At 44.4% G+C, this 144,179-nt stretch overlaps 1 protein-coding gene, 1 long non-coding RNA gene and 1 other non-coding gene across 5 annotated transcripts; 1 reads left to right on the top strand and 2 right to left on the bottom strand.

Annotated features, from left to right (window-relative positions):
• Positions 1-27,007: 27,007 nt before the first annotated feature.
• On the bottom strand, positions 27,008-35,751 carry KLF6 (KLF transcription factor 6). Of its 3 annotated transcripts, NM_001035271.4 has the most exons (4): positions 35,441-35,751; positions 32,043-32,619; positions 30,522-30,645; positions 28,661-30,053 (listed from the first exon to the last, which is right to left on the bottom strand). In NM_001035271.4, exons 1-4 carry the CDS (start codon positions 35,642-35,644, stop codon positions 30,002-30,004), a joined length of 957 nt encoding a protein of 318 aa, NP_001030348.2. In that variant the 5' UTR covers positions 35,645-35,751; the 3' UTR covers positions 28,661-30,001. The 3 variants fall into 3 exon arrangements, 2 of the variants coding, with proteins under 2 accessions (XP_024856154.1, NP_001030348.2); XM_025000386.2 differs by lacking the exon at positions 30,522-30,645 and having other exon boundaries at positions 27,008-30,053; XR_810648.4 differs by lacking the exon at positions 28,661-30,053 and having other exon boundaries at positions 30,559-30,645; positions 31,828-32,619.
• MIR12028 (microRNA mir-12028) lies at positions 30,060-30,123 on the bottom strand. The gene has a single exon (NR_162390.1). It is a non-coding gene; the product is annotated as a microRNA mir-12028 (primary transcript).
• A 53,466-nt stretch (positions 35,752-89,217) lies between the features above and the next one.
• Positions 89,218-130,283, top strand: LOC112449300 (uncharacterized). The gene is made up of 3 exons (XR_009496909.1): positions 89,218-90,454; positions 91,675-104,911; positions 106,942-130,283. It is a non-coding gene; the product is annotated as an uncharacterized lncRNA (long non-coding RNA).
• Positions 130,284-144,179: the final 13,896 nt, after the last annotated feature.

Raw genomic sequence — 144,179 nt, 5'->3', positions numbered from 1 at the left:
CAAAAATGTATCACACCCCTTCTGAACAAACTCCTAGAGATAATAAAGGACAGGGGAGCCTGGCAGAGACTGCAGTCCATGGGGTTGCCAAGAGTCCGGACTGAGCAGGAAATATTACATGTTTCATGTAATATTTCATGAACATGAAATTTTACAATGTTGCTACCAATCTCAGCAGGATATCCATGACCAAAAAAAAAAAGTCTCAGGAAATCATCCACAGTAAGAGAAACACCAATATAAAATTGATGCAGAAAATATTTACCTTAAAAAGATGACGGCAATTGGAAACAGTCTAAATGCCCAACAACATGAAAGTGTTAAAATAAATGACATTATATCTATTTGGTCACAATTCAGACCTGTATGTTTGGGGCTGGGTGGGATTCCACACCCCCCCACACACACACCCCTACACACGCAAACCACCACCACTTATAAGCAATTCTCTGTCATCAGCTAGAAGTCCTACAATTGAACTCAATTCTGATACTGTCTACCTGGAGATTCCACAGGTTGAGGGCTCAGTCCCACGAGACTGCTTCCCTTCAGTTGTCAATCAGAAGTGTAGGTCATCTCCTGTGTTTCTGATCTACTGGCTATAAAGCACTGGATTCCACCATCCCCTCCTTGGGTTTGATGAATTTGCTAGCATTGCTCACAGAACTCAGAGAAACACTTTACTTAACTGGCTTGCTTGCTTATCATAAAAGGATATAATTCAGTAGCAGGCAAAGGGAAGGGATGTGGAAGGCAAGCTCTGGGGAAGGGCTGGGGCTTCCATGATCTCCAGCTGCCAAGCTCCCCAAACCGCCATGTGTTCAAAATCCTGGAGGCACCCCAAACCCCTCCTTTTGGGGTTTCCTGAAGTCTTCATTAGGGCTTCCCAGGTGGTGCTAGTGGTAATGAACCTGCCTGCCAATGCAGGAGATGTGAGAGACTCAGGTTCAACCCCTGGGTCCGGAAGATCCCCAGGAGGAGGAAATGGAAACCAACTCCAGAATTCTTGCCTGGGAAATTCCATGGACAGAGGAGCCTGGTGGACTACAGTCCATGGGATCACAGTGTGTCAGACAAGACTGAAGCAGCTTAGCACTTAACATGAAGGCTTCATTACAGAGGCAAGATTTTTTAAATCGTCGGCCATTGGTGATTGATTCAACCACCAGCCCGTCTCCTTCCCTGGAGGTCTGGGCGAGGGAAGACCCTTCCTGAAAGTTCCTCCCTGAAAGTTTTAACCCTTTAATCAAGGTCTTTCCTTTTCTCCTTTGCTTTTCGCTTCTTTTCTTTTCACAGCCATTTGTAAGGCCTCTTCAGAAAGCCATTTTATTTTTTTGCATTTCTTTTTCTTGGGGATGGTCTTGATCCCTATCTCCTGTACAATGTCATGAACCTGTGTCCATAGTTCATCAGGCACTCTGTCTACCAGATCTAGTCCTTTAAATCTATTTCTCACTTCCACTGTATAATCATAAGGGGTTTGATTTAGGTCATACCTGAATGGTCTAGTGGTTTTCCCTACTTTCATCAATTTAAGTCTGAATTTGGCAATAAGGAGTTCATGATCTGAGCCACAGTCAGCTCCTTGTCTAGTTTTTGCTGACTATATAGAGCTTCTCCATCTTTGGCTGCAAAGAATATAATCAATCTGATTTTGGTGTTGACCATCTGGTGATGTCCATGTGTAGAGTCTTCTCTTGTATTGTTGGAAGAGGGTGTTTGCTATGACCAGTGCGTTCTTCTGGCAAAACTCTATTAGCCTTTGCCCTGCTTCATTCTGTACTCCAAGGCCAAATTTGCCTGTTACTCCAGGTGTTTCTTGACTTATTACTTTTGCATTCCAGTCCCCTATAATGAAAAGGACATCTTTTTTGGGTATTAGTTCTAAAAGGTCTTGTAGGTCTTCATAGAACCGTTCAACTTCAGCTTCTTCAGCATTACAGGTTGGGGCATAGGCTTGGATTACTGTGATACTGAATGGTTTGCCTTGGAAATGAACCGAGATCATTCTGTCATTTTTGAGATTGCATCCAAGTACTGCATTTCAGACTCTTTTGTTGACCATGATGGCTACTCCATTTCTTCTAAGGGATTCCTGCCCACAGTAGTAGATATAATGGTCATCTGAGTTGAATTCACCCATTCCAGTCCATTTTAGTTCGCTGATTCCTAGAATGTCGATGTTCACTCTTGCCATCTCCTATTTGACCACTTCCAATTTGCCTTGATTCATGGACCTGACGTTCCAGGTTCCTATGCAATATTGCTCTTTACAGCATCAGACCTTGCTTCTATCACCAGTCACATCCACAACTGGATATTGTTTTTGCTTTGGCCCCATCCCTTCATTCTTTCTGGAGTTATTTCTCCACTGATCTCCAAAGAAATAGAGGAAAACAACAGAATTGGAAAAACTAGAGATCTCTTCAAGAAAATTAGAGATACCAAGGGAACATTTCATGCAAAGATAGGCTTGATAAAGGACAGAAATGGTATGGACCTAACAGAAGCAGAAGATATTAAGAAGAGGTGGCAAGAATACACAGAAGAACTGTACAAAAAAGATCTTCATGACCCAGATAATCAAGATGATGTGATCACTCACCTAGAGCCAGACATCCTGAAATGTGAAGTCAAGTGGGCCTTAGAAAGCATCACTACAAACAAAGCTAGTGGAGGTGATGGAATTCCAGTCGAACTATTTCAAATCCTGAAAGATGATGCTGTGAAAGTGCTGCACTCAATATGCCAGCAAATTTGGAAAACTCAGCAGTGGCCACAGGACTGGAAAAGGTCAGTTTTCATTGCAATTCCAAAGAAAGGCAATGTCAAAGAATGCTCAAACTACTACACAATTGTACTCATCTCACATGCTAGTAAAGAAATGCTCAGAATTCTCCAAGCCAGGCTTCACTTGTACCTGAACTGTGAACTTCCAGATGTTCAAGCTGGTTTTAGAAAAGGCAGAGGAACCAGAGATCAAATTGCCAACATCCGCTGGATCATCGAAAAAGCAAGAGAGTTCCAGAAAAACATCTATTTCTGCTTTATTGACTATGCCAAAGCCTTTGACTGTGTGAATCACAATCAACTGTGGCAAATTCTGAAAGAGATGGGAATACCAGACCACCTGACCTGCCTCTTGAGAAACTTATATGCAGGTCAGGAAGCAACAGTTAGAACTGGACATGGAACAACAGACTGGTTCCAAATAGGAAAAGGAGTACGTCAAGGCTGTATATTGTCACCCTGCTTCTTTAACTTATATGCAGAGTACATGAGAAATGGAGGGCTGGAAGAAGCACAAGCTGGAATCAAGATTGCCAGGAGAAATATCAATACCCTCAGATATGCAGATGACACCACCCTTATGGCAGAAAGTGAAGAGGAACTAAAGAGCCTCTTGATGAAAGTGAAAGCGGAGAGTGAAAAATTTGGCTTAAAACTCAACATTAGAAAACTAAGATCATGGCATCTAGTCCCATCACTTCATGGGAAATACATGGGGAAACAGTGGAAACAGTGTCAGACTTTATTTTTTTGGTCTCCAAAATCACTGCAGATGGTGATTGCAGCCATGAAATTAAAAGACGCTTACTCCTTAGAAGGAAAGTTATGACCAACTCAGGTAGCATATCGAAAAGCAGAGACATTATTTTGCCAACAAATGTCCGTCTAGTCAAGGCTATGGTTTTTCCTGTGGTCATGTATGGATGTGAGAGTTGGACTGTGAAGAAAGCTGAGCGCCTAAGAGTTGATGCTTTTGAACTGTGGTGCTGGAGAAGACTCTTGAGAGTCCCTTGGACTGCAAGGAGATCCAGCCAGTCCATCCTAAAGGAGATCAGTCCTGGGTGTTCATTGGAAGGACTGATGCTGAAGCTTAAACTCCAATACTTTGGCCACCTCATGTGAAGAGTTGATTGATTGGAAAAGACCCTGATGGTGGGAGGGATTGGGGGCAGGAGGAGAAGGGGATAACAGAGGATGAGATGGGTGGATGGCATCACTGACTCGATGGACATGGGTTTGGGTAGACTCCGGGAGTTGTTGATGGACAGAGAGGCCTGGCGTGCAGCAATTCATGGGGTCGTAAAGAGTTGGACACGACTGAGCCACTGAACGGAACTGACTGAATCAAGGTCAGCTCTCCTGGCCACTACCCTCCAGCCTTAGGTGGTAACTTAGGTGCATTCCAAAAGTCACTTTATTAGCATAACAAACAACATCTTTATCTCTCTTATTACTTAGGAAATTCCAAAGGTTTTAGAGCTCTGTGCCAGAACAGGAGAGAAAACCAAGTAAATATTTCTTATTATAGATCACAATTTCACAATATCCATTCTGTAGCATAACATGTCAACCTGAAATAGCTGTTTAGAGTCCTATCTATTAATGTGTAAAGATATCTGTAATATTTGATGAAAAAGAGTCAGGCTTCAAGCAGTAAAATAGGATTCTGTTGTAAAACCAGCAAGAAAAAGAGAAAGACAAGGGACCAGACTCCTCTCAATTTCAGTTTCAGTTTAGTCGCTCAATTGTGTCCAACTCTTTGCGAGTCTGTGGGGTTGCAAAGAGTCGGACACAACTGAACAACTGAACGACAACAAGATTGAACCACATGAGCCTAAGTGTCCCTACCTTGAAAATGAAGAGGTCTTAAAATTCAGTAACACGGGCTTCCCTGGTTGGTCCAGTGGTTAAGAATCCACCTTGCAATGCAGGGGTCTCAGGTTTGATCCCTAGCCGAGGAAGTAAGATCCCACATGCCAAAGAGCTAGAGAGAAGCCTATGGAAGAAAGATCCAGCCCAGCCAAAAAAAAAAAATTCTATAACAACTATAAAATTTGGATTGATGGATTCTTTTTTTAAACTTCTGTATCTCACTATACTATCTATCTATACTATCCATACACTATCTATACTACTGAGCTACTGAACTGTTCATCCACCTAATACACACTGAGCACCCAGCAGAGCCGAGGGCACCACTGTCTCCCAGGCAATACAGCACTGAGCGAAAATGGAGGAAAGTAAGAGTGTTCAGCAAATCAGAATACGATTTTAATGACGTTTGATTTCAGGAGGGCCACTTAATTATATAAACTCAGAACTCTTTTACGTTCAATCCGGGGATGTAATAAAAAGTATCCAGTTCAACCAAGAGTCATGGAAATCGTGAAAATAGGAGCTCCTAACACGTCTGCAGAGAGCTGTGAGCTGAGTGCGCAGCTGGGAGAGATGAAAACACAGCCTTTTCCTGGGTATTGTTTCTCGGGACTGGATCACAGCTTCGAAATGTGTATGTCCCATTCTTAGCACAATGCTCTAACTTACACCCTAGTAAATATTTTTGCAAGATAATATTTAACGATAAAGGTATTTTGCTCACTAGACTTTCCCTGTCAACAACTGGAAATTGACCTCTAACTTGGCCAAAGCTGAACAAACAGTGGAGGTGGCTATTTGCATCTGTGGCTTCTAAAATGCCTTCCTTTTTAAAATCTGGTATGAAAGAGTTTCCTCTAGTAAAAAGGGGGAAAAAAAAAAAAGAAGTACCAGAACAAAAGCCTCCTATTATTCTCTTTTTCTTCCTTTTCTTCCCCTCCTTCCATTTTTTTAATGTGGGCCATTTTTATGTCTTTATTGAATTTGTTACAACCTTGTTTCTGTTTCTGTTTTAGTTTTTATGATTGTGAGGTATGTGTGATCTTAGTTCACCCACCAAGGATGGAACCTGCACCCCCTGCATTGAAAGGTGAAGTCTTAACAGTTAGACCGCCAGCGAAGTCCTTCCACTCTTTCCAGTTTTGAAATGTCCCTTAGACCAGTAAAAGAGGAGTCTATTTTGGAAAGCCAAATAGTTAACATTGATGAGCAAAGTGCCATTTGCAACTCCTCACTCGCTTGCCTAATTAAAGATGAGATTATGATGTGTGGAATTATGCCATGTTATCACAGGGAATTTGAATTTTTCCTCACTATCTTGTCTCCTTTCCTCTCCCTGAAACATCTAGGGAAGTGATGCTGGTAGGTGAATCCGCCCACAACTGCGCTGAACTACGCAGAAAAGCCTCCATCTGTGTCAGGCAGAATGTTTTACTACCAAGATATCATTCACTCAGGGGTCCAGACTCTGATGTCGTGATTTTACCACAACTTTCCTAAAAGTCGCTTCCCTTCTCTAAGCCTCAGTTTCCTCTCAGTAAAATGAAGAGTCTAGAAAGACACATTTTTGGCATTTGGCAATTTTATGAATGGTAAGAGTCAACAACTGGTGGCAGAAATTTTACAGAAGACCTTGCTTTTGCAGATTTAGAACATTCAGGCCAATTCTAAGAGGTCATGTTCTGTCCACATCTGACCTTGACGTTATGGAAGAAAATACAAAGCATATAGTCCAACACAGCATCCCTCTGTTGTGAGTTTGGTGCTGAATAGGGATCTGGGAGACTTAATTTTTTTTTTAATTTATTTTTGGATTGTTTTCCAAGCACCTCGGAGCACCACTGAACACCCTACCCCCACCCCCAACTGGGGCAGTTTGGAAGCTTCACCTCAATCCAGAGACCATAAGCTGTGAGCAGCCTTGGAGGCGGGTTTCATTGTGTTTATGGGGATTGAACTGTGTAGGTGGTGGGATGTAGATCCAAGTCCATATGCTGTGGAGAAATACTTCTTCCCAAAGCAGCTCAGGACTATTTTAAAGTCACAGCTAATGATTTACTGTCTGACGCCCTGGGGCTCGCCCGAGTCTAAAAATAGTTGCCCCTCCCCTCCCCTGCTTGGGCAGGGAGAATGGCTGAGAACAGTGAGAAGTAAAACCTGAACCCCCAGGAAACACACAACAAAGTCACATCCAGCCCCTGAGATCTGACTGTCAAAGCGTGGCTGTGACAGTTGATTTCCCATCAGTTACATTTGTAAAGGTGTTTTGAGGATGGAAATAAAATGAGAGCCAACTGGACACATCCTTTGGGCTTAAGACCAAGTCAAAAATTGTATTACATCACCTCTGTAACAGCAGCTTAGTGACATCTGAGAAACGACTGGAGCAAATGGCCCGCTGAGGGCTGACGATTGCCCCTTGACCCAGCTGGGGTCAGCCCTCAATTCCAAAAGATGGACTTAACGCTGGTGACAAAGAAGCCAGCCTTTCTCTCCCCAGAGCAGACCACAGATTATTTGGCCCTTGTCCAGGGACTGAAAACAACACTTTGTCCTGGAATTTCTGGGAGCTCGTACTTGTGTAAAGGAACTGACACTGCTTTGTGTGTGCGTGTCTGTGCGTGGGGGAAATCTTTAAGGAATATTTGATTAATATACCTATGCTGAGACTTCCCTATGATAACTTAAGTACTGGGAAAGGAAAATTCAGGCCAAATGTTTCTATTATTTTTGCTATTGTTTGGCTTCCCTCTGGCCATTTCCTACTTACCTTACTATACTTCTTTATCCATCCGGCCATCCATCTATCTGTCATAGGATGGAGAGATTAAACGGGGAAGTTTCAAGTTTCAGATGGACTGTTTCACTTGCATTCCTATTAGCATATTGTACAGTGACTGTTTAATCTTTGGGCAAGATATTGAGAGGGGGGTGGGGGGTGGGAGAGAGACAGAGACCGTATTTGGGTGCTTGACTGACCCAGCTGGACTCAATCCTTATTTCCGTGTGTCTATTATTTCCCTGCCTCAGACTGCAGATAAATTTAGAAAGCACATTTGAATACAGGAAATGGTTTCTGATAAAGAAAAACATGCCTCCCCTCCCCCCTCGAAATACACACACACACACACACACACACACACACACACACACACAGGAGGACCTCTCCACAACTCAGACATAGTCTGTGAGTCCTGTGTTGCAGGAGGCCCCCTAGTCCGGGAAGGACATGGTCCAGTGTGGCTTGTTTTGCTGCTTCAATTGAAGTTCAATTCCTCGAGTTAGGTTTCTTTTACCCTTTGAGGTCAGTCATGATAGATAGGCTGCAGAGTTCCAGATGGGAAATTCATGGATTCCAAGCATTTTAGTTTCTTTTCATTCAAACGGATAAAAACTAAGGGAACACATGACACTTGCATAGTCACATTGTATGGGAGCAAAAATATGATGCCATATTGTTTCATTTTGTACGAAAATCCTGAAACAGTCTTATGTTTAAGCAAGGTACCAAATGCTTTATGAGGTCTGTTCTATGGCATGATTTACTGTGTAAATATCATGTAGGTGACTAAGGAAAATATGCACTGTGAGTTGTTTAGTACTTAGAAGAGTTTTAAGTGGTGTAGCTGAAAAAGATATTACAGCAATCAATTATCGATGTAGGGGAAAATGCCACATAGTATTGATTGTTTTGCACAAGTGCAAGCTTTTCCATTGCAGTGTATTCCAGTGGCAATATTCCTTGATTTTTATTAATAATAAATTCAGTACAGAATGTTAAGAGAATATTAGGAGCTATTTTAGAATACATATTTTCCCATTAAATTTGCTCATAGTCTTTTCCATAAGAAGAAATATGTTCTTCTGTAAGAAAATATATAGTTGATGATAGAAACTTTTCCTCACCTCACTTAAAAATAAGAATATCTTATTTCAGATTAGTCCTCACTCTAAAAGAGTTTAGAAATCTTAGAAATGTGTAAATCTTTTAGAAATACATCCTGTATCCCCTTTAATTCAATCTCATCTTCTTACCTTAACGTGATTAGACTTCTAAATAGTGGCCTCTCAGCAAACCAAAGACAAGAACAAGAAAGCACTCAGGCTGAGTTCAGGTCTCAGAAATTTGAATCAACTTTCTCAAGGATGTATCAGTGTAGACTCAGAAATGCACTCATTTGGAAGGAGGCAGAAGTCAGCTCAAAAAGTTATATATTAAGGCAGGATCCAGAAGGGAAATTCCTGTACTGTGACTCTACATTATTTGGAAACAGTGATAGGAGTAAAGGAGAAACTGTAGCCAAAGGGGAACAGGTGTTGGAGAAATTCCTGCTCAACCGCCAGGCCTTGGAACGGACCCAGGGGACTCTGCTCCCTGCTGGGCCGAGGTTCTCAGGTCAGTGCCAGTTCTCGGTGGATGCCTGCTGCCCAGAGAGCTGATACAGGACCATCTACCCCGGACTCAACAACAGGGGTTTTTTCTTTTACTTTGGCTACACCACAGGGCTTGCAGGATCTTGGAATTAGAGCTGGAACCTCAGTGAAAGCACCGAGTCCTAACCGTTGGACCGCCAGGGAATTCCCAAGCATCGTTTTTAAAGGTGCCATTATGTACTATTACACTGTACTTCCATCATTTATTCAGTAGGTCTCATGACCTATTTATACAGGTGGTCTGTGTGATAAAAACCACATAAGGACTTGAGGAAACCGCCCTATTTCATAGTCAATTTCTTGTGAGAAATTTTTCCAGATATTCTGGAGGAAGAAGCCTGCTTGTATGGCCCAGGAATGATTGGCAAACCAATAATCATACTCTGTTGTTGTTTTTCCAAAGAGAAGAAAAACATCTCATCAGAGAGAAATCTGAAGGCTTAGAACCGAGGTCATGTGGTATTATCAGATGCTGTGTCAGAAATGACCGTCAAGGAACAGGGACCTGAGGAACACGGAGCAGGGTCAGAGCTGGAGCTGGGCCGCCGATAGGAGGGGCTCCTGCCTGGTCTCAGTGACCAGGGGTGAAAGCCTGGGAAGGTCCTCAGGCCCCGGGGTGATGGGGTGAAGGTAGGAGAGAGCAGGCCGATTTCCTCCAATCTAACCAGCGACTGTTGGGATATTTGCCAACAACACAATCTATGTTTCAGATTGAGAAGTAGAACCTCGAGGATAAAACTGTCCTAAAGATCTAAGCCAATGGTTCTCAGCTAGGGGTGATTTGGCCCTTCCTCTCGCTGCCTTTGCCAGGGGCCACTGGGCGGTGTCTGGACACATCTTGGGGGTCATAACTGGGGGTGCAGATGCTACTAGTGGATGGGGGCCAGAAGTGTGGCTGGTCTTCCCCCCGTGCTCAAGGTGGCCCCACTCATGGGAATATCTGGGCTGAGACGTCAGTGGAGATGTGGAGACATAGTCTAAAGTGGTTGGAAGGAAGTAGATTTTAATGTGTGTATATACACAATTATTAGCATGTTTCTCATATAACGCAAATTATATATAATCTATGTAGTATATAAGTACATAGTATATATAATTTATATAATAAAATGTAACATGTATTTATATATTTTATTATTTATATATAATAATATATTAAGTGTATTATATATTGTATTTTCACATATTATAATACATGGGCTTCCCTGGTGGCTCAGATGGTTAAGAATCTGCCTGCAGTGCTGAAGTGAAGTGAAGTACATTCAGTCATGTACAACTCTTTGCAGCCCCGTGGACTGTAGCCTACCAGGCTCCTCCGTTCATGGGATTTTCCAGGCAAGAATACTGGAGTGGGTTGCCATTTCCTTCTCCAGGGGATCTTCCCAACCCAGGGATAGAATCCAGGTCTCCCGCATTGTAGGCAGACGCTTTACTGTCTGAGCCACCAGGGAAGTGCTGAAGACCTGGGTTCAATTCCTGGGTTGGGAAGATCCCCTGGAGAAGGAAATGGCAACCACTTCAGTATTCTTGCCTGGAGAATCCCATGGACAGAAGACCCTGGTGGCCTACAGTCCATGAGGTAGCATAGAGTCAGACAAGACTGAGTGACTAACACTTTCACATTATAATATATATATTATATATAATTATAGTTATAATATATAGTCATATATAACTATATATTATAATTATAGTTATATAATATAATTATAATATACAGTTATATAATATATATTGTATATAATATATAGTATGAGTATATTATAAATATATTTATGTAGATATATATTATTAATTATATAGCATTGTATGATTGATCATAAATTTTACATAAATTATGATTATTTATAATTTGGTTGTACATGAAAAAATATTAATAGTTATATATGCATGTATTTATAAGTCTATACATACATACATGTGCATAGGCATATGAAACAGAAAGAAAGTGCTGGGTTAGAAAGCTAAACTTGTTGCCTTACAGGGGACAATAACAACAGTGTGGTCCATGTGCCTGGCCCCCCATGACCTCACATAGCCCGACAAGCCTCAGTTTCCTCATCTGTAACAGTGTGATAAAAATAATGTCTACTCCAGTGGGCTCAAGAATGTAATTGTATAACACAGGGAACATAACCAATATTTAGTAATAACTGTAAATGGGAAGTAACCTTTAAAAACTGTAAAAAAAAAATTAAAAATAATGTCTACTGCAGAGTTTCCAAGAGTATTAAATAATATAAAACACTTATGTTGGTGTTTTGTGAGTAATAAACCCTGAATAGATATTTGCTCTAATTTTTCAGTTTTTAGCATTGCACCTGAGCCGTTACATGGAAATGAACCTAAGTTTGAGGTGACTCAGAAAAATCATGTATTAACATGGGATCCTTGGTGTTGATTAATAAAGAAATTAAATGTGATTCTCAATAAGAGCTCTTGTTTTCTATCCTTGCCACAGACTGTAAAAGGAGTGAAGTGGTATCTATTGGGAGAATCCCGACTGCAGCAGCAGGACAGGGCATGAACTTCAACCTTTCAACTGGTGGAAGGACCCATGTCCATCGTAACAGGCTCTGGGGCCTTCAGGGAGGAAGCCCGAGAGCCAGTGGTGAAGTGAAAGTCGCTCAATTGTGTCCTACTCTTTGTGACCCCCATGGACTATACAGTCCATGGAATCCTCCAGGCCAGGATACTGACGTGGGTAGCCTTTCCCTTCTCCAGGAGATCTTCCCAACCCAGGGATGGAACCCAGGTCTCCCACATTGCAGGCAATTTCTTTACCAGCTGAGCCACCAGGGAAGTCTGGGGACTAGCCAGCGGGATAGCCACGAAACCAGGGTTCACCATGAGCTCAGTCGCTTCTCGAGCACTTCCAAGGAAAAATTAACTCACCTGCACAGAGGTGTCCTTTCTCACCACTTCTAGTGAAGTGTAACATTTTTAAATGGCCTTGTGGAGCTTTCTGGGCAGTGGTTTATGCAAGAATGTTCCAAGAACCTAACCAGTCCAGGAGCCGCAGACGAGAAGGTGATGGGAGCTGCACACCCTCCCAACACTGTCTGCCTGTCTGGAAAGGGACTTGGGATAGCTGACCCCGAGGAGCCTCGCCGACAAACGTCCCGTGAGTGACTCAGCGGTGCACTGGCCACTGTCCTGTCTGAATTTTCCCACGGGAGGGGATTGGCGTGGAGCAGGGGCAGTGGGCTCCTCTTCTGTATTCACTGTGTCCAAGTACTTGAGGATCTTTACTTTCCCCAGGACCCCACAAGGCTCCCCAACTGGGGATGCTCCAGAAGAGGGAGGGCGAGTCCCGTCCCTTCCACACAGAATGGGGAAACATCCTTCTTTTTTCAATATAAATTATGAAGTTCCAGATTGAAAGAACAAGTGGTTTTTTTTTAAATTTTTCCTATGAGAGAAACAGCCCCTAAAAAGGAGCAAAGAATTCTCTAATATCTTGCATGAACATAACACCCATTTAACTAAGAGACATACCCTGCAGGGGCCACACACACCTTAAAGTAGGTTATAAAGTTCTTAGGGCAGAGTCCCAGAGGTGGGAGAAGGTGCCTGTGTTGCATACAGGCTGTGGTGCCTGGCTCAGCCTGGTGGGTGTGATGAGCTGGGCGTGTCCCCGCCTCCCCCCTACACCCCCTCTTCCCCTCCCCTCCCCGCACCCTCCTCCTTCCTCCACTTTATCCATCACAGCAGAGCTGCTCCCACAGCTGAGCACATTCAGGAACACAGCGCTGAGCTGGCTTTTTAAACCCAGGAACACGAGGACAGTAAAAGAGTGGCTTCAGGGATGCTCAGTTCTGGCTTCACTGAACTTATCTGTTTTCTTTATTCCAATTATTATTCAAGCAAATGGAATCACATGGAAGATCTGACAAGTGGGTGGAAGGGGATGGAGAGCAGAGGACACCGAGTTTTTCAGGCACAAGAACAACTGCAGAGACGTCAGCGGGATGGCTCCATCCTTGGCCACGCTGGCTTGTGCTGTGGAGGTGTCTGGTGGGACCACGATGCTGGGTCACCTGAGACAGGTGTCCTGTGAGGCTGGCCTCTGTCCTGCCCATCGACTTGGGGACAGCTGTGACTTGGGAGCCTGTTGTGCCTTCTTCCCCACCCTCGTGTCCCAGCTCCCCCGGGGTGGTGGGACTCTGTGTGTTGCCCTCCCACCCATCCTAGAAAGAGTTGGTTTGCTCTGGGGTCCTCTGGGTGCTGGGGCACCATGAACCCCCCTCTTTCCTTTCCCAAGATCAAACCCATGATGCACCATGTGGCCTCGAGATGGATTCAAGCTACAAACCTCAAGCCGAAAAGGCCCAGAGAACACGTGGTGGACTTCCCCCGACCCCCTCCAAGGTGAGGTCATTGAGACAATGGGCTCCTAAAACAATCAAAGGGGCTTTTTGTTTTCTTCTTCAAATATGTTCCATGTTATCTTCAGAATGATGTAGAGTGACAAGTGTTCTTGAAACTTGGCCTGTGTTGCAGGCCAGGATATGGGGTGATCATGACAAGAACAGTAAGACTGACCAGCATGTTCAGGGGACACCTCTCAGGTCCCCATTTCTCCACCTCTGAGCTCACAGTACTTTTCTTTTAAAACAGTTTTATGCTTAGGAAGGATCCTTATGCTTTATCCTTAGAGATTAACTTTCAGCACCAAGGAGAACACTGAACACTGGTAATGACCAGTCTCTTCTTTTACAAAGTGGCCCCAAAATATGCACACTTCTTTTCTCTCTCTCTTCTCTCTTTTTTTTTTTTTTTTGTTTTTGGTACATGTTTAGGAGTGAGAATCTGCATAATATTTAAGATGAAGAGAAGCTGAGCTTTTAATTTCTGAGCATAAGTCCTCAGGTAACTTTCAAGTTCCTCTGAATCTTCTGATTTTTGCTCTGGTTCAAAAACCATAGCTCCACGTGCAGTTGAGAGGGCATTTTCTCCCATTTGTGACTTCTGCATTTGGTATCAAGTCCTTGGTTACGTGCCTGGCTTCGGGAATGAGGCCATGCTCTCTTTCCAAGAGTCCCAGCATCAGAGCACTTCTCTATGATGGGAAGAACAGCTCAGAGTGAGCCAGGGATCTCCAACCCATCCAGGCAGCAGATATCAGTGGGTCCTGGCTTGTCCAAATGCCCATCTGGACGATATAGGGGTGCAGAGAAGCTGTTCTTAGTGATACGCCTGATACAGGAAATGAAAGACGGAACCAATGGTTTCGACCAAGTGACAGCAGAACTGAAAGTCTGCAAATAAAAATTACAGATCCTTAATCACAACTTTCTCTCTGCTCAGACTGTATAAAAGCACACAATTCTATAGGAGACTTGTCTTTTATTTTTTGTCCAAAACCTCTTGAGTCATTTTGACTTCTGTCTCTTGATTTAGATTTGACTCTGAAAGCAAAGCAATAGTAAAACACCTCATTTCCCTGCTCTGCACATTCTGCACTTGGGGGTGTTCTCCACCCAGGGTCCTGCTCGAAGGACCGTCCTTCTGTCACAGCCTCACCGTGCTCAGCTAGATCTACTCTCTGGGCATCCTTGAGACAGCAGAGAAGCACCTCAAACCCTGACTCTTTGTGTCATTTCTAAGCCAAATATTTAGAACTTAGAAAAAAAAGCGTATGGAGATAAAGCCATCACTGACTGTGGAAAGGCATGTTAATCCAAAAAAATAAGTTGGACACATCTATTAAAAACTGAAGACTAAATGAGCTGCAATTATAAGCCAAGGTAATCTTTTTGAGACCCCAGCCCCAACTGTGTAAGCTTTTCATCCTTGGGGTTCTTGCTTTTTACTTACTGAATCCGCAGTTAGAAAATGGGACTCATATGCAAACAATTTTGCAATTCTTTGAGCATCTACCTTTGGATCCAGACTCATTCTGCAAAGCGTTAAAAGACCAAATGTGTATGTTTTTTTGCATTTGGGGGGAAAGGGAACTGATCTGAAAGCAGCCTTCAGAATTCTCTTGTGGGCAAATAATGAAGCTCAGATTGCTGACGAGTGACACTGTCCTCCAGCATTTGCCCTCAGGAAACCTTCAGAGACCCGCAGCTCACGAGAACCCCCTCCCACCCATCTACTCATTGGAAGCGACAGTTGAATTAAAATTTGTTTTTCTCTCCGTAAGAACACAGCAAATAGATTCACATGGGAAGTGACTTGCAAACCCAAGCTCTTCTGTTGTGAATACACCACATCAATATATTTTAGTAAGCATGCATTACTTATTGGACCTGAGAGCCTTTAGGCAACACCTTAGAGTCTATTTTTTTTCAGTCTCTAGATTTTATTGTTTTAATGGGAGGTACCTAAGGGCAAGTGGATTCCTCCAAGCTTGTCCTAAGTGTCATTCTTGCTGAAGCAGGAGCATGTGGCAGACAGAAGCATGGAAGCCTGAGAATTCTTAGGCATGACACAAGCTATTTGGCAAATAAGGATAAAAACAGTTTCTTCATTGGGTTAACTATAGGGATAAAGTAACCTTCTATATCAATTAACACAAAATTAACCCAGAAACTAATTATTCTGGAAATAAATTTTTCTAAGCAATCGTCATCTGTAAGGTTAGAACATCCCCCATCTCTGAGTCTACAGCGTACTGCGCCACCTGACTCTACAGGCTGAATTGAACCCACAGCCGTGAGGCCGTGAGCTGAGCTGGGCTATGCTTCACCGTCTACTCCCCAGCTTCCTGGACCATTCCTTTCTTGACCTCTAGAAAAGGTAAGTTCCCTTCATTTGAGAAGAAAGGGAATTAATATTTGCAAATGCCTGTTTCATATGATTCCTAGGGATCATATGATCCTTGTATGATTCCTAGAGAGTTTTGCAAGGAAGATATTGTCCCTTTTTCACAGATGTCGCACTGAAGGCTCAGAGAGGTTGAGTGACTCACACATGGTCACACAGCTCAGGCATGGCAGAACTCAAATGGTTCTAAATCCCCCTGCATTCTATTGTCCCAGGCCTCCACCCAGGGCACAAGTCACAACCCTACTATCCAGTTTTGTGAGGACACACCTCGAATCTCTTCAGGCATCTCACCCAGGTGCTTCCTTCTGGTCTGAGGCTGAGGGCGCGGTGTCTCTTGGACTCAGGCCCGGGAGATTAAGTCCTGGTGAAATGCGTCAGGCAACCTTCCTAAGCCTGACTGATTTTCCCAGAACAGGTACAGATGGGTGAGGAAAGTGCAGAATCTTGCTCGACAGCCCCACCCCCAGAGCCCCCTCCTGACTCACGGGCCATCTGGGGGCGAGTTGGAAGACCTGAGTCACTGCAGCTGCCAGAGGGCCGCACCCCATGAGCCTGAATAACACCCCAGTTACCCTGCAGTGCTGAGGGGTCACCAACAGTTTAGCCGAATAAAGGTTTGTAGGATGCTTGGGGCTCAGGGACACTGGCTGCTGCAGCCTTAGGGGCCCCTTTCTTAGACAGGGATGGGGGCGCCTGCTCTCATGGGTTTGGGGAGAGTGAAGTGAGACAGTATTCACCATGGATTCGTGGGCACACTCTCTCAGCCCCATGACAGATGTGCCATCTGAAGAGCAGCAGTGGAGTCTGAAAGCCCAGGCTGCAATGGGTGCTGTTGCAACCCATTCTCCATCCACCAGTTGTGGCCGTCCCACGACCTCCAAGGTCAAGGAAGCTGCCATGACTGTGACTCAGCAGGAAGCAGACGGAGTGGGGAGCCAGAAGGCCTGGGTTCTAACAGGCCTAACATTAAGGTCTTGCTACATGAGAGTTCATGGCATTTGTATTTCAGACTCAGGGAGCAACACATGGGGAATAACAGGCAGAGAAAAGAAAGCTGCAGCTCTGAAATTGGTCTTGTTGAAGCTACATTCTGTGGGAGTTAGACGTGTGACGTTTGAGGAGCCTGGGCTCTGTATCTACAAGACGTTTACAGAATTGAGCTCAAAGCTGAGGCAGATTATACTGTCTGTCATGTTTCAGTTGCTAAGACACATCCAACTCTTTGTGAGCCCATGGTCTGCAGCACGCCAGGCTTCCCTGTCCTTCACTATCTCCCAGAGTTTGCCCAAACTCATGTCCATTGAGTCAATGATGCCATCCAACCATCTCATCCTCTCTCACCCACTTCTCCTCCTGCCCTCAATCTTTCCCAGCATTAGAGTCTTTTCCAGTGAGTCAGCTCTTCACATTAGGTGGCCAAAGTATTGGAGCTTCAGTTTTAGCCTCAGTCCTTACAATGAATATTCAGGGTTGATTTCCTTCAGGATTGATTGGTTTGATCACCTTGCTGTCCAGGGGACTCTCAAGAGTCTTCTCCAACACCACAGTTTAAAAGCATAAGTTCTTCAGCACTCAGCCTTCTTTATGGTCTTACATCCACACATGACTACTGGAAAAACCATAGCTTTGACTATACAGAACTTTGTCAGCAAAGTGATGTCTCTGCTTTTTAATATGCTGCCTAAGTTTGTCATAGCTTTTATAGGTTTGTTGAGCCCTTGCCAGCAGGTAAATTCCTCCCATCTGGGCTCTGCTTCCTGGGATGGGGGGACCTGAGAGGGAGATGTCCCCCATTTCAGGAGGGGACACTCCAGAGTGTAAGGGACTCCGGGAGATCTCATCTTATGGTTAGAAACTTCCAAAGCTGCCCTTTGGCTCAGGTCTGCTGGATCCTAAAGCACTTCCACCTTCTGATCTAAGGTCTGTGCAGAGACTCGTCCCCAGTGGTTCCTCACTCACTTCATCGCGGTTGTAGAAAGGGGATGGATGGATGGGTTTGGCCATTGATCACTGCATTGTGAGGGGCCTCGGAAAGGATGTCGAGGAATTGAAGGGGAAATTTCACCAAGGTAGTGACCAGCCCGTCTGTTCTGTAGGTGCAAGCCTCAAGTGTGGTCTGTACCCACAGAGCCAATACTGTTTGTTTGTGGCTGTCACTGCTGTTACTTGCTAGGAGTCGGGGCGGGGGCTGAAGTCTGGTCACTGTTCTGTTGTCCTCCAGTCCTGAGCTGACCTTGCTCCCAAAGTTTTCTCTAACCTTGAAGCACAGCAAACGCGAGGCTTCAGGATGACAACGTCAAGTGTAGACAAAGCATGCTCTATCTGAGTTATGCAAATGAGGGTGATCTGACCATTTCATAACCAGGCGGCTGCTAGTTGGTTCAACCAGTGCTTAGCAACACCACCATCTCAGGAAACCTTCTCTCTACCAGCAACGCCTGTCCTCTTTATATGAAGAGAACTCTCAGTAGTGGGCCCATAGCAGAAACTGACTGATCATTAGGCAAAGATGAATATTATGTACGTGACATGCGTATCCAGGACAGGAAACTACAGCAGCATCTCCTTGTAAGGCAGAAAGCAAGCAGCTGCAGTCTTGATTTCTGCCTTTCATTTAAGTAGCTTGCTGGAGCAGAGCTGGCAAAAGTGTAGGCATATTCAACAAACAGCCTTAACTGCTCAAGTCATACCGAGAATAGTAGCTGTATCTGTATGCGCTATTTTGAACTGACATTTTCCTATATCTGTGAATTTCAGGAGAGTATTTTAAAATTATTTTTCCCGGATGACAAAAAAGAAAGCACAGCAATCATCTGAATCTGAATCGAGCAAACTCTGATGGGAATCACCCCTCTTGGCACCAGGTCCCAAGCTGAGCTCATTCCATGGATCATTTCTAGTCCTAATGACAGTCAGCGTCTTGGCTATTTATTGTCATCCCCAGTGTTACAGGTGAGAAAATCAAAGCAGAAGGAGGTAAGAAAAAGGGAGATGAGTGGGCTGCAGCATCCTAGTATTTGAGCCCAGTCTTCCAGGGATGCTGAAGCTCCAATACTTTGGTCACCTGATGAGAGGCAACAACTCATTGGAAAAGACCCTGATGCTGGGAAAGATTGAGGGCAGGAGCAGAAGGGGGGTTGCAGAGGATCATATGGTTGGATGGCATCATCAACTCAATGGACTGGAGTTTGAGCAAACTCTGGGAGATATTGAAGGACAGGGGAGCTTGGCATGCTGCAGCCCATCGGGTCTCAAAGAGTCGGACACGACTGAGAGACTGAACAACAACAACTCCATTTGGGATGTCTTTTCTGTGTATTTGCTCCTGACGGCTGTGGCACCAGCCTCAGCGATCCAGGGAGACCGGCATCTCTGCCTTGAACACATGGAACATCTTGACTGAAGTGACAGAGCTGGGGTGGACCCTGGCCGGGGACCAACCTTCAGGTACCAGAGCATTTTATTTGTTGCTGAGATGTCCTGAAAGGATGCTTCCCTGGGGTGGCTCATAAAAATCAATCGACTGGAAAAGTTGCTAAAAAAAATGATGGCATGTGAGAAAATTTTCTACCCAAGGGATGTGAGACAAAAACAGCCTTTTATCTAAGAGAAAAGTGGACGAGGCCTTGTTTCCTCTAGGTCTCCTGGGGCCGGGGACAGAATCAGGAATGTTGATGTGGGTCTTCTAGTCAATGCCTGCAGCCCATGTAGAAAGGGCCCCTTGCTCAGGTGACTAGTCAATACCTTGCTCAGGTGACTAGTCAATACCTGTGGCCCCTGTAGCAGGGCTCCTTCCTCAGGTGAGAGCAGGCTCAGAGCTTCTGGAACTCGTCCTGGTTATACAGATGTTCGTGGGAGTGATTCAAAGTCAATTTTTTCACCTCAAAAGCTCACCGGATCATGTTACTTTCAGCAGGGAAAAAATTGCAAGCCCTTGTAGTGTGTGATCACATCCAACACATGATGAGTCACATGATGATGACAGCTTAGTCACCCGCTTGACCTTGAAGGAAAGACGACCCCCCTGGACTGCAAGCAGCAAAACCGATATCCCATGGCAGGATGGAGGAGCAGGCTGTGAGAGAGGAACTTGTAGACATTTTAACTGGTCATCAGGGACTCTATGCCTATTGCTCAGTTGTGTCCAGCTCTTTGTGATCCCATGGATTGTAGCCTGCCAGGCTCCTCTGTCCATGGGGTCCTCTAGGCAAGAATTCTGGAGTGGGTTGCCATTTCCTTCTCTGGAGGATCTTTCCGACCCAAGGATTGAACCCACGTCTCCTGTGTTGGCAAGGGGATTCTTTACCCCTGAGCCATCCTGGAAGCCCACCCATTTATTCCTCCTGTGCCAAAGGCTCATATCCAGAATTAAAAATGCATTGCATTCAGTGTGGAAGTAATACGTCAAAACACTTGAATGTTTAAATTGTACTAACAAGTCCAGAAAGCCAGTTTTCCTACAGCTTTGCTTTCATTTCCCCGAGCAGCTCCAGAGATATGAGGCTCCTTCTGGAGAGTTCAGTGCGCCTCTATTCAATTCACATGAGCTGAAGGCAGGGGCACTTGCTAGGTGACGCCCACTGGCCACAGATCCAGCTGGTGTCATTTACACAGAGCCACGCCCACTGGTGCGTGGATTTCCCCAATGGTTTTCCTCTAATCTTCAGCTACTTCCTCTTCTTGAATAACTTTTCCATCTAAGGCGACAGAGGAGAAGAATGGGCTGAACATAAGGCATGCTCAGCCTTTCTGGCCACTGATGGATAGACATCTATCTAGGGATAGACATCCAGGAATAGATGTACCATAGACACAACTGAAGCGACTTAGCAGCAGCAGCAGCAGAGGCCTCATACAGTGGATAAGTTGGGCAGCTGGATTTTATTAAGCACTTATCCTAGGAATTAAGGTCTCTGTGCTTTGGACACAGGAAAAAGTCATGGTAGGGTCATCTTTTCATTCATTCGTTGAAGAGGCATTACTAGAGTACCCTCACCAGGGGCTGGGCTCTCAGAAATGTAAAACTGTGGGTACACAGTCTTGGCCGAAAGGAACTCCTACTCATGGGGAGGGTGGGAGAGAGGGAGGGAAGCAGAGAGAGAGAAAGAGAGGAAAGGGAGACTAAGGAAGCCCAGAGGAAAGGGACACTAAGGAAGCCCAGAGCAGAGGCAGGTGATGGATCCAGATTCTGGAGAGCAGACAAGGCCTGGGGGGTGGGGACACTTTCCTCCCTTTCTGACGATTACCCCTTGGGGAGGATGTGCCAGGTACTCACGCTCTGCAGCACAGATGGAAACAAATACGTCTGCGTCCTGATTGGGAGTTCCCAGGCTGTCAGGTGTAGAAGCTCCAGCACTATTGCAGAAGTCAGGGGGGCATCAGGCGTGACTCCCAACCTCGAGGCTGGGCTGTGTGGTCAGATGGGGGCCCCCGGGGACTGCTTAGCAGGTCTAATGGATCCCTAGTCGAGGGCTGTCAGCTGATGGCGAAGGACCGTGGGTGCAGAGAGCGCACTGTCATCAGCACGGCTTGGTACACACACAGCCAGCTTTGCTCTGAAAGGCTCAGCTCTCTAGCCGAGCATCATGAACAAGAAACCAGGTACCTCTCACTGGTATCAGAGGAGGCAAGCAGGAGGCAAGGGACAGGAGCTTCAGGAAGGGGACCCTCCGTGGCTGGCGTGGCCTGGGAGGCTGGGGGCTAGGTTGGTGTATAAGCTACAGTTTGAAGAGAAGGCTTGGGACTCAGTCTTCTGCTCTGGCAGCCAGAGGGGCTTGTTGCAAGGTGCCCAACAGCCCGTCGACACTCCCCAGTTGAGTGAGTGAATGAATGAATGAATAAATGGGCTTTGCTCCCAATGCTCCATCACTGACTCCTGAGGACTATGGAGGATGCAGACGTGGTCTGCCCCATACTTTACACAGAGGTGGGCACCTGTGATGTCTACAGCATCTAAAAATTGGAGACGTCAACAGGTAGCAAAGCAGAACCTATTATGACAGTGGAGAGAGATGGGCTGGCTTATCTCTCAGGCTGCCTCCCACTGACCATATGGCTTGGTCGACTGGGCCTTGGGTTCATTCCCTGCAAGAGGAGAATGTGGGTTCTGTGTCATTTGTCAAAAGCAATGTAAGTTCAGCTCACTGAGCCTGTTGGTCAGTTCAGTGGTCAGAGTGTTCACAGCTTTTAGCAGGAAAGTGCGTCTCCCTTCCTGCAAGATTGCAGTGCAGCAAGCATTTCAGGAAGAAGCTGCTTTATTGATCATAAAATGCAACGTAAACATGGGCTTGTCCTTCACTGAATTCACTGCAAAATTATGTTGTGGAAATTAAATGTGGCTGACTTTTTCCTAATGCTGTGTGTTAAATTCCACTGCTAGACAAATTCGACAGGAAGACAAAAATTATTTTCCTAATTGAGAGATAAATATCCACCATGGGATATGATCATGACTACTATTGATCCCTATATCCCTTGTCTCTAATCTTTCAATGATCTGAAAAGGGTCTCACTATTCTCATTTCAGAGATGGGGAAAAACAAAGCTGAAAGGGTTTCGAGTAACCATCTCCAAGCCAGGGATTAGCGATTCATTTTGAGAGCAGCAGGTGAGAGCGGTCATCGCTGCCTCCGCGGAACACAATAGGGTAATACCTGCCCAGTCTTTGCAAAATACAATTAATAGAATTCCCTTAAAAACACACACACAATTAGCATAGGATACTGTTAAGGATTTCCAAGGAAAGTCACCATAAAGAAAGGTGAATGACGTTCCCTGAATGACTTTCCCCATCCTTGTCCTGTCTTCATTTCCAGGGGCCATTTGGACTGCTTGCTGGAATTCTCACCTCCTTAAAAGGCGAGTTCCTTGTTACCTACGGGAAGTGCCCAGTGGGTGGGTCATGACTGATTAACGATGAACCAGAAGCTGCCAGTAAGCCTTCCTCTCTCAAACGCCATAAACATTTCTGGCCAAAATGGGACTGAACCTGCTCCCTTGGTCCCCTCCTCCTGACTCACACCAAGTGCGCCCTGCAGCAGGGGCTGGAGAAACCCAGGAGGTGGGTGGTGATCCCCTGGGCCGTCCTTACGGGCTACTCTTCACCTAGCAGAGGCTCCTGTCCCGGCTTTACTGGGGCTCATTCAGGTCGCAGGGGCAGCCTCACCCACACCGGACTCTCAGAGGTCTCAGCTCCAGTCACCTCCTCTCCATCATCTGATGTAGCTGGACGACAGACAGACATTCCAAATCGTTATCATCACAGTTCAGTCCTTAGGAAACAGTGAGGTTCTCTTCCATTTTCTTCAACTAAATATTTTATCTATCTGAATGTTGCCCAAAGGCAAGTTTACCACAAAGAGTTAAATTTTTACAGTTAAAACACTCACACATGTATACATATACGTCTCTTGGGAAGTCAGCACAGCTTTTGAACTTTCAAGTAAATGACCTATTTTGGGGAGGATGGTAAACTGAGTGAACATAGGGGTGACAATCAGTGAAGATTTTGTCAAATTCCTGCTGAAAGGGAAGACAGGGCCCAGTTCACTTATGGCCACTTCACCTGCCCCCACAGGGTCACCACTCTGCCATCTCCGCGGCCATGCAATCGGCAAACGACAGCAGGCAGGGCCGCCTGCTTTTACGGTGAGTTAGTTGATAAAGCCCATGCTTGTCATCACCTATCTTGTGCATCTGGAAGCAAGTCTTGCACAACCACAGTGAAATGTGGTAACGTGAAGCTTAAGAAATCGAGGGGAACAGAGCTAGGCTCAATCCATACATGCAAGTCACCGGCATGGGTGCTTGGAAATCAAGCAAGTACAAAGCTTCCCAGATGTGATTTCTGCATCACGGGGAACACGATCCACTGTCAGCAGCTAAGCCTTGTAAAAAGTTACTAATTGTTCGTTCACGTCACCTTTGGATGGGGGCTGTGAATTTAAGGAAGAGTTCTAGATCATGTGACATTTTTTTTTTTTCTTTTAGTACAATTATGTAAAGGGAAGTCAGCACAAGGTTTAGCAACATGAATGTGAAGGAACTCACAGTGACAAAGGGCATTCTAGTTAAATCTGACTTTTATTGAAAATTCTGTGCTTACTGCTCAGTCCAGCACGGCTCCTGTGAGGACATGTGGTACCCAGACTCCATCTCGTCTTTGTCTCTTACCATTCATAGACATTTAGGGAATTCTCATTAAAATTACTTAGAGTGAAACAGAGAGACCATGTTATAAAATAAATCTGGTTAAATACACTTTGTTGTATTGCCTCATTTATGTGATGCATGGACCTAATTTTCTTCTCTTTGTCTCTTAACTATGTACATTAGGTGATGCTTGCCAATTAATGCAGGATGTCACATCCCCGATTGCTTTCTCAAGCTTCTTAAACATTAAAAATAAATATGTGCCATCTGTCTCATTTCTTGAAAGCAATTCAAAATGGTTACTTTTGTTTGCTTAGGATTACAGCACAGTTTATAGCTTCAGTGCTTCTGAATTATAAGAAAGTTCTGTCTCCCTTTCTTAAACGTAACTTCATTTTAAGGTGAATCCATCAGAAGAGTGGAAGGCTCTGGTGAGACAGAAACTAGTGCCAGATGGTGATTAAACCTTTGGTCTTTGGCATTTGAGAGACGTGGCCTGGATGCCAGGCCTGATGCATCCTACTGAGCCACCTAGAAAAAGCAAGTTCATCTAGTGGTGCCTGAGTAGTCCTCACCTGTGAAATGGGGATAATGTCTGCCATGTGCAGTACACTGGGAAATATGAATAAAGTCACACACAGACACACATATATAACATATTCCCTCCTCAGTTCGTAGTTAAGACACAACAAATGGTAGATACTATCGCTTTCATCATCACCCAGTTTGAGGAGGGGAATATTTCAAGTTGGGAAGGAAAGTTGTTAAAAAAAAAAAAAAAAAAGCCTAGCTTACCACAAGCCGCAACTACTGAAGCCTGTGTGTCTGAGAGCCTGTGCTCTGTAACAGGAGAAGCCGCCGCAGCGAGGAACTGCAGCGCCACAACTAGAGAAAAGCCTTTGCTGCAGTGAAGACCCAGCGCAGCCAAAGATAAAAAAATAAAATAATACATAAATGCAATTTTTGAAAACTTAGAGAAAAAGAAAAAAAATATCTCATGGGGGCATGAGGTTAAAAACTAAGAAGGAAGTTACATAGGAAAGCTACGTTCTTTCTCTACAGCAATTAAAATGTAAAAGTAAACAACCTGACTCCATCACCTCCCCCGCCCTCTGGGCACGCAGGTCAGCTGGGAACCTGTGCCATGGGATTGGTGAGCTGGGAGAACTTAGAGGCTTTGGGTCTGCAGTGGCTACAATGGCTGTTTTCAAAGAGTTGTTTTTTGTTTTTAATTTAAAAAATGGTATGTATTATGGCACCAAATGTCTAAATAACTTAACTATAATTAAAGGGGCAAGGGGATATTTGAGAACATTCCCCTTTCCATTCTAAGTCAGAGCAATTTTCTCAACAATACCGTCTACTGTGGCATGAGAGAACTTTCTAGATCTGAGCGGAGCATTCCGAGGAGGGTGGACATGTAATTTGAAGTCCACCCTATACTCACAGACCACAGAATTGCAGTGCTCTACAAAATGCTAGATACATGTGACCAAGCCCAAAATATTTCAGCAATAAGAAAGCTGAGGTCCAGTGTGGCTCAGCAAATTGTCCAAAAGCACACAGAACAGATCTTTTCTTTTAGCTAGGTTTCAACACTTCTGTTAAGTAGAGTGAAAATTTTTGTCCTTCTATAAATATCCTGGGTTTACAGCTGATTCCTTGCATGGCAGTTCTCCTAGCAGCCTTATTTGAACATAACTGGGCTGTTCGGCATAGTCCTCGCATGACAAAGTGGTCAAGTCTCACTAGTAGCCGAGAATGCATTATCAAGCCTTTATTTAGCGCTACAGTCGGGGCAATCCAACTATTAGTCATCCTGACATGTGCTTTGAACACAACACACCCAAGAGTCCTGGCAAAAACTGCATCTGCTTCCTTCACCCTCCCACACCACACTCCTTTCGAATGGCTGATATTTTTACCGCAGTTCTAGAAAGAAAATTACTTAACATTCCTAATCTGGGGACGCACTTCAGCTTCTCCTCCTCAATTATCAAATTAAAAGGCAGCTCGTGTAAACCCTGCTCACGAGGCAAAATGTAGAACCAGAACCGCTACAGACACAGGGAGCCCTTCCAGCAACATCTAGAGAACTTCCTTAAATTAAGAACGAGCTTAAGAAGCTCAGTCTCTCAGAAATTTCCACCATCCCACTGCCCCCTCCAGCAGGCACATACCAGTTCTACCCTGTTCCCACTAAGGAGCTTAATATGATCTGAACACAAACTCGTTTGCCACTCATCACACAGCAGGACTATGATCTCACGCTGGGAAACGTTTCTAGAAAACCAAAAGCTACCCTATTTTCAAAAAAAAAATTTACATTGAATGAATCCCATCTGCCTTAAGGGGAAAAAAAAAAATTGGGCGATCAGGTAACTAATCTTTCACCTCCTGCCCTATTTTGCTGGTCTGACCAGAGAAGGTGGTGGTGGGGGAGGAGAGGTAAGGGAGGGTGTCCTGAAGGCCAGAGGGATGGTTCTGGGGCCTGCTGTCCCCACTGTGTCCGCCCTCTTGGGTGACAACCCAGCCAGGTGTTCAGGCCAGGTTGGAGGTGGCCCCCAGCTCTGACGGCCTTGGTAACAGGTGCCCAGGAGCATGTGACCTTGAACAGGTCCCCAGGAACATCGGAAGTGAACAGGAGGTGCTTGTTCCACGTTCCTCGGATGCCTCTGCAGTTTATTCCCAGGCTGGAGTGACAGCGAAAGCACAGCCAGTTTCCTCCTGGGCCCCAAAGCCTAGTGGCCAGGCCCTGGAGGAGAACCCAGTGCGCATCAGGGGACCAACCCCAGGCTCCTATTTCCACCTTTGCTGCCAGGACGGTGAGTGGGAGGGAGACAGGCAAGTGGCTGCTGGGGTTGCATAAGGAAGATTTCCCAAGGAGGAGCCCAGTGATTAATCTGGCAGGAATTTATTTCAACACTCCCTCCCTCCACCTCCACCCCCCACCCCCCCACAAAAACAGCCAGACTCAAGATGCTGATAAGAATTCTTTTATGTTATTCCAATAAAAAATACATTCATACAGAAATATAACAATCTTGCAAAAAACAATTTCAAATAAAATCTTGTAAAACAAAATTTTACAAAAATCTTACAAAGATTTTTTAGATAACAGGGTGCTTCAAAATAAAAAGAAAGAAATTTCACTAATAGAAATTTTCTTTTAATGTCAAGCAAAAAGTTTCTGCTTGATTGAGGCTCAGTTATCACCTGAACAGAATTGTAATTCTTTATGTACTTGCTTATTATGAAAATTACAGGCATTGACATACATGGCACCCAGCCCCACCCAATCAAACCACTCCACGGTGTTTCATAAGTGAGACAAGCCAGTGCAAGTTTTTTATTTTTTGTCTTTTGTTTACCTTCTTGCTTAATGGAACTGTTATGGCTAAGCACACAGCAGGGCCAAAAAAGGAGTTTTTTTCCCCCAAAATCCAGCAAATCAAGTGTCTGGATTTGGAACTGCCAAAAGAAAAAAGTGCATTTTCCCCCTCAGCAAAATAATTTCTTTACGTAAGTGTATCCATCAGCCCAGATTTAAAAAAAAAAAAAAAAAAAAACCAGTTATATGAGCTTTTACCATTGCTCATTTTCAGGAAGATCAAACAAAATACCAGCCCAGCCAGACTTATGTGTATATATATATGTATATATATATATATAAATAAATATATATAAAGAGAAGATCCACACCCTTGACCAGCAGCTGCATGGAGGATCAGCTGTCCATGCTGCAGTATGCCAATTCGGGGAAATTACTTGTTGGAAAAACTGGAAGAATCTATGTGCTGGAAAAAAAGTAGCTTCATCTGCATAAAAAATGCTCTCAAAAAGAATCTCTGTGATTAGCTTTCTTTTAGGTTAGATCTTCAATAAGGCTGACATTTGAAATCAAAACCTTAGTGTGTCTGAGACCAAACAACCAGCGGGCTAGTATTCCGTTCATGGCAGTTCTGAATGGCCAAGGGACCCTATCCCAGACCCACCTATTATGATGAGTGACTTGGCAGTCTGGAAGAGATCTGATGCCAAAGGCCTGTGGCAAATTGTTAAATGAAAGATAAAGCCTTTATAAAAGTTATAGTTTTCATTTTTACCTCCTTTATGGCCATTTTGAAATAGGTCTTCACAGGCTGTGGAATTTTCTAGCTATACATTCTAATTTCTCCTTAAAAAAATATTTATATATTATTCATATATATGTATATATATATATACACACACACATACACATATTATACACACAAATGTACATACACAAGAATTTCGCCCACTTTTTAAAAAAGTAATATACCTTCTGTGTTACCAACAGATAGCTAGATAGATACGCGAGAAACTTGTGCCTTTTAAGCAAATACATTGTTTTTTAATACTTCTGTATCTTTAATACGTGTGAAAATGTTACATATTAAACACAGCCGGTGTATGATCTGTACAAGTGTTGTGCAAAGTCTATATTGAAGTCTCACCCTCACGGTGGCAGAAATGGTCTGATTTTCCAATTATCATGTGTTTCCCACTTGAACACTGACAGTCAAGTTGTCTAAGCTATTGAGTAAATACTGACTTGTTTGGGGAGTTTTCATCTATTTGACTTGTGAAGTAGGACCTTAAAGAGTTTTGTTTTTTTTTTTTTTCTGTATTAAATATTGATACAGTACAAAGCCAGGTGAAAAAAGAGCCTTAATAAAGCATGCATCACCCATTCCCCTGTATGAGACCCCCACAGGAGGGGCCACTTGCGTAAGGCACCATTATTAAGATCTACAGTGCATTAACAGCTAGAAAACCAGAAATGAGTCCTCAAGGCATAAATAAGAGAAACTTAGCTGCATGAGAAAACAGTTTCTAAGCTTTAGTGGTTTCATCCACCCAACTGAGAAAAATTTTAGGTTCTGAGTCTAGTGGGACGTTAGACCAGCGATTCCCAGCCTTGGTGTCCCGGACACCCAACTCGTGCCCAATGTCTCCCAAGGGCAACTTAAAATTCTCCAAAAAGGTAATACGAATTCGGAACCACTGACAAAATAGTCCTACACTGCACAACGCCTCTCTAGAAGGGGAGTGTTACGAATAAATCCAAGGGGCGGGAGTTGGGGGGGGTGGAGCATCATGTATTGCCAGGCCCAGATGGCTAGGGGGTCACCTGATTCGACCAATTGTTATCTTAGCTGCTCAGTGAACTTGGAACCAAAACGGTAGTCCTGATTTAAAAATGGAAAAGCAGATAATTCCCCAGACCATGCATTACTTTTGTCTTAGAAGGAAAAGTTATCCACGTGTTATGTTTGTAGGTACACAGCGTATACAACAGGTAACAAATGAACTCCGTCACAGCAAGCAGCGCCAGCTACTCACTTCACACAGCTGAACCGAACACCGAACGCTCCCGTCACACACCGCGGGGGAAGGGGCTCTCCCCACCAACACCCACTCGTCACTCGGGGTCCTGACTGCCCACGCCTGCCCTCCACATCTTCCCTTCTTCTTGTCTTTTTTTTTTTCTCTCCTCTAAGGCGCAGACACCCCCTCAGGAAATGAAGGATGGTCATCTCGTCTCACGGAACACGCCTCACACACAGAACATTCAAACTCTGTTTTTTTTTTTCTGTCTCTTGCAGTCTCGCCAGGGAAAGGATGTGCCTCGTTACCCAGTCCGTAGGAGACCCTCCACATACAGCCCACCCACCACTAACATTCTCAGTGCACATGCTCACGGCAAAGGCTTAGGGACCACTCAGAGGACAGGTAACCAGTGGCGAGCCAGGGCCACCCAGACACCACACACCCCGGGTGCCCTGCCGCTTCGGACGTGACTGTTCTCGCCCTCGAAAGACCTTCCCAGTAGGTCCTGGAGGTGACCGGGCAGGGTGCAAAATGGCTTTGGCTGGAACACGCACCCTCCTTCCGCGGCCGTCTCAGCCTGGAAGCCTTTTTAGCCCGCAGGAGTTGTCGCTCTGCCCCCTCAGAGGTGTCTCTTCATGTGCAGGGCCAGGTGGTCGGACCTGGAGAAACACCTGTGGAGAGAATCGGGGTCCCAGACATCAGTTCTCCTGCCCTGCAGGTCACAGACCTCTGCCCCGAGCTCCCCAACCTCAGCCTCTCCCCAGGAGGGTGCACTCCCCCAGCTGAGTCACCCCATCCTCATTTGGGGCAGGAAATTCCAACTGACAGAAGTATCTACATCAAAGAGGCCACCAGTGAGTTCTTGGGAATGTCACTAGACTTTACTACCTGGCCTTCAAATCTGAAAACTGATTAAGGGTTGTTCCTCGGAAAGTATGAACGAAATCACCCTATTCTCAGGCACTCAAGTACCTGGGGCTTCCTAACCCGGAGGACTGGCAAACAAGAGCCTTTTTAAAAAAGTCCTGGGCTGAAAAGAGAAATGCCACTACAGGCCCGGAGGATGGCTGCCCGCTGCGGGGTGACGGCATGCCTGCTCCCGGGGATGGCACCCCCGCCCCTGTGGTTCATGCACGTACCTGTCACAGTGAGAACATTTAAAAGGCTTGGCACCAGTGTGCTTTCTGAAGTGTCTGGTTAACTCATCGCTTCTTGCAAAACGCCACTCACACCCTTCCCATGAGCATCTGTAAGGCTTTTCTCCTGGGAAGAGAGCACATGACAGGCACGCCATTACTTCACTGAGCAGTGAGGGAGAGGCCCCACGACCCCAGCACACGGAGCTCTCAGGAGCAGGCTAGGGGGTCACTGCCCTCAGGAACTCAGAACACACACCCGTTAGGGCTGGGAGCCGGTCCTCCCGAGGTACCAGGCAGGGGCTCTTTTCTGACCTAGCCTGGGGACTCCCAGTGCTGGGGGACGGACCCAGGCTTGGCAGGGCCGCACGACCGTGACCAGAGCCAACATGGAAGAATGACAATTACTCAGACCGGAGAAATACTTCCGAGGTGATGTGTCAGGCCACTGGACCCACAGCCTTGGCCAGGGCTGGGTTTTTACTGCTTTCTCCATGGAAACGGTTTCTCTCAAGCACTTATTTTGTTCCTTACTCACTTCCCCGTGGAATGAGGCTCTGTAGTTTCCTCCGGGAAACTACATTTCTCCAAAACCGAGGTCATGAGTTTCTGGGAAGCCCCATTCCAAAGCCTTCAAAGCACTTTCTGAAGGACCAGCAAGACACCCAGTTGACTTCATCCCTTGGCCATTTTACAAATAGGATTTCACTAAAGGTGCTATCTGAGAAATTAAAAAATTCCCACAGCTAGTCCTGAGTGTGCTGCTGGGACCACTGGGAGCCGGTCCAGGGCACCCGGGTCCTGATTCCAGCTCTGCCTTGAGCTGCTTCGGGGATCCCCGTCTCCTCTCATTACTGGCAGCATGAGATTCTGTGTGACGTGACCCTTAAGACTCCTCTCAGGTCTAAGATGTCTGTGACGTTGCAGCAGTTATCCTAGGCTGTCATGGTTACTTGAAACCAAACTATTCTCCAGATTGTGATATTTCATTAGGAAGATATTGTGTTAAAAACTGGCATCAGAAAGCAAAGGCAGCATGACATGCAGAGAAATCCTTACTAGGCACCCGCCGACGATACCGCTTCAGTCGATAGGGTCAGCTAAGAAGACCCCCCATGGTGACTGACACCCATGTGTGCCACACGGCCGGGCCACCCCCTCTCAACCCTCGAACTCCGTGTCCACAAGTCAGAGGCAACTCCATGTAACATGATGCATGGACACTGCCAGCTGGGCACAGTGGGGTCTCTGTAACCCGGGTGCTTGGGAGTGGGCAGGGGACTGCGTGTAGACAAAGAATGTGATTTACCTCTTGTGTGTTTAATCAGAAAGCGATAGACCATTCATCGGGCACATAAGTCCAGTCTTTCAGCGACTACTCTGTCCTCCCCAGAGACCCAACTTTTTCGGGGGGGAAGAAAGGAGGTGAGGATGTGTCTGCTCCGAGAGCCTCCTGCCCAGCCCCCTCCCAGGGCGGGTGAAATTCAGCAGCGCCCCACCGCCCAGGTCGCAGGAGAGACTGACCTGTGTGGGTGCGCTGGTGTGCTTTCAAGTGGGAGCTTTTGGTGTAAACTTTCCTGCAGCCATTAAAGTGGCAGCGATGCACCCGCCTGCGGCCGTCGGGGGAGGCGTCCCCGCTGCCCTTGTCGCCCGGCTTCCCTGAGGTCCCGCCCCGCGCCTTCCCGGGGGGGTGCAGCTCGCCAGGCACACAGCCCCACAGGTGCGAGGGCTCCCTGCTCAGTTCTGGGGAGGACGGAGGCGTGGAGGTGACCGAGGAGCTCAGATTCCCCGAATTGACCAAGACTTCGCTGATGGGGTCGGAGGTAAACTTGGTGGTGGGCGAGAGCTCCTCGGAGCTGTCGGAGGACTCGCTGCTCACATCCGAGTTCAGGCTGTTGGTCTCCAGGTTGTAGCTGAAGCCAGGGCTGTGGAGCGCGTCCTCGGGCGGGCCAGAGGAGGACACCTTCAGGTCCGCGTCCTCCTTTTTCTCCCGAGCCAAGATGATTTTGGTCCACAGATCTTCCTGGCTGTCGAATTTGATCTCGGAGGCTGACACGTAGCAGGGCTCGCTCTGCAGGTAACGTTCCAACTCCAGGCAGGTCTGTGCGAAAGAATCACAGGGAGGCACGTGATTGTGACCACACTGAAAACGGAACCGAAAGCACAATTCCAAAAAAAACCACCAAAACATGCAGGAGCCAAGGGCAGATCAACTGTGGCCTTGCCTCTATAGGACTCCGTGTCTGCAGCAGAGCAAGAGGAGAGCTATCTCTAAGAACGGGACACGTTCAGAAGGAAAACCAGGGCGAAGCCTCTCCCCGCTTCCCCGAGGTGGACCACGATGGCCACAAATGGCTGATGGCCACAGAGGAGCTAGTTTCTGTTAAGAGTTACAGTGTTGACGTTTCTAATGAGTTTCTGTTAGCCACACAAAGGACACCAGCCTCCGACACCCCCACCCCCACCCGACAGGTTTAACCAGATTATCAGACAGCCTCCAGAACCCTGTGCATGAAGGACACCCAGGCAGCCTGCTTCTGCGGGCCTGCTGCCCGCAGCACGGTGAGCTCTGACATGGCCATGCGTCCCCTCTGGAGAACCGCTGACAGCACAGGCCGCGCCCAGCCGGGGCAGACGCAGCCAGGGGGACGTCTAGGGTCAGGAACATCAACCGAGCTGCCCAGAAGCTACCCGTTTCCTGTGGAGGAGCCCAGACCTTAGTAGGCTTTCAAAGAATGCCATTCCCAAGTGCAGGGCCATGTGCGCACACAACTTAAATGACTTCCACAGTGGTCAGAGGAAAACAACAACAGGAGTGGAAAAATGGTTCCAGAATGGCCATCTGCTTTTGTAAAGGATGCGGGAGGGGAAATTCCTTTCCCGGCCCTGCTGGGAGTCCCACAATGGACTAGAACTTTATCTGCTGGCCAAGAGTACAACTGTATGAGTCATCACTCTATTTCTTTCACGCAATGCCAAAGGAGACTTCCTTTTGAAATTCTGACCAGCGGCCAAAAAAAGGACCCGGTTCAAATATACATGCAGTGTGTCAGGGACAGAGTGCCCCCCCCCAGCCCCACAACCAACCTTTCCAGAAGCTACAACTGCCGAGACACCAGCATCCCCTCTCCCCACCATCTCAAACTTTCTAGCCACTGGAAAAGAAAAACGGTAGGAAACATTTTAGGATTAAATTATGTCTGCCTTATCTTCACTAGGATCAACTGCCTACATGTCCATATAAGGCTGTCTATACAACTGCAAGTCTACAGATTTACATTGCTACAGCAAACGCCGCTCTCTTTTTTTAAGCAAATCATTTTCAGGGCTAGCCAAGCCCACCCAAAGGGCTCAGGCTTGCTTATTTAGCACAGTGCCTGCTATCAGAATATATCCTTCCCCCTCCCCGCCACCAGACTCTTCACACCGCAAGCAGGAGCAAGCAGAGGGGGAAAAAACAATCATTGTTTTCTTGTTACCCCTAAAATTAGACGTCTAGGTTACAAAGCACCCTCCAGTGTTCTGACGAGAGACTGGCGAGATATCTTATGGATGTTCCAAAGAAAAAGGAAAGCATGTTTACTGAGACCTTGTTAAACTTTAATAATCTGGCTAATTTAAAATCCCCATTATGCCGAGGAGCACTGGGGACCAGAATGAAGCTCTTGGGGAGAGTTTAAAAGCCTCTGAAGGCAACCCAGAGCTCAGCCTGGCTTGTGGCCCAAATCCCAAATGCCCAAGGAAACTACTTAGATCGATTTCAATCACATCCTAGGAAGCTTCAGTAGGAAAAGCTGGGAGGGGAGAGGGAAGGGAGGACTGTGAACAATGAGGCAGGCATGTGAAGGTTGTTCCACTTTGCATTTCATCCCCCTTAAAAGCCTTCTAAGCTTTGAAACCCGCAGAATATATGCGATCTGCTAATTCACTTTGTGACAAAAAGCAAACAGCCTAGTAGGGCAGAGACAACCCCAAACCCTCCTATCTTTTAAAGACAATGGGACAAGTGTCAGAATCTCTCTCCCTTCAGGCAATCCTAACGTAGGAGAAGGGGGAAAAATTAAGTTTTTTAAATGTCCAATGCCCAGAATTCCAATTTCACTAAAAAATGCCGGAAACAGAGACTCCTCTTCCCAAACTGAGACTAGAAGCAATTCGGACAGGCTCATTGTCATATGACTGATAAGTCACTGGTTGTGCAAACATTGGTGTTTTTTTTTTTTTCTCCCCCCCCTTTTTTTTTCTGGTCAACAAAAGAAGGAGGTAAGAAAAACAAGGCAGATGGAGGCAAATCTTAAGGATTTCAAAGGTAAAGAAACTGAAAATGGCCTGGTAGAGAAAAGGAGCTTGTGGGTGTTTCGCTGGTGAAATTCTTAAGTAAAAAAGAAAGAAAGAAAAACCTGTATGTACAAACACCAAAAAAAAAAAAACACCGAAAACAAAATACCTTAAAAATAAAAAAGAAGAAAAAATAACCTTGGCACTCCATGCAGGTTCATATGACTAGGTCCAGCTGTGGAGAGCCTGGAGCTGGAACAAGCACCAAACTTCTGCCAAGGGCTGGGGCCGAGATCAGGCCGCGGAGCTGGGTCTACGCTCGGGAAGACGGTTCAGCAGCCCCAGAAAACGGCAAGAACACGGGGAGCGCCCGGCGCCGCTGCGCCCCACTCAGATGACAACTCCGCTCCACGCTCTGAAAGGCCCCTTTGAAGTGCCGTCTGCGCCGGAGCCACAAGTACGTCTTAACAATAACTATTTTAATTTTTTTTAAAAAATTTACCCAAACCATTTAAAAAAAGGAAGAAGAAAAAGAACAAAATAAAAAAGAATTGCACCTCCAAGCACACACCGTCCTGCGGGTGCATGCACGCACTCCCTGCTCGGCGCACCGGGGCACCTGGCCCACGAAAATCCCTATTTACCTGTTGCCAGTATTCCTCCAGGGAGGGCAGCGCCGAGAAGTAACCAGTCTCGTGCACAATCTGGAGTTCCTGGAAGATGCTGCACATTGGGAGCACATCCATGTCGGGTTGGAAGAGACCGTCCCCGCTGCTGTAAAAACAGGGAGGCTTGCGGTCTGCAGTCGGGAGCGCGGCGGCCGTGCCTGCAGCGCCGGGGAAGTTCATGCAAACTCAAGTGCGCAGCGATTAGGCGCCGCGGGTTCGGGTCCTGGCCGGAGCCCGGAGACGCGCTCGCGAGCCCGCACAATATTTGCAAACACCGGACTGACTGCAAACGTAACCCCTGCAAAACTTCCCTATTCAAAGCTCCGCTGCCAGCCTCCCCTCCTCCCCGCCCAGCTCCCCCCGCCGCCGCCTCCCCACGTGACTCGCCCGCGCCCGCCCCGCGCGCCGCCCAATCACGCCGCTCCCGGCCCGGGGGCTGCACGGAGATGATGTCAGCTCCGGCCAATCGCGGGCGGCGGCTCACCGCGGCCCCGCCTGGCGTGACCGAGCCTCTCCATCACCGCCCTCGCCATTGGCAGAATTCGAACTTCGGCCGGTTCTGATTGGGAGGCGGTTTCGCAGGCTATTTTTAGCAGGGTATATAAGGCGCGGGCCGTCTCGCGCCGGAGGAGTCGGAGCTGGGAGGTGCGCGGCCGAAAGGCTGCGTGCGCCGCGGCCGGCCGGGCCGAGGGGACCCGGTGTCCCTGCCCTTCCTGCCCCGGTTTCGGTCCCGGCCCCGGTCTTCCCGTCCTCGTCCCCGCAGCTCTGGTCCCCGTCCGTCGGGCCGATCGCCCGGTCCCGGCCCTGGTTTCCCCGTCGTCCCGTCCCTGTCCCCGTCCTTGTCCCCTCAGCCCTGGTCCACGTTCGTCGGGTCGGTCGCCCGGGCCCTGGTCCCCTGACCCTCCGCCGAGCTGAGGGGAGCGCGGCTGGGTTCACTCTGTCCCTCCCTCCGACCTCGGGCTGGCCGGCCGTTCTCTAGCCCCCTCCGTCCTTCCACCCTCTCGGTGCCCCCTCCTGCCCCAGCTGTAGATTCCCGTCTCCATCCCCGTCTGTCCCCCTCTTTCCCCCCTCCTTTTCGCTCCGTTATCCCTCTGTACCTGCCCTGTTTCCATTTGCACCCCCCCCCCCCCCCGCCCCGCGCGCTGTGTCCCCTTCCCTCCCTGTTCCATCCCCCTCTGTCCCCAGGTGGCACCTGTGACCCCGGGGTAGGGGGCTGACCAGCCCCAGAGGTGTGCTGAGGGACAGGAGGGCCCTAGTCGACGGGCTGTGTTGTATATGAATCTGAGTTTCCCCCTTCAGCCTCCTTCACAAGGACAGGGCACTTAACTCGGGGACCACGTCTGTGCCACATCCTCACCCCTCTGCCTTCGTAACCTGCAAGAGCAGAGTGGCCTGGAAGACCCAAGTTCAATCTCCTGGCTCTTGAGAGGCTTATGTACACTCTTGATTCTATCAAACACACTTTTATTTTTGAAAAGAGGACATCTTGTTGGGGCAGGTGGGGTTATAAATAGAGGGAGCCTATAACCTATCTTGGTAGGGTTCCCCATCCACACCAGCTGTGTATATTTTACAAACCCAGGGTCTGATCCCAAACCTACAGAGTCCCAGCCGTTGTTTAACCAAGCTCTCCAGATGAATCTGTTGCCACTGAAGTCTGGGAAATGGGGGTTCTAGACACTGTCCTTGTACTTGTTGCCTACCATATAGACAATTGTCATTGTACTTGTTGCCTACCACAGAGCAGCCCTCATTCCAAGACCCATTTGGAGACCCTCACGAAGATTAACAACTAGACTTGTCCCTAGTGAATGTGAAAACAATTCAAGTTACGTTGAGCTGACATTTAATGTGTGTGTGTGTGTTTTGCTATATGAATTATCTCCTGAAATACACCATAATGTTCATTTTCTAGCAAAATGCCAAGACCAAGAAGAATATGCCTTTTAAAATTCGAAATGGAAAACTGAATTATAGCTACTACCTCCATTTTTATTTCAAAATAGAGCTTAATGAGACATCTTTTAAATAAAAATTTTTTAATGAAGTATGTAAAAGACTTTTGAGAGGATTTTGTATGTTAGATTTTAGCAGACTTGAGTTTGCCTATGACCCTGTAAGATTCTAGGCAGGGACCTTTGTCAATCAAAAGTTAGGGAAGGATATTATCTTATTGTATCTATTGTATTAAAAAGTCTATAAAGATGATTCATGGTGAGCTGATTACAATGATCACTGGCTTGTGTTCAGTGGTCCTCTATTCTGGAAACAGTGTCATGACTGGCCCTCCAGAGAGAAGACATGGATTGGGACTGGCTTGCCTTGAACCAGCTTCAGGTTGTGCCCACCCATTGTTGCCTAGCAGCTGGTTGTATCTGGAAGGTGGGTCTGAGAGTAAGCTTATATCAGGGAGTAGGTTTTCTCAGTAATTGGAGGCAATGATCCAGGGAAGCAAGGATCCAGGGAAGCAAGGATCCAGTAAATATGCAAAGGAAACAGCATCCTGAACTGTAAGGAGGAGAGTTAGGTCAAGGGAGAGAGACACTGTCCAAGGGAAGGTGCCGTGATAACTCTGTGCAGTGCATGTGGGTGTCATGGTTACAGTATTCTTATTCACCTTTTGGACAATTTTGCTTTCCTGTAATATTGTATATTTTATTGAAGTATAGCTGATTTAAAACATATAAATTTCAGGTGTACTACATAATGATTCACAATTTTTCAAGATTTTATTATGATGTATTGACTATATTTCCTATGTTGTACACTATATCCTTGTAGCTTATTTTTTGTACATAATAGTTGGTACTTCTTAATCTCCTACCCCTATCTTACCCCTCCCTCCATCCCTCTCCCCACTGGTAACCACTAGTTTGTTCTCATCATCTGTGAGTCAGTTTCTGCTATATTCATTTGTTTGTTTTACTTTTTTGAGATTCCATATATAAGTCATAATATATTTATTTATTTTTCTCCATCTGACTTATTTCACTGGGCATAATATAGTCCAGGTCCATCCATGTTGTTGGCAAATTTTCATTCTTTTTTATGGCTGAGTAGTATTCCAGTGTGTGTGTGTGTGTGTGTGTTTTCATATCTTGGCTATTGTAAATAATGCTGCTATAAATGTTGGGGTGCATGAATCTTTTCAAATTAGTGTTTTCGTTTTTTTTCATATATATGCCCAGAAGCAGAATCGCTGGATCATATGATAGTCCTATGTTTTGGTTCTTGAGCAACTTCCATTTTGTTTTCCATAGTGGCCGCATCAAGTTACAGTTCCACTGACCATGTCAGAGGGTTCCCTTTTGCCTACACTCCGACCAACATTTATTGTTTGTGAATTTTTAAAAATTAAAGTATAGTTGATTTACAGCCTTGTGTTTCAGGTGTACAGCACAGGGATATAATTATATATATGTATGTGTGTGTGTGTGTGTGTGTGTGTATATTCCTTTTCAGATTCTATTTCCTTATAGGTTATTACAAAGTATTGAGTATAGATCCCTGTGCTCTATACTAAGTCCTTATTAGTTATCTGTTTTATATACAGTAGTGTTTGTGGACGTTTTAATGATAGCCATTCTAACCAGGATGTGCTTAGTCTCTCAGTTGTGTCTGACTCTTTGCGACCCCATAGACTGCAACCTGGCAGGCTCCTCTGTCCATGGGATTCTACAGTAAGAATACGGGAGTGGGTTGCCATGCCCTCCTCCAGGGGATCTTCCCAACCCAGGGATAGAACCCAGGTCTCCCATATTGCAGGCAGATTCTTGACCATCTGAGCCACCAGGGAAGCCTCCCTAACTAGGATGAGGAGATTTCTTATTGAGGTTTTGATTTGCATTTCCCTGGTGGTTAGTGATATTGAGCATCTCTTCATGGTAATTATTTATTGTTTTTAATGCATTTCTCTCTCTACTTTCCTGTAGAATGTAAGTTTGTCATTGTCTTGTACGTGCACTTCTCAGTGCTTAGATTATATAGTTTATTTTTAAAATAGTCAGCTGAATTGGACACAATACAGATACACTCAAAATGGTAATTTTCAGGGGGGAAGAAAAGGTGTAGAAACAGAATACATAGGTTGAATTTCAAAGAGAATAACTGTCATGACTTCCCTCTGTATCCATTAGCCCTTCAGCACATGCTACTCACGTCCTATGGACTGGCTAGGTATTTGGGATTCATACCATTCACAGAACAGGCAAAACTCCCCCAGACAGAGGACGATGCAGGAGATGCACGGGGAGGTCGTTATCTTGAAGCAGTGGCGTTACCACTCCTGGTACACATGACTTCTTGGTGGGAAATAATGTCAGCTTCCTACATGAAAAATGGTATGCATGGGATCTAAGCAATACTACAGCTGATTTAAAAAAAAAAAACAAGGAAGAATCATAGAAAGTGAAAGTCATTCAGAGAGTGGAAGCATGGCACCATATGAAAGATGGATTGTAGACTCTAGTAGTACTGGGTGTGCAACCTTGATCGTGTCCTTTAAATGGAGATAAAAATTAGTTTGGTAGAACTGAAGATTATGCATCACAGTCCCTGGTTCGTGGCAGAGAGTGGTCATTCAGTAAGCTGAAGGCAGTCAGCATTCAGACATTTATCCATTCATGAATTCAGAACCTGTCCATGTTCACGCCTGCTGTGTGCTGCTGTCCTTTGCCGAGTGTTGAGACTCTGAGATTCAGCACATGTGGTGGCTGCTGCCTCTGCTCTTTAACAGGCCAAAGAAAATGAGGATTTTATAGATGGTCTGGCTTTTTATTGTTATTGAGGGGAATAAGCAACATGGAAAACATAGATGTACAACATTTTTTTAAAAGAACATAAAAAAATAGGCAGAATATTTGAACAGATACCTCACAAGAAATTATATATATATATATAAATACATAAGAATGTGTTTGACATTGTTCATCATCAGGAAAATGTGAAATACAGCCCACTGAAATAGCTACAGTTAAGAAGCCCTGAGACCCGGAGAGTTGGTGCGGAGGTATGATGAGCAACCAGAACTTTGCTACAATTTGGTGAGGATGTAAAATGCTACAACCACTTGTGTAAATGGTCTGACTGTTTTTAATAAAGTGCAACATACACGTATTCTGTGACTCAGCTCTTCCATCTTCCATGTGTTTAAGGAAAAGCTCTGAAAGAATGTGTTCACTAAGAGATTTGTACAAGATCATTCATAGCAGTTTATCCTTAATAGTCAAACGCTGGATGCTGCCCTGGTGTCCATCACAGGAGATGTGGTATTCTTGTCCATGGTGGTACTGCTTGTCAGCAAACAGAGCAAACTATGGCACGTGTGGCAATGCCAACACATCTCAGGAATGTTAGAATAAGTGAAAGAAGCCTTATACAGATGAATACCTACTGCAAGATTCAGGTTACATGAAGGTTTACATGAACATGTAAAATTGGTGTTTGCTCGCTTCTGGCCAGCAGGACTGGAGTTTAACTGGGAAGGGGCATGAGGAAGCTGTCTTGGTGATGAGTGATGGGTCATGGGTCATGGTCATGGGTGATGGGTTTGTTCTATGTTTGGATGGAGGTGCAGGTTATGCAAGTGATTGCATTTGTCCCCACTGATCCATATGTAACTTTCTGTAAATTTCACATGCACACATACACACATGCACACAAAGAACCATAAACAAATTTGAGCTAGTTAACAATGGGGAAGCTGCAGAGGGGAAGTGTACTAAGGTATGCAGTCTTCTTGGAACAGAGAAAAACAAAGAGACAGAAGGGATGTTGGTTTAAAGCATCCAGTGAGTCAGAATATAAAATTCATATTTGTCTATCATGTATTAGTTTAGTATAGATGTAGTATGGATATGTTTGTACTTAGTTCAGTAAGTGCAAACATGGATGCTTGAAACAACTGAAATTTATTCTTTCCTGGTTCTGGAGCCACAAGTCTAAACGAAGCTGCTGGCAGAGCCCGGTCCCTCTGGGTGCTCTGACAGGGGGTCCTCCCTCTCTAACAGCTGCTGGTGGCTCCCGGCTTCCTTGGTTTGTGGCCGCATCCCTCTCACCTCACCTCCCTGGTACATGGCCTCTTCCTCTTCTGTCTAAGATATCCCTCTCCCATCTCTTCTAAAAACACATGTCATTGGATTTAGGGCCCACCTGCATAATCCAGGATGATCTCATCTCAGGAAACGTAATTTAACTACATCTGCAAAACCCCATTTTCCAAATAAGATCATGCTAATAGTTTCCAGGGTCTTAATGTGATTATCTTCTGGGAGGTCTTTTTTGTGTGTGCAGTCTATACAACAATATAAATTAACTTGTATTAAATAGTATTTAGTAGTAGAATAATGGAATATGATGGACTCCACCTAGTTTCCTAGATGACGAACACTAAACATTTTTGGATAGTAAAGAATACGTTACTTAAAATTTTAGAATTTTTAAAAGATAATATGGTCACTTTTAGAGCTTAATGTGGGTCCCTGATAAGACAGGAAAGAATCTGCCCACAATGCAGAAGACCTGGGTTCGATCCCTGGGTCAGGAAGATCCCTGGAGAAGGGCATGGCAACCCACTCCAGTATTCTTGCATGGAGAATCCCATGGACAGAGGAGCCTGGCAGGCTGCATTCCATGGGTACACAAAGAGTCAGACATGACTGAGTGACTACACACACACACATGCAGAGCTTAATCCTTTTGTTCTAAAAAATAAAACCTAGTATCCATCAGCCCTTTTGGGCACAAGTCTCAGTGTTCCCATAAAAACTTGATAGACACAAGGGCCACCCATGTTGAGTGTGGTATGTCCAGGATGCAGGGCTGGCCTATGCTGAAAGCAGAGGAAAACAGAACTTCTGGTCAGTGGATGAGGGATTTGGAATAAGGCCCCCTTCCTTCCAGCATTTCAGAATCAAGTCATCAGCCTGGAGAAGGCAGAGGAGACCTTTTGTAGAGGCGGGCGGTGCAGCGGAAATGTGGGAGGGAGGTGTTGATTTCACTTAGGAATGGGGAGCGTCCTGATGATGGTCTTGACAGTGGTGACAAGCAGATTGAAGGACCAGAAGCGATGCTGGCCTGCTGCCCAGTGTTACGAGGAGGTGAGCACTGGGAGGGTGACACTGGAGGACACGAGGGGAATTTTTCTTGGAAAGCAGTTCCAGCAGGAGTGTGGACCAGCAGATGGAAGATGGCACAACAGGCAGGCAAGAGGGAAGAAGGAGCTGGGCAGTGATGATAACCAGGAAGTGGCTCTTGTGAGGTGGGCCGAACAGAAACAGCTGGACACCGCATCCTTTACCAATGACTATGCTTGGGGATTTCTGTGGATCATCCACGTGAATCTTTACCATCACGCCACTGCTGAGGAGTCAAGTGAAGAAGAAATCAAGGCACAAGAGTTTATATAACATGCTCAAACTTATCCAGGAGCAATAAGGAGACGTGACATTTTGTATGGGCTTCCCTCATAGTTCAGTTGATAAAGAATCCACCCGTGATGCAGGAGACCCCGGTTCAATTCCTGGGTTGGGAAGATCCCCTGGAGAAGGGATAGGCTACCCACTCCAGTATTCTGGCCTGGAGAATTCAATGGACTAAGTCCATGGGGTTGCAAAGAGTCAGACATGACTGAGCGACTTTCACGCAGTGAAATGTTTAGCAGCCCAAGCTTGGCTATCATTATCCCGTTTTATAGACCTGGAAACTGAAGTGAGCAGAGGTGAAATGCTCCCTTCCCCGGGGTTGCTTGGCTGTGTATTGTGGCCCGTGGTGAAAGGTGGGGAGAGCTGGGTTGGGGGATGCCCCAGAATTATGGGGCTGGGAACTGGGCCAGGGCAGTCTGAGCGCCAGGCAGGACCACAGAGCTTTGTGGTGCTAGTGATGGGGATGAGATAAAAGAAGGCCGGTTTCATTCTGAGGATAACAGGATTTGGTACTGGGGAAATAAAGCAACTTGTAATCCATCTCAAGTCTGGAGTGATGAGCTGGGGGCCTGCAGACTGGCCTTGATTGCGTTATCTCACCCGGGTCCTGGCTGCTGAAACTGTGGCTGTCACATTGCTGCCCCTGCTTCCTCCAGCCCTCCCAGATTTGGTCAGCCAGGTGTGTGTCCAGTCTTTGAATATTGAGAGCCCAGTGCACCTGTCCTTTGGGACTCAGCCCCAGTGCACCCCTGGAAGGCTTCCTCATCAGTCCATCTCGGTGCCAGGCCCCTCGCCATTCCCCCGTCACCTCTGTGTTGTGCTCTTCCCCTCCCTGAGACCTGTGAGCTCCCTAAACAGAGGCCCTGACTCCCATCCTCACATCTCATCACCACAACACGGCATTCAAAGATGGATAGGGTTTATGGTTCCAGTCAGATGCTTCATCAACTCAGTTAACTTCCTGCAAAGTGGTGCCTGGGAGGCCAACTTTCCACATGTTCCCCTGTTTGGAGGTTGCTGCAGTCTTATGTAACTTGTGAATCCCAGTCTTCCTTATTAGACTGTCCACTTCGAGGAACTTGTATCTGAGTCTTCAGCCACCCTTCCTTCCTTGGAAACATCAGTGGGCACCCATCTCAGGAGAATTTTCTAAAGGAGGTAATGTTGCTGACTAGCATGTAAGGCAGCCTCTAATAATTAAGATTCAGAGCTACAGTTTACAAGAAGGCAAAAAGAAAAGGGAAGATTGCCAAAGATTAATGATTGATACACTTGGTATGAATGCAAAACCTGTCATCGGGCACTAAATTGTTAAAAAGAACATGAAAAAATTATGATTGAGTAAAACAATGGAAGATCTGCAAAAGTAAGTAAGACTAATGTCTGCATTTGTAAATTAAATGTTATGTTTATTTTTGCTGGTGAAGGCCTTTTGTGTTATTTTGATCAACTATGTCCTATATAAAAATGAACCACCAATAATGCCATCTTAAAATTTAGCAATCAGTAGAAATTTCCCTTGGAAATTAAATTTCAAAGGAGAAAAATAGTAGAGATGATCAGGTTTTCAGCACCTGCACTGCTTTGTATACACTGCACCGATTGATCCTTCCAGGATGTCTGTACCTACCTTGAGCAGTAGAATACTCACTTCAGTTCAGTTCAGCCGCACAGTTGTGTCCAATTCTTTGCAACCCCACGGACCGCAGCACAGCAGGCCTCCCTCTCCATCACCAACTCCTGGAATCTACCCAAACTCATGTCCATTGAGGCGGTAATGCCATTCAACCATCTCATCCTCTGTCATCCCCTTCTCCTTCTGCCTTCAATCTTTCCCAGCATCAGGGTCTTTTCAAGAGTCAGCTCTTCACATCAGGTGGCCAAAGTATTGGAGTTTCAGCTTCAACATCAGTCCTTCCAATGAACACTCAGGACTGATCTCCTTTAGGATGGACTGGTTGGATCTCCCTGCTGCCCAAGGGACTCTCAAGAGTCTTCTCCAACACCACAGTTCAAAAACATCAAGTCTTCGGCACTCAGCTTTCTTCATTGTCCAACTCTCACATCCATACATGACTACTGGAAAAACCATAGGTTTGATTAGATGGTCCTTTGTTGGCAAAGTAATGTCTCTGCTTTTCAATAAGCTGTCTAGGTTGGTCCTAGCTTTTCTTCCAAGGGGCAAGCATCTTTTAATTTCATGGCTGCAGTCACCATCTGAAGTAATTTTGGAGCCCCCCAAAATAAAGTCAGCCACTGGTTCCATCTATTTCCCATGAAGTGATGGGACCAGATGCCATGATCTTAGTTTTCTGAATGTTGAGCTTTAAGCCAACTTTTTACCTCTCCTCTTTCACTTTCATCAAGATGCCCTTTAGTCCTTCTTCACTTTCTGCCATAAGGGTGGTGTCATCTGCATATCTGAGGGTATTGATATTTCTACCAGCAATCTTGATATCAGCTTGTGCTTCATCCAACTTGGCATTTTGCATGATGTACTCTGCATATAAGTTAAAGAAGCAGGGTGAAAATATACAGCCTTGACGTACTCCTTTCCCTATTTGGAACCAGTCTGTTGTTCCATGTCCAGTTCTAACTGTTGCTTCCTGACCTGCATATAGGTTTCTCAAGAGGCAGGTCAGGTGGTCTGGTATTCCCATCTCTTTCAGAATTTTCCACAGTTGTTGTGATCCACACAGTCCAAGGCTTTGGTATAGTTAATAAAGCAGGAGTAGATGTTTTTCTGGAACTCTCTTGCTCTTTTGATGATCCATCTGGTTTGATATCTGGTTCCTCTGCCTTTTCTAAAACCAGCTTGAACATCTGGAAGTTCACAGTTCATGTACAAGTGAAGCCTGGCTTGGAGAATTTTGAACATTACTGCGTGTGAAAGTGAAAGTGAAGTCGCTCAGTCGTGTCCAACTCTTTGCAGTCCCATGGACTGCAGCCCAACAAGCTCCTCTGTCCATGGGACTTTCCAGGCATGAATACTGGAGTGGGTTGCCATTTCCTTCTCCAGGGGATCGTCCTGACTCAGGGATCGAACCCGGGTCTCCCGCATTGCAGGCAGACGCTTTACCATCTGAGCTACCAGGGAAGTGCCCTGGTTTACTGCATGTGAGATGAGTGCAATTGTGCTGTAGTTTGAGCATTCTTTGGCATTGCCTTTCTTTGGGATTGGAATGAAAACTGACCTTTTCCAGTCCTGTGGCCACTGCTGAGTTTTCCAAATTTGCTGGCATATTGAGTGCAGCACTTTCACAGCATCATCTTTCAGGATTTGAAATAGCTTAGCTGGAATTCCATCACCTCCACTAGCTTTGTTCATAGGGATGCTTCCTAAGGCCCACTTGACTTCACATTCTAGGATGTCTGACTCCAGGTGAGTGACCACACCATCGTGATTATCTGGGTCATGAAGATCTTTTTTGTACAGTTCTTCTGTGTATCCTTGCCACCTCTTCTTAATATCTTCTGCTTCTGTTAGGTCCATACCATTTCTGTCGTTTATTGAGCCCATCTTTGCATGAAATGTTCCCTTGGTGTCTAATTTTCTTAAAGAGATCTCTAGACTTTCCCATTCTGTTGTTTTCCTCTATTTCTTTGCATTGATCCCTGAGGAAGGCTTTCTTATCCTCTCCTTACTATTCTTTGGAACTCTGCATTCAGATGCTTATATCTTCCCTTTTCTCCTTTGCTTTTCACTTCTCTTCTTTTCTCAGGTATTTGTAAGGCCTCCTCAGACAGCCATTTTGCTTTTTTTTTGCATTTCTTTTTATTGTAGATGGTCTTGATCCCTGTCTCCTGTACAATATCACGAACTTCCGTCCATAGTTCATCAGGCACTCTGTCTACCAGATCTAGTCCCTTAAATCTATTTCTCACTTCCACTGTATAATCATAAGGGATTTGATTTAGGTCATACCTGAATGGTCTAGTGGTTTTCCCTACTTTCTTCAATTTAAGTCTGAATTTGGCATTTAGGAGTTCATGGTCTGAGCCACAGTCAGCTCCTGGTCTTGTTTTTGCTGACTGTATGAAGCTTCTCCATCTTTGGCTGCAAAGAATATAATCAATCTGATTTCGGTGTTGACCATCTGGTGATGTCCATGTGTAGAGTCTTCTCTTGTGTTGTTAGAAGAGGGTGTTTGCTATGACCAGTGCGTTCTCTTGGCAAAACTCTATTAGCTTTTGCCCTGCTTCATTTCATACTCCAAGGCCAAATTTGCCTGTTACTCCAGGTGTTTCTTGACTTCTTACTTTTGCATTCCAGTCCCCTGTAATGAAAAGGACATGTTTTTTGGGTGTTAGTTCTAAAATGTCTCGTAGGTCTTCATAGAACTGTTCAAATTCAGCTTCTTCAGCGTAACTGGTTGTGGCATAGACTTGGATTACCGTGATATTGAATAGTTTGCCTTGGAAACGAACAGAGATCATTCTGTCACTTTTGAGATTGCATCCAAGTACTGCATTTCAGACTCCTTTGTTGACCATGATGGCTACTTCATTTCTTCTAAGAGATTCCTGCCCACAGTAGTAGATATAATGGTCATCTGAGTTAAATTCACCCATTCCAGTCCATTTTAGTTCGCTGATTCCTAAAGTGTCGACGTTCACTCTTGCCATCTCTTGTTTGACCACTTCCAATTTGCCTTGATTCATGGACCTGACACTCCAGGTTCCTAGTCAATATTGCTCTTTACAGCATTGGACCTTGCTTCTATCACCAGTCACATCCACAACTGGGTATTGTTTTTGCTTTGGCTCCATCCCTTCATTCTTTCTGGAGTTATTTCTCCACTGATCTCCAGTACTATTGGGCACCTACTGACCTGGGGAGTTTCTCTTTCAGTATCCTATCATTTTGCCTTTTCATACTGTTCATGGGGTTCTCAAGGCAAGAATACTGAAGTGGTTTACCATTCCTTTCTCCAGTGGACCATATTTTGTCAGAACTCTCCACCATGACCTGTCCATCTTGGGTGGCCCTACATGGCATGGTTTAGTTTCGTTGAGTTAGACAAGGCTGAGGTCCATGTGATTAGATTGGTTAGTTTTCTGTGATTGTGGTTTCAGTCTGTCTCAGGGCTTTACATACTACTGGTTGATGTCTTTGTCTGTAGTGTTTAGCACAAAGCCTAGAATCTAGCAGCTGCTCAATAAATACTTTTTGAAGGCTGATAACCTGAGTGACCTTTGCATACACAAGGGATTTATCTACAGGTTAATGCTGTAGTATATTCTAATATTAGGAAACAAACATAAAATTGGCTTTTTAATTCAATTGACTAATGATTTTGCTTTACACTTCTGCTCCCAGCAGAACATCTCCGTTTGCTGATCTGATTAAGAATGTGGAACACCCCACAGTGGTCATTCTCCATGATTTAATTCCTGTGATGGCAAAGCTGCTGAGAGTGGGGTAAATGCACGCTTCACTTTCGGTAAAAAATCTTTGCTTGGGTCCCTTGTGTAATTGAGCCATTTGTATGAGCGCATCATTTGCACGATTGGTTTTCTGGAGGGGTTTCTTTTCTGTTTTAGTAAGGGGTCCTCTCCTTCTCTCTGACTCCAGGATCCCACAGGAGCTCTGGGCAGTGTAGGGGCCTTGTGGCATCCCCAGCCCAGCGGCCGTCTTGCGCACCGAGGCTTCACCAGTCAGGAGGCATCACCCAGGGGGCCCTGGGTACATGCAAAGGGCTCTGGGAAGGGGTGTCTGAGGTGAGAGATGTAGGTGTCAGGGCCCAACTGGAATTCTAACAACAAAGGCTGTTAACAACATGCTTCAGTTAAAAACATGCTTCCTTTCCAGGACTGGTTGGCAATGAAATGAGCTCATGTATGCTTAGCTCATAGTAGAAGTTCTGCTAATTATAAATAAGATTTTGTCTACGGCCCAGGGACAAATTCAGCCTGACTCCTAGGAGGATTCTGCAGAGAGAAGATGGGGGTCATGTCAACCCTCGACCATAGAGTCCCTTCCCCCCGGTAAGCACAGTGGTGGGCATGGGGAGAAGGGCAAGATGGTGGAGGATGACCGTCTCCCCTCTACTTGGTGACAGAGGCATCAGGCCACACTCCACCTTCCTTCCCTGCCCTCTTCCCATCCTCAGACCGCAGGACTGTTCCAGAGTGGCCCCAAGTTGGGATGTCTTCTTGGTTCTTGATGGCCAGTGTGCAGTGGGCAGAGCCGGGGGCACCTCGTTGCTGCCTGCCCTGTGACTCTGGTCCCAGCACAATCAGTCTTCCTTAATTTCTTTGTTTGCTTGGCTTTTATTTCCCTCCAAAAGTCTTGGTTGGGAGTAGACACACCCTGACACTAGGATATTCAGAGATACTCACATTTGCAGACACACTCAGAAACACATATTCCCACCCACAAAAACACAGACATTCACAGGCACGTGTATTCACAGGCATGCTTACACAGAGATACACACACACACACACACACACACACACACACATACGATGGTCACCTGGCTGTACTGTGGAGAGTTCTCTCTTGGGATGTTCTTGTTCCAGTTGGCTTAGGGCAAATTACAACCTGAGTATCTTTAGACTATTTTCAAAATATAGTATTGTTGTGATAAACCAATTCATAAAAACATGCCAAGTTTAAGAGTGTTTCGATAATTAATTTTAGGGTCTGAGTCGTTGCAAACATTTGTCTAGAATTACCTATCCTCAGACACCTCGCTATGGAAAGAAAACCCTCTGGACGATGAGCTATTTATAGAACTATTTTAAAAGTTTACCTTCTTGAAAGGCAACATCTCTTTGGGAGTTAAGTCCTGGAGCTGCCTGGCAGAAAAATTGGTACTTGGAAATCACATGTTGTCATGGTAGCGAGAAAACCTTACGATGAGACTGTTTCTTTGTGCAGTGAGCATACGATCGCAAAGCCTTGAACTTCTGGGGTGAGAAATCGTGTCGCTCTCCTGAGCCCAGGAGCCCTTATAGATGTCAGAGCAGAGAGATGTTTTCTTAATGCTTTAAGGTAAAATATTACATGACAGAGCCCAAGAAAACACGGGACTCTAAAAAGCAAATTGACAAAATCTGTCATTTTAGAAAAACCGAATTTATTCAGGACTCCTCGTCTCCAGGAAAATCATGGAGAGGGAATGTCAGGAGCTGTGGTTTTCCTGAATAGGTCTTGGCTTGTGTACTTCATGAGCCATTCTTGAGAAAAGTCAATTTTTCACACATTTACAGAAATAATTTGCTTCAGATCTGCAATGACGGCTTGAAACCGCATGTGTTTCTGAAACTGCCAATCCAGTATAATGTCTGGGGTATCTTTTTTTTTTTTTTTTAATACTACTTAAATTAGATCTATGCAGAGTGTGGAAACAGCAGATCTCTGGCAATCCACAGACCAGTCAAGAAAAATTAAAAAAGGAACTTTCTTTGAGCAGACGAAGTGACAGTCTTGGGCCATTATCAGCAGAGTTGTGTGTAGCGAATGCACGAATCATTTCAGAGATAATTGAGACATTAAGTTTCTTGGTTCACTATTTAAAAATATAAAACCAACAATTACAGATGGAAACTATTCATTCTGAGATTTAAGGAGGGAAAAGAAGAAAAAAAAAAGAGAGAGAGGGCTTATGTCTTTTGAACACTTGAGCATGCTATAGAGAATTGAACCAGGGCAGTCCTGATTGTCCCACAAGGGGAGATGGCAAGGCTTTGAGAGAAAGGATGAGCAGGGCCCATGTGCCCTGGCTCTGGGTCTGCTTGTGACCCAGGCCGGGCCTCCAGCCAACCCTCTGTCTCCTGAGCAGTAGGAGGCCCACAGTGGGACTGAAGGTCCCCTGCTGAGCCATCCATTCTCCCCACACAATCCCAAGGTGGGAGAAAGTGAAAGTGTGAGTCTGACTCTTTGTGACCCAGTTGACTGTAACCCACCAGGCTCCTCTGTCCATGAGATTCTCCAGACAAGAATCCTGGAGTGGGTTTTCATTCCCTTCTCCAGAGGATCTTCCGGACCCAGGGATGGAAAGTGGGTCTCCTGCACTGCAGCAGATACTCTACTGTCTGAGCCGCCAGGGAAGCCTCAAAGCAGGAGGAGTTTATAGAAAATACATAATGCACAGGTGGAAGTTTGGCTTACTAGATTCATCAGTGATTGACAAGAAATGTCAGGCATCTAACTCCATTGTCAGCAAAGCTTTTCTATTTGAATCACTTGAGGGCTGGGTGGGGGACTTCGTGAACAACTAAAGATCAAAATTTTTTAAATCCTTCATTCCTCATTTGAAGCACATTTCAGTAGAAAATGCATGGTTCTTGAACACCCCCACGAACTATCACACACGCTCAGTATTTAATAGGCAATCAGATTCAGTTGTTTATTTGGCAATTTTTTTAAATGTCTTATACTTTGAAACACATTTTTTAATATTATTCATTTGCACTGTGTAGATGCAAAGCTGTATTGGACAAAGGCAAACTTCAGTTCAACCCTGGTCATAGTGAAATTAGTAAAAGTAAAAATGCAGTACCTTCCAATGTCTGCGAGGGTGTCCCTAACCATTTTTAAGTTTGCAGTTAGTAGCAGTCATATACTATTCAGAGGTGTAAAAGCTTTTACAACTGAATGGCAAATACCAGATTCCATATCCTTAAAAATATTAAGCATATATTTCCTTTAATTAAAAAATACTCATTTGATTCTGTATGATACTTGTGAAGGTTATTTTGCAATAGTTTGATGATGATATATTGATTGAGGAACTCTCCCCTAATTTCCTAGAAAACGTTCATTAAAATCTCAAAGCGGTCTCTGATGCATTTTTTTCCTCAAAGAGAGTGTATTATTTGGAAAACAAACACTGTTGCCTTGCGATAGGTTTTTTTTTTTTTTTTAAGTGAGCCAACACAACGGAATAAAATATATGATTGGTCGTGGCTGAGTCACTTCCTGTTTCAATAACAAGCGTGTCATTAGCAAAACTGTAAGCAGCACAGTTTGTCACCGTGTGTGTGGCTTTGTTTGTACATGTTGCCAGAAACAAGTTCTTAGGGAAAACACACTCATTGCTCTATTACCAAGAAAGAAAGTTTCGGCGAGTGGTTTTGGCAGCAGCTGTTGCCTTGTTTATTATTTATCTATAACTGAAGCTTCCCTAACGGAAGGGACAGTGTTTGCCCAGCAGCCTAAGTGGAGCTGCAGTTTTGCCCAGGGAAATCATAATTCACTCCTATCACCAAAGCCCTAACACGAATGCACACTGGCTTCCGAAGACAGAGTTGCGCTCTAGCCATGTGGCAGAGGGACTGGACATCAGGGAACCAAACTTTTGCCTGGCTTGGCTACCAAGTGACCATTTGAGCTTGGATTTGCATTTCCAGTTCTACAAAACAGCAGTGTTGAATTGTATAGTCTCAGAGCCTCCTTCCAGCAAAAACGGCTCTTTTCCTGGAATCAGGAAATTGAGCTGGCATTCTTCACACATGGATGTCTGATGCTTGCTGAGTTTAGCACCTGCCCCCCCCCCCGCCCCCGACCCCTGAGATTCCCCACCCCCACCCCTGGGGCTCATTAAAGTGATTCGTCTGTGATTCATCACCATGCTACCTCCAGGGCAGGATGGCTCCTGCCTTGGTGCTACCACTTGTGAAAATTGCTGTAACTCGGCAGCTGGAGGAGTCCAGACCTGGCTCCGAGTCAGATCAGGTAGATGACATCATCTGGAGCTCTGAGAGCAAAGGTGAGGTTGGGAGGGGAACAGAGGCCTCTAGTCCCCATGCTTCTGAAATCCTGCCCAGGGCTGTCTTGGACGCTGACGTGATTAGGCTCAGATTCACGGAGACCCACTTCAAGGATCTGCCCGGTTTATCTGCCGGAAACCACCTGGCCGAGCCATGTGTGTCTACCCCCTCGAGTGAGGGTGACCCAGAATCTTATCAGAGGGAGCCTCAGACCAACGCCCAGTCATGGCTGTGCCCCAGTTAAGAATCCCGTTGCCCGTTAGGGAATGTCTGGACTCACCATTTCTCTTTCAAACCCCTCCAAGAGAATTCGTTCCTGACCACATGGCTGTCTTGAATGCAGGCTAAAAATGCATCCTGAGTTTCCTTCTAAAGGCACCATGAAGCTGTAATAATTAACATCTTATTTTCATTCACTAGAATTCTACAGTGACCTCTAATCTGGTGGGAGGTATTCTATAAGTGCTAAGTCAATATTTGTTCTCGGTTGTAAAAAATGAGTAAAATGGGCAAGACCCTGCTTTCCTGTCACTGATAACCCTGTGTGTGAGCAATGCTTGTACACGGCTGGGTCGGACTTGGCTGTAACCGCCAGCCTGGTGCCTCCTGCACAGACCCCACTTATCTCTGATCCATGTGTACTCCTTATTCCCTCTGTGCTCCATGTGGGACTTGGCCACATGCACACTGTTTAAGATGCTGCTGAAAATGTCTTAATACTTTTTCCTTGGAAGCCTGGTATTCCTGGGGAGGGGGTGAACTATGGGAAAGTGTGTAATCCTCAGGAGCTGGGCCAACGGAGTGTTTATGGGCCATGGGTCCTGGTTCTGGTTCTGATCAGACACTGTGGAGAGCCTCAAGTGGGCTTATTCAGGGTTTTCATCCATTCAGGAGTGATGTGGTCCACCCCTTGAGTTTAGAAGTAATTTGGATCTCTGGGTCCTGGGCAGAATCTAGGAAATACAAAGTCCGCTCCTCAGTTGCTTCTGCTTATCAAGAGTTTGTGGGCTGTGCAAGAACTGGGGCTGTAATTTCCTGCTTCCGCTCATGTTAAAGCAATAGTTGGGTCATCGATGATCTCCAGCCTGTCCACTGCGGGCAGTGTCATGGGGATGTGGATCCTCCTACCTGGAAGGGACAGAATCCACCTGGTCTCTCACTCCCCATTTGACCATCTCAGAATCATTCCTCCAGGCTTTCCCTTAGCTGGGGATCTAGCTGCAAGCTTCCCAGTCCCCAGCCCCTGGGGGTTTTCTTAGTGGCTTCTCACCACTTTACTTCCCAGCTCAGGACATGGTAAAGAGCTGCAAGCCCACCTCCTCTCCCTTGGCTTATTTCCACCATGAACCTTCTCCCCTAAGGCCCTGGCTTTGCTCAGGCTACTCTTACCTCCTGGAAGTTTCCTGCCTCTTCCTGACCGCATCGTCCCCCATCTGTGGTATGACGGCTCTTCTTCTGTGCGTTTGCTGCGCCCTGTGTCCCCATGAGATACTAGAGTGTTTCTTTTCAACTATGGTTTCATTTGCACAGCATCTTCAGTTAAGGATGAGGGTCAGGGATGTCTTTTTCCCTGGCTCCCAGCCCACCATAGATGCATGGTTTCTAGACAGCTTCTAGCTGTGGGACTGCATGCCAGTCTTGCCTTGGTCTCAGTTCCCTCACTTATGGCCTGGGGATACTCTGACTTGTCTCAGGGCATCTCCTGGTCCTGTGGACAGAGGCTGTCTCCTTCTAGCTCCCAGTGACCCTGAGGAAGTCAGCTTATTCATTCTCCTTGGAAAGCTCCTCAGAAGGATGGTTCCGCCCCAGGTCTGTTAACAGTGTTTCAGATTTGAGGCTCAGAACAGAGTGCTGTCAGCTGGCTTGCTGGTGGGCCCCATGTCCCCTGTGCCCCCTCTCCCCTCCCAGGGAGAGAGGCCAGGGTCAGAGCTGTTGGCAGGCGATGAGCAGACGTTCCTGCTGCTGTGGTTGTCAACCCTGCTGCTATTTTGGGGCCTGTATTGTTCACTCAGGGTTTCGTTTTCCTTTGCCGTCTATTTTGGCACGGCCTTGCTCCCAAAGGGCAGGCTCTGTTGTGGCCGAGGGTTCGTCCACATCTTTGTCCAAGTTTACGTGGTGACATGTCACCTCCAGAAGGAAAAAAAAATGAGAGCACGAGAACACGATCTTCCATGCAGAATTGTTTTTAAACACTTCAAAGCAAAAGAGACATCTTAGAACATTTTCATTTTCATATGTAAAGTTGAGGAAGTCAGATTTACCCAGTGCTGTGAATTGGGGGAACAGGACGGGCTGTGAGGACCAGTCTACAGTGTGTGCATGCGTGTGCACCTGTGTGTATGTGTGTGTGTGCACCTGTGTGTATGTGTGTGTGTGTGTTCTGTGTGCGTGCATAAAATCCTTCATCTACTCTTCTGTCTTCTGAATGACATGCTTCTTGGGCCCCCAGGACCAAGGCTCTCTAGTCTCACTGAAACAGCCTGTAGATACGTGTGTCCCTGAAAACTTCAGTGTGTGACTGTATAGTCGTGGAGGGGCCGGCAACAACGAGCTCCAGCTGCGCGTATGTAACACGCACTTGACAGCATGTGCTGTGCTCACAAGGGTCACAGTATTTTGTGTCGATCTTCAGCTTAATTCTGAGTGCCGGACCCAGGTACTCAAAGAGGACAAGGGCCAGCCAGGAGGTGTGAGGACTCTACGTGGAAATGGCCATGCTCTGGGGACAACTGAGGAATTAGCCTTGACACTGAGGCTTGTACGAACTGAAGAGTCTTGTCTCGCTCCCAGATCTGGCAGCTCTGCATGCCTGGTTAACTGGGCTTACAGGAAAAACACTCACAGGTGAAAGACCTTTGGCATCCACTCCTAACTTTCAGTTCCGAGGACGGTGAGTTCCCGGTACAAGGGAGTGGAAGCTGACGTCACCGAAAAGATATTGCCTTGCTTTGAAATCTGCAAGTGCTTTCAAAGTCCTCCTGTACACAGGGCTGAAAACGTGTTTCCCAATTGTCATGGGCAACTTATAAACAGATGTTCCAGAAACAAATAAACCAAATACAAAAACACATTGGTTTGTGTTCAAGAATGCAACATGGTATTTACATGTGCCTTACTATGCTGTTTTCACTGACAAAGTTCCCAGAAGAGATTGTTAGGACTGAAAGTCCAAAATTAGCTCTAGGACAAGAGTGAAAAATTTCGACAGGCGCTCTGAAATGGTTTGTGTGTTTGAAGCCATATATGGGTGAAAGTAGCCATTTCAACAGGAAGTAAAAAAAAAATAAGGAAAACATTTTGCACACAACAGAAAAATGCTTACACTTTCATCCATGAAAAGGAGTTCATATTCCCAAGGTATGCTGAATGAGACTCCAGGTAGGTTTTAAATTTGCTTTTATAAAACTTATTTGAAATGCTTCACTAACTTTCAGGGTGGAATCAGGAAATGTTGCTTCCACTAATTATTATTTAACAGTTGGCTAGCATTTCACTTCTGTATATGTGCTCCTTCTCATAACTAAAAACTAGTGAACATTTAATTGAATTTTGATGATAATCTTAATAGCATCATCGTACATTTATTCCTTAAAGCCATTTCATGTTTGCAAATTGCTTTTGCATTCCTTTTAGCTAGTTACATAACTTACTTTGCTCAAAGAGTAAAATTAATTTCCTACGAATATAATGTGTTTTTGACGCTTCAGTGTAAATACAAATATGTCAAGGAATGCACGGAAATGATCTCATTTCAAGAGGGGTTCATCAGTGCTCGTCACCAAGTGTCTCTCCACGGCATTGCTGTTGGATCACATGCTGCCGTCCTCACAGGTCTAGGAGTGGCCTTGAGATTAAGTTCTAGAATATGGCAAAACTAATGAGAACTTCCTGTATAGCACAGGGAACTTTGGCCAATGCTCTGTGGTGACAAAGAGGGGTGTATGTATATGTGTAGCTGATTCAGTTTGCTGTACAGCAGAAACTAGCATCACATTGTAAAATAACCATACTCCAATAACAGAAATTTTTAATAATAAAAATAAATAAAATATGGCATTTCCTGGCATGTGGTCAGTTGATTCAATCATCTAAACTCTCATCCGCTGACATCCTTGATTGTCAGGCCTGGAGCTGGTTAGACTCCAGAAGCGGTTCTAAATTTGGTGTTCTGAAGGAGGGGTCCCTGCTGTTCAATGGTCACCCTGAAGGGCTCGTCGATTTCCACTGTGGAAGAGCAGCCAAGGGAAGCCCCTAAAGCAGGTGCTCTCTTTATCGGAAATTCTTTGTAAGAAAATCCTAATGTTGGATAGCCATCAAGGAACAGTCCAATCTGAGTAACCTCAGAATGCTAAACTGGGTGAAGAATGGCTCCGCAAGAGAGTTGCTGTTATTCTTACTGTTAAAAAATAAAAATCTTTCTACAGGGCTTGTGTGTTCAGGCTCAGCCTCCAGACAGCCAGTGGACCTACAGGGGCTGGAGTGGGGGGTGGGAAGGTGAGGAGGTGGCTGTGCCTTGGGAAGTTGTGTTTCAGGGAGAGCTGGGTTTCACAGTCTAGGTGTGCTGTAGGGCTATGCCATTCAGCACCCAGCTGTTGTCCATGCCATCAGTTTAGTCAAAATATTGCAGGGTCATCTGCTTGGAGGCACCCCAGATGGAAGAGAGAGGGGTGGACTTTGGGCAGTTAGGAGTGTTTCCCTAACTCACTCAGCAACCTTTCCCTTAGAAGATCAACCTCCTGCCCCCTTGGAAATGCCTCCAGGGCTACGGTTCTGATAACATCAGGAGGCCTGAGGATGTTTTGAGGACTTTAATCTCCAACCTGTGTCCTCTGCCCACACCTGCTGTCTTCACCTGGAGTCAGGAGAAGGGCCTTAGGCTAGTCTAGTCTGAAGCCGCCTGGCCCCCCAACCTCTTCTCTCTGGAGAATCCTCCACTAGTCCCCTCTCTGCTGACACTTTCCCCAGTTGTGTCGGCTGTGGCTACCAGAACAGTCTACCTCCAAAGATCATGCTTCCCCGGGCCCCCAACACACCTTCTAATTAAACCACATCTTCTGCTTGGAGCATCCCAGATGGTGGCAGGTCAAGTGGCTGGTGAGGTCTGTCCTGGGTAAAATGTACAACTCACAGAACAAAAAACCGCCTTGTTAACAAAAGAGAAATTTCCCTCATATTCTTGGATTCTACAAGAGGCAGGGCCTTTAAACATTTTTCTGAGAATTGGAGTTTTTCTTTTATTCCTGCTTAAAATTTAAAAAAATTGACATATAATGAGCATATATACTCTATTATATATTAGTTACATGTGTACAACATTACAATTCAATACATGTATATACTGTGAAATGATGGCTCCAGTTAAGTCTAGTTAATATCTGTCACCATCCCTAGCTACAAAATTTTTTTTCATGTGATGAGAGCTCTTAAACTCTACTTTCTAAGCAACTGTCAAATACACATCGCAGTATTGTTAACCATAGTCACCATGTTGCGTATTACATGTGTAATACAGTAAGAAGTTTTACTCCTTAATGTAGAAATAAGCGGTTTTGAAATTTGAGTCACAAGGCGATCAGTTTGGACCTTCTTAGTAGATATGTATTATATACTTTCAAAAGCATTGCTCACTTATTAATAATGCTTGTGAGAATTAACAGAGTACAGTATAACCTCATCAATTTTTCCACCTGGAGAGGAAAGACAAAAACCAATCACACTGACCCATCAGCAGACACGACCTGGGCATTTTTGAATGAGTGAAAATTGCAGATCCGAAAGGGCCCCTGAGTACCCGCGAGGCCGTGGAGGTCGTGCTGGTAAACGCTGCAGTCCTCAGGTGCTGGTCACTGGGCCATTGTGCAGATGGCTATCAGGGGATCCAAATACCATCTTCCTCTCCATCAGGGCTTTGTGTTCGCTTTATTGACGCACATCCCATATCACCATAGTAACACTGCTCATTCCTGCCATAATTCCCCTCCAAGATTGTATGGCACTTCAGGAGGGCCAAACAGAATCCACAGGGACTTAGGTTGGGATGTGAGAAGGCACCCCTCCCCCAAATTCTGTCAGGCTGAGACTCTACTCCATAGGATATAGTACTTCATATTCCTCACATATATTTCTGTGCTTTATGATAAATATATTTTAGACATTAATTTAAAAAAAAAAACATTTTCCCTAAATCTAAAACTTACAGGTATAAAAGCTAACATTTCTTTCCATTTTTAGTTAAGCCCTAAATATTTCTGAGCTCTTCATTTCCAGAATGGGCACAAGGTTGATACAAAACCCAAAGACGGATTCTCTAGGACACCTGTTTTATGACTTTGATGTGCTTACCTGTGGTTTGGACCCATGACTAAGCTCTAAGCTCTCTCCTCCCCCAACTCACACTGGGTTCTTCCCGGTGGTCAGCGTGTTCCTTGTAGATGGCGTTGATTTCATAAACACTCATAATCCACCATGCTGGGTTCCGTTTCAGTGACCATTCATCATCCTTCTTGAATTAGAGCGTGTATCAAAATAACTCCCCCAAAGGTATCTACCTCTGCCACTATCTCTCATAATTCACATGGAACCACCAGAAAATGCTGTGCGGGGGGCCAAAAAGAATGGTTGTGTCCACATGTGCTGCATGGGGGCAGGTTTTCCTTTCTGGCTGTGGCCCTGACTTCTCCTTCCATAGCCAGCCCCCCGGTCTGTCCTCCCACACCCATCGCCTGTGCTGCCTCCCATCTGATCATTATGTCTCCACTCCAGGTTTTAAGCAGTTGGACGGTGCACACCACACTGTTCATCAAGTCACAGCTTCCCTGGGATTGGGTAGAGACATCCTCTGTTGGCACGAAATGACATTCTCACCTTGTCTGGTGTGGTTCCTTTGTGTGTGAGGGAAACCAAGGTCTTAACTAATGAAATTTGGTTAGTCTCCAAACCACATAGCTGGTAACTTTCAAAGCCAGAATTCAGGTCTAAGTTGAGTTGACTCCCAGTCTGGGAGGCTAATGTCATGTCTCGTCCCTGACATTTTCCTGCCCCCAGGACACATCAGGAACTGCCTGCTGCTCCCGCATGGAGACGGGGGCCACCTGCCCTTCATGGTTGTGCAGACTCCACCCACTTGATTTGGTTCCGTTAACTAGACTCACGGAGCACTTAAAACACTATCATGAGTTCACTTCCTACGTGAGGAGCATCACAGGCTTCCGAACGCGAACATTCTCCAGTACTCTAGAGGAAGTGAAATCCACCAGTCTTTCTGAATATGGCTTTAGGTCCACATTTCAGGCATCCCCGGGGATCCTCTGATACCTTCTTCACAGTGACATCTTATCTTCTGCTGCCTGAGAGTCTTCTCGTATATAACAAGTGAACAGAAGACTTTCCTTTGTTTCCCCTTCTGGCTCTGCAAAGATACAGAGCGGGGGAAAGGGGACTATTTTACAGTACTGATGAATTTGGTTTTTAATCTGTGCTTCCTCACTTGGGTGCAGTGTGGCTCACATGGTGAAACAGGTACATCTGTGTGAATGTCGTGAGCCTCTGTAGGCAAGCCATCTCAGAAGACTGAGGTGACTGAGTTTACTATTACACCTTCAGAAGTAGGCTTCCCCAACTGTCACTCTTGGGATAGAGAGAGCTCCCCACCCCACATATGACAAATCACTCTGACCCTGATGTGTGGCTGTGGAATTAAACCTGGGTCAGGCTGTCACTTCCTAGTAACAGCACCTCATCCACTGCCTTTACTTTTATCCCCTCATCCCCTATTCCTAGGATCCTTTAAAAGACATCTAGGAGCTGGATGCTCCAGCAGCCTCCCCAGGGCTCTGGACTCACCTCGGGTCAAGGCGCTCCCTTCCTGTGCTCCTGGTTGTGCATCCATTTGATGGTACATATGCATCTCTGCTGCTGTATGCACGTTACTACCACCTTTAGCTACTTCTCCTGGTGACCTTGCGGGCCAGGACTTGGGACCATGGGGCCCCTCATGCCATCGCAGCTGGACCTTGTCCAGAGCTGCTGTCCCCCAAAGGCTGCCTGGGCTGGAGGTTGGGGTGGCTCGGTGCTGTTGGCTATGAGCTTGGCCAAGGTACCGCCTGGAGTGCCCATGACGCCAGACTCTGTGGAACTCAATGTACAAGCATCTTGAGAGAACCACATCGGGGTGCACAGACCACACTTCAAGAGCACTGCAGCTTCACGTTCACCATAAGCTGTGGTTGAAGCTGACGCACCTCCAACCAGAGTCAACGGGGAGGGACATAGGCCCCATCCCACGAAGGGAGAAAACCCAAAACATGAGGTGCCATTTGTCATCTATGTTAGGCTCGTCCCTAATTCAATCACACATTTTTGGGAGCAAGTTGACACTGGGTCCTTCGTGCTCTCACCGGCCTGCTTAGACATGACACAGTGCAACATGGGGCATCGTGTTCAAAGAACAGCAACACAGCAGTATCTTGACGTGACAAGCATGTCAGACTGGGGGTCAGTATTTGCTGATCACAATTAAATTTTGTGTAGCTTATTTCTGACTGCATATATAAATAGATTAGCTATGTAGAAGGTTCTAATGGTGCCCTAGCCTCGTTTTCTGTGGAGATATAACCTTGGAAGTGGGACCTGCCAGCCCTACAGGTCTTCTGATACATCCATTTAAGACTGTTCTGGCCCTGAGGTTCACTTATTTGTCCAGTGCTAGTCTTGAGTTCTGAGGAAGGAAGCAGTTGGTCGCCTGCTCTCTGTCCTCCTCCAACACCAAGGAAGGAAGGAGCTGGGTGTCTGAACTCCACCAGCCCAGAGCGCTTCACTCGATGCTTCTTGCTAAGAAGCGCATGCTTGTGGCTGCATCTGGAGAATCTTGTTTTCCAGGAAGCTCATGAGAAAAACAACAGAGCTAAAGTAAGCCCAGGGGAAAATGCATTTGGGGCAGGCTTCTGACCCAGGAGAAGGGTTCATCTGTGTTTGTATTAAGCACGGCCCCACCCCCAAGCCAAGCTTCCTAAGCGGAAGGTAGACAAGCAGGCTGAGGCCATGTGACATCATTTTCCATCCTGGAGACTCCTCCCTATTTCAGTGCAGGAATGAGTCCAAATGAACCCAACAGAAACCTGGACCTGCACACAGGGGACTTCACCATTTACTGTCGTCATTTGTCTGTGACCTCAAAGGTTCAGGACATAAAGAGTGACTGCTCCCCATTGAAATCAGTAGGCCCATCTGTAAACACACAGCAAGGTAACAGATTCCACTGCTCAGTGAAAGAACACGGCTCAAGGGACACTTCCGTTGGCTGGGGAAATAGCCAGCCTTCTTGTGGAAGTTACACTCGTGACCACATTGCTCGTACTCCTACATAGGAGTGTGGCTGAAGTGTGTTCTCATCCTTGTCTTTTGCACTTGCTTATGAACTTCTTCACAAGTAGGTCCAACGTCCCTCTTCAAGCTTTTGTATCCTTAGGGGAAATAAACACTACAGCTCATTGCTGCTGCTGCTGCTGCTGCTAAGTCGCTTCAGTCGTGTCCGACTCTGTGAGACCCCATAGATGGCAGCCCACCAGGCTCCGCCATCCCTGGGATTCTCCAGGCAAGAACACTGGAGTGGGTTGCCATTCCCTTCTCCAGGGGATCTTCCTGGCCCAGGGATCGAACCCAGGTCTCCCTCATTGCAAGCGGATTCTTTACCAGCTGAGCCACCAGGGAAGCCCTCATTCATATATGTTATTATATATATATATATATATATATATATATATATATATATATACATATATACATATATATATATATAAAAATGCCACAATGGCAACTTTGGTAAACAAAAATTTTACAATAAGCTTTCAATAAATAAGATAAAGATGTTTTTCCCATGACTAATCTTTGGACATTCTCCAAGAACATGTTCAGATAGTGTAACATGTGAATGCTGACATGATGTTTTTGTAAATCAACTTCCTTTTGTAAGGAAAACACAGAATCAGGATGTACCCACACAGACGAGCTTTAGTCATAGGACCAATGATTTCACACTCACATGAAGATAATTTACTGCAGCACTTTTTATTCTAAAGAAGGATATCACCTTAGACTATTTAGAAAGATGGCATTCTGCAATTTTGTGATGTCTTCAGCATCCATTGCACTTTACAGAAAAAAATGCATTTATTTCAAGAATTCTACTAAAAGTTTCTAAGGATGGCACCTTTTCCAAGGAATACATGTATGTCATCCAGATGTCGCTAAGGAGGGTGGCCTCTCTGTTTTCTATGATGGTGCAGTCAGAGGTGGTAGAGATGTCAGCTATTTAAATTAAATGAAAATACATGAGTCTTTTCCATCCCCTACAACAACAAAAAAATACATTCTTTTTTTCTGAAATCATCAGAAGTTATTGGAAAACATGTGAAGTTAACTGAATTCCTTGTTCATTTCATTTTCTCCCTCAAATAGCAACTCTGTTCCCTGATCTACATTCGGTGAGTTAAACACAGTATTCAGTGTGAATTAAAATCTACAAGGCCCTTAATCACGGCATCATTAAGACTGAAACATGGAAAAGAATACCATTTCAGTCAGGAATGACATTATTGCTACTACCTTCTCCATTTATCCCACTCTGTCCCTCCCCCACTGTGTCCACAAGCCCATTCTCTACACCCAGGTCTCCATTCCTTCCCTGCACATAGATTCATCAAACAACTGTTTAGATTATATTTATATGTGTTAATATACAATATTTGTTCTTCTTTTTCAGACTTACTTCTTTCTGTATAAATCACGTGTGAAGTGGATGCCTGCTAAGAGGTGGCTGTGTAACACAGGAAGTCCAGTCTGGCACTCTGTGATGACCTAGAGGGGTGGGATTGGGGAGGAGAGGGGGGCTCAAGAGGGAGGGGTTATATGTACAATTATGGCTGATTATACATACATATATTGGGTTTCCTCAGGTAGTAAAGAATCTACCTGCAATGCCAGAGACTTGGGTTTAACCCCTGGATCAGGAAGATCCCTTGGAGAAGGAAATGGCTGCCCTCTCCAGTATTCTTGTCTGGAGAATCCCATGGACAGAGGAGCCTGATGGGCTACAGTCCATGGGTGGCAAAGAGTTGGGCATGACTGAGTGACGAACACTTTCACTTTCATACATATATCATTTATGGCTGATAAAGACCCTGGTGCTGGGAAAGATTGAAGGCAGGAGGAGAAGGGGATGACAGAGGATGACATGGTTGGATGGCATCACCAACTCAATGGACATGAGTTTGAGTAAGCTCTGGAAGATGGTGAAGGACAGGGAAGCCTGACATGCTGCAGTGCATGGGGTTGCAAAGATTTGGACACGGCTGAGAGACTGAACAACAATGACAAATGACTGATTTGCATTGTTGTATGGCAGAAACCAACATAATATTGTAAAAATTAAAGAAAAAAAAGAATAATGTTGTGTTGTAGGAAGCACATGAGACATGATGTGACTTCTCTCCCTAAGGACGCTGTTTCTTTGGCTAGCTCTTTTGTTTAAGAAGGAAATGGCACCCCACTCCAGTACTCTTGCCTGGGAAATCCCATGGATGGAGAAGCGTGGTAGGCTATAGTCCATGGGGTTGCAAAGAGTCGGACGCGACTGAGAGACTTCACTTCACTTCACTTCTTTGTTTAAGGAGGAAGAAAGTGGAGCACTTTCATTTTGGTTTCTGGGAAATTCGGCTATTCTTCCCTCCTGTTTATCAACAAGATGAGTAAGCGCTATCAGCTACACTGATTAGATACTTGGCAAATGTGCCTAAGACCAGCCAAGCTATGCCCCATGATCTTCAAAGAGAAAGAAAACCTGGACGAAAAACAACGTAGACTGGGGATAAGATACTGCCATAGAATTGAAGGAGAAAGTAGGTGACAATGGAGAGTCTTAACAGATACTGAGAATTACCTTTTGTCTGTAACCCATCTGATTTCCACTGATACTAACTTATATTAGGCAAGGAAAGGAAAAGCCTGTAGTTCTTGTCCATATAGATTCCCCTGTTCTAGGTATGGCATTAAGGTTTGTGGGAATGAAAGTGAAATGTTAGAATACAATGATCAGGGTGCTTTCAAGCACTTTATCTCACTGACATTCCCAAGCCTACTGTGGCCTTTGTAGAGATATCAGTGTCTCTATAAAACAGAAGAAGACTCAGAACTTGATGAAATGTAATAGCTTCCTTGGGGAGCCACTTGGCTAGTGAAGTACAGATTTGAGGGTTAGAGCTAGTCAGTATGCCAATTCTCTCTTCTCTGAGTGGCAGAGGCAACAAATACTTTTAAAGTGTATATTCTACCTGTTTCTATGCAGTATCAGAAGAAAAGGCAATTTCCTTTTCACTTTGGTATATTAAGAATGAAACATTTGAAATGCATGCTTAAAAAATGAAATATATGCTTAGTATGATTATCTCACATGGTGGATCTCAATGACTATGAGTCTGTAGTATTCCTGGGATCCAAATCACAATTTTAGATGCTTAGATATTCTACATAAGAACAATATCCAGAGTAGTCATTTAGTATGTTTAGGTTTTTTTCAATCAATTTTACAACAACTCTGAACACCATTACCAAAACAACTTTACTGTTCAGCTAAGGTGAAGAAGTCTTCAGAATGAGTGAAATACTGCTTTGTGGTTCTCATGACCTCCCCACAAGTCTATTTTCACTTGATAAAAATCTCTCAGAAGAGATTTTGGCTAAAAATGTGATCATTTTTGTTCGACTTTTTGTTGTTTAGTTCAGAAAAAATATTAAGTGAAAGACATATACCAGCAACATAGATATATGGGTTTGCTATAAGTCATATACACACAAAGCATTTTCCTGTGTTGTTTCTGGGCTGGAAATATTGCCATATTGGTATCGGAACCCCAAGCAATTAAAAAAAAAAAACACTGGATTTTTTAAAGAAAACTCCATATTGTTTTTCATAGTGGCTGTATCAATTTGCATTTCCACTAACAGTGTAGGAGGGTCCCCTTTTCTCCAAGCCCTCTCCAACATTTATTGTTTGTAGATTTTTTAATGATGGCCATTCTGACTGGTGTGAGGTGTTATCTCATTGTAGTTTTGATTTGCATTTCTCTAATAATTAGTGATACTGAGCATCTTTCTGTGTGCCTCTTGGCCATCTGTATGAAAAGCCTATTGAGGTTTCTGGCCAGGTTTTGATTGGGTTACTTGCGTCATTTTTTTTTTTTTTTAATTTTTATTGAGCTGCATGAGCTGTTTGAATATTTTGGAGATTAATCCCTTGTCAGCTGCTTCATTTGCAAATATTTTTTTCCCATTCTGAAGGTTGACTTTTTGTCTTGTTTTATGGTTTCCTTTACTATGCAAAAGCTAAAAAGCATTTAAAAAAATAACTGGAGAGGGAAGTCTGACTGTGAGTACACCTGTATTTAGGGTCAACAGTTACGGGTCAGCAGAGGCTTGAATAGTGTGTCCAGAGCCCAAGGGGCAGAATGCACAGCAGAGGTAATGGAGAAGACTCTGCTCTGAAAATAAGAAACTGGTTACTTGGAGGAGAGATAAGGTTGCAGATTGTGTGGTATGAGATGATGAGAAACCTTGGAATTTAGCCTAAGCACTGAAACATCAGCAAACTTCTAACTTCAGGCTACATCAGGACAGCTCAGTTTAACCTTAAATAAAGTGGATAAAACCAAGTGGATATTGGAGAAAACTTGCAAATTGAAACAGCCTTCCAGAAGGAGCTGAAGAAACTGTCCCAACTCCCTGGTCTTACAAAGAGAAGAGTACACTTGTTTGGGGGCTAAGGGGTACCTAAAACACTTAAAAGCTGAGAACAGAATAATTTAATGTTAGGAAAGTTACACTGAGTCGGTGACATCTGAAGTATATAGATTTATGTAAATGGTCTTGTCAATAGATTTTCACAGGGTGCTGAGGTCCCAAACTGTCAGCAAGGGTCAGCCTGCCCTGGCGCCCCTGGTATCACAGATCTTACGGAAAATCAAAAACTTCATAGGCCCCCCGAGGACAGGTCCTGCCCCAACAGGATCCTGAAAAATAAGGGAAAGAATGTTTGGAACCGGCTGCGATTTTGAGGACAATAATGAGGAAGAGGACAAAGGGGCATTTCCAGAATGTTCTCTTGAGATGGCCGCAAGAAGAGCACCCTCTCATTCCACCCTTTGCTGCCCCAGTGCCTGCGCACACGTGCATGTGCACACATGCATGCACACACATACCCACACACACACAGACTCCGTCCCTCCATCTGCCCTGGTGTATGGGACAGTGTCACAGGAGAGGCCGGATGGTGGCTGCGCTGGAGAAGCTGGGTTCAACTGGACACTTGGCAGGGGGTGTGGGGGGCCTCCCCGGGAAGCGGTGTGGGCAGAAGCTACAGTCCTCTCTCTTGCAAAGGAGGGGCTCCGTGTGCCTCTGGGGGAGGTGGCCTCGGGGATGCCCCTCTCCCATGGGAGGAAAGCGCCAGCCTGCTCTGTGTCAGGTCACAGCCTCCTAACTGACCAGCCTTGGCTCTGTGGCTCCAGATGGATTCCTGTAAAATCTGGGCAGGTTTCCAGGAGTCTGGGCCAGAGGAGACCTGGGGGCTGGACTCGCACCTTTATATGATGCCTGAGCCCGGCTCCTCATGCCTGCCCAGGGTTGTCTCGCTGCTGGTCCAACACGCTGGCCCAGGGGCCTCGTCCAGACCCTGACCAGTGGTCCTCCCACCTGGGGTAGGGCCTGGGTGAGCCGTGGCTGGAGTATGGGGAGGGGAGATGGAAGAAGGAGAGGCTACTTCCTCTGCCCGCACCTAGACCCAGAAAACAATCCGTGTGTCTGTGTGCTTGTGTGTGCCCATAGGTATGTGTATCTCTGTGTGTACATGGATGTGTATGTGAGTGCATGTGTGTATATTTATGCATGTGTGTGTCTGTGTAGGAGTATATATGTATCTATGTGTGCATTTGTGTGTATATGTCTCTGTGTACATGTCTACACATGTGTATTTGTGTGTGTGTGTATGTGTGCCCATATGTATATGTATCTGTATCTGTGTGTGCATGTGAGTGTGTGTGTGTGTAAGCACACAGGGTAGGGGAGGAGGTACAGGCTGGAGCGAGGTTATGCGGTTTGCTGCCTGAGTACTGGTATGTTCCCAGCAAACACACACACACACACACTCCGCATACTGGCCACAAAGCTCTCTGACCCTCCAGGGTATCTGCCCACCCTGTGTTTCTTCACAAACACGTGAAAGCTGGGCCCACTCAGGTCCATGGGCACAGATCTTCCCATGGCATAAAGATCCACCACTTTGACTAAAGAATGAGTTTGTGAACATTCACAAAACCTGTTCTGAAATGACTTTGAAAACAGTTAACAGGCACAGCTGGAAAGGATGCACTTTATGCCGCAACAAAGTGCTTCAAGGCAGACACTGCTCTCAGCGTTCCGACGTCAGGACGCTCCCCACACCCTCGTCCATTTCTTTTATTACTGCTGAGTCTTTTGGCCTTGTGTTTAATGACATACACTTTTTTTCTGTATTAGTGTTCAGTTCCTTTTAAATCACAATCAGAATGGAAACTGAAATGAGGAAAAACAGAAGGACTTCAGCATTAGCCTCGTAAGCCCTTCGGAGACACCATCCAACTCTGAGCATTGTTATCAAGAAACAAGACAAGAGTTTCTGTTTGCACAAGCTAGCATCAAAGGCTGTTTTGATTTCTTTAGTTTCTATATAAAGTCCAAGGATAAATTTATATAGGTTTTTAAAATTGTGTGACACATAACTTCTCTAAGCCAGTTTCCTTTAATTAAAATGTGAATATAATCCAGACTTACAGACCACACACACTGTCTCGCACAGTGCCTAAAACATAGTAACCAGCCAATACAGTGAGTGGTTGGTGAATGGGCAGGGAAGCCTGGTGTGCTGCAGTCCATGGGATCGCAAAGAGTTGGACACAACTGAGCGACTGGACTGACTGACTGTGGGCAGAACAGGGCTTCAGAAAATGCTGAAACTTATGTGACAAATGAAGCAAATAGTTTTTTTTAAAAAAAAAAAAAAAAAAAAACCAACAGTATGAAGGCATTCAGACAGGCTGTCCAAACAGCATCGCTTAATCACCAACATCCAGATCCGAATTTTAATTTCAGCTGTTTTGAAAAACGCTAATATGCCAATTATTTGGTTTTCTTTCATTGATTCAAATAAACATCTAAGCCAAACTAACAGAGGATTCCAGCACACAGAGCCCAACACATTTGGAAAGTAAACAGCACATTCATTAGAAATTCTGTCCTGTGGCTGGAGCACAGAAGATTCTGATGGCGAAAAGACACTGATGACAGTTTGTGAGTCAAACATGAAGATGGCAGAATGTGCAAACCAGGTCATCAATGTTTTCACTGGAAAGACTAGATTTTAATCTGTTGTCTAAAAGACTGAGGTGTGTTCAAAACGTGTGCAACAGAAATAACTTTCCGCATAAAAGGAAAGCTTTTTAAGTAAGACGCATACAAAATGTATAAGCAATTCCTATTTAAAATTGTATCCATAGGGGTTTTATTTGCATTCTAACAAGGGCTTGAAGATAGGCTATTTATAGTGTTCTGTACCTGGAATTTGAGCTGATTTTAATGCTATTCCTGGGCTTTGGTGACAGGAGATGATGGTGTGTGTGTGTGTTGGTGGTGGGGAGGGGCAGTGGGGCAAAGCAACATTAATGGAAAAAATGTACAGCTTTATTTTTTCCCCATTTATTTGGAAAGATAAGCTCTATATTGTACTACAAAAGTGATCATTCTGCTTGAGATCAGGTTTCTTTTGGGAAGTTAATTCAATTACACTTCCGTTATGTCCACACCAACATGATTTAGCTATAACATGACACATATGGAAAACAGAGGCTGTGGTTAAGGTATCAGACTTGGGAAGCAGAAGGAGCGAATTCCTTATTTTTCAATGAAGCCTCAACCTTTTCTGAATAGCATTGAGCGTTGCATTATGAAATGGCTTCGGTGTATGGCTTTTATATGGAGAAGTACTTTGGCTACAAGAGTGATTTCTTTGAATTCATGAGATAAGAGGGATACCAGCATCCTATCAGTCTTGTGACTGAGGTCTGCACCCTTCCACATCAGGAAGTGCAGTTTTCTCTTATTGGGTCCTAATGATACTGCCATGAATTTATGTACCTGCAGAAAGAGTTCAGATGATGATAAAATTAAAGCTCCTGTTTGCCCTCATCGTCAGTTGCACCTGAATTAAACCTGTGCTTTGGGAGAAACTGATCGGAGCAGCCTCAGTGTTCTTGTGTGTGTCTGAAAAGTCTTGCAGGTCACAGGACCCTGACACTTAGCTCCATTCAGCAACACTTACTGCGGACTTGCTAGCAACTGCCAGAGCAATGGGTACCTAAAAACGTGTTTTTTTTCCTCTTTCCCAGTTTTTTCTTTTACTGAAATATAGTTGATTTACACTGTTGTGTTCATTTCTGTTAATTCCCACCATTTCTGCTGTAACAGCAAAATGTTTCAATTATATATATACATGCATATTGTTTTCCATCTTGGATTATCCTGGGATATTGAATATTGTTCTCTGTGCAATAGAACAAGACCTTGTTGTTTATCCATTCTGTGTATAATAGTTTGCATCTGCTAACCCCACCTCCCACTGCATCCCTTCCCCAAGCCTGCCCCTTCTTGGCAACCATAAGTCTGGGGAACAAATTTTTAATTTAAGTAAATTGACGCTACAGCCAATTTCCTCAGAAATAAGGGAAGGAAGAAGCTTTATTTATAACAACGTGGTGATCGTGCTTACATTTTCTTAACTTTCACATAAACTTGTTATTTCCCATACCATCACTCTGTGAAGATGCTGATGTATTTAATTCTCATTTCATGAATGAAGGATGGGATACTTAGACTTTAGCATCCTGTGGTTAGAGTCTTCAGGAAGAAGACAACAACCCAAGTGTTGTGCCTTATTGTTCAGTGCTTTCACCTGATTAAATATTCACATCTCATGCAATGAAAGAGATGGAAATTATTTTACCGATGGCCACATGGATGAGAATGCAGCTTAAGGTCATAGCTATTGCCCATCACTAAAGTAGAAAATTCCTTCTGCTGGGATCTTTTTTCTCTAGACACCAGATGCTATTGTAGAGCCTGGGGTCTGGTTTATGGGTTTTATTTATTTGGTTTTTTTTAAGCTGCTAATCAAAGTATAAAGCATCATTTGAAATCAATGGAAATACATATATATATATATATTTTTTTTTTTTTTTTTTCTGAAGACAGTGGCTGGCTGGTCCTGAGGAAGAGAATGAGAATCTTTACAGAGGCAGAAGCATAAAGGCTTATAAATGGAAGAGCAGAGGTGAGCAGGACAGTTAGGGAGATATTCCCACCCTGTGCCAACAGACAGGATGGTCCTGGAGACCTGACCATGGAAAGGCTCTTGGGGGGAATCTCTGTCCTGCAGGGCAGACACCTGCCTTCTCTGGGGTGAGTGCCGCCTGCCCAGGGCAGGACCCAAGGTGGGGCTGGTGGGGGTGCTCAGATATCCCAACTCTGGCTCAGATTAGTTCCAAAGCATAGCAGGCCACCCCTTGTATGAAAGAGGATGCTATCAGGGGAACTTTCTGAGGCACTACCATGTGTCCCATACCTTTCCAGGGTTTAACTGCAGCATCTAATTAAGAATAATGCCCAGATCCTGAGGTCTGCAGACAAGCTGTCCAGGGGGAGGTGGTATTTCTGCCGGGTAGTAGTGGCACAATCGAGGGTTCAAGATTTAATCCATCCAAACTCTGGTTTCCAACTTAAAATAAGGAAGGTAGGGACAGCTCCCTGCCAGGGCTACAAAAGAGGACAATCCATGTGATGCGTAGGTACTTACTCTTAGCTGCTTCTGTTCCTAATGTCCTTATATCAGTGGATCATCTTTGATGGGAGGAGCTGAGTGCTAAAGCATCTTCAGTCCAGAGTTGAATGTCTCAGAGGACGTGCTTCCACTTTAGCCTGGTGGGAGAGGACCTGGGCTGGATGGAGCCTCCCGCTTTGGTGATGGAGGATAGTTTTCAGAGAGCTGTTGAAGCGAACCAGGAACACTCGAGGTTGGCAGGTGGACTTCGCGCTGTGGGAACACAGAGGAGAGAGGTTTTGAGAACGGCTGAAGGCACATGATTTTGAATTCTACTTAGGTTTCCTCTGCTGCTCCGGACCCCTCTGTGTGAAATGTGCGCCCGAGACCCTGAGCAGAGAGCTGGGCTCTAGCTCTTTGGTTTCGGGCAGAGAAGGCTGTGATGCTGGTTCTGTTCCCCCATTATACTCTCAGCCCCTTGGGGGAAGGACCAAGCTTGTTCCCATGGTATCTGCACACCAAGGACACTGTTGGCTAGGCTACAGGCTCTTCAGTGTTCTCGTCACTATAAAGACAATTTTCTAGAGTCATATACCTTTGGACCTTGACCAAGTCCAAAAATATTTGTTTAGAATTCAAGGTACAGATTAACAAAAAAGTGAGATTCCCAGTGGGATAATCATCAAATCTATTATAGGTTAGAGCTATTGATTTCTATAAACTAGATTGCACTCTCTTGGAGGGAAGTGATTGGGTTTATTCATCTTTGTTTCATCAAAGTGTTTGTCACACACAGTGCTTTTCCATACGGGTCTTTAAAAAACCTTCCCGCTATGTGATTAAATTTGACCTATTGAAGAGAAGCAGAGTTGATGGTCTTTGAAGAGAATGAAGACCAAAAGTTTAAGAAGACCTGACTGAGGCATAGAATGACAAAATAATTGGTATATTTAGTCAAAAGTTTTCAGCATTATGTGGACAAAACAGTAAAAATTGCTTTAATTCTGTACGTGGTTGGTTGAATTAATCACACTACTTAGAATTAAATGCACTGTTTTTTGTTTTTCTTTTTAATTCCAATGAATGAAACTTTAATGAGCCAAACCTGTCTTAAAAATATATGACTTTTGGTTGAAAATTGCCCATGATATGGACGTTACTCCTCCTATGGATTTTCCTTTTGTGAATGTTTTATCTACTTAATAAAATTTTATTGTGTGAAAATGCATACATGAGAATTGAATCTTTGTTGTTTATTCTAATACGTGATACATTTGTAAAACTGAATTTGAAAATTTGTTCAAATTAATAATTAAGATGTTTTCAATTATTCATTAAATCTCTTAATAAATGCCTGCATTTATTAACTCCATTGATAAATGTTAATAGCCCTCTAAATACACTTACCTATTGTGTAATATTAGGTCATTTTTCACGTTATTTTCTCCGAGGGATTTGAAAATACCTTTGACTCAATTGTAATCCTTTAAAGTCTGAGGAGAACCAAGTTTAAACAAAAAATTCCCTCATCCTTCCTCCAGTACATACGATACATGGAGTTTAAAAAGGTTTTTAAATTTTATATTGGACTACAGTTGATTTACAAAGTCGTGTTAGTTCCAGGTGTACAACAGAGTGATTCACTTATACATATACATACACCTGTTCTTTTTCAAATTCTTTTCCTATTTAGGTTATTATAGAATATTGAGCAGAGTTCCCTATGCTATATCTTAGGTCTTTGTGTGTGTGTGTGTATGTGTGTTTTTAAACCAAACTACTTTCTGATTTTTCAAGTCAAGTTTTTGGAGATTGGTCAGTTAAAAATCATAATTTTTAACCCCAATGAAGCTAGTCACTTCTCAGTCAACTGCTTGTCAAAGGCAGGCTGGTTTATGGACCCTTGGCTGTGCTGATTTTGCAAACAGCTGCCCTCGGCAGAGGAGCTGGAGACGATAGAGCAGAGGTAAGCTGTTAGCAGAAGATGCACTCAGAGGCTCACTGCTGTCTTCCCAGGATTTGCCTGCCGGAACTACTGCAGTCTGGCTCAGTTTTACTGTTACAGCTTCATACCTTTTAAAAGCACTGTGAAGTTGGTTAAAACACGAAGCGGCTGGGCAGCCCCTGGGGCAAATTACTGATGTAGGAGTTACTGATACTTCTTAAGCATCTTAATGAGTTTAGCATATTTGGCAATCCCACTAGGTTCTTAAAGAGTGTGTGACTTACAGACTTTTAAATCTACCTCAGCAACAAGGTCATCAGTGGATGCAGGTTATAATAGGGCTTTTATATTAAAAAAGTTATAAAATAACTTTTCCTTATGCATTTACATGGACTATAGCATGGCATTTGTTTTTTCCACTATGCCCAATACCCTCTAGAAAACTCATGTCAATACAGGCGCAGGGGATTAAGGCATGCAAACCATTATGCATAAAATTAGCTACAAGTTAACACACAACATACACATTAATTGTGTAATACAGGGAATCTATACAATATTTTATAATAACTGCAAATGGAGTATATCCTTTAAAAACTGTGTGTCACTATATTGTATACCTTTAACTTATATAATATTGTACATCAACTACACGCCAATAAAAAAAAATTTTTTTAATAAAATGGCAAAAAAAAGACCAAAAAGAAACTAAAAGAAAACTCATACCTGTATTTTAAGTCATCTGTATTTATACGGATCTATTTGTACCCATAGTTATATTTGATTTAAAAGCGTTCATATCTAGGAATAGATTAGCATTGAAATTATCTTATATGTTTATTGTTTTTGTTGTGTCATTGTGTCTATGTAGGAATGTTTTCAATCTCAACTTCTTGAAAAACAATATTTCTCAATTCTATGGATTTGATACAGATATACGAAATTGAAAATTGGAGCCACTCAGATTGTCAAATTGTCCTATCCTCTTACGGTTGGAAGCAATAAGTTTATTAATTACAACTGGAATAACAGTTTATAGATTGTAGAATGCCCTTCTCGGTGAACTCCCCAGTGTTACCAAGAACAAGTCAAGGCCTTCACGATGTAGCCATTCCACATTCTTTATGCTTCCACAGAAATTAAACCCTGGTTCGAATGTTTTCCTACATACATGCTTATGGAGGTTTGTCTATCCCTGGAACAGAATCTGGCTGGCTGTCCATAGCTAAGATCATTTTTCCAAAACATGCAGAAATTTTAGTTCAATTCTAACAATATAAAAGGGCTGCTTTAAATCACTTGTTATTTTACACTTTTTAATGTTCAGTGTAAATAATTTGGTATTTTTTTCCTCCCCCAACAAAATAAGGCCTGTGTAGACACATATGCACAAATCAGAGCAAATCAGACCAGATTCACCAGATGACTGACAGGTCATCAATCTCGCTTTAGCCACCTGGTACTAAATACAGGAGGAAGCTGACAATCCAACTATTTCTTCACCCTTCTTTCTTGAGAGCCACCTTTCCATAGAGAAGGGACAGACTTTTAAGCCCAGAAGTTTGTTTCTGAGTCCTGCCTCAGCAGTCTTTGGTTAATCTCTCTGCGTCTCAGTGTATTTATCCAGGATGTGGTACCTATCTCAGAGGGTTCTTGCAAGGATAAAGTGAGTGAATATGTTTAAAACAATTTGAACAGCGCCTGGTATGCATTTGTTTTTGTATTGGCTGTACATCTCCCTAACAATAATAGTGATGATAAGACAACTCACTATGTCAAAATTACCCAGGATGGCTTAAAATTTAAATCTAAATCATATCACTTGAACAAATCTTACGTAATGTATCTGCTCTGTTTTTAATGTGACTGATGGTATCTTTCTAACATGTGTGAGTGGCTTCAAGCACCCTTATTTGTTCAATAGCAGTTTCTTGACATTTCTTCCACCTCTAGCTCGGCAGGAATTTTCTGTGGGCCTCTAACGCACAGGTCATTTCAGGAGTCCCCAAGTCACCCACCCTCTCTGTTCAGGTTGGGCAAATGGATCTCAGGGCCCAACTCGGGAGCAATCTCTCTTCTAGAACGATCCTTCTGTCCTCCTTGAGCAGAGCCAGTCTTGCCTCTTACCCTGTGTTGAAAATTACTCCTTCTGAATATGACGCGTCACAAATGCCCACACTGACTGTGAGGTTGCTCAGAGGACTGAGAGGCCAGCTGATATCCATTAGATGGAAAGTAATGGTGACATTAGTGTAATAAGAGGACAGTGGGCTTCTAGTAACTCAGGGTGCTTAAACTGCATTATTGCAATTTTGGCAGTATTTACCCTAATGGACTGAAAATTAAAATGCCGCAGATCTGGACATTGTACTGCATTTCTTCCTTCAGTGTGGATGTGTGTGCTCAAAATGGCCTGGCTATTTGAGATAAAAACAGAGTAAGATTCATCCAGGGGAGTTGAAATGGAAACTAAGTGTTAACACTACCTGGTGACGAGGCTAGAAAAGGGACACTTAGCGGACCTGGAGGTGGGCAGGGCTGAGAGTCACATCTTCCTCTGGGGTGAGGATGCCCCGGATGGAGCCTCCAGGGGAGACCTTGGAGCTGTCCTGGCGGTCAGGGCGGTGGGGCAGCATCCACGTGGTTGAATCTGTGTTTTATTGGCAGTCCTCAACCCCAAGGCCAGGAGGAAGAAAGGTGTCCAGGCCAGGCTGAGTCTTGGAGATGGGATGGGGGTGGGGTGGGGGTGGGGACTCTGCAAGAGTATAAACAAAGAGATGGCATAACTAGACTTGTACTTTAGAAAAATGCAGCAAAAATGGACATGCCAGCAACAAAGCAGTTGAGTGGGAGTTAGAGACTCTGAAAGCTTACTGCTAATCTCATTTGCTGAACTGAACTGAACTGAATCTCATCTGAGTTAAGCTCAGCCAAGGCCACACCAGAATCTGCTAATACCCCTCCCCCGACCCATCTGACAACTATCCCAGAGCTTCTAAAGAGCCTGAGACAATTCGACCTTGAAGAAGAGGGATATGAGGAGGGGGAGGGGAAGAACAGTGGGGAAGAGGAGACCACTGAGGTTGTTTTCCAGAAGACAGGATATCCCAGGGTGTCAGATTCATGGGGGTTGCTGAGACAGTGAAGGAGAAGGCAGACGGCCCAGGGGAGTTAGGTCAGCATCACACGCTTGGAGCCTGACCCTGCTCAGCTCATCATGATGGACTGTAAATTGGATTCTGAACTTCCCTTTGATTAGAACAAAGAAGCAATTAGCTTCATTACATGAGTTCAAAAGTTTAAAACAAACCAGTTGCTCAGTCAAATTACTAACTTTTCCTGGTTCTAAGAGCTGTGAAGACAATTTCCAACAGGCCTCCTGAAAGCGGGGTCCCCACCATACTCCTACAGCTTCCCGGGTGGCTCAGTGGTAAAGAACCTGCCTGCCAATACAGGAGATGCAAGAGATGCAGGTTTGATCCCTGGATTAGGAAGATCTCCTGGAGTAGGAAATGGCAACCTACTCCAGTAGTCATGCCTGGAAAATCCCAGGACAGAGGAGCCTGGTGGGCTGTAATCCATGGAGTCACAAGAGTCAGACATGACTGAGTGACTGAGTACCGAGCACACCCCCGTATGTGTCCACACAGGAGCAGATTTTGGGGGGCCACCTTTGTACTCTGGTTTGTTACAAAACATTACATATATATGTTTTATACATGTGCCTACAGACATGAAATATGAAAGGCAAGAAGATACTAATAAAGAATCTCTCTATACATTAAATGACATTACCAATAACTCTGAGACCTTCTTACCCTTCTCTGACACCATACTATTAAACTTGCTAAAATTTTGTACTTATTGCTTGCTTGATTTGATTTATACTTTTCTTTCACACTCATCCATAAACAACATATTATTTACTTTTGAGAGTTTCTGAATGTAAATGGAATTGGTGTATTTGCGTTCTTCTGCTCCTTGCTTTATCTGTTCAACATCATGTTTTTGATAATTATGCAAGCTGCTGAATGTTTTGTAGTGTGCTTATTTGCACTGCTGTGCAAATGGTATTTTATTTATTAATATTTTATTTTCCATTCACCTGTCAGTGAACTGCATGCTATTTTTCATGCATCAATATGGGCAACAAATAATATCAACGGTAATTTAGTAAAGAAAGGGCAGGTTTAAATTATATTGCTCAAGTGTATAGCTTTCTAGTAGTCTCCAACCACAGTATGATTTATAATCTCTAGAGGATTAAAACAACTCCATATCCTTCTGGAATTCCCAGTGCCTTTTAATACCAACCAACAGAATTACAATGATTTGATCTGGCAATAATCAGTAAGCCCAAATTCTCTTTTGCAAATAAGAACTCTTTATTTTTATGTGAATCAAAATGTCAGACAAAATTGATGTTTTCATATGAAAATTAAGGGACTGACTAGACCATATGCTTAAAAAGATGTATTTGAGTATTTGAATGGAGAAAGAAGGAAAAACAATTGTAGATTAGGTCACTTCTGGGTCCGCTTCTGGCAGAAAAAAAAATGAGTGGCTGAGAATCAAAACCTGGAGGTTATCAACTCACAGCTGTCAGAAGGGTTATCAGCAAAAAGACAACAAATAAGACATGTTGGCAAGGATGTGGAGAAAAGGGAACCCTCATAAACAGTTAGTGGAGATGGAAACTGATGCAGCCACCGTGGAAATAGCATGGAGGTTTCTCAAAAAATTAAAACTAGAACTACCACATAACCCATCAATTTTACTGCTTGCTATTTACACAAAGAAAATGAAAACATTACTTGAAAAGGTATCTGCATCCTCATGTTCATTGTAACATTATTTACAATAGCCAAGGCATGGAAACTTAACCTTAGTATCCATCAATGGATGACTGATGAAGAAAACTTTATGTATATATATATTCCCTGTTGTTTCAGATAGTAGAGAATCTCTGTGCAATGCAGGAGACCTGGGCTCAAGCCCTGGGTTGGAAAGATCCACTGGAGAAGGGAATGGCAACCCACTCCAGTATCCTTGCCTGAAGAATCATGGACAGAGGAACCTGGAAGGCTACAGTCCATGGGGTTGCAAAGAGTTGGACATGGATAAGCGCTTTCACACACATTATGTATGTGTGTGTGTGTTTGTGCACATTTATATATTTGTGTATATATATATATATGTATATCAGTTCAGCTGCTCAGTCGTGTCCAACTGTCTGACTCATTATATTATATATATATACACATACACACACACATATAATGGAAAATTATTCAGCCATAAAAAAATGAAATCTTGCCATTTGCAGCTACATGAATGGACCTTGAGGGCATTATGTTAAGTGAAATAAGTCAGATAAAGACAAATATCTTATGATATCACTTTTATATGGAATCTAAAAAAAGAGAAGCAAACTCAGAGATACAGAGAACAGACTGATGATTGCCAGAGGTGGGAGTGTTGCTTGTTGTTCAGTCCCTCAGTTGTGTCTGACTCTTTGCGACCCCATGAACTGCACTGCATCAGGCCCTTCTGTCCTCCTCTATCTCCTGGAGTTTGCTCAAGTTCACGTCCATTGAGTTGGTGATGCTATGGCAACCCACTCCAGTATTCTTGCCTGGAGAACCCCATGGACAGTATGAAAAGGTGGGGAGAAGGGGTAGGCAAAATGAGGGGGTAGTCAAAGGCACAAACATCAAACTTCCATCTATAAATAAATACTCCCTGGGCGTGGAATGCACCATATGACGATTGCATAAATATGTATTGTATATTTAAAAGCTGCTAAGAGAGTACATCTTAAAAGTTCTCATCACAAGAAAAATAATTTTTGTCACCCTGTTTGGTGATGGATGTTAGCTGGACTTATTGTGGTCATCATTTCACAATATACACAAACATGGAATCATTACATTGTGCATCGCTAACTAATACAATGCTATATGTCAGTCATACCGCAATAAATTTAAAAAAAAGAAGCACTATTCTTGATTTTCAGCCATTACAAAATGTACAAATCCTTCTTAGCTCATAGTCCTGCAGAAGCTGAGGTTACCCGAGGGCCATGGTGTTCGGGCCGTGAATTCCACCAGAGACTCTGAAGGCACTGGTTCCGTCCATGGTGCTCAGGGGATCTGAAGTGGAGGGGTGATACCACACAGTCGTTCACTGAGAGGGCCCACTAGCTGTTGGTTATAGTGAGAAGTACTGCTGATTTTTGAAAAATAAACTTAAGTGTACTGTTGTGCTGGAAACACGTTCTAGCCAGGAAGACAGTGTAGGTTCCGTGTCTTTAATTGTAGATCTTGGGGAGGACGCTTAGTTGTCCATGGCTGAGTGTCCTCTGCTCCGAGTCATACAGGCACAGTCTGGAACCTGGCTCCCTGCAGAGAGGAGCTGGCCGAGTGGTCACTGTACTGGCCGGTCAGGCCCAAGTCCAGGGGACTGACCCCGTGGCAGTCTGCTCTGGTTCAAAAACAAATGAAGACCTGAGGTCCATTGTGCTCTTATCAGGCTCTTATCAGACACCTAAAAGGAACCCTCAGTGAAGTGGTGACCCTGGCTGGACGACCCCTGGGACAGTCCATGGTGCTCCGGCCATCAAGGAGCTAAAGTACGTGGCCTGTCACCAAGAGAGTCCACGAAAGAGGATGCGGGAGGGGGGGCTTCCTGGGTGTTGCTCTGTGCTGGTTCCAGGGCAATGTAATCTCCCTGTCAGACCAGTTGGAACATAGAATAGCGTTCTTTGTACATTATTATTCACTTCAAGATGCTCAACGATTCCCGGCCAAATGCCAGGCATTTTGTTAGTTGTCGGGAACAGGTGGTAAGACAGAAGTGGCATCCCCCTCCAGAAAGCTTGTAATCTGAAAATTATCATTATCTATATTTATATCAAATCTCTATATCTATCTATCTTTGTGTGTCCGCACAGTAATCATGATATAAGTGTGTGTGCGCTAAGTTGCTTTAGTCCTCTCTGACTCTTTGGGAACTTGTGGACTGTAGCCCTCCAGGCTCCTCTGTCTGTGGGATTTTACAGGCAAGAATACTGGAGTGGGTAGCCATTTCCTTCTCTAGGGGATCTTCCTGATCCAGAGTTCAAATGTGCATTTTCAGCAACTCCTGCACTGAAGGCAGATTCCTTACCTCTGAGCCACCAGGGAAGCCCCAGTCATGACATGCTGCTGCTGCTGCTAAGTTGTTGCAGTCGTGTCCGACTCTGTGCTACCCCATAGATGGCAGCCCACCAGGCTCCTCTGTCCCTGGGATTCTCCAGGCAAGAATACTGGAGTGGGTTGTCATTTCCTTCTCCAATGCATGCATTCATACTAAGTTGCTTCAGTCATATCTGACTCTGTGCGACCCCATGGACGGTAGCCCACCAGGCTCCTCTGTCCATGAAATTCTCTAGGCAAGAATACTGGAGTTGGTTGCCATTTCCTTCTCCTAATCATGACATAGTATTATTTAAATTGTCATAATGTGTAGGTTTCCCTGGTAGCTCAATGGTAAAGAATCTGCCTGCAATGTAAGAGACCTGGCTTCAATCCCTGGGTTGGGAAGATCCCCTGGAGGAGGGCATGGCAACCCACCCTAGTGTTCTTGTCTGGAGAATTCCATGGACAGAGGAGCCTGGTGGGCAATAGTTCATGGGGTTGCAAAGCCTTGGACACCACTGAGCAACTAAGCACAGTAATACTGTGTTATTTAAAAATCCACAAAGATTAAGATTAAAATTATTCACTTTTGGCATATGCACACATAACATTTTTAGAGAATTACACACACACACACACACACACACACACACTTTTGTCTCAAAAGGGAAGTATATGAACTTAGAACTGTTATGACTTACTCCAGAAACTCCTTAGGTTCTCACACTACCAATCACCAGGGAGGTTTTGAGGGTACATAAAGATAAACTTGACTAAACTTGGGGAAAAGGCCCAGAAATCTGCTTTTTTACAAGTTCCCTACATGATTTTGTTTGAAGATACAACAGAACTGGCATTTAACATTTTGTTTGCAAATATCATCTCCTCAGAATGACTGTGGATACAGAATTGTCTGAATATTTTCATCCAAAATGGTCACTGGCTTAAGCCACATGACATGACCTCCAGCGATGTTGGAAAATATATTTTTTTTCATTTTAAAAATATCTGTTCTTTTATTGCTTCTTTGATAGTGTTTTTTTTTTTAAAGTGGAATTATTCAGTACATTAGGCAGATTTATTAAGCTTGGAATACTGTAGTAACTGTTTTACTCAGAAATTTTGACACACTTTTTTTGTGCAATCAGTCCCTTGAGAGTTACTTCATTCTAGTTGCTTTTTCTTCTTTCTCTTTCATTTCTTGGGACATATCCGGGTAAACAAAGCACTCACTAGAATAACCCCAGTCTGCTACTGTGCTAGCTGTAGGCGTCAATTTGCTGGGGCCGGGGATTATCTTAGATATGCCAAATAACCAATTACTGTGATTTCTGCTTTACAAAATGTTGCATTATCGGGTGCTATGGTTCATTGGAAATTAGTAGGAACTTCTAATTCCTGAAATAGAACTATAGTTGAGAAAATATCTCAAACTTTGTACACGATGATTAAGCCTATTTTTCTCTCTGCTAGCCTGCCTTTGAAAACATCAATGGACACTCACAATCGAAAACTTTACCGTTTTGCCTGGGGTCAACGGCGGTGGTTCAGTCTAGAACTAACTAGATAGGAGTCAGCCGTATAGGAGACTCTGAAATTGGATCATTGCCTCTGCAGCTGGGTTTGCTCTTGAGGTTAGGATGTTTGGAAGGAGATCAATAATCATCCAACGTCTCAAATAATTACACAATATTTAATGGATGTTGTAACATGAGAGAATGGTCTTCCTTGAAATAAAGATACTGATACTATTATCTTTAAATCAAGAGAAGAAATAACCCTATAGCCCAAACTCTATCTGTCCTCTGCTTCTCTATCTCTCTCTGCGTGTGTATAAAAATGTAAAATTATAAATAGTTTTACATTATACATACAGTTTATATATATATTACTATATATAGTTTTACATTCATACACACAGACATTTCTCTTCTTTCTTCCATACTAAATGAATTAATAACTATAAAAATATAAGGCAGCCTGAATCTAGAAAAGTTGTCATGGACATTCTAGAAATTTCATTTCAAATCAAAGCGTTCAAACTAGTTCCTGATGAGTAGAAATGAACTAAATCATATCAGGACCTTTTCTGAAATACACTGGTTGTTTACTTTATTGAAATTTGTTATTGGCATTCCCTGTAGTGGTTAACCTCTCTCTTATTTGTCTGGGTGGGGAGTGAATTTCTTCTTTTTTTCCTTTCTAAAATTTCTCACTCATTCATATATATAACACATGACAAATTCTTTGAGGAGCTATCCCACGTTGAAGGTCAGGAAGGGCGGTGGTGAGGAGATACCCCTCGTCCAAGGTAAGGAGCAATGGCTGCGCTTTGCTGGAGCAGACGTGAAGAGATACCCCACGCCCAAGGTATGAAAACCCAAGTAAGACAGTAGCTGTTGCAAGAGGGCATCAGAGGGCAAACACACTGAAACCATACTCACAGAAAACTAGTCAATCTAATCACATTAGGACCACAGCCTTGTCTAACTCAATGAAACTAAGCCATGCCCGTGGGGCAACCCAAGATGCACGGGTCCTGGTGGAGAGATCTGACAGAATGTGGTCCACTGGAGAAGGGAATGGCAAACCACTTCAGTATTCTTGCCTTGAGAACCCCATGAACAGTATGAAAAGGCAAAATGATAGAATACTGAAAGAGAAACTCCCCAGGTCAGTAGGTACCCAATATGCTACTGGAGATCAGTGGAGAAATAACTCCAGAAAGAATGAAGGGATGGAGCCAAAGCAAAAAGAATACCCAGCTGTGGATGTGACTGGTGACAGAAGCAAGGTCCAATGCTGTAAAGAGCAATATTGCATAGGAACCTGGAATGTCAGGTCCTTGAATCAAGGCAAATTGGAAGTGGTCAAATAGGAGATGGCAAGAGTGAACATCGACATTCTAGGAATCAGCGAACTAAAATGGACTGGAATGGGTGAATTTAACTCAGATGACCATTATATCTACCACTGTGGGCAGGAATCCCTCAGAAGAAATGGAGTGGCCATCATGGTCAACAAAAGAGTCCGAAATGCAGTACTTGGATGCAATCTCAAAAACAACAGAATGATCTCTGTTCGTTTCCAAGGCAAACTATTCAATATCACGGTAATCCAAGTCTATGCCACAACCAGTTACACTGAAGAAGCTGAAGTTGAACAGTTCTATGAAGATCTACAAGACCTTTTAGAACTAACACCCAAAAAAGATGTCCTTTTCATTACAGGGGACTGGAATGCAAAAGTAGGAAGTCAAGAAACACTTGGAGTAACAGGCAAATTTGGCCTTGGAATATGGAATGAAACAGGGCAAAGGCTAATAGAGTTTTGCCAAGAAAATGCACTGGTCATAACAAACACCCTCTTCCAACAACACAAGAGAAGACTCTATACATGGACATCACCAGATGGTCGACACCGAAATCAGATTGATTATATTCTTTGCAGCCAAAGGTGGAGAAGCTCTATACAGTCAGCAAAAACAAGACCAGGAGCTGACTGTGGCTCAGACCATGAACTCCTAAATGCCAAATTCAGACTTAAATTGAAGAAAGTAGGGAAAACTACTAGACCATTCAGGTATGACCTAAATCAAATCCCTTATGATTATACAGTGGAAGTGAGAAATAGATTTAAGGGCCTAGATCTGATAGATAGAGCGCCTGATGAACTATGGACAGAGGACACTGTACAGGAGACAGGGATCAAGACCATCCCCATGGAAAAGAAATGCAAAAAAGCAAAATGGCTGTCTGAGGAGGCCTTACAAATAGCTGTGAAAAGAGAAGCGAAAAGCAAAGGAGAAAGGAAAGATATAAACATCTGAATGCAGAGTTCCAAAGAATAGCTAGAAGAGATAAGAAAGCCTTCCTCAGGGATCAATGCAAAGAAATAGAGGAAAACAACAGAATGGGAAAGACTAGAGATCTCTTCAAGAAAATCAGAGATACCAAAGGAACATTTCATGCAAAGATGGGCTCGATAAAGGACAGAAATGGTATGGACCTAACAGAAGTAGAAGATATTAAGAAGAGATGGCAAGAATACACAGAAGAACTGTACAAAAAAGATCTTCATGACCCAGATAATCACGATGGTGTGGTCACTGACCTAGAGCCAGACATCCTGGAATGTGAAGTCAAGTGGGCCTTAGGAAGCATCACTATGAACAAAGCTAGTGGAAGTGATAGAATTCCAGCGGAGCTATTTCAAATCCTGAAAGATGATGCTGTGTAAGTGCTGCACTCAATATGCCAGCAAATTTGGAAAACTCAGCAGTGGCCACAGGACTGGAAAAGGTCAGTTTTCATTCCAATCCCAAAGAAAGGCAATGCCAAAGAATGCTCAAACTACCGCACAATTGCACTCATCTCACACGCTAGTAAAGTAATGCTCAAAATTCTCCAAGCCAGGCTTCAGCAATATGTGAACCGTGAACTTCCTGATGTTCAAGCTGGTTTTAGAAAAGGCAGAGGAACCAGAGATCAAATTGCCAACATCCGCTGGATCATGGAAAAAGCAAGAGAGTTCCAGAAAAAAATCTATTTCTGCTTTATTGACTATGCCAAAGCCTTTGACTGTGTGGATCACAATCAACTGTGGAAAATTCTGAAAAAGATGGGAATACCAGACCACCTGATCTGCCTCTTGAGAAATCTGTGTGCAGGTCAGGAAGCAACAGTTAGAACTGGACATGGAACAACAGACTGGTCCCAAATAGGAAAAGGAGTACGTCAAGGCTGTATATTGTCACCCTGTTTATTTAACTTCTATGCAGAGTACATCATGAGAAACACTGGGCTGGAAGAAACACAAGCTGGAATCAAGATTGCTGGGAGAAATATCAGTAACCTCAGATATGCAGATGACACCACCCTTATGGCAGAAAGTGAAGAGGAACTAAAAAGCCTCTTGATGAAAGTGAAAGTGGAGAGTGAAAAAGTTGGCTTAAAACTCAACATTCAGAAAACGAAAATCATGGCATCTGGTCCCATCACTTCATGGGAAATAGATGGGGAAACAGTGGAAACAGTGTCAGACTTTACTTTTGGGGGCTACAAAATCACTGCAGATGGTGACTGCAGCCATGAAATTAAAAGACGCTTACTCCTTGGAAGGAAAGTTATGACCAACCTAGATAGCATATTCAAAAGCAGAGACATTACTTTGTCAACAAAGCTTCGTCTAGTCAAGGCTATGGTTTTTCCTGTGGTCATCTATGGATGTGAGAGTTGGACTGTGAAGAAGGCTGAACGCCGAAGAATTGATGCTTTTGAACTGTGGTGTTGGAGAAGACTCTTGAGAGTCCCTTGGACTGCAAGGAGATCCAACCAGTCCATTCTGAAGGAGATCAGCCCTGGGATTTCTTTGGAAGGAATGATGCTAAAGCTGAAACTCCAGTACTTTGGCCACCTCATGCAAAGAGCTGACTCATTGGAAAAGACTCTGATGCTGGGAGGGATCGGGGGCAGGAGGAAAAGGGGATGACAGAGGATGAGATGGATGGATGGCATCACTGACTCGATGGATGTGAGTCTGAGTGAACTCCAGGAGTTGGTGATGGACAGGGAGGCCTGACGTGCTGCGATTCATGGGGTCGCAAAGAGTCGGACACGACTGAGCGACTGATCTGATCTGATTTGATCTGAGCCCAAGTGTCAACTGAAAGTATATGTGTCAGTTCAGTTCAGTCGCTCAGTCGTGTCCGACTCTTTGGGACCCCATGAATCACAGCATGCCAGGCCTCCCTGTCCATCACCAACTCCCAGAGTTTACTCAAACTCGTGTCTGTTGAATTGGTGATGCCATCCAGCCATCTCATCCTCTGTCGTCCTGTTCTCCTCCTGCCCCCAATCCCTCCCAGCACCAGGGTCCTTTCCAATGAGTCAACTCTTCGCATGAGGTGGCCAAAGTACTGGAGTTTCAGCTTTAGCATCAGTCCTTCCAATGAACACCCAGGACAGATCTCCCTCAGAATGGACTGGTTGGATCTCCTTGCAGTCCAAGGGACTCTCAGAGTCTTCTCCAACACTACAGTTCAAAAACATCAATTCTTTGGTGCTCAGCTTTCTTCACAGTCCAACTCTCACATCTATACATGACCACTGGAAAAACCATAGCCTTGACTAGATGGACCTTTGTTGGCAATGTCTCTGCTTTTGAATATGCTATCTAGGTTGGTCATAACTTTCCTTCCAAGGAGTAAGCGTCTTTTAATTTCATGGCTGCAATCACCATTTGCAGTGATTTTGGAGCCCCTTAAAATAAAGTCTGATACTGTTTCCACTGTTTCCCCATCTATTTCCCATGAAGTGATGGGACCAGATGCCATGATCTTAGTTTTTTGAATGTTGAGTTTTAAGCCAACTTTTTCACTCTCCTCTTTCACTTTCATCAAGAGGCTTTTTAGTTCCTCTTCACTTTCTGCCATAAGGGTGGTGTCATCTGCATATCTGAGGGTATTGATAGTTCTCCTGGCAATCTTGATTCCAGCTTGTGTTTCTTCCAGCCCAGTGTTTCTCATGACGTACTCTGCATAGAAGTTAAATAAGCAGGGTGACAATATACAGCCTTGATGTACTCTTTTTCCTATTTGGGACCAGTCCATTGTTCCATGTCCAGTTCTGACTGTTGCTTCCTGACCTACATATAGGTTTCTCAGGAGGCAGGTCAGGCGGTCTGGTATTCCCATCTCTTGAAGAATTTTCCACAGTTTGTTGTGATCCACACATATGTATAAAAATGTGTAAATCTTCATTCAATATCCCGCTTTTATTTGTTTGATGGACTTCCCAGGTGGCTCAGTGGGTGAAGAATCTGCCTGCAATGTGGGAGACCCAGGTTTGATCCCTGGGTCAGGAAGATCCCCTGGAGGAGGGCATGGTGACCCACTCCAGTATTCTTGCCTGAAGAATCCCATGGACAGAGGAGCCTGATGGGCTACAGTCCATGGGGCTACAAGGAGTCGGACATGACTGAAATGACTGAGCATACATGTACATTTATTCAATACGTAAAAATTGAACAAGACTTGCAATGTCTTGTGGCTATATGCTTTTATTAAATTTTTATTAAAACTATTAGCACTTAGGAAAGAAAAGACTCTGGTGGGAGTGGTCAGGGAGGAGGGGATTGAAATTTGTGATAAAACGGGGAGGGTGGATAGTTTTACTGCTGGGCAATAAAGACAGAAGAGTGCTCTTGCTAATGATGATGATTCCTACCAGCACCTTATCTTAACCATCCGGTTTTACTGGTCAGTGTGGCCACTGGGAGTTTTATGTTTTCCATGATTTTCAACGAGTTTACTCCATTTGGTGGGGGAAAACTATTGAATGCACAATACATGTAATTTAAATTTTGTAACTGTGTAAGAATTTCATATCTATGTAAAATTACTAATTTGAAAAAACTCATTTGTTCAATTGTTAATTAGGTTTGTGTGTGTGTGTGTGTGTGTGTGTGTGTGTGTGTATGTGTGTATATTCACAGAACAGAAGAAACTGGCTAAGTCTGTGTTTAAATTTCTGGGGCTGTGAAAGGAGCCTCCTACTTCTGTTCATGATGCTCTTTTATTTTTCATTGGTATGTTCTTTTCAAAACATTAACACATTTGGAAGAGGGGATAGTCACAGCCACTCTAATTTGAGTGAGTTTATCCTCTGTTTTACAGAAGATAAAATACCTGTGTACACAGCTGGCTTTGGTGGAGCAAGTTCAGGATGGACCATCAGTAGGATGTAAGGGGGCTGTAGGAAATGAAGTTGGGGTGCCAACTAATGAGCACCCAGAGGAGAGGAATGCATCTTAAGAGGCCTTTGCAGCTTGTATAAAATAAAGCTTAGTCATTAAATTATGGGAAAAACCTTGTTATGTTAGTCTTAAATAATAGACACATTTTAAACAAGATATTAAAAAGAAAGCGACTTTATATTTGTCATTTTCACCCCTTAAAACTTCAGTTTTTTCAAGTTTAAGATAAGGTTTAGGCTTTTGGCACCACTTTTCTAGTCTTCAGAGTAATCTAAATTTTGTCTTTATTGAAAAACATATTTATCTGGTCATCTTTAACTCTTAGAATCTCTGTGGAAGGAGAGAATATACAGGAAAAAAACTGACATATTTATCAATATACATTTAATTATCGCTTTGGGGCCCTTTTATTGTTTTTTATGCAGTCAGTATGAACTGTCCTGGCCTCTCTTGATGGCAATCTTTGGTTGCAAGGGTTTCTTTTCTGGTAATTACTCAAGGTTAAAATCATCCATTCTACTCCGTGGATGTAAGGATGGCAGCTGAAAGCTGAGGATAAATAACCATTAGCTTAGGAAGAGGTGAGGCACACGGCAGGGAGAACAGATGTGGTCACAGACGTCAGGAGCTCAGGACACTCACCCTCGAGATACAGAGGCAGAGCCTCAGAGATGGCTCAGGATGCCCTCTGACAGTGGGCAGTGCTGTCTTATTACAATTCTGGACTTCTGTGGGCATCTGACAAAGCTTCTATATGTTCTTAAGACACAAACAGGCAATGCTGGAAAAAAAGAAGAAAAGAGGGAAGTTAAACAATGCTTGGCTAAGTGTGAAAGAAACATAACTTTTCCACGTGATACCAAACCGATCCTAATGCAACACCCCTTTCTCTGCTGTTCTCTCATTTTCTAAATAAAGCCACCCTGAGGAAGTAGTGGTGTCATCAGCTTAATTAAAAATACTTCCTTCATCTTGGCCGTCCAGTGACTTGTACACGTTCTTCTTCTTGGCTGACTTTTACCAGAATGAGTGATCCAGCTTCTTAGAAGAGGTTGCTGCCAGCATTACAACAGCTAATGAATATGGGACCCCTCTCACTCTCGCTCTTCAGGGACCACTAGTGTAATGAGGTAAACAGTGATCTCATTTTTGGTCATTGCAGTTTTACTGACATTGTAATCAAAGACATGAGGTAGTCGTCAATTTACTTCTTTTGTTTGTTTTAGCTTTTGTGTTTTTTTGTCTCAAGGAGCCACCTCTGAGGAAACGTGAAACTTTTTTTTTTTCTGTTTCATTTTTGTCACTATGAAAGCAATCCCTGCTCTTTAAAGAACTGGAAAAGAATAGAAGATAAGAAGTTACTGATAATCCTCACCACTCACATACAACCACTGTTCGCATATTCCTTGACATTGAAGCACATTTAGGAAGTCTCTGTATATGAAGTTTGTATACCCAGTAACTGGAAATGAGAAAGTACCTCAATCTGTACTGGAAACTCAGCATTCTTAAATGGTTACTTAAGCCTAAAATATTTCAATTGAGTTAAACTTTGACCAACCAGGTGACTAGTTTATAGGTCCTGAAACCTTGTGGATGGCTGTGTATCAGCAAAGACCACACACCCAGAATTCCTGGACCGTGTCTGGTGTTTTCTCTCCCTAAGTATTTCAGACGCATTCTCATCTGAAAGCTTTGCGTCTTACTCAACAACCTCTATCTAAACTATGTTAAAGATACATAGAAAAGAGATGACATCAGGGAGGTGGTTTATTCTTTTCGCCTTGTGTACAGCTAAAGTTGCGGAGCGGTAATGAGTCATGCGGTCTTGTGACCAGCCAGGCACTTTTCCAATCAGAGGGACTGTTAAGATCTCTGACAACAGAACCTGTCATTGTTTGAAGAGCAGATTTCCACAGTGACCTGTACGCTTGGTGATCCAGGCTTCTGTGAGTAACAAAATGCGTTCCCATCCCTGATAAATGACAGAATGCCAGTGATGAGGTAGCACTTAGAAAAGCTGACTCATTTCCTCATTTACAGATGAAAGGGATTGTTTGAGAAACAACAATTCCCCAGGTAAGTCATGATTCCCTCAGGTAATTTGCGGCGAGTTTTTTCAAAGCAAAACTGATGGGAACACTGTCTTGTCAGCGATGAGGACTATGAAAAAGCCAATTTCTTTACGAAATAATGTCAAACATTAAAAATCAGGTCCATTTTTATCCTTAACCATTGCTGATTTCAGATGCTACTCATAAGAAAGAATTCCTGTGGTGGAATCAGGAATAAAGATGATGGAAATTTTCCCATTAACTGAAATGTGGAATCAACATCAACTTTCCTTTTTATTTTCTATCAGACATGTTTTGCTGGTGACATTGCAGCTGTTACTCTGGACATCTGGGGGACATCTGTGTGGAAAGTGTGGGGTACCCCCTCCATGTTGATGGACAGTCTAGATTCACTGGGCTGGGGGATTTCCAGCCAAGTTGGGTGGACTTGAACTGACTCAGAGGCCACTGCCATCTTGGGAAAGCAGGAGATCTCCTTCTCCTTGACTGGCAGTCTTTAGCTCTTTTATCTGTTTTACAATCAGGCTGCCTTTACAAACACATTCCTCCAAGCCTCTTTGGAGCATATTTATTTTTTAAAGTCCGAGAACCCTGTTGGGAGAAAAACATTAGATCAACACAATCCGCTGAATATCACCCAAAGTCGTAGCTCATTTCTTAGACTAGATTTTACAAGGGCTTTTTTTTTTTTAAAGTATAAACTAATAAAGTATAAATTAAAGTATAATTGACTTGCAATGTTTCAGGTGCACTGCAAACTAATTCAGTTATACATCTGTCTATCTAGTCATCAGCTACTTTTCCCCATCCTTTTTCATTACAGCTTGTTACAAGATACTGAATCTAGTTCTCTGCCCTATACAGGAGGTCCTCATTGTTCACCTGTTCTGTATGTACTAGGGTGTGTCTGTCAATCCCATGTGGCCTTTGCAGCGGTGGAAACAGGCTCCTCTAACTAGGATTTCATTATTTTCACTCATTTACATTGTAATAACATGTAACTTGCCCTCTGTTGCCTCTCTCCCTACTTGGCGTTCCTTCTTCTGAATTCTCTTGTAACTCTAACAGCTGTGCCATTATTTTTGTCGTTGGGAAATCACGAATTATGAAACATTAAACTGAGTGCATTTAAAAATAACCTAGGCTTCCCTGCTGTTTGGGTAAGGCCACTGGCTTGTTTGGGGTTGCTGATGGGAATAAATGGCCATGTGTGATTACTTCTAGAGCCAGCTTGTTTGCCCGGAGGAAAGAATTCACTGAACAGCCACAGACGACATTCCAGAACATCAGCCAACCACTTCCCAACAGGGTACCATTGGGTCATCACAAGGCCTGCCACCAGCCCTGGCAGCGGGACTCCACATACCTTCCCATGGCAGAGGTCAGGTTGCAGGAGGTCAACATGGGCTCTCATGGCAAGAGCTTATCTTAGTGCTTCTTCGCTCTGGTTTCTTGATAAAAGGCCATTGGAATTTTTAAGTCTCTGGAAATCCATGGGACTCTACTTTTTTTTTAGAAGGTATTTTCTATGCTTTGCAATGACTTCTTCGGGTGAACTTCGGTCTAAATATTACATTGCAGGATGCTGTGTGTGTTTTGGGGGTTGGGGGGGGGGAAGCATGTAATTTCAAATACTTCAGGGCCCAGAAGAGATTTGTCACTTTGCATGTCTTCCTTCCTTGTTGACAAATCACGGTGCTCTTACTACTTATCTGGAATCTGAGACTCTGCTGTGGCAGTGCGTTGATCCCCAGAACAGTTAGTGCACCAGGTGGACGTTAAGCCTCCTCATCTCCCCACCCCTCATCTGTTTCACAAACTGGACAACTCTGTCTTGATCTGCTTTCCTATAAGAGCTCGTTGGAGCACAAATAGATAAATTATTTAGAAGGGACCATCAAAGCCGAGTCCAGGAAGAGGTTGGTGCCTCCTCGCATGGTCACTGAGCTGAGAAGCTGGGTTGGGGCTCAGGTGATATGCATGAGGTGCTGGTCCAGGTGGGTCCTCCTCAGGGTTCTCTTGACTGAGAGCATTGTCCTGGAGCCCAGATACCGAGGTGCCTGTGTTTGGGGGTGGGGAGTCCCTTGGACATCAAGAAGATCAAATCAGTCTATCCTAAAGGAAATCAGCCCTGAATATTCATTGGAAGGACTGATGCTGAAGCTGAAACTCCAATACTTTGGCCACCTGATGAGAAGAGCTGACTCATTGGAAAAGACCCTGATGCTGAGAAAGACTGAAGGCAGGAGAAGGGGATGACAGAGGATGAGATGGTTGGATGGCATCACCGATTGGATGGACATGAGTTTGAGCAAGCTCTGGGAGTTGGTGATAGACAGGGAAGCCTGGCATGCTGCCATTCATGGGGTTGCAAAGAGTTGACACGACTGAGTGACTGAACAATGACCTCTATGCAGGTGGCGAAGTTTAAATGAGGTGACCAGAGAGGTTTTCTCATGTGATAGGGTTAGAGTCCTCAGGGTAAGAGAGCAGAGAACTTCGTTTCCCACCTCCCATTCTGTCTGTCTGTCTCTCTCCCTCTGTCTCTCTCCTCTCTGTGAATGAGGACACAGTGAGGAGGCAGCCATCTGCAAGACCAGAAGAGATGGCTCACCGGCACTCGGCCGGGCCTCCAGCCTCCAAAACTGTGAGAGACAAAGTCCTGTTGTTTATGCCGCCTGGAGTGTAGGACTCAGCTAAGCCAGCTGAGCTGACGGGGACAAAGCCCATTCGCCCACCTGGACATGGAGGGCCTCTCCCTCTGAGGGGCCAGCCCTGCTCTCCCTACCTGCCCTCTGCTGGGTGGTACTCTGGGCCTTCTACAGCATTCCTGCCTTCCACCTGGATTAGAAGCTCCAGTAACAGGCCGTATCATGATTTGTACCCCTTAGGTACTAGCCAAGTACATTTCTCACACTATAAAGTGTAATATTTGCTGATTGATTAACTAGTCTGAGAGATGAAGAGCTAAATTGGACCTGATATGTTGCAATAGTTTGTTTTTACTTTGGCTTCAGAATTGGCAAAGAAACATGGGGATAATTATGCACAAAATTTCTGTCTATTTGGCGATATGAATGTGCAGTTTATTTTTCTCCTGGAATGATCCAGAGAGGGTTACCTCAGCCCTGCCCTTTAGCCTGCATGTGGACATAGAACGGGGCCCAGGACACCAGAGTCTATGAAAATCTCGCTTAATTTTCTTTGAACAAAGGCCATTTTATCAATCATATTACAATCCCATTAAATTATCTGATACTAGATCTCTCTCCTTTATGATTATTCAATCTCTGTTTTGTAGAAAAGGGGGAAAATCCCTTGAACCAGAAATGATTCCTTTCTACGTTGTGTTCCTTTTTTCGCTCTGGGTGAAATAAACTAAACCCTTTACTCTGGGCCACTTGATTTAATGTGGTGCAGAATTTTCAGTTAATGACGATACCTTGGACTTGATCAGAAAGTCAAGCCACAAGAACTGAAGCTCCAAGGGATTAATACTTTTTAATTCTTTGTACAGAAAGACTGTGTGTCAAAAAATAATCCCAAAGGATTTTTCATTCACTTTTCTAACCTAAAACGACCCTGTCCTTAATTTAAAGTGCTAGATGTGTGTCACGGAATCATGAGTTACCTTTTCTATTTATGTGTAAAAATCAGCTTTAGTTCAGAAGATATTTGGGGGACGTTTGCTTAATCAACACTCATGTTCAGAAATGTTTTATCTGTGATGTTATCAGTATCTATACTTTGCAAATATATTTAAAAAAACTACTCTGCCGCCTTTACTTTAAATTATGACATCTGAGTGAAAAGGCCACATCACAAGTTGGTGGTTGTGTGACTTGCCTGAGCCCCACCTGACCGATGCTGTCAGCTGCATCTCCGCAAAGCACAGCTAGGAGAAGCAAAGACATAATCAACTCAGTGGTTTTGGCCACAGTCTCCTCCTCCACAACACAGGGCAAAACAAACCATAGAGACAGTTGAAGTTTTGCTCAGACTGTTGGACTGATTATTTAGATAATTGCTTTAAAAACTTCTGCCATGTCAGCTTCAGGCATCCTAGAACCATGAGAATAACCCTAGAGGGCAGGGAGGAGGGGTCAGAAATGAGAGGAGGAAGCTGATCCTTGAAGATATTAACTGCGAAGCTTCATTAGCTGTGAACTCTCCTCCTCGGTACTTATTTTTATGTGAGTTAAATATAGCCTCAATCGTAAATGCCTCTATTAATTGCACTCTCTGTAACTTGCAACCGAATGATATTCCAAATGCATCAAAACACAGAGTCATTTCAGAAGTAAACACTCAAGGAATCAATGTAGAAACCTTGATTGGAGGAAGCGTCACAGAAAATGTATCTTTTGGTCAAGGTCTTGAGTAGAGGGAAATATTTAATAATAAAAAATTATCAGTTGACATTTGTTGAGAGCTCCTTGTGTTCTGGGGGTGACAGTTTCAAAATTCATCCGTACAATAACCTTATGAGCCAATTCTATCCTATCCTCAGTTACTTGTGTGGACCCAGGATGAGAAAGGAATTGAGAAATTCCCTGATCTGTGGAATATCGCCTCTCTGGTTGGCAGTAGATGGAGAGTTGATGCCAGAGTTGCCTTATTCCAGAGCAAACACTTTTCTTCTTTGGACAGAGGCTGGCAGGCAAATTAACTGAATTTATACCCCAAGAAAACTCATTCTGAGGTTGATGGGACAGTTAATTGTTATGGTAGTCACAAGCCTACCATGACCTATGTTCTAAAAGGTCCTAAGTAAATGCATTAATAGAAAACTCTTTTAATGATTAAAAGACATAAATGACTGATCTAAAGCAAAAGAATAAAACCACTTAACACGAATTTAGGGCTCCTATGTGCCGGACACTTTGCTTATGTATCTGGTATTCAGTTGACTTCTTCTAACAGCCAAGCGAGAGGATGTTCTTTTACTTTCCCCACTTCACTGATGATACAACCAGATACAGGGAAGTTATATCAACCTCCAGTCACAGAACTGAAAGAAATTGTGGGTCAGGGATGGAATCTAGGATGTCCAGTGGTATTCTGTCCCCTGAGCTCAGGTTCAGTTCAGTTCAGTCACTCAGTTGTGTCTGACTCTTTTGTAACCCCATGGACTGCAGCACACCAAGCTTCCCTGTCCATCACCAACTCCAGAGCTTACTCAAACTCATGTCCATCGAGTTGGTGATGCTATCCAATCATCTCATCCTCTGTCATCCCCTTCTGCCTTAGATCTTTCCCAGCATCAGGGTCTTTTCCAATGAGTCAGTTCTTTGCATCAGGTGGCCAAAGTATTGGAGTTTCAGCTTCAGCATCAGTCCTTCCAATGAATATTGAGGACTGATTTCCTTTAGGATGGACTGATTTGATCTCCTTGCAGTCCAAGGGACTCTCAAGAGTCTTCTCCAACACCACAGTTCAAAAGCATCAATTCTTTGGCACTCAGCTTTCTTTATAGTCCAATTCTCACATCCATACATGACTACTGGAAAAACCGTAGCCTTGACTAGATGGACCTTTGTTGGCAAAGTAATGTCTCTGCTTTTTAATATGCTATCTAGGTTGGTCATACCTTTGCTTCCAAGGAGCAAGCATCTTTTAATTTCATGGCTGCAGTCACCATCTGCAGTCACCATCTGCAGTGATTTTGAAGCCCCCCAAAATAGTCTGTCACTGTTTCCATTGTTTCTCCATCTATTTGCCATGAAGTAATGGGACCGGATGCCATGATCTTAGTTTTCTTTCTGAATGTTGAGTTTTAAGCCAACTTTTTCACTCACCTCTTTTACTTTCATCAAGAGGCTCTTTAGTTCTTCTTCACTTTCTGCCATAAGGGTGGTGTCATCTGCATATCTGAGGGTATTGATATTTCTCCTGGCAATCTTGATTCCAGCTTGTGCTTCATCCAGCCCAGCGTTTCTCATGATGTAATCTGCATAGAAGTCAAATAAGCAGGGTGACAATATACAGCCTTGACGTACTCTTTTTCCTATTTGGAACCAGTCCATTGTTCCATGTCCAATTCTAACTGTTGCTTCCTGACATGCATACAGATTTCTCAGGAGGCAGGTCAGGTGGTCTGGTATTCCCATCTCTTTCAGAATTTTCAACAGTTTATTGTGATCTGCACAAAGACTTTGGCATAATCAATAAAGCAGAAGTAGATGTTTTTTCTGGAACTCTCTTGCTTTTTCCATGATCCAGCGGATGTTGGCAATTTGATCTCTGGTTCATCTGCCTTTTATAAATTCAGCTTGAACATCTGGAATTTCACAGTTCATGTACAAGTGAAGCTTGGCTTGGAGAATTTTGAGCATTACTCTGCTAGCCTGTGAGATGAGGGCAATTGTGTTGTAGTTTGAGCATTCTTTGGCATTGCCTTTCTTTGGGATTGGAATGAAAACTGACCTTTTCCAGTCCTGTGGCCACTGCTGAGTTTTCCAGATTTGCTGGCATATTGAGTGCAGCACTTTCACAGCATCATCTTTTAGGATTTGAAATAGCTCCACTGGAATTCTATCACCTCCACTAGCTTTGTTCGTAGTGATGCTTCCTAAGGCCCACTTGACTTCACATTCCAGGGTATCTGACTCCAGGTGAGTGATCACACCATCGTGATTATCTGGGTCATGAAGATCTTTTTTGTACAGTTCTTCCATGTATTCTTGCCACCTCTTCTTAATAACTTCTGCTTCTGTTAGGTCCATGCCATTTCTGTCCTTTATTGTGCCCATCTTTGCATAAAATGTTCGCTTGGTTTCTCTAATTTTCTTGAAGAGATCTCTAGTCTTTCCCATTCTATTGTTTTCCTCTTTTTCTTTGCATTGATCCCTGAGGAAGGCTTTCTTATCTCTCCTTGCTATTCTTTGGAACTCCACATTCAAATGGGTGTATCTTTCCTTTTCTCCTTTGCCTTTCACTTCTCTTCTTTTCACAGCCGTTTGTAAGGCCTCCTCAGACAACCATTTTTCCTTTTTGCATTTCTTTTTCTTGGGAATGGTCTTGATCTCTGCCTCCTGTCCAATGTCACAAACTTCCGTCCATAGTTCTTCAGGCAGTCTGTCTATCAGATCTAATCCCTTGAATCTATTTGTCACTTCTATTATATGATCATTCCCTAAAAGAATCTTTTTTTATTTTCGGGGTTTCATTGAACACAGAGAAGAAAAAGGTGATTATGTCACTAAAGGAACCACCTATTTGTCATCTTGCACACAAATGAGAGCAAAGTTCCACAGGTTAATTCATGAGGGTATTTGCCCAAGTTTTCCACTGTCATAAGCCATGGGGAAGGAAACAATTGAGTTTAAAATTCTATTTTGATATGAACAGGGTGATGAGCAGTTTTGAACTTTACTCTGAGCAAATAAAAGCCAAAGAGTATTTTCTTTTTTACTTTTATTTGAGCAATCAAAACAGTCATCCAAAAAAACCAGCAATTCAGTGGATAATACAAATGCCAGCTACAATTAATTGAATTAATGGAGTGATAGATTTGCCAAAGGCTAAATTTCTAAGTCTTATGACATCTTTTGCCTGAATCTTCAGACTTGTTAAGAAAATTCCAGAAAATTTGCATCCTGGGCCAGGGATGTCTCGCCTGCTCAAAACAGTTTGGAACTCTCTTGTGGGTGTTTTAGAGCCCTCCCAACCTTCAGGACTTGGGAATTAATGACCTTTGTTTGAAGCCCAGCCTTTGCATGGTTCTTATTAGTGGCTGGTGATTCACTGGGGGAATGTTGACTTCTAGCAAAAACAAACAAACAGAATTCGAAGTGTGACTCTGAAGTCATTTTGTGTCTGAAATTCAATCCCAAAATCTTTCCAAAAGAGAAATTTCCTAATTCCTTTTCATTCTATCTTTTGAATTTGAAACTATGTGACTCAATGAAAAAATGAAGGTAAAAATGAAGGAAGTGCATTGGGGATTTGTATAGGTGGATTTCACACACACACACGCACAGAGGACTTCATGTTTGAGCCAGAGGAAACACTTTCTCTGGCTTGTTTTTGCTTGTGAATGCAGAAAGTCATGCTCACTTCACTTTATTTTCCTTTTGCATCCCTCTGGTACTCACCCACACCCGTAGCTCCCACTTCTGTGGGCTGACAGAGCTGTGATCCTCAGCTGTCAGCATCTGTCTGAGCAGGAGCACTGCATCTGTCTGAGCGGTAGCACTGCCTCTGCCTGAGCGGGAGCACTGCCTCTGCCTGAGCGGGAGCAGTACATCTGTCTGAGCAGAAGCACTGTGTATCCCAGATGTAACATGGCTGCAGCCTTCCCTGTGCACAAGTGTTCACCTCGGCTCTCCCTGCCCACCTGGCTGTGTCTGTCCTAGGCCTACTCTGCCCCCAGGCTTCCAGGTGAGGATTTCTGGTTTCTTCTTGCCCTTGACCCACATCTCACTGACCCCTGTGGACAACTGGAGCCTGCCTTCTTGCAGATAGGAAAGGGCCTGCTCTCATGTTCCTGAGACTGTGAGCAGAGCCCTGGGTGATGACTCGGCACTTCTGCTGCTTGTTTGGAAGGTCAGGGCATGGCCATCGGGTAACCCTCACTTTAGGACTGAGCATCCCCTCCAGCCTATTTTTTGCAATGTTCACAGATGCTGCGTCCATCCTCATTAATGTCGTTGGACAGTGGTCATTTCAACCTCAATCGACTCTTTGATTTTTTTCACTTTTTGGGAAATACACTATTAATACAATTTGTCAGTATTCTCTGAGGAGCACTTATTATGCTGCAATTTTAGTATGTTTTACCAATTTAGTTCTCATAATGGGCTGCAAGTGCCTTGATTTTAAAATCTTTTTTCCCAGGCCTTTTGAGAGCTGGCTATAACCTGAGATTATTTCCCTAATGGACTGTTACTATAATGTACTTCTTAAAAGCCAAATGGTACTTCTCACTTCATTTTGCATATCCAGTGACATTTTTAGCTTGGTATTAATAATCCAACATTATAATAAAAATAATAATAGCAAGGATTTGAAAATCCATTATAAATCTCCTTAAACCCAGGTGAACTCATTAACTCTTAGATAAAATAAATTGGATTAAAAAAAAAGACTTAATTTTATCTGCCTCTCATGATGACTTTGAGTAGGAAAAAGAAGTAGAAGTGAATTCTCCTGACTTCAGATCTGGTGTTGGTTTTGCTAGAATGACCAATTAAGATAGGCTGTGAGATTTAAAAATGAAAACAGAGAAAGAAACATCTGTCTTCTCTTTGAGTCAAACAGATGAATGTGAAAGCAAAGGTCATGATTTCTGCTTTTGTCATCCTGAGTGAGGTAGGATGAGGGGAAACAAGAAAATGCTTAAGTCCCCCAAACTTACAAACCAAATATGTAGACAAGCTAGAATTTTCAACAACTAGAGCCTTATAAAAACAAGTTTTCTATCTTGCTTTTCAGCCTAAAATCTCAGCATTTTGATCATGCTGAGGACTCTGTGAGTGTGAGTTCAGTCATTTGCAGGCTTCACTTAGATGTAATGGGCTGTGCCGTGCTTAGTCGCTCAGTCTTGTCTGACTGTTGGTGACTCCATGGACTGTAGCCCATCAGGCTCCTCCATTTGTGGGTTGAACTGTGTCAAATTCCTGTGTTAAATCCTAACCCCACTATCTAAGAATGTGACCTGATTTGGAGATAGGGTCTCATGGGGTTGTGGGGGGAGGTTAAGTTAATGAGGTCATGGGGAGGGTCCTAATCCAAGACCAGTGTCCTTCTAAAGAGAGGAGATTAGGACAAGGACGTACACGGGGGGAGAAGGCCATGTGACAGCACAGTCAGAGACTGGAGGATGCGTCTACAGGCCGAGGGACGGCAGAGGTTGCCACGACAGCACCTGCACCAGGAGGGAGACCTGGAATAGACTCTCCTGTGGAATCTTCAGAAGGAATCACCTGCTGACACCTGGATCCAGGGCTGCTCCAGAGCCATGAGACACTAGAGGTCAGTTGCTGATGCCACATGATGTGTGCTTCTTTGTTATGGTAGCCCCAGCAGACAAATATGCTGGACCCCCAGAGAGTCAAAAGCCATGTCCGACATAATCCACACCCATCAGTACCCATCAGATACTGACAGTGAACTTAGTGAGCGATCCCCCTGAAACACTGAGCAACCACAGGTGCATCCTAGGGGGAAGGCCCTAGAGTGATTCAAACTGTAAATGCTATCAGGAATCAGAGGACTGAGAGAAACAGACTGAAACCTCCAAAAAGCCCCACTGCTTAGAGTGAAAGAAAGAGGAAGGGTACCAATGAATCTAGAGGAAGAACCCAAAGCCGGTAGCTTGGGGGATGGACGCTGGGAACAAAAGTCAAGGGACTTCCCTGGTGATCCAATGGTTAAGACTTCACCTTTCAATGCAGGAGGTGTGGGATCCATGCCTGGCTGGGAAGCTAAGATTCCACATGCCTTGTGGCCAAAAAACCATAACAGAAGCAATATTGTAACAAATTCAATAAAGACTTTAAAAATGGTCTGCATAAAAAAAAAAAAAAAAAAAATCTTAAGAAAAGAAAGACCAAAAGCCAAGACCCCATCTCTTTTCTGACTAATCATGTCCTGTGTTCTCACTGGCTATCCAAGGAGACACAGCCTGGTGGAAATGACCCCCTGGTAAGTGAGAGTCTTAGGTGGTGTCAGGGAGGAGAAGGTCATCACCAGGCTCAAAATTTTCAGGAGGGTGTGTGTTTCTTTACGTACCATTTCAAGCAACAACAGAAAACCAAAACTGCAAAATGTAATTTTGCTACTTCCATAGCAATCTATAATTGCTGTTAAAAGTCAACACACAGGACATGCCTATGGCAAGGTCTTTATTGCCTAGGAATGACTTAATCATTTAGAATCATTGAAGAAAAATTGGATTTTATACTTAAAGACGGAAACATTTCTTGCCATTTGTAAAGCTTATGAAACTCAACTTCATTTTCAACGTACAATCACTAGTGAAAGTGAAAAGAAACTTTATTTAATAATTGACTTGGGTTGTCTTTAAATATAGCTTTGGCCTGTTTTGTGAGTTTTTTCTTGAATTTTCTATTCGTAGACATAACTGCATGCTCATATTTGCTATGACATATCATAACCGTACCTTCTTTTCAACAGCTCATGAAAACTCTACTTTTATGGTGCAGAATAAAATCCCATCATAATTTTACTTTCCTCTGAGGAAATTCCTGAAATATAAGTTTAAATATTAGAGACAGTGAGACAGGGGCAATTGCTTAAAACCACAATGGAAATTTGACTCATTCTGAAACTTCAAAATTGCAATGCGCTACTAAAAATAATTAGTCATCCCTACTGCCAGGCAAGATTTCTTCTTGGATATTCTATACTTGTGAAATGCACTGTAACTCACCCTTCTTCCAACCCTTGGTTTGCTGCAAGCTATTGATCCCTGTGTTGACATTAACCACCTCCCAGTGCTTTCTTACACATCTCTCCCTGCACCAATCAGAACAGAGGAGGTTTATCTAGGCCATGTGTGCTTATTAAGGATATCACTCATTGAATTAAAAATTAAAAGTGAGTAATTATATGATGTGATTGCAGTAATTAAAGTACAAAAGGAAAGGTTGATGTCACATTTAAAAATGAGCCTTGGAGTAATTGGATAGAGAACTGATAAAAGAACAGTCTGCTTACTTTGCGTGTAGAACTCTTCAAATTAATAAAACCCAATGTACAGCTGTCTGTCTGAGACATCTTGTACTGTCTAGAAGGCCAACAACAAATTATTATTGTTTTCCCCCAATACGTAGGTCACCATTTTGGTAATACACACTCAACCTCTCAAAACTTGTCTGCAGCTCAGTAGAAATACAGGTTCGATACAAATGAAGGACAGACACCATTTCTCATGGGGCATACTGTGCTACTGCTCACCATTTGTCTCAGGAAAAAGTGACACTTTTTTCAGCTTCATTGAAATATAACTGACAGATAAAAATTGTGTGTATTTAAGGCACATGGCATGATGGTATGATTTATGTACAAGTTGTGAAATGATTATATTTATTTTATCCTTAAAAAATAAGTAACCCATATGCATAAAGTGGAGAAGGAAATGGCAACCTACTCCATTGTTCTTGCCTGGAGAATCCCAGGGATGGGAGAGCCTGGTGGGCTTCTGTCTATGGGGTTGCACAGAGTCGGACACGACTGAAGCAACTTAGCAGCAGCATGCATAAAGGAATATTGGAAAATATAGTATTGTATTACTGTAATATTATTGTAATAATATTATAATATTTCCAATTGTAATATTGGAAAATACAATATTAGAAAATATAGAACAGCAGGCCAGAAAAAATAATCAAATATACCTACTGCCCTTTTTTTCTGGGAAGAGGTTGTCAATATGCTGTGTACATATACACTATTATATGTGACTTCTTTACTTATCATATATCCAAGGCCTTTTGTGTGTTTTGGAAGAACCTTGAAAAATATTGAATGAGTGTGCAACACTCTATTAAGTGGTTATACCAGCACTTAACTAACAACTGCATTTTTATATTGCTTTTTCCAGTTCTTTAAACCATAAAGAACAAAGCAGGGGTAACACTGCTATATCATCCTTCCCCCCTCACCCCACAAATCCAAAGGTTGAAGTCCTAACCAATATTGTGTCTGTATTTGGAGTAAGGAAGTAATTTAGATCAAAAGTGACAAAATTCCAAATTAAAAAAATCATTATTCTAGAGTTATAAAAAAAATGCCAGGATATACAGGAGTGCTTGAACATGAACTTAAATTCTCATAAGACTTGGGGAACAACAGTTTAGGAGTAAACACAGCTCTTAGATCCAAAGGGATGCCTCTGTCTGTTTTTGTCTCCCTTTCATGGTGGTGGCAAACCCATGAGATAATGAAATCTCAGGACACCCTGTGAATCTTGGGTTTTGCTTGGTAAAAACAGACCGTGCACTTTTCACCTGCTTTTAATGGCTAAGCTTCAGCTTCCTTCCGTTCTTGAAGTTGCTTCCCTTGTTTCATGGTCTTTGAGTTACCATCATTACCTTTGCAGTGAGATCAGGTCAGCCTCTTACCTTGGTAACTGGGCAGACTCATGGAATCACTCCAGGAAGCTGGCACCATTCTGTCTTTTGCTGTTTTAGGACATTATATTGTTTTACATTTGATTGCTTCTATAATGGTATATACAGTCATTCCACAGTATGTGGGTATTTCCTGGTCACCTGGCTGTCTAGCTGATATCCGGGGAACTGAAAAGGTGAGTAAGACATAATCATTTCCTTCTAGTGGGACATGATATAGGCGGGGAATGAGCTGTAAGTCAACCAAGAACAATGTGCATTCAATGTATGGTTTCAAACATTCGTATGTTTAGAAAAAAGGAATTTTCTTTTACTAGCCCAACTGAAAACTGTATTTGGTAAATACTATGTGCAAGTCTTTAAGAAAATTATTTTAGAATCTCCAAGTGTAATAAATTAAATATGCTTTCTGTGATTTCCTTTCTTTTTAACATTTTTATGAAAAGTAACTTGGTCTATAAAATGCTATCAAAGTGAAGTTGAATCAAAAACAGTTTTTAGTGAATTTTCTTATAAACTATAAATAGGTTACAGAAAACAAAATTGAAAACATAAAGTTACGATTTTGTCAGTTAATATGACAGAAACTAACGGATCGAGGGGGTCAAATGAAGCTTTTGAAAACTTAGCTTAAAAGTCCTACCAGAAGACAAAAATAGAACTATGATTCTTTTTCAAAGAAATATAATTCCTCCTCCCTCCACCTCCTGATTCTCTTTTCTTTTTAGAATTCTTATGTTAAGTTTACATAGTTCTCTTTTCAGTGTCGTTATTTACAACACTGTCACTGTTTCCATAGTTATGCAGAACGACTGTTTCCATAGCAACACTCTAGGTTTCCTAAACAAATAGTATCACAGTGTTAATCTTGTTTCACTGTTATTGTGCTATGTTATTAGATACAAAATTCAAAAAATAATTTAAGGAGGATTTGAAGCTAGGTGGGTTGGTTTTATTGTTTAGTGCTTTTGATATTAAATTTCAATTTCATATTAAAATACACATCTGTTTGAAAAATAGTGGGAATTTTGCATAGCAAACATGATACCAATTTTATTCACCAGTTATAAAACACTATAATTTAATAAGAGAGTGTTTCAATATGTGAACAATATACAGGGAGTTTACCCATCTTCAGATTAAAATGACTGTTTTTCAGTTGGCCTGGATAATTCAGCTTCCCTAAATCTCTAAAGTCATTTATAAGTCACCCACAGCAATATTTCCCTCTGCCACTTTTGCAGTTTAAGTAATTTCTACCCATTTTTGCCTTTTTATTTTACAGCCCCACAGGAAAGACTATGAAACAGACTTCAAGGGAAATTTATGGCTTCCGTTTTCTTTGATTGAAACCAAAGAGAAAAGTTAGTAGGTTTTGGATCTTCACTTTTAAACTTGCTTCTCTAAGAAGCAAGTCATTTGGACTCTTTCAGAAATGGAACTGTGGCCACCGCCAACTCCCAGCTTATCCAGTTTGCTTGAGTTGAGTGAATTGTCTGCCTCGTCAGGGAGGGCCTCAGGGCACTTGGAGGAGAAGGTGGCCTACCTGCAGGGTGGAGGAAAGGGGAAGATTGCTCTTATTTACCCAAAGTCGGGCAGCTGTATTAACAGTCCTGTAGAACTGCCATGTCCTGTTAGATGTTTGTAAAAGGCTGCTGGGCTGTGCACACCTGCATCTTAGTGTTCTGAGCTCTGCCTCATTTAACACGGTGTTTCAGAAGTCTGCTCTTCACTCTCCTTTTGAATATGTCTTCCTTGAAGAACACATTTAAATGAGTTCCCATCTCAATCTAAAAAGAGTTTTTTAAATTGGGGTAGAGTTGCTTTACAGTATTGTGTTAGTTTCTGCTGTACAAGAAAGGGAATCAGCTCTAAGTATACCTATACCACTCTCTCCAGAACCTCCCTCCCACTCCCAGCCCAGCCCACCCCTCCAGGTCATCACAGAGCCCAGAGCTGGGCTCCCTGAAACAGCAGCTTCCCACTAGCTGTCTGTTGTACATGTGGTAGGGTACCTACGTCTAAATGTAAATCCAGATACTATAAAACCTTTAGAGGAAAACAGAGGAAGAATGGTCTTTGACATGAATCACAGCAAGATCTTTTTTTATCCTCCTCCTAGAATAATGAAAATAAAAACAAAAATAAACAAATGAGACCTAATTAAGCCATCTCAATTTTAGCAGGAAGGGCCCTGAGATTGGGGGTATAATCTAGTCATTTGCAAAGTTGAGTTGGTTTGCTCCCTTGTGTGGAAAGGAGTCCATAATGACAGAGAAGTATTAGTCGATTCAGTCCTGTCCGACTCTCTATGACCCCATGGACTGTAGCCCGCCAGATTTCTCTGTCCCTGGGGTTCTCCAGACAAGAATACTGGAGTGGGTTGCCATTCCCTTCTCGACGGGATCTTCCCAACCCAGGGAGCGAACACAGGTCTCTGGCATTGCAGGCAGATTCTTTACCATCTGAGCCACCTGGAAAGCCCCTAATAATGACAGAAGCTGATGTCAAACTCTGCACCCTGGGTGGAGAGCTGGGGGCGGCCAGACTCCGAGCCAGCCCAACACAGCTCCGACATCCAAGCTGTGGGATTTGAAGCCTGTGATTTCAACTCCTCTGAGCCTCTGTTTCCTCATCTATAAAATCAGGAAAATAATACCCAGTGTGCAGCATTGTTGGGAGGTTGGAGATACAAACAAGCAAGATGGTGACTAAGCTAAGAGATGGTCATTGTGATTTACTGACATTTCCTCCTTTTTTTTTTTTTTTGATAATTTGGAGTTTGGGGTCAGAAAGAGCCCGATTCCCCTGTAGTGCTGCAAGGAGAGATGTGTCTGTGGACATTCTGCCCTGATCAAGCTTCTTCAGGTTTCACTGGGCTGGCTCCTACCCACTTGCAGCAGGCAGCTTTAACTCTTTGGTCCAGGGGAGGTTGGCGTTCAGACTTCCCAAAGATGTCTCGTCATGTGGATTCCTTCCACAGGCAGCAGCCTTGTGATGTGGAAAGCCCCTGAGAAGAGGTCTTTTCCTCCTCACCACCCTTGAAGTGTAGTTTCACCAGTGTTTCTCAGCCTCTCGTGTACAAACAAGTACCCAGGATCTTGCTGAGACGTACATTTGGGTTCACAGGTCTGCGTGGGGACTGTGTTTCTGTGTGGCTGACAAATTCTTGGGTAATGCCAAAGGCACTGGTCCAGGGACCACATTTTAATGAGAAAGAACTACAGTCCCCAAATCAGAGTTTTTCTCAGGTTTATTAAGACCCCAATTAGGGGCCAGTTCCTGTAACAGTGGGTGCCCAAACTACCTTGGTGTATTTGGGGTTCTTGTTCTAGTACAAGATCCAGACCACCCGGTTTTGTTGAACTTGGCCTCTTTGTGGGTTTGATCCTAGGGTCAGGATGATCCCCTGGAGGAATGCATGGTGACCCACTCCAATATTCTTGCCTGGAGAATCCCATGGACAGAGGAGCCTGGCAGGCTACAGTCTGTAGAGTCACAAAGAGTCTGACATAACGGAAGTGACGGAGCACACACATAGCACATGACTTCTTCATGAGATGGAGAGACTGGGCTGGCTGAAATCTCTTGGGTCCATCTCAAAGACCCAATGTGGTACTCCTCCTCCTTCTGGATGCAGGGCAAATCCGGATAGATGCAGAAGTGCATCCATTCAAATCAGCTGATTTGACTCGCCTATGATTGAGGGCAGGAGGAAAAGGGGGAGACAGAGGATGAGATGGTAGATTGGCATCACTGACTCAATGAACATGAGTTTGAGCAAACTCTGGGAGATAGTGAAGGACAGGGAAGCCTGGTGTGCTGCGGTCCATGGGTTCGCAAAGAGTCGGACACGATTTAGTGACTGAACAGCAATGAGTCCAAGGATCAAAATGATTCAGTTGTATTAGGAAAAATGTGTAACAGAATTTGAATTGATCATCAGAATAGTTTAATATGCCAACTAGAAGTTCAGTGACTCATCTACAAACAAGTAGAGATTCTGGCTGTATATCATAATTATCAAAAAATACAATATACTGAATGTTTTGGAATTCTCTAAGAAAGTATGTTTTCATTTCCTTTTGTTATGTAAACAGCATAACAAATCCAGTTAGGTTTTCTCAGATAAAATTGTGCTTGGTTTTCTGTTCTCTTATACTTCTGAAACTTGTTGGTGTTTTAATTGTTATATCTTAATAGCAGTGTTTCTTTCATGGAAACCTTTGAATGGCAACTTGCTCTTTTCTGAGATATTTTAAAAGGAAATTGTATTTGAATGGTCTAAAAAAGAATCCAGGGCTTTCTAGGGGATTTTGTCACTTGGGTTTTCTTTACTTATGATCTCATTGTTGAGGATTGTATAAGCTTCCAAGAATCAAAGGGATAGCAGTTTCTAATAAGTCCATGCAAACACAGGATTATTTTAATTTTTATTTGTATTAAATACATTCACTCTACTGTCACCAACCTCATAGTGAATCATGACAAGTCTACTTGCCCTCCTCAAAAATACAATAGAATTATAACAAAATCAGTTTTCTTTGGAAAATGAGGTAGCCAGTTTTCCAATAGTGCTTGCTTGCCATGGAAAACTTCTCGACTGTCAATGATAAACTAGAATGTAAAAAATGTGCGTGACAATGGTGTCATCCTCGCATGATGAGGGGCACGTGAGCTCACAACAGTTAAGGTCTTAGAGTAGCATGTGACACATGACACTGTTCAATAAGTATTACGTAGTGATATTACTCCTGACTCTGATCTCATTGGATCTAACAAACAACACTGAAGTAGCATAAGCTCTCCCCAGCTTCTTATGTGTGTGTTGTTATATGTATATATAGATATGCCCTTTTGTAAGTGATGGTTTCAAATGCTGTAGAAAAATCTGACAGTCCAGTAGGAGGAAATAATGCAAATATTCTCTGAAAGTCTATTATGACTATAATTTGAATGTTCAATTCAAACATTGGTTCAATTGGTTCAAACAAATGGTTCAATTCAAACCATTCTCATGATTCTCTATTAATAGAATGTTGTTATAGATGATCATGATTCAGAAAGAAACTGTTTTCCAAATAAAAAAATGTGGAAAAAAAAAAAAAAAACCTGAGCCTATGAAACAGAGGTGCAAGCAAATGTATTTATTTCTATGAGAAATGCATGTATGTTTTTCTACTGGCTGTATTAATTAAAATTAAACACTCATCTTGTCCTATTGCATCTCTGGTTGTGCTATAAAGCACTAACACTGAACTGGGTGTTTGCACAGAACAAAGAAAAAGGGAAACTTAGCAAATAGTTGGTTTAGTGAAGTCAATCCACCATTCCAAATCACCAGGGCCACACATTCAGTCGGATGGATAGTTCTCACTTGCTGAGACCGTGAAGCTGTTCTTCTATGTCTGTTTTGTGCAAACATGAAGGGGGATGCACAAGCAAAGTCTCCATGATTTTGTGGGGCTTTTCTGCAGTTTATTTATGCAAGGTGAAGCTCAGAAGATTTTGCCTGTACATGAACACTTCAAGATGGTTATCAGGTTTGCCAAAGATGCCCCAAAGCCGTGGCAGAATAACCTGGGGATGATTCACCTACAACAGACAGGAGTAGCATCCGAGGAACATGATTAAGTCCCAGGACTCAATGGTTGGATACCTTGGGTTCAGACTCCAGCTCAACCCTTGCTGAACTACTTTGAGAGACTCGCTCACCTCTCTGTGCCTCGTATGACGTGGTCATCTTGGCAACAGGGATCTCGGTACCTGATGGCAAAGGCCATTGTGGGAACGAGCAAGATCACGTACACAGGGTGACTAGAGCACTGCCTTCTGCCCAATGACCAAGAAGCGCTAGTGGTGATTAGAAAGTGAATAATGTTTCCTGTAACTGCCATGGAGACCATTAGTCATAGAATGGGCTTTTATGAGTTGCTTCCCATTTGGCTAAAGCTGATTATAAACTTCTTACACTTTGATTCTGTAACCTTGGCAAACATGAAGCTGCTCTGAAGCTTCTAAGTCAGGTTAAGATCTCAGATTCTAGAGGGAGCTTAGTAATGGGTCAGGTACTAGCAGAAAGGGCTGGGAAGATCAGAACTTTTAGACAATTCCAGATGTTTTGGGTATGAAATAATTCTTAAACTCTGGGTTTAACTTTGTCAACATAACCTCAGTAGTAACCATGTGACCAACTGTTTTCATCAGCTCTGGCTGTCATAACAGAATACCCGCAGAATAGGTGGCTTAAACAACAAGTTTATTTCCTTATAGTTCTGGAGGCTGCAAGTCCAAGGTGAAGGTGCTGGCAGATTCAGTATCTGGTGAGGACCCCCTTCCTGCCTTGTGGATGACTCTCTTCTCGCTGCGTACTGAAGTGACCTTTGATTTAGGATTGTCTTGCAAAGAAATCGCTGATATTTCTTAATAAAAATTGCTGAAATTTTGAAATGTGGTTCTAATAGGTATGCAAATCAGATAAAGATCAGAGGCTATTCTAATTCGGGGAAATTCCAGATGCAGGCACACGTCAGAGATATTTTGGGCTCAGTGCCAGACCGCTGAAATAAAGCGAATATCACCATAAAGCAAGCCACAAAGTTTTCTGGTTTCCAAGTGCATGTAAAACTCATGGTTTTACTATACTATCATTGATTAAGTGTGCAACAGCATTATGTCTGAAAAAACAATGTATGTACCTTAAAAGTACTCCTGCTAAAGATGCCAAAACAATTGCAATAGTAACATCAAAGGTCACCGATCACAAATCACCATAGCAAATATAATAATTATGGAAAACATGGCAATAGTGCGAGAATTACCAAAATGTGACCCAGAGACAGGAAGTAAGCAACCACTGTTGGAAAAAATGGCACCAATAGACTTGCTCCACACAGGGTTGTTGCACACCTCCAGTTTGCAAAATACTTGGGTCTACAAAGCACAGTAAAGGAAGTGCACTAAACAAGGTGTGGCTGGCCTGGATAGGACACACTGGGAGGGGTTGGGGTGCTGTTTCTGACCATTGATAAAGTCGTTTCCAAGGCTGCTTGGAGCAGAAGCTGTGGGATCACATGGCACTGGTGATGGGAGTGACTGAGAGTTTATGACCATGACAAAGGTAAGCTGCCCAGCTTTAGGGAGGAGACAGATAAGCGAGTAACAGGAACACACATCTGGTGCAGTACAATCTCTGCCTCTGAGGTAACACTGGTTCTGACTTAAAGGATAGGATGCAGGAGAAGCCAAAGAGGAAGGAGAGGAGGCTGAAGTCCTGGGAAAACTGTTCAAAGATGGCAAAGGGAGATCTCTGTGTAGGAAAGCACAGAGTGACATTGAGGGGAGAGACTGAGGAATGATGCTTAAAGATGTAGATACAGATCGACGAAGTTACAGGAGTGAGTGAGTGAGTAAAAAAAAGAAATCACAAGGAAACCCCAGTTCTCGGCGGTTATAGTCTTCACCACAACAGGTCACATGTGAGCTAGGTTTTCACGCTAAAAACCTTGAGTGCCCTGGACTTAGAAACATGGTAATTTTATATGGAGGACCACAAAAATCTTAAAAATAAGTATTTCTTACCCTCTAGCTCTCTTTCAAGTTCACATGGTCCAACGTACCAAGTCATTTTTATTAAAGAGTATTTGCAGTCGAACGTTCTGGATCATACAGAGTCTTTTATTTCTAGATTATGCAACTGCTTTAGGTTTTCAAGGGTCAGGAAATACTTCCTCCCACCCACGCAGACTCAGCGCACACTGGCCCTGTGACTCTGAAGGACGCACCCTTGCTCCCAGGCTGGGCCCTGCTGCCCTCAGCAGTGGTGCGTTTCATTCTCCGGAAGATCTCTGAGGACTTGCAGTGGGGTCAAGTGCAGCTCAGGGTCAGTCCTTACTCCTGACTGTTCCCATCCTCTCCCACCTCTATCCTGTCTTAGAGTGTGAACGTTGACACCGGTGGTCCCTCGCTCTCTGCCTCCTGTCCTGGGTCTCATCTCGTCCTCGCTGCCTGAGTCAGGGCGCTCAGGCACTCATGTCCTGTGTTTCCTACAAGCCTGACTCCTTCTGGGGCAGCAACCTCCTGTTTGGGATGGTCACCCCCCCACCCCGCCCCCTAAGAGCAGGGCCTTTCTTCCCTACCCAGGCTGACACTGAACTTGACTTGTTTAGCATGAAGCTTCCTTGGTGAAGAGGAAGCGTGAGCTCAGCTTTGTTGCAGGAGAGAAGAGACGGTGACCTGGTGGGAGACTGTGCTTCTGGATCACCTGGATGCCCCGCCCACCGCCCAAGCAATGGTCCTATTGGTAGCTTGTGTTAGAGATGGATGCTTAACTGTTTTCCTTCCTTTAAACATCAACTCTTTGAGAAGCCTTCTTCAGTTCAGTTCAGTCACTCAGTCGTGTCCAACTCTCTGTGACCCCATGGACTGCAGCATGCCAGGCCTTCCTGTCCATCGCCAACTCTTGGAGTTTACTTAAACTCGCATCCATTGAGTTGGTCACGCCATCCAACCATCTCATCCTCTATTGTCCCCTTCTCCTCCTGCCTTCAATCTTTCCCAGCATCAGGGTCTTTTCAAATGAGTCAGTCTTCTTAGGCATTCTCTTTTTTTCTTGAAATACTTGCTGATTGTTTTCTTTCATATTTATCTCACATAATTCAGTGTTGATATTTTTCTTAAAATGATAGTTCCTCTCACTTTGCAGAAGTTTCCAGGAGCTCAGATTCCTTTCTCTGACTGATCAGGCAGGTGACCCTTTAAGCTGCCTCTCCTCTGGAGATAGGGGGTCACGTTCTGAACTGCTTTGAAAGCAAGAAACTTCCAGAGACCTAGAAAAAGGATTTGACCTCAGGGTCTAAATGGTTAATGGGAGTTCTTTGCAGATGAGGTAATGTTTTGGTTAAGGTGAAAGGAATTGGACTCTATTATCCTAACCAACTTGCTATGGAGGTTTTAACCAAGCCAAAGTTCATGTCAGCTAAAGAGGAACCCTGGTGACAGGCAGAGATACTGACCTGGCCTTCAAAGAGGCATTTTCTGACTTTCCTGGGGATTTCTCCCCTCCCCAGGATTCACAAGGACTTTCCCTCGTCTCTCTAGCTTTCGCTGTGGGTTTTCCTATCACTAACTGTGCTCGCAGGAGGGTAATGATTTCTGAAGTCCTTTCTTTCAAACCCCTGCTTTCAGATCAGCATCTGGGAGCACCGATAAACAAGTCAGTCATTACTGACGTCACAGGGAACTCCAAGCCACGGGTGAACTGGGCAGAGCTTGAAACCCAAGACAGAGACAGTGATTAAAACTGTAAGCAGGGCTAGCTCCTGCTAACGATGAACTCCAGCAGCAAACGAGGAGTAAGAAGAGATGATGAAAGTTCCTCTTTGAGCCACATAGCTAGGGGAATAAAAGGACTTGTTTTCTACCAGTTAATGAACAATGATCCCTGCAGGGGTGGGAGGTACAGGCCCCACTCTGCTTATCAGTAAATTCCATGAAGCCTTACCTCATGCCGGGGGTGTCCTGTTCTGTCCTGGTTCAGCCAGACAGACTGTGAAACACTTTTTTTGTTTTGATTAATCAAAACTTTTAAATTTTTTGTTGGAGAATGGTTGATTTACTAAAACACCTTCTGTTGCAGGCTGAGTAACCCTTCTTACCAGGCAATTATCACATGTTCAAAGGGATTTGCTGGGTTTCTCATATAATTCTATCCATCATCTCAAATTTCTAGACATTTCCTGAGGCTCCTGTGAATTCAAGGCAGGTGGGGAAAGTAGTAGATTAGAAGAAATCCACTCTTCTCTCCAAGGAGAATTCTCTGGCAACATTGAGCCTCGCATGCCAGTGTCTGGGGTCAGTGATGACCACGGCAGTTCAGCATTGAGAGGGATGAACCTCAGAGCCCGAGGTGGCCCCGGACACATATGTGTGTCCCCAGACTTTCCTGCCTGCCTCCCTTCCACTCTTAACACTACAGATTCATTTATTCCTCAAGTATGCTTGGTCAATGGTCACTACGGAGATGAAAATCATCATTCTTGACTTCAGGGCCGGTTCTCAAGGAATTAAGCAGCTACTTACACAGGATTCCCTGGTGGCTCAGACAGTAGAGCATCTACCTGCAATGCGGGAGACCTGGGCTTGATCCCTGGGTTGGGAAGATCCCCTGGAGAAGGAAATGGCAACCCGCTCCAGTACTCTTGTCTAGAAAATCCCATGGATGGAGGAGTCTGGTGGGCTAAAGTCCATGGGGTCGCAAAGAGTTGGACAGACTTAGTGATTTCACTTTTGTTTTTACGCACTGTCAGAGGGCCAGGCTGGGGTGGGGGTGGGGGGAAGGGGCCCTGTGGGGCAAGGTAATGACTGGCCAGCTTTGGTCTCTGTGCTTATCCTTGCACCTGGCACATTGACCTCTGTAAATAAGTGTGAATTAAATAAGGAATGAATTGGAGTTCCAAGATAGGGAGCTGTTTTCCAGGGTGCTTATCTCTTAGCATGGTTACCCTGATTCGGGACCAAAGGTACTGAAATCTGCTTAGTGCGCACCAGGACGTTGACAAACTGAGCTGCATGGCGGTCAGCAGTTCACGGATGGACCAAGGGATGGAGTCTAGGAAAATGTGGGTGGAAAAATATTGTTGCTGCTTAGTCACTAAGTCATGTCGGAGTCTTTTGTGACCCCATGGATGGTAGCCCGCCAGGCTCCTCTGTCCATGGAATATTTTAGGCAAGAATACAGGAGTGAGTTGCCATTTCCTTCTCTTGAGCTTCCCTGGTGGCTTAGATGGTAGAGTCTGCCTGCAGTGTGGGAGACACGGGTTCGATCCTTGTGTCCAGAAGATCCCCTGGAGAAGGAAATGGTACCCACTCCAGTATTCTTGCCTGGAAAATCTCATGGACAGAGGAGCCTGGCAGGCTACAGTCCATGGGGTCGTAAAGAGTCAGACACGATTGGGTGACTTCACTTTCTCTAGGGAATCTTCCTGACCCAGGGATTGAACTCAAGTCTCCTGCATTGGCAGATGGATTCTTTACCCCTGAACCACCAGGGGAGCCCAGAAAAAATATAGATAGACGTAAATTTCCCTTAATTATATGTTTCCATTAATTTTTGCAATTGTCAATCTATATTTGGAATCTGAAATACTGAGTTTCTTTTGACATCAGAAGTAAATATCCAAATTTCCTTTGTACTGCCGCATCCATAGCTGATGTCATTAAAACTGTGTAAGAAGAAAATTACCAGCCGACTAGTAATCTCAACTGACTCAATTATTTTGATTCAATCAAAATGGATTTTTTTTTTAGCATGATACCAAAAACACCCCCCAAAAGTCTGCAACTAATAAAAAGTTGGAAATAATAGCTCTGATTATTGAACCACCTCTCCCACCCCTAGTGCGCAGGTAACACACATCCTGGTCCTCTGTTCAATTTTAAAATAAAACAGATTGATACATTCAATTTTCTGTAACTTTGTTCAGCTCTCGATTGCTAGCTTGTTTGGTTGCTACTAGTGTGAGGAATACAGATTCTCATCAAACAGGCTAATAAGGATCTCTTTCAAGGATCAAAGGGTGTCTTTGTTTCTGAGAGTTTTGGGGTTTTTTTTTCCCTCTCTCTCTAACATGGTGGTATTTATTTTTGTACACATTATCCTTTTTGTGAGTTATCTAAGATGCCATAAAAATGTTGCTGTCAAAACTTCGTCACTAAGTCAAACCCGTTTGGCCTCAAGTTTCTCCCGGGAAGTCTGTTCTGAAGGGCCAGGCGCCATTTCCTGCGCTCAGGTGGTCTGGCTGGGGTGAGTGTCACCTTCCCACCACCTGGTCCCCCTGGGGCATTTGCCAGCCCCACCTCTCCTGTTATCAAGGGCTCTCTGGCCAGAGGGGGCTCTTTTGGTTTCATCTTCAGGCACCTACGCTGACCTCAGGAATGTTTGGCAGGAGGCAAAAAAAAATAAAAAAGGTCAGTTTCACTTGAGGACGGATGATCTCAGCGATCATTTCTCACCAATGACCTGGCCATGACTCAGCTTTCACTCTTCTTGTGACTGCCATCTTTGATAACATCCGCATTCCACATTAGCCAAATGGTGAGTTTTAGTGAATCTTGACATCAACAAGGACATACCCAACCTCCAAGCCCTCCTCTCTCTGCCTCTTGTCTTTTCCCTTTAAAGGGTGAAATCGGCAAGGAGACCCAAAGTTACCTGTTTCCTGGGTCCCAGTTTGACATACATGGTGCTTTTAGGGGGAAGAATATGAGCAAACATTAAAAAAATGGGAAGATTTTATTTGCACACCTAGATTCCCATCTTCTGCTGGAGATGATGGAAGCCTAGCCAGGTAAGAGCCACTTTTCTCTGATACCACAACTGGCCAGGGATAAGTATTACTGCCTTTTTCTAGAGGAACCGCTTTCCTTATTTTTCCACAGTCTCCAGCATTCCCTACAGTTGACGCCCACTGAGGCCAAGTGCTTCCTGCCCATGATTATTGTACTTCCGTGTCTGTTTTTCTTACTCTCAGCCTCCATTTCTCTCTATGTGACTTTTTTGGACCGTGTAGGCATTTGGATTTACACTCTCTACTCCACATAGCATTTTATTCCTGACATCTTCACTTTGGGGGTTTTGGTAATAATCCAGACTGCTAATAGTGAATTATTAGCATATTATGATAGTGTAAGATTACACTCACTTCCCTTACCCCATTATTATCACGTGGGATTTCTTTCTGTCTTTCCAGCAGCAAGGTGGTGTTGCTTCTCACCTGACAGAGGCTTGTGTTCACAGATGTCATTCTGTCAAGGTCTAGCAGGTGACACTTAACACAGGACTTTTCTGCACTTTTCATGTGTATGAACTGTCTTGAATCTCAGGCCAGCTCTAAAAGGGACACTTTATCATCTATCCTTTATAGATGGGGGACTCACGGGGGCTAAGAGCTTACCTGAGACCACAAGTTTGGTCAGTGGTGGAGCCCAGAGGCAGTCCAGGGCTCCAACCTTCCAATTTACAGCACCCCTTCTCCCATCTTGCAAAAAAAAATTTTTTTCTTTTTTAAAGAGGTTTAAAAAAATTTTTTTAATGTAGACCGTTTTCTAAATTTTGATTGAATTTCTTACAGTATTGTTTTATATTTTTTTGGCCACAAGGCACATGGAATCCAAGCTCCCAAACCAGGGATTGAACTCATCCCCTGCAGTGGAAGGTAAAGTCTTAACCACTGAACCACCAGGGAAGTCCTGTCTCTCAAGATTTTTAAAAGGATTTTTCTAGAATAGAATATATACATATATGGATGAGTTTCAAATATTAAAAAAAAATTTGCAAAAGTCATTTGCATTGAAGGAGAAAATTGATTTGTGTGCTCCCCTCCTCCCCATGTGTGACCTGATTCATTTCAGGACAATGGTTTTGAACAGAATCACAGACATGGGGTAGCTTCATCAGTGCTTACATATATCTTTCTGAAAACTGAATCCATACCCACCAAGTATCCTACAGAAGAGAATAGGCGATCCATCTGAACTCTCTTTTTGGCTTCTGTCTCAATTTTTCTAACAGAAATAATGCTCTTGTGAGGGTCCTTTCTTGCCCTGAAAATATTGGGATTCATTCAATCTCTTCTAATTGAGCTCTCATCATCTGAAAGTATTTCCACCTCAGGGATCAACCCCTTACTTTGTCTGACTGTCTCCTTTAAAGGGTCTGAGAGCCCAGTCTCCAGCCTCCACCCACTGGCTTTCAGGGTTGAAATGAAAGTGAAAGTCACTCAGTCGTGTCCAACTCTTTGCGACCCCATCGACTATACAGTCCATGGAATTCTCCAGGCCAGAATAATGGAATGGGTAGCCTTTCCCTTCTCCAGGGGATCTTCACAACCCAGGGATCAAATGCAAGTCTCCCACATTGCTAGTGGATTCTTTACCAGCTGAGCCATAAACTTATCATCCCTAAAAGTTCAGACTGCATAAGGAATGACCATAAAATGATTTGAAGTCATAGGGAAGACCGAGCTGTATATGTCGTTTATACATATTCAGATCTAGACTAAATGTGAAGATGTTCACTAGTGGTGACTGATTACAATGGCAGAGAATTAGACAAAAACAGTATCTTTGTTAAAAGAAAACATGGTCTGTTGACTCTTGTTCACCGTTGAGATTATTCTCAGAGTTGTCAGTTAGGACAAAAAATTCCAAAAGGGAAATTTAAGGGACAGAACTGGCTGCTGCCACCGACTTCTAAAGACGAGTGGACATGAAATGGCCTGGGACAGTAGCTAGGGGCTGCTTGTCCGTTGTTGTTCAATCCTCTCAGCACTAACCCTCCATCTGCACTGTGACCCATTTCTTCATTGTGTGTTTTATCTCACTTCTTATCTCCATGTCATTCATTCACTATCTTTCTCTCTGCTGTTTTTCCTACTTTGGGGCCTAACCTAAGTAAGAGACAGTGAATGGCTTTGCTCACCCATCCCTCAGGTAGAAAGGTAGCCTAGTGGCCAAGTTGACAGTGAACCGCAGTGACTCTCACAGATTAAGTGTATCTGGCTCCAGAGTGGACTCAACGAATCAAAAAAGTGACCTGGGGAGAGTTACCTAATATACATGTATTTTAACGAATGCTAACTGAATGCCACCAGTCCTCCTCTAAGGTTCCCAGTTATTGTCTGCTTCTTCCCCATGCATGGCATTCTTCAATGACCTTTGTCCTACTTCGCTAGCACTGGCTCAGATATCTTACTTTTGACCTCTTGATGAGCTGGCCCAGGGCTGTCACCAGCCCCACCCCTGCCTGTCCCCTCCAGGCCTCGGTCCACAAGACTTTGCTGCACTTGGTTCTCCAGGCACGTACTCTGACCGAGTGCTGTCCATGCGGCCCTCCCTGTCAGCCTGGCTGGGGCCTGACCCCTCAAGGAGCCTGTCCTGCTTTGTTTCCATCTGCTGGAATCTAGTGCCTGACCCAGAGGAAGGCACAAAGGATGAAAAACTGGGTGAATCAGGGAACCAGTGAAATATATGTATTTGCTTTAAACCATCAGTAATGCACCTTTGGAAAGTGTTGGAGGCAAGACACTTCCAAAACTGCTGAGACGCTATGCAAAATCCTATTCTGATGACTGCGTGGCAGTTTGCTGGACTAGCCATAGGTTTTAAAAGGTGTTGTGAGGGTCTAGAATTGTAATGGAGAGGCTGGTGGTATTTCTGGTGCTTTCTTCATCTCCAGGCAGCAGAATCCATTGCTGTATTTTAAATTTTCCTGTGTTTCGTGAGAGGTGACCTGTGCCCAGGTGGACTTTCCATGAAGCTGAAGAGGCTTCCAGCCCCATGTGAGCTCATGGGGGTGTGTGTTGTGAACGTTTCCAGAAAGGGTGTCACTGTATGGGTTTAGACACTGACCCTCCCCACTCCCCGCCCCGGGCTCTCCAGGCTGCATCTTTGCTGCGTCAGATGCTGCGGGAATGTCTGAGACCTGGCTGAGGGGAAGTTAAGGGGAAGTTAGGCGATTTTAAGAGCCACTTGAGATGCCATTTGAGAACGTTTCAATCAAATTGGAAATTCCAGACTTCTGAATTTGAAGAGTACCTTTATTTAAAGGTTGGTCTTCCCAGGTGGCGTTAGTGGTAAAGACCCTGCCTACCAATGCAGCAGATGCAAGAGACATGGGTTTTAATCCCTGGGTTGGGAAGATCCCCTGGAGGAGGGCACAGTAACCCCCTCCAGTATTCTTGCCTGGAGAAGCCCATGGACAGAGGAGCTGGGTGGGGTACAGTCTACGGGGCCACAAAGATTCAGATACAACTGAACACAGCAAAACACATTATTTAAAACTTCTTTACAAAAAAACTGAGAGGGAAAATTCAGACAACAATCAACAGAATATGAACCAAGAACAATCAGTAATAAGCAGTAACGTTGACAGAAATCATTCTCAAGTTAAGAAGTAAGATGTATAAAAATTTTTCAGGTCAGACTGAAAGCCATCATTCACTAAAAGGAAGGGGTAAGTTTCTAATAGAAGCAGTGAGTATTGTGTACAATTAATTATTCTGTAAGAAAACATAAAATGCCCTGAAGTTTTTACAGATTATAGGTTAAAGATGTTGATAGAGGTTCTCCAGAATTTGACAAGAAATGTAAATTATTTACTTGACATTGTCAATTAGGAGTTGTAAAGCTGAAAAGAACTTTTCTAAGCTAAGGCTGATTAAAAACAACAACAGCAACAACAGTTTTGATGACTCTTCCTAGAGAGAAGACAAGGTTGTCTTCCTACCATCTCCAGGAAATTATATTATAAAATTATTTCCATGGAGAGGCAATTTGAGAAGAAATAAGTAAAAAAAAAAAAAAAAATCTGACAGAGTGATGTTAGAGTCATCAGGTCATTAATGAGTCAAACATAATGGATTCTTCCCGAATTTGTGAAGTTTGTGGTGTTCCTCAGCTTTGTAACATTTATAATCTGTTTTGATTTCTCTTTCCCAGTTGTTGTTCTCTCACTCAGTCACATCCGACTCTTTTCGACCCCATGGACTGCAACATGCCGGGCGCCTCTGTCCTTCACTACCTCCCAGAGCTTGCTCAAACTCATGTCCGTTGAGTCGATGATGCCATCCAACTATCTCAACCTCTGTCACCCCTTCTCCTCCCGCCCTCAGTGTTTCCCAACATCAGGGTCCTTTCCAATGAGTTGGTTCTTTACATCAGGTGGCCAAAGTATTGAAGCTTCAGTTTTAGCATCAGTCCTTCCAATGACTATTTAGGACTGACTTCCTTTAGGATTGACTGGTTTGATCTCCTTGTAGTCCAAGGAACTCTCAAGAGTCTTCTCTAGCACCACAATTAGAAAGCACCAGTTCTTCGGCACTCAGCTTTCTTTATGGTCCAACTCTCACATTCACTCCTGACTTCTGGAAGAACCATAACTTAGACTAGATAGACCTTTGTCAGCAAAGTGATGTCTCTGCTTTTTAATACACTGCTGCTGCTGCTGCTAAGTCGCTTCAGTCGTGTCCGACTCTGTGCAACCCCATAGACGGCAGCCCACCAGGTCCCCCTGTCCCTGGGATTCTCCAGGCAAGAACACTGGAGTGGGTTGTCATTTCCTTCTCCAATGCATGAAAGTGAAAAGTGAAAGTAAAGTCGCTCAGTCATGTCCGACTCTTCGAGACCCCATGGACTGCAGCCTACCAGGCTCCTCTGCCCATGGGATTCTCCAGGCAAGAGTACTGGAGTGGGGTGCCATTGCCTTCTCTGAATACACTGTCTAGGTTTGTCATAGCTTTTCTTCCAAGGAGCTAGTGTCTTTTAATTTCATGGCTACAGTCACTATCTGCAGTAATTTTGGAGCCCAAGAAAATAAAATCTGTCACTTTCTCCCTATCTATTTGCCATGAAGTTATCTTGACTTATGTTTACAGTTTGTATTCTTGTCCATAACATGGAAATTTCAAACTTTCAGTGGAACCCTTTCTGTGAATTTAGGGATCTGTGCATTGTACCACTGTTATAAGCTCAAATGTATTCAATAAGCCCAACAAGCCACTGGGGCCTTTCAGGAGATTTCTCATTAGTGTTTTTGAAAGGCAGGGGCTATTAGGTGTATCCGGGTGGCTCAGTGGCAAAGCATCTGCTTGTAGTGCAGGAGACACAGGAGTTGTGGGTTTGACCCGTGAGTCAGGAAGATCCCTGGAGGAGGGCATGGCAATCCACTCCAGTATTCTTGCCTGGAGAATCCCATGGACAAAGGAGCCTGGCGGGCTACAGTCCACAGGGTTGCAAAGAGTCACACAATTGAAATGACTGAGCACACAGTAAGCGTAGGGGAAAAGGGGCACTCTTGAGTCTTTCCTAAAAACCCTTTCGATGGAAAGTCCCTTCTTTGCTTATTTTCCCTGATTCCTGTCTTCTATAGTTCAGAACAAAACAGAAGCAGAAACAAAGTCTTAAAAGACTGAACTATCATGTTGCTGCAGAGGCCTTGGTCCTAGACCCAGTTAACTTCTGAGTACTCAAAGAGCAGGGCATGGACTTCTGCTGGTTTAAAATAATTAATAACCCTTCTCAGCAAATATTTTTCTCCTGGATTTCTTAGCAGTGGATGAATGGGCTCCAGCCTCTGATTCAGCTTTCACTGATAACTTGAGTTTAGTAGACGATAACTTCGCAAGGACAAACAGCAAAGTGGGGGCCATCCTCTATGGTGTGGGGACGGGCGTGATTCAGTGACCACATATCTTGGAAGTGGACATCGTTAGGAGGCTTCAGCTTTGGCCAAAATGGCCATATTGGGATAATTTCCTCATAATAATAAGACTAATTCTCTTTGGCAAAAGCAGGAAAAAAAGAGGAGGAAAAGCAGCAACAAGATAGAGAGATCTCTCTTCTTGTTTAGTATTTAAAGTCCCGTGAGGCGCTTTCTTCAGGGAACGTGTGCTCAGCGAGGAGAGGTCAGGGATATGGCCAAGCACAGCTCGTTAGTGATGGGGGCATGAGTCAAGTCATTTCAAACAACAGTTTAAAAACTCATCTCTTGTAGATATTCTAAGGCATCTTAGGCTTCCTGTCGACCCAATTGGTCCCTCAGATCATTTGATGTGTTGCAGTCTCAGTTTAAGAATTGCTCCCATATTTGCGGAATGATATCACTTACCCTCACATCCAGAGATCAAACAGGAGTTCCACAGAGACTTACGAAAACCAGAGCTGAAGGTAGATTACTCCAGATCCAGTCTGTCTTTCTCTCCATCTGTCTTAAAACCTATGTGGTCCAGAAAGCCAGTCTCCTAAGGAATGTGAGGTCATGCCCTCTGATGGTGTACAGTCTGAGTCCAGGACCAAAGAATCTGGCCAGAGCACAGGGACTGTAATTTTTTTGGTTCAGATTGGTAATTAGTCTTTGAGAGGTCAGCTTGATTTAAAATTGTAGTCTGATGTACCTTCATACAGGAGTGTGCATATTAACCTTTCACATACTTAGAAATGATTTCTACAACATTAGTTAAATAGCTTTGTAATTACGCTTTCCTTTACCTGGTTCTCTGGGCATTTCTTGGTTCATTGTTGACTTTCTCCATAAAAGGAATGTTTTTACAGAGAGTGGAGTCTGGAGTGGCTTCCACCATTGCAGTCATTTCTCCCGCCTGCCTTTTTGTCAACGACACATAAAACTGCAGAAGAAAAATTATGTTTCAATATATAGCTTTCATTATGCTTTTGATGTTTCTAATATTCCTTCCTAAATGCTGTAATTCCACACATGCCGCTTGTCACCTGGCCTATGTAAACACGGACTTGTTTGGACGTTATTGCACAATTCTATCAAAATGCCAAGCAGAAAAGAAATGGCATCCAATATTCACCCCGGGGTATGAGCAAGGAACTTTGGTTGGATGTAGAAGCATTAATAATTTGATCACAGACGGGCATTTTTCAGCAGTGCACACAGATTGCCAGGAAAAGATCTTTCTTCCCTCGTGGACATGTTTATATCACACGCCTTCCACAAGCTGGGGAAATCTTGCACAGGAAGTGCTGGGTCCACAGTTTCTCAATGGAGGGAGGGAGAAACACCCCCATGTGAATGTGAGCATGTGCCTCTCTCAGGACCTCAAATAAGTTGTTTCAAATCCAGAACAATGTCACCCTGACCAGCTCAGAAGACTGGGGAGAATCACCCTGGGCATTTCCCTGAATCGCTTTCTCTCCCAACTCAGTTCTAAGGTCAGCTGTGAACATCGTTGTGTGTATGAGTTTGACACTGAATGCATGTATTAAAGATGAAGTCTGACTCTGATTTGATGCTTTTGAACTGTGGTGTTGGAGAAGACACTTGAGAGTCCCTTGGACTGTAAGGAGATTAAACCAGTCAATTCTAAAGGAAATCAGTCCTGAATATTCATTGGAAGGACTGATGCTGAACTTCCACTACTTTGGCCACCTCATGCGAAGATCCGACTCACTGGAAAAGACCTTGATGCTGGGAAAGGTTGAGGGCAGGAGGAGAAGAGGGTGACAGAGGATGAGATGATTGGATGGCATCACTGACTCAACAGACATGAAACTGAGCAAACTCTGGGAGATAGTAGAGGACAGAGAGCTTGGCTTGCTGCAGTTCATTGGGTCACAAAGAGTTAGACCTGACTGAGTGACTGATCAACAATAACAGTCTGACCATGAAGTTCTAATCCTTTGTCATTGGGGAGCGTTTGCACCCCCATCTGACTTCTAACTTTAGAACCATATAGGCCCCTCCCCATGCCCCCAAACTATGCCTCTGTCTGTTCTTCAGGAGTTGGTCAGGGTGGATGGCCGGGAGTAGGGATTATAGGTGGTGTTACACACTCTTGGTCTCTTTTCTCTGGGCCAACAATGGGAGCTCTTAGAAATTTTAGGAGATAAGATACAGCAAGTGGTCATATGACTCTGTCCCTGAGCACGCACATTCTTCTTTCTTTGCGTGAGTGGCCTTACGTAGACAGCACCTTTATGACCTTCTCCACCTCTCCTGATGGCTTGCATGCTGTCTTCTGATCAGGGAGCTGGAAATGACAATCTGAGCAGGGTTTCTCTGGTACAACCCCCATTCACAGAGGTGCCAAGGAAATGCAGGTGGGGGTCTGCAGCGGGCCTGAGGGGACCATGCACCTTTCTGGTGGGATCATTCCAGGCCTGGCTCCTGGGTTCTTTAGTCCAGGGAGACAGGGCTGTGATTGAAGAAATGCTGCTGGAGTTGAGGGGTCTGCTCTGACCCTTCTTCACTTGGAAAATCCTTTTTTGTGCAGGAGAAGGGGATGGAGTCATTCTCTCCCGGTCCTTCTCCCAAGCCTTCTCCTCAAGGTCAAGCTTACCTGGCCCAAGGCCCAGGGTCCACAGAAGATGGGGGAAAGGAGAGGGTTTTTGACTTTCATCTCTGTGTTCTCTGTGCAGCAGTGAACCAGCTTGTGGGCATCAGTGGGGTCAGGATGCCCAGGATGATACCACCTTCCCAGACAGCACTCCCTGGACACTCATTTCAGTCACAGGACTCACTTCATTTCAATTGTCCATGAAGATGTCTGTTTCCCGTGCCAGGCAGGGAACACTGCACACTGAAATGTCTCATCTTCTTTCCCTTTGTATCTCCAGCCCCAGCCTGCTGCCTGCTGGTTAGTACCCAGGGGACACATGTTCTTTAAAAAATTTGGGAACATCTTAAAATACAATTTTACTGATGGAATGAACACAGAAATACTCTGGATGAAATCCTCACAGTGCAAGTCCAAGAAAAGACAGGATTTGTTAGGTGCAAACACTGGAAAAGAAGACAGACACCCTGGTGTTTCCAGAGAAAGTGAACACCAAATGACCGAGGGGCTAGGTTTGCTGGGACCGGGCAGATGGAGGAGACGGCCTGCCCTCCAGTGTGTGGAAGCTGGTTTTGACCACATTTTCCTTCATGAAGAGTGATAGGGAGGAAGGAAGAATTCAAAGCAGTCCAGGAGAGACTGACAATGGTTTACGCTGGAGATGGGGGGAGGAGGGGGTAGCCAGATCCTGCAGGGCTGGGAGTGCGGTGGTGTCATAACTCACCATTTACTTGGCACTGAGTTCTGGGCTTCTTTATCCATTCACAACAGATGAAGGAGTGATCATCCATGATCAATGCATGTTGTTATTCAGTTGCTAAGTTGTGTATCACTCTCTGTGACCCCATGGACTACAGCATGCCAGGCTTTCCTGTCCTTCATTATGTCCCAGAGTTTGCTCAGATTCATGTCCACTGAGTCGGTGATACCATCCAACCACCTCATCCTCTGTCATCCCCTTCTCCTCCCACCTTCAATCTTTCCCATAATCAGGGTCTTTCCCAATGAGTCAGCTCTTCACATCAGGTGACCAAAGTATTGGAATTTCAGTATCAGTCCTTCCAATGAATATTCAGAGTTGATTTTCTTTAGGATTGACTGGTTTGATCTCCTTGCAGTCCAAGGGTCTCTCAAGAGCCTTCCCCAGCACCACAATTTGAAAGCATCAGTTCTTTGGCTCTCAGCTCCCTACATCTGTACATGACCACTGGAAAAACCAAAGCTTTGACTATACCAACCTTTGTCAGCAAGGTGATATCTTTGCTTCTTAATACCCTGTCACTGTATAGGCTATTAGTTATTGAGACCTTATGTGCTTGAAGGGCTTTGAAGGCATCAACTCAGTTCAGCTGGTCCTTGTGGTACCCACTCCAGTGGGCGCTGTTATTATGAGCCCATTTTGAGGAACAGTTCGGTTAATCACCAGCCCAAGGTCGCCAGGATATTGTCAGTTCTGAAATGGCAAGGTGACAGAAAGGCAGTGAAGAAGGACACAGACACTCACCACAAATCATATGATAGAGTCAGGTTTTCATCTACCTGTCTATCCAGGTGAGGCTGAGAGATGTGTTCACTCAAAGTGACTCACTCTTTCCCTTATGTCACATCAGTGACGTAAGTATAATATGGAATTTCCTCATAATCAAAAATTTTCACCTGAGTATCTGCTGCTAACCCACATCTAGCCTTCTCTCTTATCCAAGATCAAGGGTCTACTAGCTCATTTGATTCAGTTTTCTCATTTGTTATATCAAGAAATTAATGGCTTGTTCCTCTGTTGCTGCTGCTAAGTCACTGCAGTTGTGTCCGACTCTGTGCGACCTCATGGACTGCAGCCCACCAGGCTCTTCCATCCATAGGATTTTCCAGGCAAGAGTACTGGAGTGGGTTGCCATTGCCTTCTCTGTTTCCCTCTGAGGAATGACGAATAATGTTGCATATAAAGTGGAGAGCTGTGTCTTTCCCAATTTAACTGCTCAGTAATTGTGAGCTAGTATTATAACTAGCAAATAAGAAAGTGCATTTTGTACCATTAGCATGTTCTTAGATGCTTATCTTAAATGTATTACTTTTTTAAAAAAAGTTACCAAATAGTTTCTTCACCTCTTTGTATTGCATCAACAAGCCACAAATAAGGCCTACTTGCTTTCCATATAAAACCGAGACCCTTCTCAGAAACGAATACGACTGTAGTATAAACATCTCCCTTCAAAAGGTTTTAGACTGTTGGAAAGCTCTTTTAGAAAGCTCTGTTGGAAATACTCAGATGTCACAAAATTGTTACTTAAACGCAGTCCAGGAGTCCAAGGAGATTTGGGTGGAGAAATGTCTCTTTGGTCCTCTTCCAGTGGGCAGAACCATGATGAACTCCGGGCCCTTGGTCCACAGTGCAAGGTGCTGTCCTGTCCCAGGAGGAGGTAGAGGCCCAGGGAGGTCTAGCTGCTCCCTCAGGACCTCAGGCTTGTGTGTCAAGCTGGGACTTGAGACCTTTGCAGCCAATGGTCCACCCGACCCCTGCCATGACCCTCTGTGGACTCAGGCTGTGTGGGTGAGCGGTGGATTTGGGGGGGGGGGTGTTAGTGTGTGCATGTGAATGCTGCATCTCTGTGTAGGTCCCATAGCAAATGCCCTGACTTCATGGTTCTTCAGTGACAGACACTTTGTTAGGAAGATACATTGCCTCTTTCCTTCATTTGACAGGTTTCAGCCTTTTTTTTTTGGGAAATAGTACAGTTAGGATGAGAGCTCAAGAATATGCCAAAGTTATGTAAACCGCGAAAAGGTATTTCCAAGAATTCGAGGAGAACCTCCCTTGTCTTTTGGTAAATAATGGTCTTTGGGGGAGACCCGGCTTTGTGTCTCTGGAGAGCTGACGGGTTCTCAGATAGATAGCTGAGAGAACAGCTCGGGGCCACCTCCAGCTCTGCTGCAGCCTGGTGAGTTCACAGACATGTATGTTCAGTTTTAGCCATATGGGCCATCCCGTGGGATGTTGTCATTTCCTTAAGGGCTTCCCCAGTGGTTCAGATGGGTGAAAAATCTGCCTGCAATGCAGGAGACCTGGATTTGATCCCTGGGTTGGGAAGATCCCCTGGAGAGGGGAATGTCAACCTCCTCTGATATTCTTGCCTGGAGAATCCCCTGGATAGAGGAGCCTGGCAGGCTACAGTCCATGGGGTCTCAGAGAGACGGGCACGATGAAGCAGCCGACACCATACATAAATTTGCCTTCATCTTCCACGAGACAAGATCCTGGAAATCTGGCATTGTGTGGCTCCTTTCTCTCTCCCCAGCCAGGCTTTTCAGAGACCTCCGTGCCCCATTCCAAACAGGAAGTTTGGGCAGCAGTGGTACAAATGGCCCCGCATTATGTGGGATGTCACCCATTGTTGTCGGGACAAAGACATCCTGAAATTAGGACAAAGGCTTCAATCCACCAGGGTCCAGACCCTTCAATAGCCCCACATTGTATCTGGGGAGTGATTGAGTGAACTGGGTCAGTCCGAGAATATACCTAAGCTTCGGAAACTCTGCTATTATCAGGCTGCCAGAGCGGAGCTCCACACAGCATAGGCAAACAGCACTGGGAGTAACGGGGGGCTATCTGCTCTGCATACATGCAAAACAGGGACTTTCTGAATAGACGTGCTTCCTGGCAACTGGATAAGTGAATGGGAAAGAGTGTTAGGGGAATGATCCATAACTCAGTCCTTCTATGAGGAAAAGCAAAATGTTTATTCATTGAAAGTGTTATTGAAGTTTCTCTTTTGAAATGCTGAGCATACCTCACACGGTTCTCAAACTCTGAAGAGTGCATGCATTTTATATTTTGTTATAAGCAAATACTGTGTTAGAACAAACTAACCAGCTTTACTCGAAGCTGGGTAACGCTCCTGTTCTGCTGCAAGTGATTTTCACCGATGGCTTCTCTTGTCAAAGAATTTCTGGGCGTGGGATTAAGTACCATGAACCGTGTTTATCAAGTGGAGCCTGACCCCGCTCAGACAGGACTGTGTGTGGCAGGATTTTTCTCTGTTTTCATAGCAAAATTTCTAAAATATTAAAAAAAATGTTATCTGAGACTGTGGCTTGTTGTTGTCGTTGTTTAGTTGCTAAATTGTGTTCAACTCTTTGTGACCCCAGGGACTGTGGCCCACCAGGACCCTCTGTCCCGGCAAGGACACTGGAGTTGGTTGCCGTTTTCTCTTTCAGGGAATCTTCCCAACCCAGGGATCAACCCCACATCTCTTACATCTCCTGCATTGGTGGGCAGATTCTTCACCACTGGCATCACCTGGAAAGCCCTCGAGACTGTGGATACAATAGGATTAAAGAGATGGCTATTCATTATCTTCCCTTTCCCCTCTGTTTATTAGAGAGTCCACTCTCCACCCCAGCTCTGTTCCACATGTAACCATGTCCTTCTCCTTCAGTCCACTGTCCTCCCTTGGCATCTGTGTCACATCCATGGAGACACATGTGAGTGACTTGTCAGGGTGGCTGTGCCTTGATGGACAAGATATTCAAGTCAATTCATAAATCTACATCAAACCCCCCCTTTCTAAATATATTTTTGGATACGTTTATTTCCCTTTGAATTCCCTCTTCTTTAATCCCCCCAAAAAGCATAGGACAAAGATGGAACAGGTCTTATTTTTTAAAATTTTACTTTATTTGTTGATCACCCACCCACACAGTCAGATTCTTTTACCAGGAAATGAGACCCAAGGTGTTCACAGCCTGAGCCATTTGGGAATTGGTGCCCGTTGAGCCTGTGACCCTCTCTGTATCCTGAGATGTGGGGAAGGGGTCCGCCTGTAGGCCAGTCTTGCAGCCTCAACCCCTCTCTGCCGTGAGGCCCCAGTATATCTCAGGGTTAAGCTGAGATGCCCCACCCACAGGCCGTCTGTGCAAAGGTGAGGCTGGGCGTCTGGGATGAGATAGAAAATGCGCGGCAGACTAGAAGCTCTTCTTACAGCAGCCGGTAGAGCATCTCAGGCCTGGTGTTGCCTTCATGTTTCTTAGTCACGTCGTCCTCGACCTTTGAAAACTCCCAACTTTGCAAATTCGACTGTAAGTTATAATTTTCCCCTAAAATGCAATAAAACATAACTAAAAATGTTAACTGACCTCTTCACATCTGTAATGCTCTTACTGAAAAGGAATAAAGCAATTTATAAAGGCATTAAAATGTGATTCAGCCAGAACGCATGCCTAAACCACCCATAAATCCCTTCACTGGTGTCTGTGCGTCTGCAAGGCTGGGCCACCCGAGCCCCATCCTGCAGCCACTGGCAGACTTGACAGCCTGGGTGCAAGTTCTCCTAAAGCTCCCTGTTCTCACTAAGCCAGCTGGCATTATGATTTTACAACGTAAGAATGCAATTGTCTTATAATCATTTCAACCCTCCAACATGTGCAGTGGCTTTGATGGACCCAGACTGCACCAGAGACTAAAGATGGGGCCCAGCAGGCAGTCACACCTCCATGGGGCACTCCTCTCCCAGGATTCCAGGAAATAGCACCCTCTGGAGGTGTTCAGTGGTCCTGCACGTCTAAGAGCTTAATTCTTGGGGGGATTGATATAGACACTGTTATAGACTGTCTGTGTCCCCCAAAATTCATATGTTGACTCTTAACCCCCAAGGTGATGGTGTCAGGAGGTGGGGCCTTTGGGAGGTGATGAGACTATGAAGGTGGAGCCTCCAGGATGGATCAGTGACCTTATAAAGGAGAGCACACCCCTTCCTCAGCCCTTCCTCCAGGTGAGGACACAGAAGACACCGTCTGTGAACCAGGAAGAGCCCTCACCAGACACGGAGGCAGATGTCACCTTGATCTTAGACTTTTAGCTTCCAGAGCCATGTGAAATCTATATCTGTTGTTTGTGAGGTCCACTCTGTGCTATTTGTCACAGCAGCTAGAGCGGACTGAGACGGAAACAAATGGGTGAGGGAGCCACGGAATTCAGGTGAGAGTTTCTGAGAAAGGGAACAGAGGGTTTTGGAGGGTGACCAGCTTCCAATAGCTTGAAAAGTTAAGATGTCTCCAAAGAGGTGATATCATACATGAGAACAATCAGGAGGATCCAGGCAAGGAAGGTCTGGAGGGCAGCACTACACGTGAACTGTGGGGGCAACAGCCCCAGAGCCAGGGGTGGAGGAGGGGGGGCCTGGTATGGAAGAAACGGGGAGGAAAGCCAGGGTGGGCCGAGGAGGGTGCAGAGGGCAGTGGGTGGGGGAATCCTGCCCCTTTATCTTCAGAGCGTCAGGAAGCCACCTGGGCTGAGGGCAGGGGAGGTGAAGACAAGGGCTGAAGCTGTGGGACCACAGGGATGCTGTGGGAACGGGATCTGGGAGCCGGAGGGGAAGCAGGGAGGCAGTGCGAGCACCTGAGGGTGGTCCAGGCAGGAGCCCGTGAGGCCTGGGAGGTGGGGGCAGTGAGGGTCCATCAGGATGAACTTGCTGATGGAGTCACTGGGTGCGGAGAGAAGGGGTTCCTTCCTAGTTCCTCCAGGTGCCAGGCATGCGGGCACCACTTCCTACCCTTCCTCTCTGTGGAGTCCCCTCCATGTCAGGATGAGTCCCCTCATCTTGTGGCTAAGATGGCCAAGGCTCTGGTTGCTTAAGTTGACAAGCACAAATTCACAATCTGGCAAGGCAGAGGTAGGAATAACCCAGTTCTTTCTGAAAGCGAAACTCCAGCCCTTCCCACTTTGTGTTTCTTCTCTTCTCTGTTGTCAGCTCAATTCCAAGAATTCATGCTGGCCCTTAGCTTTCCCTTTCACTTCCCGGGATGCCCCAGAAGGTGCTGAGGAAGCGTGGACAAAAGGACCACGTAGGTCCCTTTGGAGCGTGGATGCTGGGCTGGCTTCATGTGTCACAGCATGTTTCCCACACTCTGATTTCAAGTGTGGACAAGGAGCACACATCTGGGCAACAGCCAAGGGCCAAAGGACTGCACCCGGCCCTGGGGTGGAGTGTGAGGAGCTGAGGGCACACACACTGTCCTCGTGGGGGCCCCCAAACCCCACTGTCTGCCGCAGAGATGACGAGGGGTGGGGGCCTATCCTGCTCGGAGAGCGCGCTGAGCTTTGCTCTTGAATCCACCTAGACTGAATGAAAAATACAGCGTCTTCCCCCAGTTACAACTTTTATACTGAATTACGGAATCTTTGTGCACACTATATGTCCATGCCTACACTTATTTCCGCTAGAGTTTCCATCACTCACCATTTAACGGCCTAAATCCAAGGTTGAAAGAGAGCTACTTCTCCAGCTGTCAGCTCCCAGAGGTTTAGAAGACTCAGCTAAAGAGGGTACTGTCCCTGTTCTCTGATTGTGCCCTGCCAACAAGCTTTCTTCACTTGGCCCCAGCTCCGTAGATACAGGACACGTGCACTTTAAAACCATCCTGGCTGCAAACTCCAGATTTTCCTTCAGTCTTAAAGCCAGAAGACCTCTCTCCCTGTGCATAAGTATAAACACTCATAAGGTCACAGCATCAGTTCCAGGCCAACTGCTCCATCCCTGTGATTATGATCACTGAAGTGCTTGGGAGCTGTCCTGGGGATACACAGCTGTCCTGCGTGTGCTAAGGCACTCAGTTGTGTCTGAGTCTTTGCAACCTGTGGAATTTAGCCACCAGCCTCCTCTTTCCATGGGATTTTCCAGGCAAGAATACTAGAATGGGTTGCCATTTCCTTCTCTAGGGGGTCTTCCTGACCCAGGGATTGAAACTGTGTTTCCTGCATTACAGGCAGATTCTTTACCACTGAGCCACCTGGGAAGTCAGAGAATACAGAAATAAAATACATCCCAGGTCTCAAGGAATTAGCTGGTAGAATCAGTCAGGTGAGGCCAATGATGACCCTTTAAGGAACATAAGGAGAAATAATGGCAAATTCATTTTTTTTTTCTAAATTTATTTGTCTGTGCCAGGTCTTAGTTGTAGCATGCGATCTTTAGTTGTGGTGTGCAAACTCTTAGTTGCAGCATATGGGATATAGTTCCCTAATCAGGAATCGAACCCAGGCCCTCTGCACTGGGAGCTCAGAGTCTTAGCCACTGGGCCACCAAGGAAGTCCCAGTAATTACAAATTCTGAGAAAACACTTAAGAGTCTCACCCTCTAGTCTCCTTGAGGCCTGTTGCCCGCTAGAAATTTGTTTTGTTTCTGGGCTCTGGGGCACAAATAACACTCCCTGGATCTTTCACGTCTTCCTTCTGCTAAGTCACTTCAGTCGTGTCCGACTCTGTGCGACCCCATAGACGGCAGCCCACCAGCTCCCCCATCCCTGGGATTCTCCAGGCAAGAACACTGGAGTGGGTTGCCATTTCCTTCTCCAATGCATGAAAATGAAAAGTGAAAGTGAAGTCGCTTAGTCGTGTCCGACCCTCAGCGACCCCAGGTCCTGCAGCCTTCCAGGCTCCTCCGTCCATGGGATTTTCCAGGCAAGAGTACTGGAGTGGGGTGCCATTCATATCTTCCTGGGGAGAGTAAATCAGGAGATTCTGTGTGTTTATTCGTACACATATTTGTTTCCTCAGTGAGGAGGGTGAGCTCTCCGTGGAATAAAAACTTGTTTGCAAATCCCAGAATGAGTTGGAAGCCTCTCTGCCCCATTACTGTTTTGGGAACAATCTAAATGTTAGGGCAAATGAATGATTTCAGACTTTCTCTGAAGTGGAGAGTGCCAGGCGTGTCTGCTACAGAAGACAGTGAGTGCACCCTGGAGATTCTCTGGTTAATTTGATGGTTCTCGGGACCAGTAGTGTTGGAATGTGTCCCAGGAGTGTCTGTAGCCTGAGTGAGCGTGTTGGATTGGACTCACTGATCCTACAGCTCAGGTGATGGCCAAAAGATGTCCTTTGGGTAAAGTCAAAGCTCTCCCCTGTCTAATGATAGAATTCTCTCTCTGCTCCCAGTCTGCCTAAAGCCAATTTTCTTTCCAAGAACACCCCCTGGATCTTCCTGCATCTGATCTGAGGAGTAACAGCAGCTGAAAACCCATGTGAAAGTCATGGCCCCTCAAAGCAAAGCATCTTTGCCTTCAGGGACACTGCAAAGAGCCGTGGTTCCAGACAGAGCCCCGAGTTCTGCTGTCTTCTTCCCTGATCTGCATTCTTTCCTCTTCAACTTATTTTTCACTTTCTGTTTGACTTGGCTTGGTTGTATTTCTCCCCCAATAGACCAGAAAGAGTGAAAGTTCCCTCTGCCCACATGTGCAGAGCTCAAAGCCAGTGTTGTCAGCACTCACTTGACGTCAAGGTTGACTTTTAAATTTGCCAGAGGGCTTTCTTCAGAGACAGGGCTAGGCCAGTATGTCCCCCTATAGAAAGTTGGTTGCAGGTGCTGGAATTCAAAGCCCACAAACTGAATTTTAAACTTTTTGGACAACACACAGATGGGCGTAGGGACCTCAGACCCTGATACCAAACAATAGATGTTTGTTTTTTAAAATTGACACATTTTCAGGTGCCATTCACATCTTTTTTTTTTTTTTAAGTTTTTACTGAATTTATTACAATATTGCTTCTGGTTTATGTTTTGGTTTTTTGGTCTTGAGGCATGGGAGCAAGGCATAGCCTTGAGGCAGCCCTAGCTCCCCAACCTGGGATTGAACTGGCACCCCTGGCGTTGAAAGGAGAAGTCTTGACCATTAGACCTCCAGGGAAGTCCCTACATCTTCTTTCTATCATCTCTTCCATATTTTTCCTTTCTTTTTTTTTTAAAGCCCACTGCCCTTAGAAAACACAGTTAAAAACCGTTAGTTTCTTGGTTGCTTGCCTGCCCATCAGACATTTATTTACCTTGAATGCTGAGTTGCTCTGTGTCTCAGTTTTTCACAGATTTTTGTTTCATTTGAAAGCTTGTCTTTGGTTTGTTTACACTTTTAATTTGGAGTCCCTGGGCATCTAAATGGGCTCCAGAACCCATAGATCATCTAATAATGTCTCTCCCAGGTCCTACTCCCTGACACAGAGTGACTTTTGAAACACTTCCATTTTCCCTTTCTATTTAATGTACTCCAGCCCACTTTTTTTTCCCCTCATTTTTTTACAGTCCATCATGGAGTATTTGTTTACCAAATGTTACTTTTCTTGGATCACGTCTATTTTTGAGGAGTGCAAAGCAAACAACACTTTGAAGCTGTCAGGCTTCATTTTATTTATGCATGAATAACACAAATAACTTGAAAATGACCTAGCCTGTTTTTCTCAGATTTAGATAGAAAAACTGCTTCCGGGCAATGTCGATGCCAAACAGTTCATGCCAAGTGTCCCGTTTTGGTGCCAATTGGTTTTTGCAGCCAAGTTGTAAACCTTCAGTAAACACGGTTTATAATGAAAGTGCAGACACAACCTGGGCCATGGCACAAGTGGAACTCATGTAAATTTACTCTGAGAATAAAATTCTAACAGGAACAGAGCGGGAGAGAAGCTGGCTCTTGAGTGTTCCCACCATAATGTGGAAAATACACAAACCATGATATTTGATGACTGAAATCCCGTTAGGCTCATCTAGGCATTTATGAAATCCCTTTGTCGTCACTGCCGAGTGGTTCCTCGCTCCAAGTGATTGCTACCCAGGGGCTTTTTCAGAGCCCCCATCACCATTTAACATCTGATTCTGGGGGAAGAATGGGGGGAAGGGGACCTTGAAAATTTCAAGATACAGGTGGTTGTGTGCACATTGCATCAATCACAATCTATGGGTAAAAAGATCAAGAGTTTTCTTTTGAAATCAGTTCAGCGATACTCGTTCAGGTCGATCCTGGGGACCCTGAGTCGCTGCTTGTGGCACTGGTGTGAGTATTGTCATGTGACTGCACCCATGGGGCCCTGGGTCCCAGGTGGCCCTCAGGGGGAGAAGAAAGAGAGACTTAGGCCCCCGGACAGCGCCTGCAGTCCCCAGGAGGATCTTCTCTTTGAGAAGGGAGAGAGTGGTCTCCTTTTCATGAAGCAGGAGTTAGTCCAGGCTTCTGCGGACTTGAGAAAGCCATTTGCTTTGAGACCGCTTAACTGCTAGAAAGAGAAAGTTCCAGAACCCAGGCCCAGGGCACAGGATTCATGGTGCGGGATCCAGGATCTAGGACAGGGACGGGACACTTAGGACCCAGGCCCTGAACCTGTGGCCCAGGACAAGGACCGAGGGCCCAGGACTTGCTCCGCACGAGCAGGCTGACCTGCACGGCTTCATGTGTGGGTGCTTCCTTCGGACAGTTCTGACTTAATCAGGGCAGAAGGGACCAGAGGCTTCCAGACTCTGGGAGGAGGAGAGTGACTTGAGTCGCAGCCATGGTGGCCAGCACTATGCTGTCCTAGATCAGGGTCCCAGTGCCTCACACCATCCCTCAGGGCCACCACATCGAGACATAGCTGTGACCCACAGACGAATGAGGTCATACTTTCCATGAAACAGACGTGGATCAGCATTCAGGGACTAGAGTCGTCCCTGTAGGTACATGTCCTGACGGCCAGCAGGCCACCTTCCCAGCCGCAGGCTAATTCAGCCTGCCTTGAAGTTGTCACTCACCTGCCCTCCACTCAGCGGCTGTCTATGTGCCGTCTGTGGCCACCCCTCCTATGCTTGAAGCTGTCACTCACCTGCCCTCCACTCAGCGGCTGTCTATGTGCCGTCTGTGGCCACCCCTCCTATGCTTGAAGTTGTCACTCACCTGCCCTCCACTCAGCGGCTGTCTATGTGCCGTCTGTGGCCACCCCTCCTACGTGTCCACACTGGGCGTGCCTCTTCTGGACCATCGTTCATCACCAACTGACCCTGCTCCTGCCCTGTTTTTCTTGAGGTTTGCGCCCTGACACAGCCCATCAAAGCTACACATGCAGTGGTAACGACCATGATGGCTTAGCAAGTGTCCAGCCTGTTTTCTGGCTTTGGGGTGAGGTGGAAAAGACCCCAAACATCTTTATTTTATTTGGGAGGCTGAGGGTTTCATGGCACTGCTGACAAGCAGTGAGTAAATATCCTCTGTGGTTTGTGTCTTCCCTGGGACTCCCTTCTTCTTGTCATCCTCAGACCCACACAACTGTCTGTCATCTCTTATTTATGGAACACCCGCTGTGTCCCAGCTCTCTGTGTGTTGACCCATTGTATCCTGGCCCCATCCTGTGAGGTGGAGCTGCTATTACCTAATTTCACAGGTGAGGGACTGGAGTTTACCTGTGAGGGATCCGAGTTCATAGGTAAGGGACCAAGGTTCACAGATGAAGGACCAGTGTTCATAAGTTAGGGACCAAGGTTCACAGATGAGGGACCAGAGTTCACAGATGAGGGACCAGGGTTCCCATTGAGGGACCGGGGTTCACAGATGAAGGACCAGGGTTCCCACTGAGGGACTAGGGTTCATAAGTGAGGGACCAGGGTTTCATAGGTGAGGGACCAGGGTTCACAGGTGAGGGACCAGGGTTCAGACGTGAGGGACCAGGGCTCACAGGTGAGGGACCAGGGCTCACAGATGAGGGACCAGAGTTTACAGGTGAGGGACCAAGGCTCACAGATGAGGGACTAGGGTTCCCAGGTTGAGGGACCAGGGCTCACAGATGAGGGACTAGGGTTTACAGATGAGGGACCAGGGTTCCCAGGTGAGGGAGCAGGGTTCCTAGATTAGGGACCAAGGTTCACAAATGAGGGACCAAGACTCACAGGTGAGGGACAAGGGTTCCCAGGTGAGGGACTAGGATTCATAGGTTAGGGACCAAGGTTCACAGATGAAGGACCAGGGTTCATAGTTTAGGGACCAAGGTTCACAAGTGAGGGACCCAAGGCTCACAGGTGAGGGACAAGGGTTCCCAGGTGAGGGACCAGGGTTCATAGGTTAGGGACCAAGGTTCACAGATGAGGGACCAGGGTTCCCATTGAGGGACCAGGATTCCTATTGAGGGACCAGGGTTCATAAGTGAGGGACCAGGGTTCAGAGATGAGGGACCAGAGTTTACAGGAGAGGGACCAGGGCTCACAAATGAGGGATCAAGGCTCACAGATGAGGGACCAGGGGCTCAACACTCACCCCCCGCCCCCAATGATGGCAGAGCTGCAGAGACCGATGCCCAGACAGCCAGGCTGTAGTACTCTGGATGCTTGTGTCTCTTCATTTCTCTAGATGATTCTGGTCACGGGGGATGACAGGCCAGTTTACAGTTTACCGTTACTCCTCACCCCCTTGGAGTTCAACCTGAGGTCTGCAGTCTCCTGCCCTCCGTAGGCTGTGCGTGGGCTTCTCTAGGCTGGGGTATCCCAAGGGGCCTGAAAGGAATGGAGTCCTGTGCCCCACCTTCCTGACTCCCCCTTGGCCTCATGTCTGGGTCCCTGCCTTGGTCCTGGGTCCCGCTGCTTCTGCCCATCACCCCAGTCTCCTACTTGCCCGGTCCCGCTGCCCCCTTCCAGCATCTGGAGAGCAGCTGGAGCCCACTCTGGGGCCTTAGCTCCCTCCCAGGCTGAACCCACTCCGTCTGCTCCTGGAGAGCAGTGTGTCCCCCACCTTCCCTCTGCACATGCTGTCACAGGTCACCTCTCACTGCATCTCAGGAAGCCAGGTCTATAGCTCCCAGCAGATCTGTGGGGAAAGTTATCTTCATAACTTGTTTCTTTTCCATGAAAAGGCAGGTTTGCTCTTTTGGGATTTGGGTTGATTCACTCAGCTATCACTTAACTGGAGGACATTCTCTCCTGTGAAACTTAACCTAAGCCCTGTCCAGCTGCAGCAACCTTCCTGGTGCAAGTCGGAGCCCAGCCCAGGGCCTGCAGGAAGACCTTCAGTGCGCTCATGTAGGGAGGGGGTCCATCACTGTTTAAAGGGAAATAGAAGTCAGATAAAATAAAGTAAATAAGACAAAGCACAATAAAATACAATACAGTTAAAGTGTAAAATAAAAGAAAATATAAAATAAACAAGATAAAATAAAGTAAAATATAGTATAATCAAGTAAAATAAAATATAATGAAGTGGCAAAGAACTGACCTGTTGAGCCTGGCCAACCCTGGCTTAACCAGTTTCACAGAACTACTGTGAAATCATACTGGCTGACTTTGAGCCTGCAGTCCCAGTGACAGAGGCAGCTGACTCTCTGGAGAGTTTGTAAGGAACAGACCCCTTTATCACAGCCAGACTTGCGTTCCTACTGTGTGTCGAAGGCTTGGGGTTTACGCATCCTAATGACAGATTCTGGAAGATGCAGCCTGGGACCCAAGGACATTGGGACTCTGCCCGACTCTGGATGAGACCGTTGCTGGTCAGGGGCACAGATTCCCTGTCTGCAAAATGAGGGAAGCTGGAAGGCGACTTTACCATCTCTCTGCCTCTGGGGTCTGTGGAGTTAATTGGGAAAGTATCTTAAATGTGGGAGCCCTAATATGGTCCAGGACGCAGCAGGTGTCAATGTGTCAAGAAAGGGCTTTGTCAAATTTGGTGAGGGCTCTGCACCTCACTGAATTTAGGGTCTCCGTCACCATCCTCTGTCATCTCTACAAAAACACACAATCCCATATTTAAAATATGAAAGTTAAAAATAGTGAAGCACACTTCTGCTCTTGTGCTATTCTTTCCCTATTATTAAAAGACCAGATTATCTGCCACCCGAGTGGAAATTAGGAGGCGTGCTCGAGAAGGGTGGGTGCCAAGTCAGGATGAGTCCCCAGAAGCACAGATGACAGACAGCTTGGCTCCTCCACGAAGCAGATTGTGTTACCCATGGTTTCAACCAGGAGCGATTTCTGTCTCCCTATGGTTTCTCCCAGGACAGTTCTGCTCCTGGATCCCAGGCCGGCAGGCGTTTGGGAGAGCTTTGATGCGCTCATCCAGTAACAAGTCCACATCAAACAGAGCCCTTACTTGGTGGCAGCTGCTCAGACTCTGTTTCACATGCCCTTTGCTGAGAGGCTTGGAGTTTGAAGTCTCCAGGGCTAATTTAAAAGCAAGTTGATGTGGAAAGATGTTGGAACGTTCTCTGAAAACAGTAGTGGACGTTAATCTCTAATAAAACAAAACATTACCGTTCATCTGGAAAGATTTTATACATCAAATGCAGGGTCAAAAGAAAAAAGAAAAGACAATTTGATTAACTGATGCTTTCTATGTTAATACTGACTTTGAAAGAGTTCACAGAGATAAAAAGGCCGAGGGCTAGCTTGAAAGCTTAGATGCTAAAGATGTAACAATACATTTACAAGGAGGAGGTGCATAATGAACATGTTTGTAGAAACAGAGCAAATGAGTGTCAGTGAATGTTAAATACCGGCAGGAAAAAAGAGTATTAAAGAGAAAAAAATAAATTCATGGCCCCATCTCAACTTTGTGTAAAACTTGCTGCACTGACCTGAGCCTGGGCTGGACTGAATTCAATTGACAGCTGCCTCTCTGCCTTTGGTTCTTGGAGCTGCCCTTGGCAACCCCTTCTCCATGTGCCATCTGAGATCCAGGGAACACCAGCCACATGGGTGGATGCTGCTCCATAGCATGGCATTTTGAACCACAACATCAAGCCTTCCTCTTGTAGCCCCAGAAGCTGGCATTCATGGAGCATTCCGACACATAAACACCAGGAGATAGTGACCCAGACCTAACTGGGCATCTCAGTTTCACAAAGCCCTGAGACATCTAGAGCCATCCCTGAGGTGTAGCCCTCATCCTCAAGGTCCCAAAAGGCAGGTGGAGTGCCTGTCATCACATCCATGTCCAAGTAACAGGATAGAGAGAGATTCAAAGAGAAAGCAGAAAGGACATTTCCTGGAAGCTGTCACATGACACTTTTCATTTAGTTTCAAAATAGAGGATCTATTCTGGGCAGTCATTTGTGAAAGACAAAATCCAGGGGTTCTGTTTCTATGGGACAACAGGAAAAAGGAAATTAAGGGACAACCATCAGTCTCTATAGAGAAGAGAACAATTGATGTGGACAAGGTGCTAGGCTGATAGACAAAAATAATGAAAAACATAATGGAAAAAATAACGGAAAAAATAACGGAAGAGAATTTGCTTGTGTCTGTGTACAAGATTCTGGGAAGAACAGAATGCCATGAGCAGGCCCAGGACCTATGAAGCTGCCTGTTGGAAGATGCTTTTTGAGTCATAGGAGGCAAGTTATTAGACCTTAAGAGGGCCATGGGTCCTGATATAAATGGTCCAGAAAAATATGAGTGCAAGCGGAAACTTCTCAGAGTTGCCACTCAGTCTTAGAATTGTAAGAATTTTGGACTCATCTCTCTTGACAACTGGCAAAAAACTCTAAAAACATCCCAATCACATATTCAGTCATGCCCTGGGCAGATGTTTGAACTATAAATACTCTGACAGTTCCTGGATACCAGCTCATGGGAGAGTCTTCTCCTCACCTTGTTAACAGTCTTCACTAGTTAAAAAGAGATCTCAACCTATTCTTTAGCCAGTAGCTAAACTTTTGTTTACAGTTGTTGCCATAACAACTGATGTCAAAGTTAGCCATTTGGTTGATTTCTCTGGATATCCCCAGGTAAAGAGAAAATGAATGTGTCTAGACTTAACGCATGTGGACTACCACGTTTATTAACCATTTGAGTCACCAGGATGTCCCATCTCTTAACAGTATAGAGTTTACTGGAGGTTTCCATATCTGAGTTATAGAGCTGAAAAGATGGATGTGTGGTTTTCACTGGCAATTGCTCTGTGCAGAGTTTGATTCATTTCAGGACTTATAAACTGTGCATAATTCAGCTCAACATTTCTGAACAGCTCTTGACTGCAAAAGGGCCTCTCCTCATGTAACAGGTGTTTTGTGGCCATGTGTTTCTGATTAATACCGAACTTTGGCAAAACTTTGGGAAAGATTCTTTTGTGTTTATTCACCAGATTTATGCTAATCTTTACAATCATTGTAGCTTATATCTCTGGGGATGAAAAGACATGTCGACAAAACAAGTTGATAAAGAATGGCAGTGTGCTTTTTGGTTTTGTTCTGAGTGAGTTAGTTCTACTTTGAAAGCATCAATTTTAGCATCTTGCAGATTTTGAAAAAGACATGCCATGTTGGTAATTTAATTTAGGGGGTTGTAGAGCAATATCTTAAAGTAGGATGGCATAGAATATAATAGATTAAGATATCATGGAATAATGTAACTGAATAGGATGGAATAAAATAGAAAATATAGAGAATATGGTGTCCAATTGGAGAAGGAAATGGCAACCTACTCCAGTATTCTTGCCTGGAGAATCCCATGGACATAGGACACTGGTGGGCAATAGTCCATGGGGCCACAAAGAATAGGGCATGACTGAAGCAACTTAGCATGCTTGCATGGCTTCCAATAAGGGTGAGGAAATTTATATGAAAGTATGTGGGCAGTCCATGTTCTAAGTGGCTGAGGACCAGGATGCAGGCTGGAGGGAGCAGCTTTATGTCATCTTCATGTTCCTGTTATATATGGTAACTTGGAGATTTTCTTCCTTCATTCTCTTCTACTTTTATTGTATATTCCAGTCAAAACAACAACAACAACAAAACGATGAAAAGGCTCCAGCGTAGACCACTCAAATGTTAGATACAGACAGGAGAGTAACGATCATATTTGGAATTTTATCTTCCAAATCTAAAGAAGTTATGTAATCTATTAAAAGAAGGGAAGAGTAGCTTTGAGTAAAACTTCTTTCATTTAATTAAAAAGGATACATTTATAAGCCTTAAAGTTCTTGTTTACACAGATTTCTACCACCTTTGTAGAAACCTAAGCCTTTTTAAAAAGTCCCCAAATCAATATGACTTCCTTTTCACATCACTAAGAATGAGTGTTTAAATCACATGTACTGATCCACAAGGTGAACTAGGTTAAGGACTAGATCTGAAAGGCTAAGACAACCCCTCCTCAAACCATCATTAACAAATACATTTCAGCATCTGTGTACCAGGAGGGTGGCAGAGATCAATTAGAATAAAAGGAGGCAAAATTCCTGTCTGTATGGCGCTTACCATGGAGAAGACACTCAGCGGTTGAAGTTCAGGAATTTTTTTTGAAAGAATTCTTTGGCTTCTTTATGGAATACAGAGTGGAGAGAGGCAGAAAGTTTGGCCATGAAGAGAAGGAAAGACCCTGACCATCATGAAGGAGGAGAGACGGGGTGGGCGGGGGGGGGAGGTGTCTCCCTGCAGAGACCCACTGAGTGGGACCCTCACCCTTCCTCTTCTGACTCTGGGTCCTCAGGGAGGGACAGAGATGTTCTCCATCTCAGGTTGCTCATCTGTAAAGTCAGGATGTTGCCCAAGGTGCCTGCTTTGGTTGGCTGTGAAGGGTAAATCAGGTAACAGATATAAAGTGCTTGCATGGTGCATGGCTCCTGGCAAGGGTTCATGTTGTAAGTCTGACTGTAACATCTTGTTATCTGCCTGTAACATCTTCCACACTGAGTGTTGACTATGCAGGGCTTTCATTCCTCAGTATCCTGAATGAGGAAGGCAACTCAGGAAATAAACACACAGGGAACTTTGCATAAAAATTGCATGAAATTGTGCTCTGAGTTAAAAAAACCCATTAGAAAAACATCTTAAATGCTGAAAGCCCCTTCAGCAGTTAAGGAGTGGTTCTGCACATTTAACCTGCATTTGGACTCTCTGTAAAACAAATTGGTTTATCATTTCTTCATCTGGTGCTGGTTACTGTAGTCATGGCTGGGGCTGTTGCTCAGAGGATAAAATTAAACATCTTTTTTTGCAGAAAAAGTTTCCCGCTGATTTTTCTCTCAAATAATACAGGGTGAATTTTAAAACACACAAAGCGCTATCTCTTTTTAAGGCTTTAGGAGGGGGAGCTTCTGAACAAATGAACCAAACACACAATAAAAGAATCTTTTCTTTCTCTTTTTCCTTAAAAAAAAATATCGCAAGCACATCGTCTACACATGAACCCCACCAGGCTGGTGGGGTATCTTTCTGATTAGATGACCGACTCCTATTTTTGGATTCCCCCTTTTGCTGGATCCATTTTTATTTCTTAAAAGAGAAAAAGTGCTAGCTGCCTGCCAGGCCTTAGCGTGCTGGTTTGAACAGAGACATCTGAAATCTAGGCCAGGCAGGAAGGGCTCCTTTCATCCCTGCGGTCGCTCACCACGGGGAGCGCTCCGTGTCACGTCTGCAGCTCCCCCTGAAGCCTGCTCTGCCCCGAGCCCCCAGCCCCCGCGGGGCTGCGACATCTCATTAGCTGTGCAGCCGTCTCTGAACTGCCCTGAATGTGGTCCCGCACGAGCTTGCCTGCCCCAGCTTTTGAATTCTGACAGGAAGCGAAAGGTGAGGCTTTCACAAATCCTGGAGGGCAAGGGATGGAGTCTGGCAAGATCAAGAAATCCAGGTGGGGAAGAGAGACAGTGAGTCAGATGGGGGAAGGCAAAGCCTCCCGCTTCTCCTTTTACAGACTTTGAAAGTGACTTTCTGTGCTTATATTTTGGGAACTTGGAAACAAAAGGGAGAGGACAAACTTTTACAAACGGAAGGAATGAAAATGCAGCTTTACCATGAAACCCGGCTTTACCATGAACTCCCCACCATCCAACTAACTGTACCCTGTCCCACTCCCACCCCAGCAGGGATTGAAGTTGTTTACTAGAAGATACCTAGAAAAGGGCATGCAGGGGGGCCTTCACTCTGGTATGTTGAAGGGTTTCAGGATTTTACAAAAATGCTTCTCCAGGCCCTTGTGGCATCTACCTGCTGCTGTCCCAAAGCCAATGCCCATTTTTAGGCATTTGTTAGGGCAGCACTCTGTGGCCAGGTCCCCAGATCTGCCCTGGTTACCTA

This window comes from Bos taurus, chromosome 13 (genome assembly GCF_002263795.3).
Source record: "Bos taurus isolate L1 Dominette 01449 registration number 42190680 breed Hereford chromosome 13, ARS-UCD2.0, whole genome shotgun sequence".
NCBI classification, from domain to species: domain Eukaryota; kingdom Metazoa; phylum Chordata; class Mammalia; order Artiodactyla; family Bovidae; genus Bos; species Bos taurus.
This window is presented reverse-complemented; position numbering and strand designations above follow the sequence as displayed.

Bases quoted from the DNA above. Each gene is read 5' to 3' on its own strand.
- KLF6 (NM_001035271.4), bottom strand. From the start codon at position 35,644: ATGAACTTCCCCGGCGCTGCAGGCACGGCCGCCGCGCTCCCGACTGCA. The intron at 32,620-35,440 runs GTAAATAGGGAT...TCTTTCGCACAG, and splicing joins TGGAGGAATACTGGCAACAG to ACCTGCCTGGAGTTGGAACG. The intron at 30,646-32,042 runs GTCAGTCTCTCC...CTCTCTTCCCAG, and splicing joins ACACCAGCGCACCCACACAG to GAGAAAAGCCTTACAGATGC.